This window comes from Bacillus rossius, chromosome 1 (assembly GCF_032445375.1).
Source record: "Bacillus rossius redtenbacheri isolate Brsri chromosome 1, Brsri_v3, whole genome shotgun sequence".
Lineage (NCBI taxonomy): Eukaryota > Metazoa > Arthropoda > Insecta > Phasmatodea > Bacillidae > Bacillus > Bacillus rossius.
In genome coordinates, this window is record NC_086330.1 from 135,827,462 (window position 1) to 135,971,640 (window position 144,179).

A 144,179-nucleotide genomic window follows, 5' to 3' on the forward strand; every position below is an offset into this window, starting at 1 on the left:
CTGACCTGACCTAACAAAACGGGACAAAGGTAGATTAGGTCAGGTCAGCTACAGTATAAATACTTTGAAACTGAACGGACATTAAAAATAATAAAAATTAATTTTAATGGTTGTTTAGTTTTAAAGTATGGTAAATATGTAGTGTACGGATTAGCGCCAAAAAAAATCGTACAAATCTGAAATAACTTTCATTATATGCTCTTTTACGTCCTCTTTTCATAACCGCCTGCGGAGATAAGAAATTCCAAATACTTTGGAGATATTGCCGTTCTTATTTTGCTATACAAGATCTATGTAATCATTCGACCGCGACAATTTTATATTTTGCTGTGTGCGCGTGAATGCCTAAATAACAGACATTTTCCGTTAGGTAAGGTTAGTTACATTATAAATACTTCAAATTAAACGGAAATTAAAAATAATATCAATTTATTTTACTTGTTGTATAGTTTTAAGTATTTATGATGTAACTGACCTGAACTAACAAAACGGGACAAAGGTAGATTAGGTCAGGTCAGCTACATTATAAATACTTTGAAACTGAACGGACATAAAAATAATAAAATTAATTTTAATGGTTGTTTAGTTTTAAAGTATTTATAATGTAGCTGACCTAACCTAACAAACCGGAACAAAGGATTAACAGTAGGAACGAACGTAATTTTTTAAAGCATAAAAATTTGAAACGCTAAAAACTCACCTAAGTTGAAGGCGGCCTATTGGTTCATTTGAATATTGGCCTATCACAAACTATCACGTGACAACATTATCCAAAAAAAAAAAAAATTGATACTCGTAAACAAAAAAAAAACAATGGTGATAGCCGTGTGAATGTGCAGGTATAGTGATTAAAATTTAAAAATTAGATAAAAGTAATTGGAATTTCTTATCTCCGCAGGCTGTAATGAAAAGAGGACGTAAAAGAGCATATAATAAAAGTTATTTCAGATTTTTATAAAAAAATTTTTACAATAATTAAAATTTAAAAATTCGATATCTCCAAAAGTAATTGGAATTTCTTATCTCCGCAGGCGGTTATGAAAAGAGGACGTAAAAGAGCATATAATGAAAGTTATTTCAGATTTGTACGATTTTTTTTTTGGCGCTAATCCGTACACTACATATTTACCTTTTTAAAACTCATATATGATTTACATAGTCGTTTATAACTGACATCAATTAAATATCTATTTCTGGTAAGAAGGAAACATAACGAACAGGATGAGGTGTTAAATGCAAGAAAAAGAGCTGCACATGAAATAAAATTACTCGAAATGAAAAAGGAAAAAATTGCTTGAAGAGAGAAAAGGAGAATTATTAGAAACAGAGAATGAATTGAAAAAACTCCAGAAAAGTGTATAAACTGTTTTTAGTGTCGATAAATAGTCGAATATAGAATATTTAGGTTAGATGATAGTGCATAACTTTGAAAAAATTTTGTGTACTTTGTTTCAAAAGAGTCTAATGCATAATATACATATATTAAAATTTTTGGTCATAAAATTTTTTTGAAAGGTCCCAAAAAGTCCCCATAAAGTCACTGATTTTTGCTTTTGGGACTGGTAGACACCCTGATACTACTTGATGATCCCTAAAGTTTAATCCGTATTACTTTTTTGTCCAATATATCCCGGTTATCATTCGCTTTTATGGAAATGAATTAATATTATCCTAAAACACATTCTCCCCCCTCTGCCGAAACAGTACTATCATCTTGATCGTTATATTCTTGAAATCGGTATGTAACAAACCTATTATTTTAAGAAATACTATTTAAATTTGTTGTTTTTAGTTCTGTTTAGCTGCTCTTATACAGAAATTTGTAATAAATACTTTTGCATAATGCAAAGGTTATATTGTAAACAATATGTTTGTTCCAGTAAAATTTTTTTTTCAGATATTTTCCCAACTATATTTATACTTGGTTCGTAATAATTTAATGCATGTTTCAGAGTGGGTTTTATTAATATGTATCTTTAGCCTAAGTAAAAACATATATCTTCTTGACAAAATTAGTTTTATCCATTTGTCATTCGCAACACTGGACTATTTGCAATTCCATGTAGTTTTCTTGTGTCTATACACTTGTAATTTAACCCTTATGCACAGTTTGTAGGTATTAATGTTTGCAGGTTTGAGTCCTAACATTTAATGAGCATTTTTTTTCCCTTAGTGTTACAATTAATGCTTTGCATGGCAACATCAGGTATTTTATGGTATGATGATATTTTTTTAATTTGTGTTGGCTTTCTGGTCAGCACATGGAGTTCTTGTAGTTCGCAACATGAAATTTTAAAAGTCACGAGTTTTTAATAAGCACTATAAAAAATAGTATGACTAGTTCAAAAAATAAACATCTCCATGAGCCAACATCAGTTTTTAATGCAGTTTATAGTCGAAGTCGCAAGACATGGATTTTAACCACGTTCTACGACTAGCTTCTTCCAACTGTACAAACAATCTCAAAACTGTTGTTACGACTGTCATTGTAGAACTGGCTTTTACAGATTTTGTGCATAACCTTGAAAATACATAACTTCAAATTTGTGAACTAATTAATGTTGTTAGAGACTTAGTATAATTATTTTTATAGCAGGTTTTTCTTAATTTACATAATATATTTTATTTATCCATAAAAAAACAAGTATTTAAAACCAAGTATTAAAAGCTTTCTTGTATTTAATGTTAATATTAGAGAATTAGAAGGAGTCTACTTAAAATAAATTTATCTAGAAAACAATAATGCACAAAATCTATTGCTTTGCTAAAAAGTTACGACTTACCTATAAAAGACATTCATTTCAAGTATGTTTTATTATAACAGATATATATATATATATATATGTGTGTGTGTGTGTGTAAAATGTAAAATATGATTCATTAAAGGGGATAGAGAACTTAAGGCTTTATACAACAAAATCATTACAGATTTTAAGCAAGTATACATTATAAACAAGCTACATATTTAAATAAATTGATTTAATTTATTACACTCGGTTACATTTCGTGATTATTGTCTGCATTTGGCAGTGATGTTGCCACCTAACACCCACCCATCACCACTTAAAAGTATTAATGCTAAGGCAGGTAGTGGTTTGTTGGAGATTTATTTGTTCAGATGGTCTTTTGGTTCTGCTAAGCCTTCTTCTTTAGGTGACCTTTTACTAATTAATGTTTGCAAATGAAATGGTGTGTTTTGTCTAGAGTTTATTTACTATTTTCATGTTAAAAATAGTGCTTTCATGCTGTTGGTGATATCTGTGTGAAATGTCAGTTTTATTTGTTTTAGGAAAGTGAATGTGACAGATAAAAGGGAGTGAAGAGATTATGCAGTGGATGTTTTCAGGAAATGCGTATGGAACTCACATTGGAGCTCTCTTAATGCTGTGCAAAATTTGAAATTTGTTGAAATCAAACTGAAAATTGTAGTCATTGGTATTATGTTCGGACAAAATTTTAATTTTCGAAGCTTCAAATGTAAAGAGATAAGGTATTTTTTTCTGAACTGATCTGCAATTAATGCTTGTATTTAGTTGAAATTAACTACATACCAGCAATAAAATTTGAACTATTTTAAAGTGAACAAAATCAAGCAAAAATACTACTGTTAATAATGGTTAACAATAAGTCGATAACCAATTAAAATTATTCCACTCCTAATATGTACACAACAGAAAAACTGGTCACTCTGGATGGTGCAGACATTTTACTTCTCACTAAAGGAGGTGTTTAATTGAATTTATCTATCTTTTGGCTTTGAAACTCTTGCCTACATACTGTTACGATCGCGCTTGGCGTCGCCGCGCTCGTTCGGCCTGTCTGCGCCCCCTTCCACCTGCATCCTCTCCCTGGTATCTCGTGCCATACTATCTCGCGACATCCTGACTGTCGCGGCGCGCACCTGCCTCAGATCGAGTTACTTAAGGGAGGCCGCACTGCGGAATGGAGGGACTCAGACATGTTTATCGGTGTGTTTTGTGGGAACCCGGTGCTTGTTGAGTTTATCGGCGTTCTTTGAGCAGCCACCGCGTCCTTCGAGGACTCACGACGCGTTTCTGGGCATTTCGACGACGAAGGTCGCGCGATATCTCGGAGACGTGCCCGATTGTTCTGGACGGGAACCCAAGGGCTATATAAGGAGGTTGGGCCGACCTTCGAGTCAGTCAGTCGGAGTGGGGAGTTCTCCCGCGGCGGAGTTTCCGGGCGATAGTGCCGCGGGTGCGGCAGAGTGGCGAAGTCCTTGGACGAAGGTTCCAGGGCAGGGAGTGAGTGAGATCAGTGGAGTCGGGAGTTTCCGGGCGAAGTCCTTGGACGAAGGTTCCAGGGCAGGGAGTGAGTGAGATCAGTGGAGTCGGGAGCTTCCGGGCGATAGAGTCGCGGGCGCGGCGGAGTCCCGAGTGAAGTTGCGAGCGAGTCGTCGTGTGGGATCTCGGCGAAGGGTGTGACGTAGGCGGCGGAGTGCGGCGACGGAGTCCCGCGGCGGAGACCCACGAGGGGTGCTGCGGCGAGAATTGCGCCAGAGTTGCGGCTCAGCGAGGTGTGTGAAACGGGTGACTGCGGAATTGACATTTATTTAAGTGTAATTAATTATTTGTCATTTTAGAGGATTATTTGTAAGTGACAAGTAGTAGTAATAAATAAAACTGTGTGTGTGTAATAAAAATCTTTAATTGGGCTATCCTTTACGAACCCGCAGGGAAATCGTAACAATACTTTTCTTTTAATTTATGTATTATAAATGTTTATCACACTATTTATTTACTGTAATTAGTCTCGTGAGCATTTTAAATTCACTACTGTGTATAATTTTCTTTTCATGTGTAGTATAAAATGCAATTTAAATAACCTTATACAATATATCAAATATGACAAATTGAATATTTTGAATACAAATTGAATGTTTCAAGGCCGCTAGGCTACTAATTCCATAACATAGAAGAAAAGTGGTTGCAAGTACTCACAGGATAGCACTTGTAGGTAGAAACACATAAGAGGACGGCACATTTTCACAGGGCTGCCCGATTCACGACATTTCGATGGTTTTAACCATCTTTTCAGGTGAAGGTAGAAATTGCACGTCGTGCTATCCTGTGAGTACGTGCAGCCACCTGTCCTCTATGGTATGGAGGAAGTTAATATTTTAAGTTGTGTACTACTCACAATTATATGAAATTATTCAAACTTAGATTTTAATTTACAAATATTTTCAATGTTTATACTAAGAAGTTCATAAAAGCAGTCAATGCTTCAAGTGGTCTGATTTAGAAATAACTGCCTGCAAGACCCCTCAAGCATTTATTTCAATAATTCTAAATATGTAATTTTAATTCATTATAGTAATTTGTTGCAAATAACTGAAATCATTCATTACAAATACTTAGTCAGATGATGAATTTTTTTTAAAAACTATTTTTGTTAGAAGTTTGTGGTTATTTTAACACATTCGATGAAAGATAGTGTTAAATAATGTAATACCTACCATCCATTTGTTATAATTGTATGATAGCATTCATTTTTGCTTAGCATACCACTGTTCTTTCTACTTAACTGTGTTAATTTAATTACAAGGAGAAAAATATTTAGTTTACAAAGTTTCCTTGGTCATAACAGAAGTTATTCACTAAATACATGATTTTAAGTAGAGTGAAGCTCACCTAAGAAATTTTTGTAAGTACTGGCCAATTTCACTTAACTAACTAAAAACTTCATAATATGTCTTGTTTTATTAATAGAGAGTAATTAAATTTTTGGAACCTAATTAATCAGGAAAACTTCTTAAAAGGTTTGCTGTGCTTTAGTAAAGTTATAATGTTCATGAAATTTGCCAATTTCATATTGTAGGCAGATGTTAAACTGCAACTACATATGTATTTACTTAAGCAGATGTTGCTTTAAATTTAATTAAGATTACTAATTGTGATACTGATAATTGCACACTTTATGATACTAGTAGTAAAATTAGCATAAAAAAGATACAGATATTTGTTTATTTTAATTGTAAATCAATGTAGTTCATGCGCAGTAATTTAACAGATTTCGGTGTTCCGACAATTACAGAATGTGTTTCATCTGTGCATGTTACATTCAGTTAAAATATTATAAAATACAGCATGTAAGTATGTATTCAGATGAAGTCTCCATTAAGTTTTATTGCTTTAATGGAATAGCTATAAATTACCTGTAATTTTGACAGATGTTAACCTAATCTTTTAAACTACTGGTATATTGGAAAACTTTGCAACAGCAATGTTTGTATTAAATCTTATACAATCAAAGCAGTATTGACAAATAATTGTGAAATACATATTTTATGCTAACAGTTGCACATGCAATGTCTAAAAACATCATATGTATTTGTTTTTCAAAATATTTTATTTTATTATGTTTTTATTTTATTGTTATAATTATTTGTATAGTGCTGTTATTGTAAGAATAAAAATATATATAAAATTGGTTTCTGAATTTTTCTTTCTTAGTTCAGGGAAAATGAGTGTATATATGAAGTGGCAGCTAATATATTTTTGCAATTTTGCTGTGAAAGTCCGCTCAGTCAGTGTGAATATATTTTTGGTGTGCTGTGTAAATTTAAAATGAGTAGGCCTTGTACAAAATATTGGTATGGGTTAATATATTTTATTTATTTAATGTGGATGACATGAATTATGTCATCAATTAACAATGCATTTGACTTTGCATTGACACTACTGCATATTCCTGTCATTTTCTTGTTTGATACAGTTATACCGAGATTGTTAATGGTTCTCTACGGGGGTGGGGGGGGGGGGGGGAAGCGGTGTTAGAAGGAATATCTGTTCATCTAGTCATCTAGGTGTCCGGATAATTTATAGCTAGTAATGGTATATGCTTATCTCTGATGTTACTAGCCAAATTCATAAAAAATAATCTTATCAGCATACATTTACACAAAAAAAATTATGTGTAGGTGTTGGTATAGTTTACTTAATGTCACGTATTGTCTAACTGTTAACATTGGAGTTTATGAAACATTTTAAATTTAATGGATGTAATATTTGATGTGTTTTTTCAGTACCTATTTAATACTTAAGATTTGTGATAAATTTTAGTATGGCCCAAAATATTTCAGAAATACCTATAAACTGAAATGTTTTGATGTATTGCAGTGCTATGCTACACAAATAATATACTGATATGTAATATTGAAATATAGTTCTTACATGTTTCTGAGTAATTGCATTTGTATACTACAAATATGTTATTTTATTCTGTCATAAACGTGACTGTAAAATATTACAAGGATAATGCAGTGTTATATCTCATACAGATATCTTGGATATGTTTAGGAGATATTGCAGTGCTATATTTCAAACACACATCTTGTATATATATCGGACCTGTTGCATTATCATATTTCAGACATGTATATTAGATATGTATCTGGGGTATTTCTGGGGAATGTTTCTGAAATGTAACACTGTTATATCTCTGTCTGCAGACATTTCTACGTATCTGAAACATACCTGAAATATCGACAAAAAGGTAACGATGTTTCAAGAGTTACATTTCTGAAATGTATTTGAAACTTTTTGTGCTGTATGGGCATTGCATCCTGTTGGTTTTTTTTGTTTTTCTTGCTGTTCTTTAGTGATTTTTGTATAATTTTTTTTTCCTTGTACGTAACCTGTTTCATGGCGGATGTCTTCGGGGGTAATGCTGATCACAGTGATCACATTTCCCACCATAGATCGCCATTACCCACATAATTTTTGGGATTTAAGAAAAGTGTTTCTGTTTTTCTTTTACATATTTTATTTACCGAGTTTGATTAATGTAAAATTACCAATGGATAACAACATTTTTCTAAATACATTATTGATTAACTATTTAACACATTTTTATGGCTCACTTTCTTTGTACAGGCTGGGACAAACTGGAAGGTTACAAATGTGACATTTGTTTGCTACAAAAGTGAATGAAGAAATTGGCAAGAAATATGATTTCTTTTAATATATATTTTGGGGTTATAGATAAGATTTATTAAACATTAAGGCTTGCGTTAACCTACTACAATATTTGACTATAGCAAACGGGCTTGGATACACCACAAGGTTAAAATGTGATTTTTTTTTGCAACAAAAGTGAACGAGAAAACTGTGGGAAATTCAGTGTTTTAATTTTTGATATATATTTTTGAGTCAGTAATTAAAATTGATTAATAATGAATAATTGTTATTTCAATTTACACTGGAATACAACAGAAACCAACAGAACTTTCAGCAACATAAAGCAACAAAACCCAACAGAATACAAGGAGAATAACTAAAATATATCAGAATCAAACAGAAGTCTTTGCAACAGAAAACAACAGAATCAAATGAAAAACACTCAAATACAACAGAATCCATCAGAACTCTTTGCAACAGAAAACAACAGAATACAATGAAAAACACTGGAATACAACCAAAACCAACAGAAATCTTTGCAACAGAAAACAACACAACCCAACAGAATACAATGAAAAACACTGGAATACAACAGAAACCAACAGAACTTTTTGCAACAGAAATCAACAAGACCTAACATAATACAATGAAAAACACTGGAATACAACAGAAACCAACAGAACTTTCAGCAACATAAAGCAACAAAACCCAACAGAATACAAGAAGAATAACTAAAATACATCAGAATCAAACAGAAGTCTTTGCAACAGAAAACAACAGAATCAAATGAAAAACACTCAAATACAACAGAATCCATTAGAACTCTTTGCAACAGAAAACAACACAACCCAACAGAATACAATGAAAAACACTGGAATACAACCAAAACCAAAAGAACTCTTGCAACAGAAAACAACACAACCCAACAGAATACAATGAAAAAAACTGGAATACAACAGAAACCAACAGTACTTTTTGCAACAGAAATCAACAAGACCTAACAGAATACAATGAAAAACACTTGAATACAACAGAAACCAACAGAACTGTTTGCAACAGAAAACAACAAGACCCAACAGAATACAATGAAAAACACTGGAATACAACCAAAACCAACATAACTCTTTGCAACAGAAAACAACAAGACCCAACAGAATACAATGAAAAACACTGGAATACAACAGAAACCAACATAACTCTTTGCAACAGAAAACAACAAGACCCAACAGAACACAATGAAAAACACTGGAATACAACAGAAACCAACAGAACTCTTTGCAACAGAAAACAACAAGACCCAACAGATTACAATGAAAAACACTGGAATACAACCAAAACCAACAGAACTCTTTGCAACAGAAAACAACAAGACCCAACAGATTACAATGAAAAACATTGGAATACAACCAAAACCAACAGAATTCTTTGCAACAATACAACAAGACCCAACAGAATACAATGAAAAACACTGGAATACAACAGAAACCAACAGAACTCTTTGCAACAGAAAACAACAAGACCCAACAGAATACAATGAAAAACACTGGAATACAACACAAACCAACATAACTCTATGCAACAGAAAACCACAAGACCCAACAGATTACAATGAAAAACACTGGAATACAACCAAAACCAACAGAACTCTTTGCAACATAAACCAACTAAACCCAACAGAATACAATGAAAAACACTGGAATACAACAGAAACCAACAGAACTCTTTACATCAGAAAACAACAAGACCCAACATAATACAATAAAACCCACAGAAAACAACAGAATCCATTAGAATGTTTTGCAACAAAAACCAATAGAAACCACTGAAATACACTAAGATTTACAACAGAAACCAACAGAAAGTGGCCAATTCCCGCATTAAATACAACAGAAAATCCTGTTGTATCCTAATGTATTTCAGTTGGTTTCTGTTGTAAATTTCTGTTGTATTTTCTGTTGTTTTCTGTTGTAAATTTTTGGTAGGGTGTAACCTAGACTCTATAAAGCACTATAGAAAAAAAGCTGAAAAATAAGAAATTACTAATATTGAAAAGAAAACCCGTATCACTGATAGAAGAAACGCAGTTTGCATCAACATAGACCAAAATACATGTATATTACTAGAACATCCATTTCAATAAATAAATCAATTTTCGTTTTTTTTTTACATCATAGTATACACAAAATAAACAACCACATTTAACAGTTCTTCGAAATTCATTGAAAACAATATTTTAAAAGGTATGTCTCCACAGAACATAAAATATAAACTTCAGATAAAATTAGAACCTTATATAAAACTCATGAACAGTTACTTCCAAAAATAATTTTTTCTCTCGTTTAACTTAATGTTTTCGATGTTAGAACTAATTTGAACACAACAGAACATTTTATGGCTAATCGTCCAGAGTTTCAAAGTACAAAAATATCTTACTTCAATTATATTTACATTCATTTATCCCTTGCTGTTTCCAGCTCAGTTTTTAACGTCTTGATTGCTGTTTATCTACCTTAGTTCTTTCAGCTTCCAAAATGTAGTCTGGTTCTCTAATGGCTCTGCCTATGCTTTGATTTGGCACCACTACCTCAGGCAGTAAACACCTACGATAAAATCTAGTTAGTTTCGGCAACATTTCTGTTTTCCACATGAGCTTATCTCTTTCTGCTCTTTCTACGTGTAAATTCTGACGAACGCCAGACATAACTATGAAGTAACATAATTCGCGCTTTGTTAAAGTCCTTTGCAGCTGATAAAAATAAAGGTGTGAACATTTAAGAATTAAACTTCCATCATCATTCACACGTAGAAATAACTTTCTTTTTCTTATTGCAGATTCTTGGAGCCCTTGGTCAACTACAGAAGGCACACACTTGATTTCAACAATCACATTTTCTTCGAACACAAGTCCGTCGGGGCTAGCACTCAAATATCCGTATTATAGATCCAAAAATAAATCACATTTCTGTACAACTAATCCGGTTTGTGCTTGAAACCTCTGAATGGCAATATGCTCATTGCGACGACCGTATTCCATTGCCAGTGTCGAAAACTGGGGCTTGTTAAGTAGGTAACTGTTTAACAAGATTTGAACAGGACGTAGATTCTTTCCGGCGACAAACAACGCCAAAATGACTGGCTTTTAAACGCACACGTCTCATTTTGTGCCATAGCTCACAATCAGCTTGCATTTTTGTTCGTTCTACGATATTATTTCTTTCTTCCAAAGTGACTTGCAGTGATGGGATGCAACCAACATTAATTACATAAGTTGTTTTGTCACAGAAATGATACTCCTAAATATACTAACATTGTGCACCTGTTAGATGTTAGACATTCAATTATAACATAACATTAATAATATACATTTTGATACTATTCATTACTGGTAAATAAAACTATATAAACGTTAATTATAGTCCATCGGTGAGTGGGCAAAGGCGTCACCAAAACTTAGAAAATCTAATTTAGTACTACTTTTAACGTAAATAGATTCTTACATTAAGTGAATTTTTAATAAAAAGTTTGTTTTACGTATACGTCTAAAAAAAATATACACATGGTAAAATTTTAAAATGGAATAACACAAAAAATATTTTACAGAAATATTTCTGGATTGTTTTCTCAGTTTCTGTTTTATAATCTATTGTCGCTGGCAATAAGTGCCAGCACGTGAAATTGACAGTAAAGATTACAAAAAATTTTATAGACATAAAATTGCATCCTAATAAAAATTGTATTTATAGCTGCATATAAAAATAAAAATTGTCCCGTATGCATCCGCACGTTTACGGTTAACACACACAAGTGTAATGATTCCTTAATAAATTTTCAATATACAGGCATATAGAAATTATTTTTAAGCATAAAAGGAAACCTTAAATCTGTTTGAAATATGTTTAGAGCAAATATATTTTTTTTCAACTGTTAATAACGTTAAAAATGAATTTCCAGGACAGTCAGTTTTCAACCTTATTTTAAAAGTTTTACAGTAGGTCACACATAAATGTCTCATATCCGTGTATGCATAATAATAAATATAACACTCAATGTACATAGGTACCTTTTTTATTTTTAGCATAAGTGCCAGAAGCATTTTCTTTTTTGCGGATTTTTTTCGGTTTGACAATTTATTGTCGCCGTTTCTTGAGGAATTTTGTGCTGCCCATAATCGCACACTGCGTACCAAGACTTGATAAAACTTCGTTGAATAAGTCACACGTAGTCGAGCGTTCCGAACACTAATACTACACAAGAGAGAATGAGTGACCTCGGTGAGACGCTGGCGTCATACACCTTTCCCCATCCCTTCCCATCATGATCGGTAGCCTAGGGCGCAGCTAGCCACGGACCTCGACGCCATAAAATCTTTTTCTTTAAAAAAAGTCTAATTGACAGAATGTGAGTGTCGCTAGATTTTTTATCTACACGGCTCTACCAAAAATATCAAAGTTTGAAACAAATGTAATCGTTTGTGCGTCTTCAGAAACATTTGAATTTTCAGGAGCAGCCTATATCTAAATATAGCAAAATATATTGTGTTATTTTAAAACCCACTATTAAAATTTTTTTTTATCAAGTGTGTGTAGATATTCAGATAGGAATTTGAGATCTCTTGTCATAATAAATGTGAAGTTAAAAAAATTAATAAGCATTTGGTTTAGACAGGATTGTTTCGAAAAAGCCTCGGTGTGCATAACAGTGTGACATAAAATCCTCCTAAATTATATATGAAAAAACGACCACAGAAAAAACTATTTAAAGTAATGTACAAATGTAATTTGTGAAGACGAACTGCGTAAGCACAATTTTTATTATTTTTAATGCATGACCATCATGCTATCAGTTTTTGTTTTTATTTGCTGTCCTGTAAAGAGTTAAACACTAACCACTGAAGTTGTAAATGCAGAACTGTCGCAAAAGCAACCGATATCAATCAGTCCATTTGTTCTATCAATGATGATCTCGATTCTGTCTCTAAGTAGGCAAAAGTTAATAAACTCAGGCTGAATGCAAATAAAACCCAAGCAATATTAATTGGTTCTCCTCATAAGCTCACTGAATTAATTCCTAACAAATGCTGTAACTTAACGCTCCAAGGAGTTTATATTCAGTTCTCTAACGTCGTAAGAAATCTGGGAGTTCTGATAAACACAACCTTAACCTGGAGGGAGCAGATAATGAAAATATGTAAGAAGGTACATTTTTCCCTTCACTGCTTACGACGGTTAAAAAATTTGCTTCCACTTAGTATTAAAACCATGCTTGTTCAAACATTAATTATGCCCCACTTTGATTACTGCGATGTGCTCTTTCCTGATCTAACTGATAAACTAGCTATGCGACTACAGAAGCTCCAAAACTGCTGCGTAAGATACATTTTTAACCTTAAATTACGTGATCATCTAACCCAATACTACCAGCAGTTAAAATGGCTCACTCTCGCACAAAGACGCAAAATGCACAAACTTATCCTTGCTTATAAGGTGCTGCAGCAGGTATCACCTCATTATATGTCAGCCAGTATTAATTACCTACATAGTTACCATAGCCATGACACGATCCACACGCAACCCAATGCTATCTATCCCAGTGCACTCATCCAAATGTCTGTCGGGATCTTTTGCAACCGTGAGTAGCAGGCTCTGGAATAAATTAGACCAAGCGACAAGGCAAACAAAAAATCTAGCATCCTTTAAGTACAGGCTGAAAAAACATCTTTGTAACAACTGCTTACCATGACCACTTCGCTGCTACCCTACTGCTTGATTCTGTGTGTGAATGTGCGAGTGACTGGTTTTAATGTAGTAGCACCTAATGTTTTTTTTTTCTTTTCTTTCGGTTTTGATACTATTTGCTGTATGTTTAATTACTTTCCTTTTTATGTATGTCTATGCTTAGTTTTAAATTACTTTATAATTAGTTAGGTTGAATCCTTTGTATTAGTTAATTTATGAACATTAAGTTAAAATTTTAATTTGTTCTCTTAATATTTAGTCTATATCATGCTTAGTTTTTAATATTCAAATCTTTGATGTAATTGCAGAAAAGTGGTTAAGTGTAAGAGAAGGCGTACCGCCTTAACTTCGCCACCAATAAAGACGATAAACAAACAATAAAGACGATAAACAAACAAACAAATACCCCGCGCGCAAGGCGTGTCCGTCTCCCTGGCTCACAGTCGCGAGGGGTGGGTGACCTTCCAGGAAGGAGCTGGCAACACGGCAGCCTGTCTCCGCCACCTCGCGCGTCATCCTCTCCCCCTGCCACCCCTCGTCAACAACCATGTGCTGGGCCAACACCCTCTGGATACAAGGCCTGCTTTCTAAACGGAGGGAGGCGTGTGACGTCAGCAAGAGTGGTCCTAGCCTGCCCCGGCAGGCAAGGGTCGAGCCTAGCGCGCGCACGTGTTCCTTCCCTTCTGTAGCTTGCCAAATGTCAGTTTTTGCACAGATTTCGTGCCGAGCGGTCAGTTAACATGCTGGTTCACTGCTTTGTTACTCGATGTCGGTTTTTGCTGAAATTCGAACCGAGCTATCAGTTAACATTCCGTATAGTCGTTGTTTCGGGATGTGGGTTTCTTATGTGATTTGGAACTGAGAGATCAGTTAACATGCCGTATCGCTGTTGTGTTACCGAATGTAACGAACTATAAAACAAAAGCATTTATAACCAAAGAGAAAAAATAAATATAATACAGTAAAGCAAAGGCCTATTAGAATTATATTTGAAATTTCCTGCAAGAAGCATTAAATTTACAAATCACTAATACTCACGCTATATATAAACATGTATACTTACATACATACTATTGGAGAAGGTAATATTTAAATGTGTTATGCATGAATGTTAAATTATGAATTCTTTAAAAATACTTGAAAACATTTCAAGGAGCAATTTTCTCTTTAAAAATATAAATTCCTGATTTTAAAAATCATTTAATGAATTTAGAGGGAAAAAAACATTTTTAATTCGATTACATCTTTGTTTCATGTATAGAATGTTAGATGTTCATATCTTCTGTATGGGCCTTTTTGTAGATAAACATGAGAATTCTGATGCATAGTGTAAGAGAAAACGATTTTTTATTTGTTTGTTAACTTTACAACTTAATACAGGTTAACATAAATTGCATTTAAATTTACATTTTTTCGGTAACTCTGATAACTAAAGCTCATTTTGGTTCAAAATTAATATGTCTATTTATTCGTGAGATCATGAACTAATTACGTTGGTACATAATTTTTAGTTATAGCTTTATAAACAGTTTCGTAGTATTATTTTTTCGTATTATTTTGAAACAAAATTAACGAATATTGATTCTCATTACTAAAATAATATGCCCAGAAATTGTTTTGATTTCTTAATAACACTGGATTTAAGTGGTTTCAAATGCATAAAACTATCGCTAAGACTGTCAAATTTAACTTGCTCTTTCCCCACAATGCCAGTAAAATAAACGAGCATGCTTAGTCCAGGCCCGGACTGGCCAGGTCGGCTAGTCGGCGATCGCCGAGGGCCCCCAGGCCAGGGGGGCCCCCAAATAATTTTTTTTCTATGAAATGTTCAATAGATTTACAAAATTGCCTCTGTATATTTTTCATTTTGGGTCACATATTTTACGTGTTATGTTGGTGATACTTTACGTCGTATACACACAAAACCTCCCTAGCACATATTCAGATAACGACAGGTGAGGGGCGTCGTAGACTCTTATCAGTATGACTTAGTCATCATTCAGGACACAATGAAAATTCAAATACAGGTAAGTTGAATTAGTTATCAATTGTAGGGACCTGAAAAAATCACGATCGCGAAAAACTCGAAAAATAATGCGAATTGTGATGTTTGGATGTTAAAACGCGATTTTATAATTCTTTCAGTCTTTTTCACGAATTTCGACTTAAATAAAACTACTTTTAATGTTTTCACGTTTTTTTCAGACACGAACGCCTTATTTTCACGTGCCAGGCAAAGGGATGGGAGAGCTTAGTTGAAAAACATGCTCTGCCTCGAAACTGCGTTACTTATGCCTGTTTTTACAGCAGTTGTTTACTGCCTCTCGAATGTCATCTAGACTTGACAGAAGACACTACGGAATTTCCGTAGGAAGCGATAATGCAGCTGTCTCGTCCTCCATTCGTCATCTCTGTTTAAGCTGTGAACCCAGCCCACCCCTCGCCCCCCTCCATTCAATCACGGCACTTTTAATACCTCTTTCCGAAAGTATTTTATGCTACAGCGACAAACTATTTATTTTGGTAACTGCCTGCTTGTGATTTTAATATAAGTCGAGTCAATAACACTGATATCAATATTTCCGTTTCTTTAATATTAATTGCTTCACATAGGAAATACTAAAAATTGTAGTTACTGCAAGGCACCAAGCTGACATATTGAAGTGTACACTATGATGTCTTTTGATGACTAAATTCAACACTTATAGTAGAAGATTTAATTAATTTCTAAAAAACTAAACTGTTAACGTCATATTTTAGCTATAGTGCGACTAGGTATGTATTTGTTTTCAGAGACTGACTGAAGATCCAGTGTCACATCCTTCATTTCAGCCTGCGTCTACTCCTAGTACTTCGTCTTGTAGTGTTAAGAAGGAAATAAACTACACCTGCTTACAATCATCCTGTTTTAGACAGTCCGTCATGAACATCTTTTCATCTCGGCAGCGGTGCATCAAGAAATAGTTCGAGCTCCGACTCGGAAAACACCGATGAAGGAGATGACCAGGATACATCTGATGCTGCTGTGTAACAACTTGGTTGTTTCATCTCCCCAAACGAAAATGACCCGATCGGAGTCAAAAAAGCTTTTATGGAGAAGCACCCAATTCAAGTGAAAGAAGGAAAAGGAACTAAAATGCCATTTGAGCATCCAAAGCTGTATTATCGAGTTCTGCCAAATGGTTATAAAGTTCACAGAAAATGGTTATCATACTCATTTCAGCTTAACAAAGTGTACTGCTCTTGTTGTATGGCGTTTGGAGGTAAAGATCATAGAGATTCTACCTTTATTATTGATCACGACGTTTCTCCCAAACATATTTACAAAGCTATTGAAATTCGCGAAGACTCTCATTACCACGAACTCGCGGTGACAGCAGCTTTTCAAAGCCAAAAAGGTTTTGACATCTCAACTCTTTCAGCTACCAACCAAACAAAAAAGTGAGAAAAAGAAGTTCAGACCAGGAGATTGGTTGTGCAATGTTTGATTGACATTGTTTTATTTATTGGAAGGCAAGGAATTGCCTATAGAGGTGATAAAGCAGAAGGAGCGTAAACGCTTGGCTCTATGAAAAACCATGGAAATTTTCTGAAACTTGTGATTTTATTTTGCAAAATGGCATCACAATGTGTATTGAAGAAAGCAAAAAGCTTCGAAAGAAAATAATAAAGAAGAGAATAGCAACAAGAAAGAAAACTCAAAGGCCTACGCCTATTGGACGAGGTTCTTTACTGTCATTTTTGTCGAAAACCTTTATCAACAAGTTGATCAAAGTAATAAGCTCAATAGGTCGTAAAATTATTTTGAAAGACCTTCAAAATAGCATAAATGACAGCGTCGTGGTAGATAGTACACATGATGTTGCTGTAATGGATCAGTTGGCTATATGCGTTCGCTATGTAATACAAGGAAAAATATATGAAAAACATTTAGATATGACAGTAGTTGATGATTCAAGTGGACTTGCTTTTTATGAACTTGTGAAATCTACTCTAGAAAAATGTGACATAGCATCATCAAAATATTATTGCTTGTTCTTTCGACGGAGCTAGTAACATGAAAGGATGCTAAACGGTCTGCAAGCCAATCTCAAGAAGGACAACGGAGATCTTATGTATACCCATTGTACGGCACATGTGCTAAACTTAGTAGCTGCTGATACGACTGTTAAAATACTGCAAGCAGAAAACTTATTTGATTTGGTTGAAGAGACGGCGGTTTTTCTAAATTTGTCGCACAAAAGAATGGCAGTGTGGGAAGAAGAAACAAAGAAAAAACACACTGCACATGACAAGTTATATAAGTTACAAAAAATAGGAGCGACGCGATGATGAAGAAAACATAGACAGTGAAGATCAAGATGACGATTTTGAGTCAGCATCAGAAAAAGAAAAAGCACCAGAAAAACCTATAGGTGTCAACTGCTCCGAAAAAAAAAGATGTTGTCGATGTTTGTCATGTGCTTTTTCTGTTCTTTTTGATTTCACACAATCTGGGATCTATAAAAATCTGTATGTAGTTTATAAATTTGTGCTAACTATTCCTTGCACACAAGTTACATGTAAAATAGTTTTTTCTAAACTTAAAATTGTTTAGAACCGACTAAGGTCAGCTTTAAGCCAAGAGCTCTTGTCAAGCCTACTTTTTATTAATGTTGAGAGAGACTTATTTTATGGATTAGATAAAGACAAAATTATAGATGGAGTAGCTGCAACCAGTAAATAACTTACGAAAAAGCTGTTGGGTTAGCTATGATAGTTATTTTTAAAGATTATTTTATTATTTTATTTGTGTTTATCTTAAAATAATTATTTATATTTCTCTTTATGGATTGCTTTCTTATTACAATTCAATAGAGTATCATAGACAAAAATAAGAACTAAGTAATAATTTTGTTATTTTAATTTGAAAAATATTTTTGTTTGTTGAAATTTTAAAAATGCTCATTTTTAAATATTGTTATTCAAAGTGTAACAAACTTAGCCTATGTATATTATTCTATTAATTTAGCTTGCATATAATACAGTATACAGTAGTAAAATTCGGCTTGGTTTCCTTGTTGATAATTTTCTTATCCTATTATATTTTTATTTTAATAACTTATTGTAAGTTTCACCAATTTATGATTTATAAAGGCATACTTTAAAAAATATGAAGTGTTGATGTAATTAATCAGTGGAAACAATACAATTACTTACTTAAAAATATATTTTCTTCAAAAATTTTGATCAAAATTCATTTACTTTTAAAGCCTTAAAATAGGATAAAATGCTGTTTCCGGGCGCATAATTTCTAAACATTTTCCGGAGGGAACGCCCCTGCTTCCCCCCCCCCCCTTTCCCTGTTTGTTGGGTGGTATTTCATAACCCACAGACTTCCCGGTAGGGGCCCCCTTTCAGTTTCTGGCCGAGGGCCCCAGAAGGAGCCAGTCCGGGCCTGGCTTAGTCAATGATACCACTGCTTGGTATCAAATAAAAATTTATAGTATTTTATACTTACTGATTAATAGGTTTCTCGGATGTATATTTTAATTGCGTGGTTTAATACTGAAAAATCTTATAAAACACTATTCAAACGTCAGAAAATGACTTACACTTCCTCTTTATATTGGCAGAAAAATTTTTACTGTTAAACTTGACATCGTACCTCCTCTTTATTAAATAAAAAACCCGGGTCACAGTCCTGTCCGCGGCGCAACACTGCAGCCATGGCCCTACAAATTAATTACTCGTAGCTTCATAGCGTAGATGTTGCGGCTAGGGTCTTGCAATGACGGATCAGGTAATTTCTCTAACTGACCGACTGCCATCTTGGCGACAGGCGACCTGAAGCTATGCCTGTTCCGGAGTACGACCCAGTGCCAATACTCGTGGTTAATTAATGCAATGACCAACACCGTGCGTACACAACATATCACTCTTCTTTTTTTATTTTAGGTACGCGAGCTGACTGGCAGCTTGGTGGGAACAACAACATGTTGCCCCTAAAGACCAGTGCCCACCAAAACAAATGCGGACAAAAGGTCCAAGCTCCCAAATTGCTTAGTAGAATTTTTCTATCTGCCCAACTCTTCTTCCAGGACCATCCTTCTTTTCCTGTACTCAACCTGCCTGCTAATAATGCATGATATTTTGCATCCCGCATGAAAGTGCCCAGGGTTTTCCCTGTGTCTATGCAGGTTTTACCTGGGCCCAACTTATCTAGTAATTAGTCTAGAATTAAGATAGGGGAGTTAGCCATGGCGCCAATTGCTGCCATGGTTGGCCAATCCCCGAACAAAGCACACGATGCATGCCTCCCTTTCTGCATGGCTTAAACCCAGCATGATTAGGCGTAAGGGCTTCGGCCTGGGACGCACCTAGAGTCTTCCCTAACCCAGACCCGCTCCCAAACAAAATACACTTAGTTTTAGTTAGGTTAGGAAAAAAAATTGCCTAGATAGCTCTTCTCTCCCAGCCAATCTGGGAGTAGAAATACCTTTGAGAGCTTTCCTCTCTCCCAACCAATCTGGGAGAATAAATATTACCTCAGTCAAAAGTGGTGTCATTGGCTTGAATTCCTCATCTCCCAATCCTCTGCTAGCGACTCTTCGTGAGACCGCGGGCTTTCCTTCTCTCTCCCATTCTCTCGCACCTACTCGCTAGCGACTCCTTGTGAGACCGCGGGCTTCCCTCTCTTTCTCTCTCATTCTACCTCTCTCTGCCCACCCATCCGCTAGCGACTCTTCGTGAGACCGCGGGCAATCATCTGCTAGCGACTCCTAGTGAGACTGCGGGCATCCCTCTCTCCAACTTCCATCCTTTCCGCTAGCGACTCTTCGTGAGACCGCGGGCATCCTCTCTTCTACACCCAATCTTCCTGCTAACTACTCCTTGTCAGCACGTCCTCGGTCAGCTGCACTGGGCCGAACGGTCCACTCCCGCCTCAGAGTGTGAGGCTGCTCTACGCAAGAGCTGGCGCCGGGCAAACAACACAACAACTGAACGACCGAGCGACGTCCACCCCGTCTCCACAGCTTCACCAGAGACGAGGCCGCGATATTTGGCGCCCGAACGTGTGGCACTTACTTCATCATCGAGACTACCAGAGTTCATGAACAGTCAGCAGGATTCGGCGACCCGAAGTGTGTATATTCACTAAACAAGTGTAGAAGAATGTGTGCAGGACAGAACTTGTAGAAATTCGTGACACAATGCTACCACACAGACTGACAACCACAGGCGAAACAGGTCAACCACCAAGGGACTTGGACCTAATGACAGGAGAGGAACAGTGGCACAACACATCTGAGTGCAAACCAGTGAGAGCAGATTTAGCAATGGGTACATTGGTTTGGGATACAATAGCAACACCAAGGCCCACACAGGCACCAACACAGAAGGCAGGGGCAAACCTCATAGACTGAGAGGTACTTGCAAGCCCAGCAGTGCAACCAAACGTGCATATGGGGCGGACAGCTACCGCAACAGGACGCATAGTGCTACCAGAGTTCAGTGGGCTAGCGCATGAGGACCCATGCGAGTTTGTGCAGTGGTGTCAGGGACGGTTTACACAATGCGGGGTGCAGATTGAAGAATGGACACAACGCACGAGTGAGCAATTACGTGGGCAAGCTCGTGAGTGGTGGAACCTGTGGGGACGCTACGACATGAAGTGGCAGGAGTTCGCTACCCGCTTAACACGGCGCTTTGACGACTGCATGGCAGTCATGAGCTGTAAGGCTCGCTTCTACGGCGAGTCCCAAAAGGACTCAGAGTTAGTAGAGCAGTTCGTCGCAAACAAGCTGAAGCTGTACCGGCGCATAGCCCCAGGAAAAGACCCCGAGCAAGCTTTGCCAGAAGTTACTGCATTAATGCGACAAGAATTGCAACCATTCCTCAGGCCATACTGCAATGGGACAGTAGAGGACTATGTACGACAGGCAACAGCTACAGAAGGCAACCTACGACACCTCCTGGTACGTCAGAACGGGACAACTATCCCCGAACGAGGACCCAGACATCAGGTTGGAGCACCTGCAGGGACAAGCAGGGCCATACCGCAGGAACATCCATGGCGGACAGCAACACAGGCGATCGAGGGCCCACCTGGTGGGACAGACCAAAACACATCTCCAGGATGGCGGAATGCAGGCAATCGGCGCGATGGAGGCCGACCACCACAGTGCCGTCTTGGATGCCCACAGGGCACGTATCACTGGCATCAGGACTGCCAGAGACACCAACAGCAACAACAACCAGCGGGAAAATGGGCAGTAGGGGGTGTAGGACCTACAGACTTAGCCCCCATACCAGCCAATCCCCTGCCGCAAGCCACAGAGAACAACATTGAACAACTGGGGCAGCTCACCACGCTAGAAAACCGACTGATGCGGATCCCCATCACCCTGAACGGGAGACAGACTGCCGCACTTAGACACAGGGGCGAGCCATGTATTCGCCGCCCAGCACTGTGTACCACCCGCAGATATCACACCCAGACGCTGTGCCCTGCGCCTTGCTACGAACACTGGAACCGGGACAGCCATTGGAGATGCCATCATCACTGTGGGTATACGGGAGATGGTGACCCAAACTTCAGCAGTCGTGGTAGAAGGACTCAGAGAAGATTTGGTACTCGGACAGCCATGGTTGGTAGAGCAGGATGCCTTGATTTCACCAGCATCAGGCCTGGTAAATTTAGGTAAATGTGAGCGCCTGGCAGTAAATACACTAGGAAGCATACCACCTTCCCACAGGTCACACGACCACAGGCCAAGAGACATGACCTGTCGCCTGCTCACTGTGGGAGATGATGACCCACCTCCAGTGGACCTGATCGAACTCAAACAACGAGTTCTCGACGCCCAACGCACCTCCTCAGATGCTGAGCATCGACGAGCAAAGCAAGCAGAAGGACTGGATGAGATACGGACCATGCACGGTGAATGGACGGCCCACGGAATGACAGATGAAGTGGAAGACCCCGAGGATCGCTGTCGATGGCAAGCGATTGAGCTGACAACAGCGCGAGAACCCCAGAGGGCCTACACTCAGCAGATAACTCCGCAGACCACACGACAACCACCAGAGCTACAGCCAGGTGACCACGTGTATGTCCGCACACATCCCCTATCTAATGCAATTAGGAACTACTGCGCTGGACTGAGCCCCAGGTGGTCGGGACCACACCGCATCCTGAAGCAGCTAAGTCAAAGTACGTATTTGGTGCGCCGGGGTAGGCAAAGGCGAAAAGTACACCGTGACCACATCCGGAAAACAGCACTCCCAGAAGGGGGCAATACCGTGGAGGATCCTACGACAGATGTGGCAGGAACAATGCCGGACAACCACCAATCTGTCTCACCCCAAGGAATGCAGCATCTGTTCCAGGGAACATCGAGCCCAAGGACAAGAATGGAGAGGCCTGCAGAAGCCCCTGCCACGACCCCGAGGCGACAGCACCGGAGGCACCCAGCACGAATTCAGATCCTTGATGTCACGGGGACACCAGAGGCGGGCGTAAACACCACAGAGGAGCAGCCCCTGGTGACAGAACCGGAAGACATTGAGACAACAGAACCACCCTCCCCTACCCGAGGTGGGTGGGGGCATGGAGCCTCCCTCGCCGATGCCGAATTCCGGGTAAACGTGGAGGAACCAGCTGAGGACAACCAGAGACACCGCCGACGACGACGTCGGCCCCCACTGTTCCTGGCAGATTATGTCACCGGCTGCGAACTGGCCACACTGGTGAATGGCGACCCAGGGAGTCCAGAACCAGCGGGCCCGCCCTGATGCTCGCAACTACGAGGAGAGAAGGCATCATGCGCCTGCTGGAGGGCGCGCGGACGGCCTAGACCCGGGCTTTTCCAGGGGGGGGGGGGCGTCTGACGTCATACCTCCTCTTTATTAAATAAAAAACCCGGGTCACAGTCCTGTCCGCGGCGCAACACTGCAGCCATGGCCCTGGTAGTGCCACCACTCGCCACCAGATGGCAGTGTAAATATAAAGAGACAATGTATCATAGTTATTTTATAGATGTTATTATTGTAAATATTTAGGTAGATTATAAAGTGTATGCTGGAAGTATGTTTTGTAGATGTGGAAATAATATTGTAAAATGCAAAAGATCATCATCAGGCAAAAGAGATAGAAATATGTAAAACTTTAACACAGATGGTTCTAGAAGAAACTTGTATAAATTGTGCGGGCTAACAAGCCTAGATATCTCGGAGAGAGTTTGCCTTGAGCCTTGGCCGAGGACGGATGCGTGAAGAGGAGCACCACTACTGAAGCTGTGTGTAGCACTTTTCAGTGCTACCCAGTGAATTTATTGAAAGGTAGCCTGTGCACCCAGAGTGCGCAGGCGGTACAGGTGTTAGCAAATAGAGTGAGCGCACTAATCGCCCGGGGAGTAGCTGCCCCTACAGCCTAGCCGCAAACCCGGACTAGTCCGGGTTTTGTTGGTCAGTGGGTGAGAAGTGCTGCTGCAGGATGCCAGACCACGAGGAAAGGGACGCAGAACAGGAGCACATGAATGTGCCTCTGCCCAGTGAAGATGAGGCAGAGATGTCTAGCGACGACGGCTTCACTGTCGTCGCTAATAAAAAAACGAAAACAGGGGAAACAAGCAGGATTCGCCCCCCTCTCACGAACCCGGCTTACAACATGCAGGGCGCGCGCGCGCGTAAAACCCCGGCACGCCGGACCCAAGACACAGCGAGCAAGTCGGCCCCCAGCACGAGTGCAGGTTCGAGCCCTGCCTCAGCAGAACCAGCCCCTCAGGCACCCAAAAAGATGCAGGTTAAACCCCTGTTTGTTTTTGTCGACCAGGCACATAGCTACCCGGTCATAAAAGCTGCATTAGATGCAGCCCTGCTAGAAAAGTGGTCGTGCATAAGTAGAGGGCACGACCAGCTAATGGTACACACCGCCACAGTCACAGAGTACCACAGGGCAGTGAAGGCCCTAGAAGCGGCCGGAGTGCAGCACTCCGTGCTACTACAGCGGGACGAGATCCCAAATAAATTCGTTTTCTGCCGCGTCCACAGCAGCATGGACAAGGCTTTCATTCAGGGGGAGTTCCAAAGAATGGGACTCCCAGTACAAAATTTTTGGTACCTGACCAATAGGCAGACCAGGCAACCAATAAATAAACTAGTGGTTGAACTCCCGAAGGCCATTAACACAGACAAGGTCTACGCCATCAAGTCCTTCGGTGGCCTCAACATCAGAGTTGAGGACTACAGGCACCCTAAGGGCCCACTACAATGTGGGAACTGTCAGCGATTTGGCCACTCTGGCAAAGGCTGCAGAGCCTCCCCTGTGTGTCGCTGGTGTAGCCAGGGCCACAAAACTGAGGTGTGCCCCCAGGGAGGGGACAAAAAACAGATGAAGTGCGCGCGCTGCGACGGCCCGCACTCTGCGAACTATAGAGGCTGCATGGCCTTTAAGAGAGAAAACTGGCGTCACCTCCCGCAGCAAGAAAGGAAGGAACGCGAGCTACAATCTAAGCGCGACAATAGGCGAGCTGCAGCAGCAGCTCCAGTCCCCCCTCCCCCGCAACACGCGGGCCCCTCTGGGTGCCAGCCCCAGCCCCCCAGACAGGCGTGGAGAGCCCCCAGCTACCCCGCCCCGCAACAGTACAATCAGTACACAGTTTTGGCCGACAGGTATGAAACTGAGTACCCAGTCGTTGCCAACCCGTGGAGGCCTAGAGGCCAGCCCCAAACACAAAGACCCCCGAAGAAAAACCTAACGGGGCACAAGAATGGCAAAGGGAGACAGCCCCCAGTGGAACAGCCGGCCCCGAGGCAGGAACAGCCTGCGACACGGTCCCCTCCCCCCCCTCCCAAGGCTCCAGAGCAGCCAATCACGCGGGCAGCGCCCGCAGCCACCGACATGCAGGTAGAGCAGGCACAAACAGTGCAGCCAACTGCTCCACTGCAGCCGAGCCCCGTAAAAAAGCCAGCCCCTGGCCCTAGTGAATTCCTGAAGGTTGTCCAGCAATCTAGAACCTTCGCCCAGGATCCGAACCTGGCCCAGGTCCTAGAGCCGATGTGCCAACTGATGGCCATCTGGTGCAACCCGGCCATGTCCCTTCAGGACAAAGTACAAGCCACCATGGGCTTCGTGACTACCCTAGCGGCCAGCTTCAATGGCCAACAATCGTAATTTAGGCCCTGTCGTTGACTCCAACCCCGACGACAATAGACTAAGCACCATCCTTTACTGGAATGCACGAGGAATTAAAAATAAAATAATAGAGTTTACAGACCACTTGATTAAAAACAATATTAAAATCGCGGCCATTAATGAAACTCATTTAAAACCAACTGATCGCCTCACGATATTAAACTATATTATATATAGGCGCGACCGCGATACTAGAGGCGGGGGGGTTGCCTTAGTGGTCCACAGAAGCATACAGCACTCAGAATTACAATTACCTGTATTTAATGAACTGGAAGCAATAGCCATAAAGCTAAAAATAAATAATCAAAACATAATACTAATTTCTATGTATGCAAAACCGGGCAGGACACTGACAGAATTAGACTTAGATATCTTATACCAATCAGCTCCTTCGTTCCTAGCAGTTGGCGACATTAATGCTAAGCATAGCGACTGGAACTGCCGACGCAACACGGCCAATGGTTTCGTGTTGCGAAGGCACGAGTCAAGTAAAAATTACCAAATATATGCTCCCTCAGAGCCAACACATGATAGTGGAGCAATAAGGCAAACCCCCGACATATTAGACATAGTACTAAACAAGCGAGTTCACACGGGTTTCGAACTCAAAGTCGTTCACGAAATGTCGTCTGATCACTTCCCAGTTCACTTAATACTCGATGACGCGGATACTGACATCAATCCGCCGAGAACAGTCAGAGACTATAAAAAAGCAGACTGGAGAGGTTTTCAGACCAGACTAATTGACAACTTACCTGCAGCCGATGCTGCCAACTTCGAAACTAAAGAAAATATAGATTCAGCAGTAATTGAACTTACAGAACAAATACAGCTTGCAATAAACTCGTGCATTCCAGAAAAAGAGGTTAATTTTAAGCAGGACGAACTGCCGGCGTATATTCGCAACTTAATTTCTCAGAAAAATAGACTAAGGCGCGAGTTTAGCAGGCATCGACAACGAGATACCAAACGGCGCATTAATGAACTACAAAGAGTAATTTCCGAGGAAATTACTCTATGGAGGAGTAGCCAATGGGACGACAAAGTCTCGAAACTCCAGGTGCAAGATAATAGCACCTGGAATATGACAAAGCGGTTTCTCAACAAAATAGAAAAAATTCCTCCACTGCAGACCCCCACTGGTGTTGCCTTCACCCCGATAGATAAAGCTCAAGCATTCGCGAATACACTCGAACAAGCTTTCACCCCGAATCTCGAGCCCTGCGACCCGCGATTTACTGCCGAAATCTATCGGGAAATTAGATTAAAATTAAAACAACCCCTAACCACAGAGCCTTATTTAACTCAGTCGCAGGAAGTTAAACAAGCCATTAAGCGCATGAAACCTCGTAAGGCCCCTGGAAATGATGGCATCCAGGCCATTGTACTTAAGCAGCTGCCAGAAGAAATTATTGAGTATCTGGCAGCCCTAATAAATGCTATATTTCATTTACAATACTTTCCTTCGCAATGGAAAGAAGCGAACGTAATTGTTTTTCAAAAACCTGGTAAAGATAAAACGCTCCCACAAAACTATAGACCTATTAGTTTACTAAATATACTATCAAAGGTGGCTGAGTATATTATCCTTCAGAGACTCAACACCCACATTAAAAATAATAATGTACTACCTGATGAGCAATTTGGTTTCCGTAGCGAGCATTCCACAACACATCAACTAGTGCGAATGACTGAACAAATAGTTGATACATTCACTTGGAATCAATTCAGTATAGCAACATTTATAGATGTAGAAAAAGCATTTGATAAAGTATTTCATGCAGGATTAATATATAAACTTTATCAAACAGGCTTTCCCGACTGTTATATAAAACTACTAGCCTCGTATTTAAGCGGTAGATCATTTAGAGTCACGACTGAAGGGGCTCAGTCAGACGTCAAACAAATCAAAGCAGGAGTCCCGCAAGGCAGTATCCTAGGACCTGTATTATTCAATATTTTCATTTACGACATGCCTAGGCCTGAACATAGATATGTCCAATTAGGACTTTATGCTGATGACACAGTTCTGTTTAGTAGGTCTAGGAACTTAAATTTGGCTGCCGAAAGGTTGCAAACTGCATTAAATCTGTTTGAAAACTGGTGCACAAAATGGCGAATTAAAGTAAATCCGACAAAGTCAGAAGCCATAGTGTTCACGCGCAAACATCTACCGGACTTAGAAAATAGACCACGCCTCACACTCTTTGACGCAATAATACCACATAAAAACGTAGTTAAATATCTAGGAGTACACATGGATAGAAAACTCCTATGGCGTGATCACATAGAATTCAAAAGAAAGGCAGCTTTCGCAAGACTCATGACACTCTATCCAGTCATGAGCAGACGACTCGGGAGCTCTGTTAAAAATGGCTTAATAATATATAACGCGCTCATTAAGCCAATCATAACATATGCAGCACCAGTGTGGGCAACTGCGGCTGAGAGCCATTTAAAAAAGTTGCAGCGAATACAGAACAAGAGCATTCGTATCGCGACAGATGCGCCTGTGTACTGCCCCGTCAGGGCTATGCACAGGGAGCTTAAACTCGAACTCATGAAAGACTATTATGTCAGGACTGCACAGAAATTCTATGATAAAAGTCACCTGAGCGCAAATATGTATATTTCCTCTCTCGGAGATCGCGACCCGGAATTTTATCGCAAATACAAAATGCCTATCTCAATCCTGGAGCACAGGCCGCCCTAGCTGCTCTGTGATTGGCAGGCCCGCTGGCCAATCACGTCGCGCACAGGCTCACGCGCACGGAACCCAGCCCTGTCTGCACGGAAAAAATTTCCTACGCGAGTAACACTTATTATTTAATTTATAAATGCTAAATAACCAAACAGGCTGCATATAAAACATCACTTAATAAAAATAAATACGAATGCTCCTTCACCATTCGCCTCAAACCCATACGCCGACAGTTCTTCCACTATAACTAGTGAATAGACGTAAGTATAAAATATTAGCCTATATTATGTTGCAATTGTGTTGCATGATATATGTTAAAAAAAAAAAAAAAAAACTAGTTTTAGTTATGCTTAGTAACACATCACAGTTAATACTACACGCACACAACTTCGTAGATAATTAAAGCGTAGGAAGTTGCTGCTAGGGATTCGCAATGAAGGAGTGGGCAATTTCTCTAACCGACCGACTGCCTTTTGCTGGCGACAGGCGATCTGAAGCTATGTCCTCTCCAGAGTTTGTCCCGACACATCAACTTGCGGGCACACTATTTAAATTAATTATTCGTAGCTATTGATGCGTAGATGCTGTGATAATGGGTTAAGCAATGACGGACGAACTAATTTCTCTAAGTGCCGACAGCCATTGACAGGCGACAGGCGACCTGAAGCTATAGTTTCTCCGGAGTAAAGCCCATGTCACAGCTCGCGGATACTTAACGTAAATAAAACATTAAATGCCCACACATGCGTTACACCACACATCAAGGCATGTTAGCCCGCGCAACATGCATTTACTAAAAATAGTCTAGTCTGTAGGATGTTTAATTTTCTCTCTTTTAGTTATAGGTGCTGCTGTCTGGAGTGGATGTGAGTGGTTCGTGTTACCCTCACCGCCAGGGGCCCCAGCGTCCCTGGCCAGCGAATTCCAGTCCTGGACAAAATCAAAAATCAAGGCGGACATCAAGTCCAAGTGCCCAACCCCCGCATGGTAGACTCTTTCTACTCTGGCCAACTCTTCATCCAGACCATCCTCTATCTCCTGTACTCTCCTACACTAATGCATGCAAACTTGCATCCCGCATGAAAGTGCCCAGGGTTTTCCCTGTGTCTATGCAGGTTCTACCTGGGCCCAACTTAACTAGTAGCTTAGACTAGAGATAAGAGTGAGGGGAGTTAGTCATGGCAACAATCGCTGCCATGGCTGGCCAATCCCCTCCTAGCACACGATGCATGTGACCCTCTCCCTGCATGGCTATTTCCAGCATGACTAAGGCATGATAGGCTTCGGCCTGAGACGCACTTAGGTCCCTCCCTAACCCGGACCCCTCCTAAACACACTTAGTTTTTAGTTAGGTTAGGAAAAAAAAAAAAAAAAGAAATCGCCTAGATATCTCTTCTCTCCCAGCAAATCTGGGAGTAGAAATATCTTTGAGAGCTTTCCTCTCTCCCAGCCAATCTGGGAAAATAAATATTACCTCAGTCAAAAGTGGTGTCATTGGCTTGAATTCCTCATCTCCCAATCCTCTGCTAGCGACTCTTCGTGAGACCGCGGGCTTTCCTTCTCTCTCCCATTCTCTCGCACCTACTCGCTAGCGACTCCTTGTGAGACCGCGGGCAATCCTCTGCTAGCGACTCTTAGTGAGACCGCGGGCTTCCCTCTCTTTCTCTCTCATTCTACCTCTCTCTGCCCACCCATCCGCTAGCGACTCTTCGTGAGACCGCGGGCATCCTCTCTTCTACACCCAATCTTCCTGCTAACTACTCCTTGTCAGCACGTCCTCGGTCAGCTGCACTGGGCCGAACGGTCCACTCCCGCCTCAGAGTGTGAGGCTGCTCTACGCAAGAGCTGGTGCCGGGCAAACAACACAACAACTGAACGACCGACCGACGTCCACCCCGTCTCCACAGCTTCACCAGAGACGAGGCCGCGACAAACTTCATAATAAACGTAGGATAAGAAAGATTGCTAAATAACTATATTTTCTATGTAAACGCAATTAACTGACCCAGAAAACTTAATAAAGGTCAAACTTACACCAATAAATGAAAAATATTATACACTATAAACCAAATTTGCATTTGCTCAACTAACTGGTCTTGTAAAAATGAATGTATTGTTTCAAATAATTATTTTCTTTATTTTAAGGTGTGCGAGTTGCATTTCAAGTCAGACTACATACTGAAGGAAACAAGCTGTTATGATTCTAGAACTGGGAAACATCTGACTGCTCCACTGGCACACCCAAGATTATATGATGCCGTTATTCCCAACTGCCCTTCTTATTTGTCAGCACCTAGCCATAGTCGAGAAAGCCCTGAAATAAAAATAATTTGTTTGCAACAGGAGTTAGCACATGTTCAATTAAACTCAAATTTTTGTTATTTCATTTTTTGAACAGTCTGTCCACCTGGAATTTGAAAACATACATTTTAATTATTTCCCTGTAACTTGAAATTCTCAATTTGTGTATTCCATTAAACCTCATGCCCATAAGATTCTTTTAGGAACCCAGGAAGAAATAATTTTGCCTCATTTTTACACACAAAAAAATTGCCCGTTCAACAGTTATAACAAATAAAATTTTAATTTCTCGAAACACTACAAAGTAAGTATCAGTTACATACGAGAGAAGAGTACTTTTTCTCTGGTTAACTAAATTCACTTGAAACCGTATTATGACTACAAAGTGCACTTGTTTTTATGGTCATTATAGCCTTTCATCGTCGGATGAAGATGATGTTTACATTTAACCATTAAAACCAATTACTGCTAAAATATACTAATCACTATATACTCTGCTGGTATTGTAACAATATACTGTGAATGATGTTCAAAGTTTGTTCTGTAACAGCAAAACTGTCTTCAGCAATTATGAAATGTAATAAAGTTACGTCTTGTTATAATATCGTTTATTATGTGTAGGTATGTTTTTATGTTATGTAGCTATATTCAGTCATAAACAGAAAGTCCATTTGGATCTTTTTTCGTAACCTAACTAAAACTAAGCGTATTTGTTTGGGAGGCGTCTGGGTTAGGTAAGACTATAAGTCCGTTCTAAAATAATTCCAGTGGTAATTATTTTGCTTTATAAACATATTGTCAACATAAGTTTTAAAACAGCCAAAACAGTTTATGGATAATAAATGGAATGACAGAATTTTTTTTTTAATTACTTCAGCAGAGTTCGTTTGTTTCGATGAGCTTAGTCAAACTGAACTAGCTTCTTGACAAGTAACCTAAAATTCATTAAAATAAAGAAAATATAGTTTGCTTCGGTGGCCTGCTGTCGTGATAAAATAGTCTATAACTGTGTTTATTAACGAAACTAGCACTGCTGTGAGTAGAAACGTTTTTACTAAACATCCAAAGTATATTTTAAAAGCACACTTTAGAAAATGTAATAAATAAAAAAATGACTATGTCTATAAACGTTAAGTCAATTTCTTAAAACCGTATTATAACACTCTGGTATGTTTTTGTAATGGTTATCTTAGCCACGCATTTTCATTCTTAAAAATATCAGTTTTAATAACATTATACGATTAAATTTTAAATGATTGACGAATACGCTTTAATAAAATGTGTCTAATACTATATTAGACAAGCTAAGATTATGTGTGTCAAAGATTTCCTCTTCGAGAAATTACTGATTTTGTACTCCGGATTTAAATCGCATGACTTAACTAGTTAAATTTTAATCCACAATTACTTTTAATTAATGTTATATGTGATGTCCATATAGTGAGAGAGAATTATAAGAATATAACATTAATAAAATAACAGCGAAAAGCAGCTGAAACGCTGTGAAACAGGCGCGCCGTAGAGCGGAGTGAGGGACCACTCTTGATGACGTCACGCGCTTGAAAACAGGCCTTGTGTCCAGAGGGTGTTGGCTGGGCCTCGCGGCCTCAATGTTTCCATTACAAATAACCATGCTGTCAGGGGCGCAACAACAGGGGGGGGGGCATGGGTATTTCCCCCCCCCCCTTTCTGAAACCTTAAAGTGGGGGCAAATGGGGGCAAAGAAAGTGCTGTGTAATCAATTTTTAGATAATAAAACTGCTTAAATAGCACCATTTTCCACCTTGAAATAAAGATTTTCCCGGGGAAAGACCCCCGGACCCCCCCCCCCCGCTTCAATAGGGGGGGATAGATGATTCTTCATAAAAAGGAATATTGCCCACCCTTTGGAAATTTAGTTGTTGCGCCCCTGCATGCTGTGTCTATGTTTTTAGAGATAGAGTATCAGTCCCGCTGACTTTTTTTTAAAGAATTCAACTCAGTCAAGGGTGCAGTACAGCTGTTTAAGCGATTTAATTAATAGCCTGAAAAGTATGATATTTTGAATATTATATCACATGATATCACCATCTTGAAATAAAAAATTAAAACTTTTGAAGCCATAGCACTGTTAAAGGTCTTCAAAATCTACAACATGGTTTTTGTTTGACGCTATTATCAAAAAAATTGTGGAAATCGCGCAATAATTTGTTTTGCATGTAAATGCCTATCCCGCGGCCGGAGTGAATTTGGTTGAAGCCCGGCCTTACTTCCGGACAATATATCACCCTGGGTTCAGCCTGGCAAACGTTGGGTACTGCAGCTAGTATTATATATAAACCTTATGGACATTAATTATATTCTATTTAAACTCCATTTAAAAATAGTTACAGGTAAAGGTGTATGTGACTGCGTACAGTGAAGTATGCGTAAGAATTGGTGTGTAGTTAATTTTTAAAAGTTGTAATATGTTCACATTTCCCGTAATAGACGCTTGGGCACGCGTTTTAGGCCCTTGACAACGTTAATTTGACCGCTGGGCGGAAGGATACCAAACAAGATAAATAATATGATAGCACAGTGGTAGAGTCGACTATGCTTAATAACATCCGAAAATTTGCCGCTGTAGACCTGTGCGTATCACCGAAAATTTGCAGTAAGCCCTAGATGACAGCAACTGACAGCAGTTCATTAAAATGTTTTCCATTTACGCACTCTTTACCGTAGACTCTCGATAGCTTTATGAAAATAATCTTAAAGCACTACTACACACATTTATAATGAATAAAGTTCTAAGTGTTAATATAAATGGTAGGAAAAAAATTGTTTCATTAATGAAATAAGTTTTTTTACATCAGTCAAGGAAATAAAAATATTGTTCACTTAAAAATAAAGGGTTTTACGAAAATATTTCTTGAACAAAAGTTGTTGTATAATTCTTAAGCTTAACAGCGACATATCTCTTAAAGGTCTAGCTTAATTTATTGGATCACTAGAGCCTTCCGAGCGTATCAATGTCGTCTACGCACTGAGACAGAGCCACATCCGCAAGCGCTGGGGCCACTTCCACTCCCACGAAATAGAAGAGTTTAAATCTTTGTAAAATTTGCTCCAAACTGAAATTTGAAACAGTAGTAACATACACGTTTTCTAGCAACATGTGAAATGTTTACCTCCGAAAACCTTGCGCGTAACACCGAAAACATGTAATTAAGTACTAAATAATACTTTATTGGCAATTTAACAATAACAATTTAACAATTTAACGTAATTACTATAGTAGACCTTCATAATAGCAAACCAAAACTAACTCAAAACATTAATCTCTATGATTAAATTTAAAAACCTTTCACTACGTTTGACTAAATATGCCATGTATTCAATAATATTAGGAGAGAGGTGTTATGCAAAAAAATGGCACAAATGGAAATACGCATGAAAAGCCCGATGTGAAAACATTAAATAAAAGTAGTTGCAAAGTTCTTAAGTTTTACATTAGTTTATTTGTTCAGAGTCTGGTACAAATTGTCTGACCGCCGAAGCGATCCGAGCCGCGTAGTGTGCACTACTGCGAGGTTGCTGAAGTTGGCTCGGGTCGGGACGAATTTCGCTGTTAAGAAACAAAGTTTTTTTAATACATGGAAAATTATCCCAAAGAAGAAACTTTGTACAGTTGTAGAATGACCGTTTTTTTAGTAACATGTAAAAAGTTTACCGATGTAACCCCTGTGATCACACCAATAATGAGCATTTAAGTCCTAAATGATAATTTCCCAAACGATCCACAAAATTGTGTTTCGTAAATAATTTAATAACTCCATAAATACTTTTTTTAAGTAGGCTCTCAGTATACAGCAAACTTGGTTTTTCTTCAAACGCCATACTGCTACGGTAATAGGAATATGAAATCACTACAGACAATATTTTGTTCCGTTTACTGTGGTGAAACCAGAGCTAACCGAGAAATGACCGAGCGTCCCGGAAAGTTGTGATATTTGACGATATTTGACTATATTGCGCGAGTAGCACACCCGTACGTGACAGAGAATGACTAGTTTCCTTAACCGTTAGGATTTCTGGGACGAACACCCTCTCACAGCTAGGGTCATAAAATAAGGTCAAACTCTTGCAAAAACATCCACCACCGCTCTTTGCCACTAGCAATCCAACGACGTCAGCTAGGCGCAGCACTCAAATACAATAACTTATAAAAAAAACTAAATATGTAATGCTACCTATACATTTTACAACACAACTTGTGTTTTATTTATTTTATGAAAAAAAAAAGTAAAGCTATTATTATAGGAATTATGTTATAAAAATGAAAAAAAAACTCAGAGTACATTTACGATGTATCGTTTTATTAAATTTTTATGTAGCAAAATGATTTTAAAGAAGTAAATATATAATTTTTAATATTTTCGAATACAGACTACATTAAAATTTTGCATTGTTCTGATCGAAAATAAAACGATATATCAGAAATAAAAAAATAAAAAAACAGTTGCTACAAAAATAATTTTTAATAATAAAATTGTTGTAACAGATTAAATCCTTGCATATATAAAACCAGAGGTCCTCTAGAGTTTTTCATTTACAAGTTCCAAGCAGAAATCGTTTATTTTTAATTTTATTGTATCAGAAAAATTCATATAAGAAAAAAATGCATAATCTCAATACATGTAACATAAATACACCCTATCATATGAATTAAATATGTTAAAAGTAATCCCTAAGTAAGACCAAGTTGAATGAGTGTCTCAGTACGCAGTGTGTCGCAATGCCGCGCCGGCGCGGCGGTGGCCGTGAGATCAGTACGGCCGCAGTACACTGCAACGCTCGGGCCGCTTTAATAAGCTAACTAATTACGTTAGACTCTTTATAAATATACTGTCTTAAAGCTAAAGGTATAACCACAAACATTTATTTGGACATTTTCGCATTGGGCTCTTCAAATTGGTGTATATCGTATTTTTATCTGGGTGGCAAAGATAAAAAAAGTCATGAATTAATCGCTTAATATCATATCTTTAATATTAATAATTTATGCTTTTTACAACATTAATTGCTGCATTAGAGTCTCAAGATTATTTTGGTAATTTTATGGACAGTGTAAATTAAAAACTGTACAAATGGGTAGCATTTTAATGGACTGATGTAAGTCGCTGTCATCAAGGACTTAAATGCAAATTTTCGGTGATACGCACAAGGTATAGGTACAGCGGTAAACTTTCGGTATGTTATTTTATTAAGCATAGTCAACTCTACCTACTTGTAGCTGGCTTTTTGTAGAATGATGTACAATAATGATTATTGACAGAACAATATAAGCATTACGTGTTCTTCCGCCTGTATCAGCAGCAGTGTTGCACTGATTGTACAAAATTTATTTTACTCTTCAGACAACTAATGGCAGTCTTGAAATTTTCTGCAAATTTGCAGCAAAACCAATTTGATAGTATAATAATTTCAATCAGACTTACTACAAGCATATGAAAGCACACTTGTTATAAGCTTGTTGCAAACACTTCACTACTAGCTTGCTGCATTGCAAACATCTCATGACATCTAGTGGCAAGCCACTGACAGCTTGGCATGGTAAGTTTGCTGCAAGCTGGTCATGGCAAACCAGCTGCGAGCTTGTCAAGGCAATAAGCCTGCTGCAAGCTTGTCATGGCAAACCAGCTGCAAGCTTGTCAAGGCAAGCCTGCTGCAAGCTTGTCACGGCAAACCAGCTGCAAGCTTGTCACGGCAAACCAGCTGCAAGCTTTTCATGGCAAACCAGCAGCAAACATGTCATGGCAAACCAGCTGCAAGCTTGTCGCGGCAAGCCAGCTGCAAGCTTTCATGGCAAACCTAATGCAAGCTTGTCACGGCAAACCAGCTGCAAGCGTGTCATGGCAAACCTAATGCAAGCTTGTCACGGCAAACCAGCTGCAAGCTTGTCATGGCAAACCAGCACCAAAAATGTAATGGCAAACCAGCTACAAGCTTGTCGCGGCAAGCTTGCTGCAAGCTTGTCACGATAAGCCAGCTGCAATTTTGTCAAGGCAAGCCTGCTGCAAGCTTGTCATGGCAACCAGCTGCAAGCTTGTCACGGCAAGCCTGCTGCAAGCTTGATTCAATCACATTATGGCAAGCTTTCTGCAAGCTTATCATGGCAGGATTGCTGCTGCAAGCTTGTCAAATGTAAACTAGTTAGCTTGAATCAAGCTTGATTCAAGCTAACACACTTGCCATGGCAAGCTTGATTCAATCTTGTAGGCTTGTCATGACTCATGGCAAGCTTGATTCAAGCTCGATTCAAGTCTATTTTACTATCTGGGTAGTTAGTGGCTTGACCTAATCATCACCTCTAATTCTAACAAAGTTGTGTGCCATGGGTATCTTCCTGCACCGGGTCTATCACGCCACAATTTATTTACCATGCTTTTCCATTCGCACACCTAAGTTTCTAGCTACAGAAATATCAAAATTTTTTCAAACTGATTTGCTTAACAAAGTTGTCTAGTTATTCTTATAAACCCGGCGTGTGGCGCGTCCTCCGTCTGCACAGATGACACCGGCATCTTGTTATTGACGGCTCGAGGGGATACTTGCTTTCAGAAAATATAAGGGAGCTATTAAACGCGACGATGAAGTGTCAAATACAGTTTTTGAATCCTAGCATGTACTAAGAAACAGTTGTATCCAAGATGTACGCAAGGCTAAATTGCTTACACCAGCCGGCTCACGGCTCAAATAAGGCGTGATTTAAGAAATAATGTTAATGCAAACAAAGCTCCAACTGCGAAAAATGTATTAACTCTAACGATTGCAATTCTCATTTCCTAATAAATTTCATTCCTGTGGCACCTGACATCCAAAATAAGGCTACAAAAGTCATGTTCATAATTCAGAAAGTCAGTTGGAAAAAACATAATGATACGGTTCTTTTTAAGGCCCGTTCTACAATGGCACGGAAAAAGTTACGACAGTTGCCCCTAATAAATATTTTATTTCATTTACAGTAATTATATTAGATAGTTTTGGGTCGCATATTTATTACAACTAAATCGAGCATAAAAGTTGCAATTTTGGAGCACTAACGACCATATTTCGGCACTAACCAGCACTAACGTAGCACTAACGAATGCATTTAATGAATTTTTCATATTGTGCTTTTTCTCATGTTTCCGGGCCAGCTTGACGTCAAGCCAGCCCGGATCACAAAATCGGCCATAAAAGTTGCAATTTTTTAGCACTAACTACCATATTTCGGCACTAACAAGCACTAACGTAGCACTAACGAATGCATGTATTGAATTTTTCATTTTGTGCTTTTTCCTATGTTTCCGGGCCAGCTTGACGTCAAGCGAGCCCGGATAACTAAATCGTCCATAAAAGTTGCAATTTTGGAGCACTAAGGACCATATTTCGGCACTAACCAGCACTAACGTAGCACTAACGAATTTTGATAAAAAATTATTCCCGACGAAATATGACTGGGCCCACTTGACGGACATATCACGTAAACGGAGACGGATCTCACGGAACAGAGTTTCCACAATGGCACGCAGATGGAGACGGACCCGCACGGATTAGCTCGGCAATGCTGAGCTCTTCCGTTTAAGTTGCTCCGTGCGACCAATAGACGCCGAGTATTTGGATTTGGTGGTAGTAATGTTTGTTTATGTTCTAAATACGTTAACATTTGTTTGAAAAACTAACATTTTTAGTTTTATTTATTAATTTGTCGTTAATTTTATATATTTGCAAATTCTGCCCGTAATTAGATTTTAAAAATAATATTTTTTTTTATTATTATTTATTAATCTTGAAATGCACTCTCAGGCCCGTTCTACAATGGCACGGAAACGGAGACATCGAAAACGTAAACGGAGAAGGATCTCCCTGACATTTCATTGTTGCATCTGCTGCTTCCACAATGCACGGAAACGTTACAAATGGCAACCAATGAAAGTGCATTTCAAAATTAAAAAAATATAAATTTAACTAAAAAAAATAAAATATATATGTTTTAAAATATAAGTACGGGTACAGTGACTATTTTAGATTTTTGTATACAACATGTACAGAACCATGATTTAAATAAAGTACAGTCAATATTTAAGCCCAATTTCTTTGCTGTAAGCGTACTTTTTGGATTTAATAATAGTTCAAATTTATATCTAGATTTGCTGATGTATAATTATATTTTAATATTATCATGTATAGCAAGTTTTTTTAACATTAACTGTCAATTTATTATTTATGAACCAATTATTATTTCATCTATAGGTATGTGACTTTTTTTGTATTTAAATTACGTGGAAATAAACCTGATACTAAGATTCTGTTAATGGCATTTATAATCCTATTATGAAAACGTTGATTTTGATGATCTCTGCGACCCTTGCGAAACTCCGTGGATAGTATTTCAACTTCAAGTCAAACTCATAGCTTTTAGCTTAACTGCCAGGTGGCAGCATTGCTCAAACAGGATAAGCCTGCAATCTACCGTCATTTTATATGAACTAGTTTTAAAATATCAGATTCGACAGAATTCCGGATCGGTATGGTTCTGGCGTACAGGTTAGTCACTGGAATTTCACCTAAAATATTTCGACACTTTTCCGTGTGCTATTTGTAGATGCTAATAACAAACAGAATAGTCACTACGCCGTTTCGACACAATTCCGTCATTCCTACGATTGTGCGGAATATATACTATTCCGTGTCGGTACAAATCCGGGCCACCTTTCAGAATTTATTTCGTAGACGGAATAGTCACTATTCCGTTCGATGAAAATCCGTTCTTCTACTTAGGAAATCCGGAATAGTCACTACGCCGGGTCGAAACAATTCAGTCGCCCCCTTTTCAAATATATATTTCTAACATCTCTGTTTCTAACGATAGGTTTTTACTACTGAGGTAAAGATAGCAAGTTAACAATAAAACATTTTGTTTCATAACATCATTTGCGGTGCATACATCTCATTGTGATTCCAGCAAAATGTGTTACTATTTTTTTGATGAGGGTCGTGGATTCTATTTGAAATCCCTGGTGTGATTGGCAGTGGCGTAGCTAGGATTTGTGTATGGGGGTGTTAAGAAGCATGGCCCTATTATTAAAACGGGTGGTCCGGGGGTCCTCCCCCAGGAAAATTTGGATTTTTAGTTGTGAAATAGTGCTATTTTAGCAGTTTTCGGTACTTAAATTTAAATATTGTAATGGTAAAAATGTTATTAATTTTAATATGAAATTTGTTTGAGTGATGAAAAAAAAATTAATTAAAGATTTTTGGCTAAGGGGGCGTGGGGGTTGAACCCCTAAACCCCCCCCCCCCCCTGGCCACGCCCCTGGTGATTGGTAATTTATAAATGTAAGTGTACTAGAACAATGGACTTTAACATTACCTGTACTTTATCCTAGAGTACACCTCTTTTGTTTTATTTTGTAATTTTCTTATGTTTTGGCTTTTCCAAAAATTAAGAATATAATTTTGAAAATACTTTTTTTTTAGAACTAGAGATGCCTGTATTTACCCTGAATACAGCTTTTTTTATATTTCTATTAATTTCTAAAAAATCACCGTTTATAGCTTAGATTACAATACCTATGCATTGATTATTTATTTATATATAGCTGCAAATGGGTACACAGGGATACCAACATCTACGGATTCTCCGTAGTTCCTACGGACAGAGTATGTAAACTACGAATCTCCGGACGGTGTATGGCTGACTACGGATGCGCGGCAAATTAGTTAGTAGTCCTCTTTTTTGGCGTTCAGTAAATTTTTAATCGGCAGACAAACATTATTCTGAGAGCCGTGTTCCTTGTTTTATGTATTTATTAATTACGTTGTATTCATTTGTTAGTGAAGAATGCGGACTACAGGCCAGGCATCGCGAAGATGTTTATTGCGTTCTTTGTTTTGTGTAGTTCACCTTCACAAGGCTGGCGCGCGCGCGTCGCTATCCGTGCAGCGTTGCCATTAAAGTGATGCGTAGACGTACCGATGTTTCGGTACTCGTAGCAGTAGTTTCCAGGACGTTCTGTTACGTGCGTACCTGTCTTACGCGGCGAGCGTACCATACTCACTAAGCGACTAACTTACTTGCACTGTTGCCACGCACTTCAGTTCGGGACATTGTTGTTTACACCCGGTTGCCAGTATTAGTTGGACCACTTTCTGCAGAAAGGAACCAACCCACAAAAATGGGAAAAATGAGCCAACCTCGTTACTTGAAAAATTATATCTCATTCTACATTCTGCAGAAAGAAACCAACCTCTAACTATTTTGTGCACCTATCTATGTGATTTTTAAAGAAGGACTGAAAGTTACTTGGGATGTATTACATTCTGCAAAAAGGAACCATGTTGTTTGGTTCTTCTTTGCAGAAAACATATAATGGAAATTTTTTTCACCAGAACAGAACCATGTGAGTTGGTTCCTTTTGTAGAAATGTATACCTATTGTTCTATGATCTGTTTAAAGTAAACATTGATGTTTACAGAGTGCAGATACAGACATTAATGCTAGTTATAGATTTCAAATAGCTATTACAGATTCTTAATGTGGTTAGTGTCTAAAAAATATGGACATTTTTAGCAGGGGTAAAAAATTGGTAGAGCTTTGTATATTACAAAACCCAGCTAACAATAGTGATTGTGAAGCAGGAGAGAGTTTGAGGCAAGTTCAGAGTATTGAGGTAAGTGCAGACTTTAATAACAAAAATAATAATCTAGTTATTTGGTCGATGTAAGTAATTATCATGATATAAATGTGTTATTTTATTTTAGGATGCTTCCAAGGATAATAAAACATGTGATGTTTGGCCTGGAAATAAAATGTTGTTGGATAATCCTGTTAGCAATCCAACAACTGAAAGCAACATTGATATAATACTCCAAGAAGAAGAGGGAAATAGAAGAGAGAATAATGTACAGGTGTGTGCAACATATATTATATTTAATATTGATATAAGTTATTGGTTGGAAATAAAGATTTTTAAATTCAATTATATGTTATTATTTCAGGACCCTGAATGTACTGGACTTCCAGTAGTAACTCTCTGGCAAAATGACTTTGATTCAGTACTGTTGCCAGTACCAGGAGTTGAAATAGAGTTCATTACTGCTAACTTCACAAACACATCCCTGGCTGGAAACCTAACTACAGAGATAAATGGGACTGGCTTGGAAAAACACGTTAGTACCTTAAATTTATTATTAATATTATTCTTGGCCTATTTGTTTAAAAATAATATAAGTACACATTTTAATAATAACAATTTAACTATTTTAGGATACTGATCCCATCGAGAGTGTACAACTTTTGCCTGCTGATGAAACTAGTTTAGAAGTAACCAGAAAAAATGCAAACATTGTAGCATCTACAAGCCATGATATTCTTCAGGGAGAAGAAAATATTAGTGAGGTTAGTGTAAATACAATTTTATTCATGCAACAAACTCAAAAAGTGCTTGGAAACTTAAGTTCTTATAAATAAATTTTTTGTTCCAGGAGGAAATGTTAGTTCACCAAAATGCTGATACCGATTCAGACTTTGCACCTAAACCACCCGACTCTCCGCAGAAAGGATGTGATCCGCGGCCAAAGCGAGGGCGAAAGAGGAAGCATGAAACTTCAAGAGAAGAAAACAAAGCAAAACGAAATAGAAATGAAGAACATTACAACAACAAAGGTGTAAAAGTTGTAAAATCTTTCAAAGATTACCGATGCAATTGCTCACAAATGTGTCACGAGAGACTTTCAGTAGAAGTGCGAAAAGAACAGTATATAAAATACTGGGAGCTTGGTTCTTATGATGCACAAACCAATTTCATTGCTGCTCATGTGTCTGAAAATACAAAGAAAAGAAGCCAAGGAAAAAATGAAGCAAAGAGATGTTTTTCAAGACGTTACAGATTTGGCAGTGAAAATGTATGTAGGGATATATTTGTCATTACTCTTGGAATTTCAACTAAAAGAGTTAATACCGCACTAAAAAAGTTAAGGACTTCTTCCATTACTGACAAAAGAGGCCACACACAAGGTGGGAAGAACAAGATATCGGATGGCAAGAAACAAGAAGTAGTGAGACAGATTTCCAAAATACCAAAATATAAATCTCATTACAGACGGGAACAAACTGGTGCTAAATTTCTTCCCCCAGGCATGACCTTACAAGATATGTATGGAGCCTACAAAACTGAAGTTTCTGAGCCTGTTAGTTATTCCACTTATAGGCGCATCTTTCTAAATGACTTCAATCTGAGATTTAAAGCATTGAAAAAAGACACATGCAATTCGTGTGATACCTACGCAGCAAAATTGCAGACTCCGTATTCTGAAGAAGAGACATTGAAAATAAAGCAGGATCACGACAAACACATTGATATTGCAGAAGAGGCTCAAAAACTTATGAGGACTAACATGAAGGATGCAAAAGACCAACCTGCAATGGAATGTTTGACATTCGACATGGAAAAAACGTTACCACTACCCAGGATTCCTACCAATGTCATGTTTTACAAGAGACAGTTGTGGTTGTATAACTGTGGCATTCATTCTGGAAAATACAGCAAAGGTTTGTGCTACGTTTGGGTTGAAGGTCAGGCAGGTCGTGGTGCACAAGAAGTTGGATCATGTTTACTCCACCATATTGAAAATAAGATTGAGAAAGACACAAAGACACTTATTTTATGGTCTGATAGCTGTGGTGGCCAAAACCGAAACATTAAATTGACGCTCATTTTGAAAGCTGCTTTGGAATCTCATCCCTCGTTGACAAAAATTCACTTACGGTTTCTTGTATCAGGACACAGTTTCTTACCAAACGATGCTGACTTTTCTGATATTGAAACTGCTCTCAAACATCAGCAGCGTCTTTACCTTCCCGAGGACTACAAAGAAGTAATGAAGACATGCAGAAAAAGAAATCCTCTTGAAGTGGTTGAAATGAAAAAATTCATCGGAACATCCCAGCTGGAACAGATGGTTAGCAATAGGAAGATAGATGTGAACAAAGAAAAGGTTTCTTGGTTACAAACCAGAGAAATAATGCTAGAGAAGAACAAGCCTTTTTCTATTTTTCTGAGAAAAGACTTTGTAAGTGAATATTCAGAAATTGATATCAAAAAACGTCAAAGTGGCCGACCTTTAACCGGTTTCCGTGATAAACTAATACCTCTGTGGGAAAATGGTAAACCAATAGCCATCCCAAAGCTTCGTGACATAGAATCGGTAATGGATTTAATACCTGGTGATGCCAAAGAGTTCTACAAAGCCTTGTTTGGAGCTGCACAAGTAGAAGATGATGTTGATGGCTTCTCAGGAGCACCAGATTTTGATGTGGAATAGTGTAGCAGATGTTACTGTTTTTCAGACTACAAAACCAAATTTTTAAATAGAATCAGTGATGATTGTAATACTTGGTGATGACAAACAGTTCTATACAAAGCGTTGTTCGGAGCTGTACATGTAAAAGATGATGTCGCTGGCATCTAAGAGTACCACATTTTGACGAAGTGTAGCAAATAGCTGTGGGTTTTAAACTACTAACAAACTACCTACTTATAGTTTTGAAGTATCTAGTAGTAAGTATTTTAATAAAAAATGTTACTTTAGAACAGGTTTATTAAGGAAAAACTTTTATTTTATTAGTAGTTGTATGTAAATATATTTTGTATTAAAAAAACTACAAAATGTTTACTAATGTATTTACTTAAAGTTTCTGTCGTATTTATTTTTGTTAATCAAGTGTATTAAAAACTATTAATTTATAAAATCAGAAACACTAATAGTGCAGCTTGGATCATCCAACAAATTAAATAACAATATTATTCTATTCTGCATAAAGGAACCAATAAACAAAAAAACTATTTTAAGTGTTAAATAATAAACTTTATTTACTGAAATTTGGAGGGATGCTGCAGGAGTAATAAAAGAGCTGTAGTAGTGAATATTGACATTCTACACATCCTTCTGAATTGTTTATTGAAGATACACTTTGACTATCATTATCTCAGTTCTTATGTTGTGTGTGTTGGTTCCATTCTGCAAAAAGTGGTCCAGTTTGCCTTTGCCGGTTGTAGTTTGTGTTTGCGTTATCTGTTGAAATGTGGAACAGTGGTTGTTAAAATAAATTAGTCATGATATAAGGCGAAGTAAATATTCAACAACCATGTCGGGCGATGAATGCACGACCACGAAAAGACAAAAGGTCGCAGCGCAGCGGTTTCGGACTGAGTATGCACGCTAATGGCAATGTTTGAAAACCAGCGAGGTGTCGGAACATAGTGCTTTTTGTACCGTGTGTAATTGTGACTTTTCAGTCAAACATGGAGGCCGTGATGATTGCAGGCGACACATCGCTTCCAAGAAACACATCGAACTTGCGAAGATTAAGGCGGGAACGAAATCATTAAGTTCGTTTTTTACCAAGACAGAGAATTCTCACAGCATCATGAATGCGGAAATGCTATTTACATGTTTTATAGTAGAACATAATTTACCACTATCATCAGCAGACCACGCCGGAGATTTATTTAGGGCCATGTTTCCGGACTCTACAATTGCTAAGAAATATGCATGTGCGCGTACTAAAACAACTGCAGTTCTTAAGTCGATAGCGCAAGATACAACACGCGATGTTGTTTCCATCCTGCAACATGGTAAGTTTTCCATGGCAACTGATGGCAGTACAGACCAAAATAGTGTTAAACTCTACCCCATTTTGGTCAGTTACTTTGACAGTTCTAAAGGAGAAATAGTAACTGCTTTGCTCTCCATTTTAGAAACAGACGACAACACTGGAAAAGGAATTTTCTCTGTTATTGATTCAGAGATGAAGGCAAAAAATATACCTTGGAAAAATTGTGTGGCATTTGGCAGTGACAATTGTAATACAATGTTAGGGCATTTGCGAGGAGTAGCATCCTTCTTGAAAACAGCAAATCCTAGCATAGTAGTTCAAGGTTGTGTGTGCCATTTATTGCATATTTGTGCCCAGAAGGCTGCAAAACAGTTGGGGAGTGACATCGAAACATTAGTTGTTGACATTTACTATTACCTTGAAAAAAGCTCAAAGAGGAAAAAGGAATTAGTTGCTTGCCAAAAGCTGTGTGGTTTGAAAACACACAAAATTTTGAAATATGTTTCGACCCGCTGGCTGTCATTATTGGATGCTATTAACAGACTTTTGGAACAGTGGGATGCATTGTTAGAGTTGTTTGGTGTCGAAGATGAGTCAGTTAACGATAGCCATAGTTCTCGTTTCTTAAGTGTAAGGAACATTTTAAAATCTCCTCTCACCAAGCTGTACTTTTTGTTTCTTAGTAGTGTATTACCCGCTTTCACTTCTTGCAATGTAAAGTTGCAATCTGAGGCTCCATCCATACACATTGTTAGCAGAGAACTGTTGGCCTTGTTCACAGATCTGTTGGCCTTGTTCACAGATCTGTTGGTTCGTTTCATGAAACCAGATGCAGTTGTTTCAACTAATTCTGACATAACTGAGGTACAGTTAAAAAAACGGCATCAGAAATCAGATGAAAACCTTGTGATTGGAGCCAAAGCAAGAGTTTACTTAAGGGAAAATGAAGAAATACTTTCTACATCACAGTTGAAGTCATTTTATGAGTCTGTCAGAAATTTTTTTGTTGTAGCTTGTGACTATATGATTTCTAAACTTCCCATGAAGGATAAATTTTTGAAACACACTGAGATAGTGGATGTCAATCTTAAGAAAGAGAAGAACTTTTCATTTGTAGAGTATCTTATGTCTCAATTTCCTGGGGTTGTCAATGAAAGTGAGATGGATGAAATAGAGCTTGAATTCAGTAGGTACCAGATTGACGAACTAAATCAAGAAATCCTAGGTTCACCAAAAATGGACGTATGTTGGGGAAAAATCTCCAAATTGGTAGATGCGAGTGGCAGTGTTAAGTACAAGGTTCTCCCAAAACTTATGCTGACCATATTATTAGTTCCTCACAGCAATGCTGCGACAGAGCGTATTTTCAGTATAGTAAGGCAAAATGCTACTGACTTTCGTGCAAATCTTGGAACTGAGACATTAAATGCTTTAATGGTTGAAAAAATAAAAATGGGTGCACACGGAGATAAATGTTACAAAAAGAAGTTTTCCAAGAAGCAACTAGAAATGGCTAAGCATGCTACTGTTAACCAGTTGAAGCAAGGAGGGGTGCATAAGGAGGATTTATAAATTAACTTGTTGGCACACTGCTGAAATGAGACGATTTTGTAAATATGTGTGTGTATATAAGTTAAATGTATATAGACATTCCAGAAATGAGTGTACAACTTAAAAAAAAAAAAAAAATAGTAGGCCTAGGCCTATTTCATAACTTTCGGAAATATGTGATCAGAAATTCCTGTTGAGGTGAGCTTGCAATTTTTTATTTATAATTTAGCCATAAATGAGATATTTTAGTTGTGAGTGCAGGTAAATGTAATGTACCATGTTTTAAGTGTTCTGATTTATTTGGTCTCTCATTGTGTTTGTCTCCGGACCCCTCTCTTACAAAGTGTGGTCGATGATCCATTGGCGAGGAGGGGTGACTACTGATGAGACTACTCAGAAGTTGGCATCCCTGGGTACAGAAGTGCCCGGTGGCAAGCATTCTCCCTACTTTCCCCACATTTTTTCCCCTTTCTGTTCTCCTCCTCTTTGAAGACCTTCCTAGTATTTTCCGTCCTACTTCTAGGCATTCCCCCAGCTCTCCCCATCCTCCCACTCCACTCAGCACCTGGTACATCTTGACTAGTCTCTCCTTCTGTCTTCTGTCCTTTAAGCTCTCCCATCTCAATCCTATCATCATCTCTGTGGTACGACACTCTCCCTTCCCTTCTCTGTCTATTCTCCTCCACTTGCCCTTCACCCATCTAGCTGCTCTCCTCTGCACCCCCTCCAGCTCCCTCTCAAGCACTGCCGTGTATGGGTCCCACACTGCTGCGGCATACTCCAGCATGGGGCGGACCATAGTTTTGTAGGCCATATCACGTAAGGTGCTGCTTCCACCCCTGAGCACTCATCCCAGCATGCCCAGGGCCTGTCTGCTCTTCTTCACTACCTTGTCTACATGCTCCCCCCACCCCAGGTTACCCTGCAGCACAACCCCTAGATATTTATAACTGGTGGCCTCACTTATCACGTCTCCCCTCCAGCGATATTCCTTCCTGTCAATCTTCCTCTGCAGCAATTGACTAAAAAATTTCAAATATATTGAACTGCTTCTGTAGAACTCTTGTCTCAGAATAACACAATGTGTAACTATTTTCACTGTGTTTTTGTTGTGTTTGATAAGCAAAAATCTCATGAAACCATAATACTATCAACTACACAAATTACAGTGATACAAGAACACCACCACAGCTGGAGCACTTTTGAAAAAATACATCTAAATAAATGAAAATACGTTCACTAAACAATCTTCAAAAAGTTTCCAGCGTACCGGATACTTCAAAGTTATGACACAAACGGCCAAACGTATACGAACTATGGTGCCACCATTTTCTACAACTGGCTTGGCGCAGCTAGGCACGGTCCGGGGCCGCCTAGCATGAAATTCGGCACGTCACAGCTGTATGGTAACCAAACTTTCCCGGGACTCGTGGCTTATCTATTACTTTGATTTACATGTACGACCCTCACCCCAACTTTCCGATTGTTTTTAAGAAAAAAATGTGCTTGTGATACATGTATTAATCAATATATATAAATATATATACACATACACACTGTGAATGCCGCACAACTAATTTCCCTGAGTTTTCCCTGTTTTGTTGACCCATTTCAATTTCCCTGAATTTTCCCTGTTTTCCCTGTCGTTGGGAACCCTGTAATTTGCATTGGAATTTGATAACTTCTCTCATGGAAATGAACTGAACATATACGAGCTGAAATTAAATCATAAGCACACTTATTAAAATTTAAAAAATTACCTCAGAAACATATTTTAAACACAAAGTAAAATTTCTATTTGTCAATATTGTAATTTTTTTACAGTACCTACTTATTTGCAAGGAGTTTGGTTTAGTGTTTATAATTTATCTGCTGAGCGTCAAGTCTTAGGGCTGCCGAGACCGAAGACCAGAAATATTTATCAATTATGTAATATATTGTTGAAAAACTTGAATTTTACTATTTCAGGAAAGTTGATTTTTTTTATTAATTAGAATAGTTACGTGTAATTGCCATCTTCCTTTATTTCATATTAAACATTATGTTTGGTTGAGTGTGAGATAATTTTATTTATGTATGTTTTAATTTAATTTAATTTCTTATATATATTCTTACCTACCTACTTCTATTAAATTTCAGGCGGATGTTAACATTGTCATTCCAGTTGTATAAACTTTTTTGTCAAATTAGTTGTTATTTATACTTTTTGTTTCATTTTGGACTATGTTTTTTTTACTTAATTCAAAGATTTGTGGTGTGTACAGGGAGTGATATCTCTATTAATTTCTATACTCCTTTGGATAAGCGGAATATTGCCACCACAGTTTTACATATAAACAAATCCTACAAATGTTTTAAACATTATGACAAATAAAAAATAGTTTAAAAAACATCCTTTTTTTTTTTTTTTTGGTGTGTATAGTTTGAAGTTTAATATTATGTACGTACGTAAATTCTTAAACATAGAGTTATTTATTAATTTATTTAGAAGATTATTTATAGGTAGGTAATAAGTTTTTCTATTTGTCAATATTGTTATTATGGTAGATAGGAGTACTGTAAATGCCTACATTCTTATATTCCTCTATATCTCTTTCGATTTGGAGTGTTTCCGAGCCATTCGGGGTCCTCAACATCACCCCCTCCCCCCTCCCCCCCCAGGTGGTTAAAGCCCCAAAATTTCGAAAGTTTAAATTTTTTTTAAAATCTTTCTCTTTCGATTTTAAGTGTTTTCGAGTCATTCAGGGTCCTCGAACCCCCCGCCCCCCCTCTAGGAAAAAGCCCCAAAATTTCGATAATTTTAGGAATTTCAAATATCTATTCTTTCGAGATGGAGTGCTTCGAAACATTCGAGGTCATGAACCTCCACCCACCCCCTCCTCCCTTCCACAAAAGTGAAAGCCACAAAATTTTGAAAAATAGGAGGAAATTGTATTAAAATTAAGTCATTACGAACTAAAGTGTCCGGGGCATGGTGGAACTTTTACCCAAAGTCGACTTCCCACCCAATTTTGAGGGAGGGGGGGAATGCAAAACCCCAAAATTTCGAAAAATTTCTTAAATTTAAGTATACTTTTTTACTATTAGGAGTGTTTCCAAGCCATTCGGGGTCCTCAAACTACCCTCCCCCCACATGGAGTCAAAGACCCAATAATTAAAAAATTTCCCAAAATTTCTAAAACCTATTCTCTTTTGATTTGGAGTGTTTACGAGCCATTCGGGGTCCTCAACATCACCCCCCCCCCCCCTTCACAGGGGTCAAAGCCCCAAAATTTAGAAAATTTCAAAAATCATTCTCTTTTGATTTTTAGTGTTTCCCTGGTATTCAGGGTCCTCAAAATAACCCCTCCCCCTCGGGGGACAAAGCCCCAAAATCTCGAAAATTTCAGGAATTGAAATATCATTTCTTTCGAGATGGAGTGTTCCGAACCATACGAGGTCCTGAACCTGCACCCCCCCCCCCCCCTCCTTTTTCTCAAAAGAGAAAGCCACAAAATTTCGAACAATTGGAGGAAATTGTATTAAATTAAGTCATTACGAACTAAAGTGTACGGGGGATGGCGGAACATTTACCCAAAGACGTCTTCTCCAACAAATTTGTGGTAAGGGGATTGGGGGAATGCAAAACCCCAAAATTTCGAAAAAAAAATTAAATTTAAGAATACTTTTTTACTATTTGGAGTGTTTCCAAGCCATTCGGGGTCCTCAAACTACCCTCCCCCCACAAGGAGTCAAAGACCCAATAATTAAAAAATTTCCCAAAATTTCCAAAAACCTATTCTCTTTCGATTTTGAGTCCTCAACATCACACCCACCCCCCTCAGGGGTCAAAACCCCAAAATTTAAAAAATTTCAAATATCATTCTCTTTCGATTTTTATTGTTTCCCAGCCATTCAGGGTCCTCAAAATCACCACTCCCCCTCTGGGGACAAAGCCCCAAAATTTCAAAAATTTCAGGAATTTCAAATATCATTTCTTTCGAGATGGAGTGTTCCAAACCATTCGAGGTCCTGAACATCCACTTTCCGCAAAAGTGAAAGCCCTAAAATTTCGAAATATAAGAATATATATAATTGGATGTTGGCATGTATGACGTAGATAAACTCTTACACCGTTTGACCGATCGCCATGAAAGTTGGCACATCGAAGTGTTTTTATCATGAAGAAGGTTTTTATGCTATCCATTTTTTTTGTAACTCGCCGCTAGATGGCGCTGTAGCGCATCAACTTCTAAACCTTTCAACCGATTGCCATGGGTAAACAGAAAATCATAGGTCACAGATACACAAACAGTAATTATGTGTCATTTCTTAATGTCCAACACACTGGACATATCGCTATCCATTTTGCTGTAACTCGTGGACAATATATCACCCGGTGTTCAGCCCGGGCAAAGCCGGGTACTGCAGCTAGTTCAACATAAGTGTTAAAAAGCAACAAATTACAAAACCTATATAAATATTAGTAATCTGCTTTTAACTTTGCAGAATTGTGCCTAAAAATTGATTTTATTCGTAAAAAAAAATAGATTGTGTAAAATAGTTAAGTATGATTATAAGTAGAGTCCCGGAAAATTAGCATTTTAAAATGTATATTTTAGCATTTTAAAAATGAAATTTAGCATTTTGTAGCATTTTAAAAAGTGAAATTTAGCACTTTGTAGCATTTTGAAAAAACACAATTTTATATATATTTAAAAAAAATTTAAAACATGTCACACATCAAAATATAAGAATACCTACTGATAAATGTTAGATAAACAGTATCCAGGTAAATAACATTTTAATAGGTTGACAAAGAATGAATCATTAAATATAGTTTTTACATAGTATGTTAAATAACGTTAGCATGTCCAACACATCAATGTAATTTTTTTAAAAAAGGGCACATATTTGAATGCATTTGCACGATCGTGAATTGAAACTGTGCCACGTGGCATCATTTTGATTAAATTTAATTAGGGATACACCACATTTCACTTGTGGAACACAATTTGCAAAGAAAACTCTGCACTGGAACTACCCGTATAACCTTTCCCCATGAAACACGTGAGGGGTATTGCTGTTGTGAACAGACTATACCAATTGACCTTGGCGACTTCCTCTTGCTCACACACACAGGCTGGCTGGGCTCATACTATCTCTCCTCCTCTTTCTAATAATCTCTTACGCACACAAACACACCTGCTGACTGGGCTGGCTCGGCTTGCTTGTTCCCTCTCTATCTCTTCACCATTTTTATCGCTTACGAACACACTTACACACACTTGGCTTGCTGGCTGGCTACCGCCACAGCAGTACAGTGGAACCTCGCTACTACGAGAGCTGACAATGGCGAGAAAATTCCTCATAACTACGAGTATTCGTAATAACTGAATATATAAGATTTAAGTCAAAGTTAAAATCCTGAACATTCCAAAAATGTCTTAATGTCGCACAATATCTCGGAAACGTTACTTTGTAGTGAAAAAACGCATAGAATAAAAGTTGTAGCAAATTAAATTTCAAATATAAAAGGTCTCTGTGATTTTTTTTTGTATCTGCAACTATTTTTGTTTTAATCGCGAATGAAATGGTCTGACTCATGACAGCACTCTGAGATGCAGAAAAAAAAACAGCTGTCTCATCGCCTTGCTTGATCAGGGAGGGGAGGTACGTGGAGAGGAGAAAGGAAAACAACGGAAGGAGGGAGGGTAGGAAGAAGAAAAGGAGGGGACAGGAAGGGCATGTGCCATCTTCCTTGTTCATTTGTAGACACAGACACGCCCTCAGACCCAGTAACACATACAAAGGCTGGTTTGTTTTTAGATCTGGCCCCTCTACTGAAAGCCAGCGCAGTAGAAGGGCAAATAGCCTACGCCATGAGAGAGTGAAGGGGGGAGGGCATTAGGTCCCGCCCACTTCTTACCCCTCCAAGGGCCGGCTGCTATCTAGTGAGTCAGTCCGCCGGCGCGGGCCTAAACACACAGCATGCGGTCTGGCGCTTATCAGTCCGTGTTAATACTACGTGAATGTTTTTTCCCCCTAACAGCTGGCGTTTTTTCCTTGTTTGAAGATGCCATTTAAATCACTCAAGCCAGTTTAATTTAGCATGGTTTACCTAGTCCAATCGACGGTGCATTACAAATCTGTCGTAACTTTGGAGGTCTCGTAGTATCCCGTACTCGTAATTATGAGGTTCCACTGTATTAGCATTTATCGCAGAAAAACTAATACTTAGAATTTTATCGCATTTATTGAGTCATTTCACATTTTATCGCGGTTATTTCGCATTTGCGAATTTTCCGGGACTCTAATTATAAGTTATGTTTTTTAACCACACAGAATTTTTGTGTTTGTTGGTTGGACATGTATGAGTAGAAACTTCTGGGCAGATGGGTGCAACACATGTTGTGTACACTTTTGTAATTGTTCAGTGTTTTAATCTAAGAGACATTTGAACAGATGCTAAACCTATCAAGCAGAAATTGTTTGTGAAAGTGTCGTAGTATTTAACACACTACGTTTTGCTTAAAAAATTGACTATTATATAAAATGACATACCTTAGATGTTAAAGAGTTTTTTGTATCCACTACATGCTAACATATCAATGCAAGCATCTTTAATATTTTTAATTTTTGGATATTTTTAAAATATTGCAATTAGTGAAACAAACTTAGTGTAGGGAATGCACATTTCTTGCCTGAAAGTTGCATAATAATCCTAAATATGCTAGAATAATGCTTTAAACTATACAAGTAAACATCAACATATATAATACAGCTTGCTATATAAGAATCTATGTTTGTTAAGTAATACTGTAACCAGTACAACTGTTTACAGTTATATTATTATTTTTATTATTATTGTAACATTAATTGTATATTTCATGAGCCAATATTATGTATTTAATTATTTTATTGTAAAGAGGACAACCAAAGTATAACAGATATTACACATCTGATTGCCAGAGACAACACGCTTTTAACTTCAGGGTCTTCTAAGCATTATTCTTTGGAAACTTTATTCATTTGGTCATAGTTCGATACTCTTACACGCTAACATCCAAGTTTTATTTCACTATGCAGTCTATTCGGTTTGCTGATAGCTATAGCTCCTTGGTTGCTAGGGACTGAAAGTAAATAGTTAGAAGGAGGAAGAAGAGAGACGCCATCGCCATCTTGCAGCGGGAAGACGTTTCTCGGGCTGGGGCGAACCAAAGCCTTGGTTGCCGCCCGAGGAATTTAAGATTCGCGTCATCCGCGGTCGTGTACTATCTAGAATTCTCCATTCTACGAGTTGGGAGAATAGTATCTAGACTGAATAAGTCTTAGATAGGGAGTATCGGCGACATCGAGTGCCAACTTCCGCGTCGGTCCCGTTTCGTCCCGTAGTGGTTCCGGACGACTGATGCCAGCGCCAGCCGAGATCGGCCACGACGATTGGTGAGACAGATCCTAATTAAACCAGACTTTCTAGGACGAGAGGGAAGTCGATTCTTCAGCCAGACGCCTGGCTACCTCAGATCTTCTGTAGTTCGCCAATTACAGCTTACAGCGTCCAGTGTTCCAGCGTAGCAGCAGACCACCTGGAGGTCCTGGGAAGAGAGCCTCAAGCCTCCGACAGCGTATAGCTAGACCCGCATGGTATTCAATGTGTTCCAGTGACGTCATTTGCATCTACGTACCGACACCTAGGTCTGAACAAAAGTTAACATACAAAATATATTATCTTGGTTGTCCTCGCTTAATCACATGTTAACAGTAACTTCACGCCCATATTCAAGGACCCATTAAAATCATATGTTTTTCAGTTATTACTATTTCATTTATAACAAACGTCAGTTAAGTAATGCAAATTTCCACTAGTCACACCACAATAACAAATTTTCTTTTAATAATATCTCTCTGGACAGTAACACAGTGCAATGACGTGCTAGCTGGATTATCAGTCTGGTAGTCAATCCAGTAGCAGCGTTCCTGGTATCTACTGCGAAGAGGGTAGGCGCCCAAAACCCCGCAAGAACACACCATATTAGTTAGAGTGGCTACCACAATTTGGAGCCAACGTATACTACGAAGAGTATTAGCCAGTATTTAGTTTTCAATACATTGCAAAAATCAATAATAATAATGATTGGTTAGGCCTACAAAATTAAAATCTTAACTAACGGTAAAGAGGCTATTGTTTATAAACTACTTAGCAATAAAACCAAAGTATATCTAAAAGCTTTAACTTTAATAGAAATTTATTGTGTATATTTGTAAAGTCTTTACACAAATTATTTCTCAAGTAGTAACTTGAGCTGTCGTTTACCATTGTTCAAATTTATTTTATCTTTGCGTTTACATACATGTACTCAAATTTGAGCAAGAACCTCATTTTTGGGGAAACTATAATACTTTATTGCGTTCCGTTTCGATCTACACCTATCCCTCACTTAGCACGTCTTCAGATTGAGCGGATTCATTTAGCGCGATGTGAATATTATTGCCCCAGTCTTGAATAGCGCGTCTGTAAATTTCAGTTAGCACGAAATCACGGCCGACAAAAAAAAAGTCAAGCACGACACCATGAAGTCTGTTTCAACTTCTGTATACAACAGATGTGTCATGGGATAAAGTTAGCTAAACAAGGGGGGTGGGGGGGTGGGGTGGAAGATATGCGCGCGCAGGTCTGTCTACGCTTTCGGCTGATGTACAAACATCAGCTATGGCTAGAGGCACAGGAAAATAGTGATAATGGCTGTTCGTAGTGTTTATATTTTGCCATATAGCATTTATATAGTTTTAATTTTAATAGACTATAAAATTCTTACGTGATTCTATTATTCATTGTTTGATTATTCCATATTTTCAAAACGGTTTTGAAAATTTTCTATATACATAATTCATGATGGTATAGCTGTCCATATAATATAAAATTTCCCCTTAATAAAATGTAACATAAAAGTTTAAATATCACATTTGTAAAGTACCTACATCAATTAACACTGAAAATAAAAATTTGCAACCGAGATGTTAAAATATCAATGCAAAAAAGTCAATGTTGTTCAAGTAACAAACATAAGTGTCAAAAATCACTTTCACAAAGCCAAATATCAAAAATAATTTTCACAGAGTTCTTAAATAAAATGTAACTTTACCAAACACATATGCCACTAACAAAAGTTATAAGACAGCATTGAGCATGTTTCAAAAGTCTTTTCAGTCATGCTGGTTCTACGATCTGTGACAATTAAATTATATTTGCTAAAAAAACCATTCAGCATCAACACTGGTTAACAACCTTAATTTTATTGTGAACAGCAGCGCAATATTTTAGTTTCACAGATTACAGTTTGTTTTTCGGGTTAGGAAATTAGAAAAACACTAGGTACGTTCAACAAATGAGCGACAAAAGCATAGAGCTACTATGCTGCCATCTTTTTCTTCCCCGTTAAAGTGCTAACGAATTTGACTGAAGAAGAGATTCCTTTTTTTTTTTTTTTTTTTTGTAGTTGCCAAATATAAGCTGCGTGCGTTGTATACTTAAATTAACACATATTTATATTTTAGTTGTCATTTAACAGTAAATAATTTGATTGCTTGTGTTAATATCACGCACGCGTTGGCAAACATGGCCGCTTCAATGTTTTCACTTTCTTTCCCGTGAAAATATTCATGCACATAAATAAACGTCTCTCTTTAATCATTTACATTTGTTTGGGTCGTACGTTACATTTGCCGTTAAGAAAGTTTCTGCACGAGCCTATGCGTATTTAAATAGTGTTTTGTGTTATTTACAAGAATCATAGATTGTGTTGTTTACTTGACTCGCCATTGTCACCGTTTATTAGGTAATCTTTAAACACGGTAAGAAGATGGATAAAATAAACAATGTACTTTATTGTATGTTCGGCCATTAATAATAATAATAATAAATGGTTTATTTAAAAATATTAGGTAAGCCTAAAATTTACTGGAAATTTTAATATTACTTGAAATTTTAATAATTACTTCTACAAACGGGATTGTAGCGTTTATTCGTCGGTAAACCATTTTGTCGCTTTTATTCGCGCCTATATCGTTTTTACGATTTTCCAGTGCCTCTAGCTATGGCAAGTTACATTGCGGCTATGGAGTGTAAAGGACCAAATGTTTTTACGTATGCAGCAGTGCCGTACCGTTGTTGCCTGGCCACAAACCGGGCCGTGAACTCAGTCTAGCCAGTGACAGACTGCAAAAGCAACATCTGCCCATTCAGATGCCGGTAACTGTACGTGCTTGATCACTCATAATGCACCGTGTTCAAGTATTTGAGACAAAACTAGAAGTATTACGGCACGCAGATTGTCATGAAAGCCAAGCTTATGTTGGTCGCACTTTAGTTTTAAGCAAGTCAACTGTGCGCATAATCGTACAAAAAAAAAAGACTTACCAAAAGTTTATATGTCTGATGCTGTTGGTTGTACTAGCGGAAATATATATTTGACATTAGATACCGGAACAGAAATTAACGGATGATTCACATGGAAAAGGTTTTAAATGAATGTTGCAATGAAAAAAAATAATCATTAGCATTACAGGATTGGTGTGAACCACTTTCATCTGTTGCTACCGACTTCCTTCCTTGGCCACCTTCATCATGAACATCAATACGGCCTTCGCGCCATTTTCCCACACCACTCTCGCACAACGCCATCGCTCATAAAGTTTTCACCGTACACAACACTCATTCGGCGATGGATTTCTGCTGCAGTGTGCCCTTCTGCCTGTAAGAAACGGATGACTCCATGCAGCTCGCATTTAGCCGTACAGTTTATCGTTGCAGCCATGTTGACATTCCCATAACCAAGCTTCAACTGAGGTGTGAGTTGGCCGCTCCACATGGTTGGTGGAAGGGGGTAAACACTACGAGACGTGTCGATTCGTGTACGAGCGATTAGGGTATCGATTAATGGGCATGCCATGGAAAAATGAAACTGTAATCACACTGCAGGGCACTGTTAAAACGTGGCTGAATAGGCAGGAGGCATCATTTTATGCAGAGGGTATTGGAAAGCTGGTGCATCGGTACGACAAATGCCTCAATCTACACGGTGATTATGTGGAAAAATAGAGTAAAGATGTACGTTTCTTTTGACATTAAAATAATTTTCCAATTCATTCCCTTTTTTTATTACAACCGATCGGAGGTTGAAAAAAAAATAACCCTCGTAGTTGAGTGTTATTCAACACATTTATATTATGTCAAATATATTTTCCTACACAATTTTGGAACACATTAAATAAATTAGCCTTGCTATTTATGGAAACTAATACTTCAGAATATGCAATTTCGAATAACACAAGCATTTTTAGGAACAAATTAGTCGTGGTAAGTGAGGGATAGGTGTATTATGATTCGGGCAACCACATACAGCACACTTTGGCATTTTTACTTTTCAAATATTAAAATTTCTGCTACATACCATGCTAATCCAGTGCCAATATTGTCTGCAGTTATCTCCAACGTGATGTATGTGCGAAGAACAGGAAAAAAAAATGTCCACAGATGTGGCAGGACTGTATATTACTTAGGCCATGTATTAAAACAACATTGGTTGAAACAAAACTTTCCTTTTATATTCTTCCAAATGTCTTCAAGACTCCTATTTTATGACATAAACGTGATGTTAACTATGTTTAATTTTCATAAAACAAAGAAAATCAAAATGAAAACTATTCATTAAAAATATTTTGTAGTGCTGTCTTTTGGTACTTGATGTCCCTCAAAATATCTCATGTTAGTATTATAGGATACAAAACCTGTTAAGACAAAAAAAAAGCCATAGAATAGCACTTAATTTAAGTTAAGGGTAAAATAAATATAATATATTTTATGTCCGTTTATTTACAACAGTGACACAAATACCAAAAGATGAAAATGCAGACAGCATTTGACTTCACCAGACAATAACACCACAGAAATTACTGAAAAATAAAAGTTATTGTGTATAAATATACAAAAATATAGAAAATGATTGGATACAATAACATAATAATACATAACATAAACAAGCAGAAAGAGTTAAAGTCTTACATTTAGGCCTATGCAAATTATTCTTGAAAACGAATAGTAAGAAGGAAGTTGGAATCCCACAATTTTTTTTTTCACATGTAACAAAAAGGTAAATATGTAGTGGGAAATTAGACCAAAAAAACACAAAATAAAAGATTAATTAGGTTAACTCAGCTACAATAATGTCTGTACATAAAAAATATAAAATATTTAAAGAAAAATAAATTTGTTTTATACAGCTTACCTAACTAACCTTTCACTTAGTTTTTATTTACCTTATTTCTCAGATCAAACTACTCTACATACTGATGCAGAAATTTTCATGAATGGCAAAATACAATCCATTTTACAAAAAAAAAGTGCATTAAAAAAATTCTGTAATCGTGGAATAGTGATTAAATGAACTCATATCTACTAGTCAATTCACATGTTCTTGTTAATGGCAGCCAGGTACACTATTTTAGTTTAGCAATATTACCTCTGGAATCTGGAGCCATTATCTACGTTTTTTTATTTTGTTTTAGAGTCATAACGCCTGTTTCGTTACAGACATACAGCAAGCAAGCTAGCTGCTTCTATGTCGCATGGTGGTACACTGTTTGTGACTTTTGATTTATATGCCTTTGCCACTATCACGTTAAAATCTTTTAATGGCAATCACAAAGGAGTGTCCATGCTTTGTATTGTAATCCATGGTTGTTAATGTTTACTTATTTATCACTACTGTTACGTGACTACGTATGACCAAATGATTGTTGGTTTTCAAGTTGATAATGTCGCAAAAAGTCCATTATTAATTTGTCCACTACTGTTTTATGGGACAAAAGTGAAATAACTTTGAATACATACTTGTTACATGTTTAAAACAGTGTGTAGTTTATGTTTTTGATTATGCGGTACCATTAAAAGATTTGAACTGGGTATTTGTATTGCACAAATGACTTGACAACATTGAACGTTAGTAAATGACAAGCTCACAAAGTATGCTATGTCAAATATTTGTAACCATGTGAATATTCATTACTTCAAATTGTTAGTATTTGACACTGCATTGAATGTGACTAATAAATTATTCGTATTCAGAAATGATAATATTGCATAGGTCACTTACAATAATTCAAACTTGCAATATCATGAAGAAATAGTATGCATGATCACTGAATATGTATAAAATACTAAATATAAAAAACATTTTCAGGTTAAAACCAAAATATAGGTATAATTACAGAAACAAAACAAAAACTGTAAACTAAAAGCTGAACAAAAACCAGTATAAACAATTTTTGAAGTCATCCCGAGAAAAGATAACTAAAATTGAACTGTTGTAAACTACAATTGCAGTAAATTTTGCTAAATAAAAAAAATAAAATAAAAAAATCTAAGAGCAGAGTACAGGAGTTTACAAGCTGCCAAAAAGTATGACAGTTTTACAAAATTCAGTCAGTTTTATTGCACAATTGGTGTAGTATAGAAGGTACAAATATGTATATAAAAAAAGTCTCATTTAATGTCTGTACTATTATGAATATTTTTAATACCTCAATGATAGGTTTTCCTGAAACAAAAATTACTCTATGTACATGCTTATTTAGGGAAACAAAGTGCTTATTTAACTTTACCATGATTACTTACATCCACAGAATACATAGTAAGTTAAGAAGATTTTTACCTACTATCTTGCCTCTGGAGTCTTGGTTGGTACTACATGTGTTGGACAAGGATAAGTCAAAGATCACTAAGTTTTACAACTGTCGTATGGCTTTATATAAATATTTTTTAATCGTATATGCATGGGTTACTGTATTACTGTGTTTTATCGCATAATTGTCGCATCGTTATTTTAAGGCATCAAAATTTGGAGAAAAATAATTCATGCATAAATGTTGCATGATGTTGTTGGTCCCGCTGTTAGATTCCGAGCGCTGTGTGTAGGTAGTTTTCACGTATAAAATTATGTATTTCAAAGTTGAAACCTAATATTCATTAGGATATTATGGCTTATTTATTTAATTAACAGAAAATGAAACTGTATGATGTGTAAAATTTCTTTTAAAGACATTTTAAAATGTTATAACTTTTATCCGTTCGTCTTCGTCGCCGCTGTGTACCGTTTATATAAATATAGCCAGCGCTAGTCGGCATCATTCATGTTTGGTTATGTTGATTCATATAGAGCATGTACACGTAGTCAAATATCAACATTGATAGCTCGCCGATTGCATGCAAAGTGCGTACTCTGTCTAGAGCTGAGTTAACTAGATTTAATGGCCGGACTCTTTCGTGGTGTGTACTACAATGATAGTTATGCGAGTTTCGGCTCATGTTTGGGTCACAGTTTATGTTATTCTATTTAAAGTTGAACAAAATGTTTTTGTTGCATATTTGAATTTTTTGGTTTGTTTTTGTATACTCCTACTTTTTAAATAAATGTACTTTCCATTAATAAGTTTTGTTTTATGAATAACTTTACCTAACAAAGAGTGCTTGTTTTTTTTCACTACTTTTCAAACTTGATTTTAGTATAAAATATGTGATAAAACACAGTATTTAGATGACTAAGAAGTCTTATAAGAAAGTCAGAACTACTGCAATTAAAAAGAGTCCAGTAAAGATGAGTTAAGGGAGTTAACACATATTTTGTGTAAATACGGGTAAGCTAAACTTTTTGCTACCAGTAAGCTGTCTACCCCTTTCCCAACATGCAAACTACAGGTGGAGGGAAAAAAAAAAAAAAAAAAAAAAAATAAATATATGTGTGTGTGTGAAGAGACAGTCCTGAAGGTCACGTGTGCACCCTGAACGATCGAACCCGTGTCTGTCCAGGTCACGTCGAGTCCAGCCTGCCCAGAAGCAACACCGCAGAGCACCAACCCGCAGGACCTCCAGTAACCTATCTCCCTGCTCGATATCACTCTGGGATGCCGAGCTGGCGGTGGTCTTTGTAAATCAAGCTTCATATGATTATACAGGTCTTCTGTTTCGCAATGTGTAGACACAAGATTTAATGGTTTTATTTATAGCTCCATTTCATTTTAGAATGGAAGGTTTTGGTGTTACTAGTTCAATGTTCAAAAATTATATTTATTTTATGAAGATGGTGCCATTTTAAAATACAAAATTTTATTTACATACTACTGTTTTCAATAAAGTAGTGACATTTTGATTGTGGTAAAAACCATATTTTACTTGGAACAAAATAATCCACAAAAACCTTTTTTAATTTAAAGTATGTATCGGAAACCGTAAGTAAAAAAAAAATTAAGAAAGGTATTATCAATTAGTGAACATAATTAATTTTATGATCCTCATGGTCTTAATATTTTGTTAAGAACATTAAATAATAACATCAGTTATATCTTAAATATTTAAGAATTAAATTTTATTGATTTGAGTTATCTTGGCTAAATTCTATTTAATTTTACGAATTAACTGGTACTTCGGTGATGGATAGTGAACTAACTTACATTTTGGTGTTGTATGCTGTATTCACACACTTCAGTGTTAATTTAGTTTTAAACCATAAAATCTTATTTCTATCAATGCGGGTTACTACATGTAATACAAATAAAAATCCACGTGATACACACTTTTTATGGAATGTCAGACTTAACAAAGGTTGCAGCAAAATTAAAAAAAAAAAAGTTAAGCTGTATGACAAAAAAAAAATTTACATCCATTATTTGGTTATTAAATATAACCATTACTTGAGTTTGTATTTCCTGATAATCAGTTTTCGTTATAAGCGAGGTTTCACTATAAAAATGTTAAATGTATGTACCAAACTCAAGAAATTGTAGGTTTGTATCTTGATGGGGTATATCTGTGTGCATGTTGGTGTATCAAAATTAAATGTATGCGGCAGCAAAGCACATACCGCCTTAGATGAAAGACTATTTCAAACTCCTCTAATGTTAAAAATATTCCATCACAACCGACACTAATCAAAATTCGAAAATTTAAAATGACACAGATAGTTGTACCTAATAGCCTTTACATAACATCACACAAAATAATATAAGCATTTTAACTACAGAAGATTTTTACATTCAGCCACTTAGACAATAAAAAAAGTTTTCATTCATTGCGACTGACGATTCACTTATTCTTCTGCAGCATGATTTTGACAGCCGACCAAACGTCGTTCGCCAAAAGGAGCGGCTCTTCGAATGCTGCAAAGTGACCGCCTCTAGGCATGTCACTCACCTGGACCAGATTCTTGTACTTGTCTTTCAGGATGAACTCGGACTGATAGGCTAGCTCATTGGGGAACAGGGCACATGCGGTCGGAACCTCCACCGGTATTCTGCAAACAAAAACATTTCGTCGGATCAGCCAGATTTTATGGTGGATTATTACATGAGCTCTTTCTTATTCCACCACAAGCCAGTATGGGACATTTCAAACAATAATAATACTGAATATTCAATTTACATAAATAATAAAAGTGTTATGTGTGTGTGTGTGTATATATATTTTTTTTTGCACTGCAACGCCTGTGACTCAAAAGTAAGTTAATATATCTGTTATGTCTGTTACAGCATTTTCAGAATCCTATCAAATAGATTTCTGATCAAATATAGCACAATAATAAAATATGTATTAAGTAACAAAGGACTTTATCACCCCATTAAGTTACAATGTATCCGCTGAATGCTACTTGATAAAAGCTAGAGTTAACGGCGTAAAAAGTTAGGCAAACATTCAAGATTCAAAATTTTGCCTAATTGCATCATGGTCATTCACTATAAGTTCATTTTCTAAGTTTTTACAGCTGGGTAACACACACAGAATTGGTTCTATAATATAATTTTAAAATATTTCTTCACAAACCACTGCAATTAGTGAAAAACCAAAACCATTAATGGCAGGTGAAGCCAAGTGAGGTTCTCCGAAGCATACAAACTGCCCATAGTCTAGATCATCTGACGTGGCTCGGCACGAACCTCTCGAAGCCTAGAGAGTAGTGCGCCTTGTTGAAAGACTCGCTGTACAGCCTCATGGAGGTGGTGATGGAGCCGGTGACCCAGTAGATCATGATGTTGTCCAGCAGGTCGTCCAGCTGGTACTTGACGGTGAGACCCCCGTCCCGCCGCGACTGCCATGCCGGGTTGGTCCACGTTGAGAACTTCTCCAGGATGTAGGCGGCGAGGCCGGCTGGAGAGTCAGTGAGGCTGGTTCCTGCCGGAGGTAGCGGGGAAAGTTTCACTTATAAATTTAAGAAACAGACTTTTCAATGAAAAGTTCATGTATAGTGCTACATGAATATCGAAATTTTATTATTAGCCTGACAATTTTTTCAACCAATCTGCAAACAGGCTTTGCTTATTAGTTGTGATGGGAAAAAGCGGTGTTATTTTTATGCCAATTTCGTTTCAATAATCAGCAATTGCGGTGTTTTGTATTTTTATAGGAAAACATATTTTAAAATGATATTTTAAAAAAAGAAAATTTTTTACTACCGGTACTTACGACATTTTTTTCAAAAGTTTAAAGCACCGTACGGATGATCACAAATTTAGAACAAAATTTATTTGTGCACTCTTACGTTTATATTATTCTGATTACGAACAATTAAAAATTAAGAAATGAATGCTGTATGTACAAAAGTTTTGTTACAATAAAAGTGGTTAAACTTTAGTCATGTTAACGCTACACACTTCAGGTCTTGTTGAAATTAATCATTGTCAGAATTTCAGCATTTTCTGGTAACAGCCTGCGGCGCCGGTCACTTACTACGAGTGAATAATGTGAGAAGGACCTCTCACTGTCCACATTGCTTGTAGGCAGCCACAAAGCCTTCAAACAAACTGAAGCAAAATGTGGGTCTGTTTTCAGAGAGCACATAAGGGTTACCATGTCTATGTCCGAACAATATGGCCTTCCCAGCTCTTCCACAACTACATTCTTCATGGCATGGTATCCTTCTAAAATGTCTGCAGTTCCATTTGCTTGATGAAAGGAATGTTGTGCATATAACTTTGCAACATTTCATTGGAAGGAGTTTGCTGAGTTATTTTTCTAGGATTCAGTAATGAACTCATGCTTGAAAAATTTTTTCCTGCTGGATCTTTTTTCTTTAAATCCTGTAACTTTGTATGTGCCTTCACATCTGCTGCTTTCAGAAGGGATACTTGTTCCGCCTTAAGCATAAGTGAAAGACTCTTCAATAAACGGACAATACATTCACCAAACTGCTCAACTTGCCCTACACTTAACAGCTGCATTTTGCTCACCAAATCAAGTTTACAGGTTAATATGTGTGATGTTGTGTAAGCAGAACCTTCCAGGAATGTGATTAGTTCAGACAGTTGTCTGCAGTGGACTGAAACAAATTCAGCTTCAATCTTTATTTGAACCACCTCTGCAGCAGTGCGGTCCTTTAACCAGCTTATGCCACTGTTCTCCGATTCCAAGCTGCCATCAATGTTTTCAAAATATTCCACTATGTTATCAAAGTACTCAGAAATGTAAGTGACAGAATGGAACCAAGAATTCTATCTTGTCAAAACTGGTTCATGAAAAGCCCTGACTTTGCCACTGGATGTTCCATATTTTCTGACAAGAATACCAAGTAGAGGTTTCTTCTCCTTCTGCTGTTAAGAAATGCCTTCTTAACCTTAGAAACTGCCTTGTTAAGAAGCGGCAGTGTACTTTGGAAGGTGTTGCCTACTAAATGCAACTTATGTGCCCAACACTGCACATAAACAGCTTCTACCAACAATCCACTCAGTGTGCTGAAACACTTGTTCATGTAAGGAGCAGAATCACTTACTATGGCTTTCACTGAATTGTAATCAATGTTGTACTTGTTCAATGTGTCCAGAACTGCTTTAGAACATATTGCATGGTTTGCTGCATCAAGAACAATGGATGCCACTAACTTTGTGTTTTGGCTACTAGCAGGTTCTAATTTTTTGAAAAGGATGTTGAAAACACATGCCCCTCCTTTATCGGTAGTTTCATCACATAGCAGACATATATTGACCCCTTCAAATTCATCTTTTAACTGTGCTTCCACTTTCTCCCCCAGTTTTGGAACATATGTTCTCCTAAGGGAACTGGCTGTAGGAAGATCTCCCCCACCCTTTACATTTTTATTAATCCAACCACGTAATTGGGTGTTGTCTAATTTCTGGAGTGGTATGTTGGCAGATATAAAAGCCTCGGTTGTATCCAAAATAAATGTCTCTCTGTCCTCTCCTACTTTTTCCCCGACTTTTACGACTTCTTCTAGTGTTGCAAGACGTTTGCTGCCACTGCTTGTGCCCTCTGCACCTAACCTCACTTTCATATGATGCTTACTAGCAACATGTTTGACAACAGTGTCCCTTCTCTTTTAATCAACTCGGAAATTGCACCATTTGCAGAACAAAATGTTGTTGGAAACGTACAGCTCTTCCAATTTAAATTCCGTTGCCCGTGATAAGCAAGATGCTTTAATTTTGGCATCGCTATATTGGGCCTAGCAGTAAATAAGTCGAAACCTACAAGGATTCTTGTTTTACTTAAACTGCCTGCCCGTGTAAACTTTTGCAAAAGTATAGAATATTAATGAACATGGCAAATTAACTAGGTATCCCGAAAGATAACACACATCATGCGTTGTTTTGCTAACGAAAAATTGGTACGTTGGTACGTGTACTATCACTGTGCTCGCTGCTAGCGCATTCAATTGTCTTCCGTTGCAATCTGGCGTCAACGCAAACACACGAATATCGAGTTCAGAATTCGGGATGGCGTAATAAATGTTTACAAAAACATTATATAACATTTTTTCGGTACCAGGTATTCAAAAAGAACTATTTAAGCAGCGGAGTAAAGCAATGAAAACTTTAATCAACGGAAAAATTATGTTGTATTCTATTGTGAAGCGAAGGGGAAGGAGTAAGGACTGCTGTGTGTAAATATGGAGGCTGCCGGCTGAATAAGTACTGCAATGAGTAATTTTCTGAATTGATAGGCGTAATGTTTCTGGCAAATGGAAGACGCTAAAAGACAGCTAAGGTGTTTTAAAATAAGTGGTATTTCCAACCTAATGTGTGAACATCGTATTTTGTGACATCACGCACATAATCTTTTATAAAGTCGTAAATAATTCATATTTTAACTTTTTTTTCCGGAGATTTTCAGAATTTTGCGTTTTATAGATATAATTTTTTTTTTTTTTTCACGAAAATTGGCGGAAAAATCGTTACACCATATTTTCCCATCTCTACTGATTAGGTATGCTCTGACTGGCTGGCAAAAATGAATAGTCAAAGGAAACTAGACAAAAAAAATAATACACACACTGGATGTGGCAAAAACCAAACCTGAAAGTCTGTTAGTTTTCCAATTGAAAAAATGAATGAAAGTAACAAAAAAACTTAACGGCATGAGGTTATTTCAGAGACAATGGAACAGCAGACGTAGTGTGGGCAATGCCCTCACATTGACAAGTCTGGGGAGGGGGGAGGGGTAGAAGAACAATTTTAGACTCCTTCCCTTGCAAAGTTTTTCTCTTAAAAAAATTGTATGAAATAATAATGTGTAAATCATTGTAATTTAAAATACATGAGCCGAATATCTGCCTTGTTTCGAGCAAGATCAGAGAATTTGGAGAGTTCTAAAAGTAGGGGAGAGTCTCCTCCTTGGGAGTGATACTGGCGATACCTGTGCGATCAGCGAGAGCAAGGTGAAGAGGGCAAATAGCCCTTGGTGAGCAAACTGAATCTATCGGGTGGCAATACCTGCAGGTGAAGACCTGGCGAGCCAGTTGGGTGCGACGAGGGATAGTTGAGGACTGTGCTTTGGCGCGGCATGGATGAGTGTGCAAAGGAAGCGGTCAGAGGCAGCCAGAAGTATGAGCCACTGTCGATCCAAGCTCCCATGAAAAGTATTAATGTTTCAATGATCAGTGTAAGACTAATTGTTGTGGACAGAAATCTTGAGTGGAGTAATTAAATTTATAGTGTAGACATTAGTAATACATAAAACTGTAATAATTAATTGGACTATCCCTTACGAACACAGTAGTTCTCCCCACATAAATCGTAACAATGCCTACTATTACCATGAAGTTTATGACAGCTTTCTAATTACTAAACATAATTTTAAACCTTACCTGCAGTGTCTGGCTTAGTTGCCTGGAGATGCATGTAACCCATTTCTTTGATCAAGTTTGCCAGTATAGAACCAACAGGATACATTCGCTTGACGTGTTCCTCCTTCACAACAAGCGTGGGCCATAAGCTGCCAAGAAACCACTTCAAGTTGCTGATTGGAGCTCCGGAGAAACACATGTTTAAATGTATTCCCAACACACTGTGTACAGAAAACAAAAATTAAGATGAAATGCATGTACTTCAAAGAATTTTTGAATGAAAGCTGTAAAATAAAAATAGTATAGTGATGCAGCAAATATAAGTTAAAGTGCTAGTTTGAAATCATGAATGATTTAGATCAAATAATTTTAAATTAAAACTGATGCAAGCCTTCAATCTTAAATATCAGTTAAGATGTGTAATTTGAGTACTTGAATGTCCACTAATAATTTCACAGATGTATACAAAAAAAACCAGCAGAAAATAAAAATCACTATGCAAGTTCTACAAAAAGTCAAAATATTCATATAAATAACTTCAAAAAGTATTCACACTCATAGTTTCTACACACTTTCAATAAGTCATAGCCTACACAATTACTTTCAAGAATAGTATCTATGTTATGCAACAAAACAAAAATTTCAATCAGTCTACTCACTCATCTTTGAAAAGATTAGCCATAATGGTGGCAATTATGCTCCCCCAATCACCTCCTTGAACATAGAACTTATCAAAGCTGAGTTTCTTCATGAGGTTTTTCATGACGACCGCCACCTGGGACGCTCCCAGGCCCGGCTTGGACGCGGCATCGGAGAAGCCGTAGCCCGGCAGGGAAGGTGCCACAACCTCAAACACGAAGTCCACCCCCGTGCGAGGGGTGGTCAGCAGAGGGATGAGCCCGTAGAACTCCCTGACGGAGCCGGGCCAGCCGTGCAGCAGCAGCAGCGGCAGCACCCGGGTGCCGGTCGGCACGCTCTTGGGCTTCGCGTGGATGAAATGCAGGTCCAGGCCGTCCACGTACGTCTTGAACTGCGGGAGGCTGTTGAGGAGTGCCTCCCTCTCCCGCCAGTTGTACTTGTCGTGCCAGTGCCGCACCACCTCCTGCAGGTACTCCGAGTTGAAGCCGTACTCGAACCCGACCCCTTCCAGAGGAGGGGCCAAGTCAGGTAGGAGTTCCAGCCGGTCGTTCAAGTCATCCAGCAACTGGAAACAAGTCAAATTACCACTACAACCTGAAGAAATACTTCAGAACCGTGGAAAAGTATGATCGCATGTGCACGTAAAATGAACATATCGGACAGGCTTTGAACAGGCTGATTCAGTATCCTTTTGCACCTTCTGCACATTGCTGTTTTCATCTGATCTCCCATTGGAATAAATAATAAAATTTCTGAGAGATTGAAGAATCTCCACTAACAAAATAATACATATACTCTAGGGAAAGTCTGGGCTAGTATTCCATCTTTTAATTTGTCAGAACCTACATTTGGTGAAACAAGACCTCAAGCAGTCACTCAATTTGTGTAGAGACATTGTTGAAAAAAGAGCAGCAGTTGAGACTAGGGTTCGTTGAGGCCGGAAAAAAACAAGGAAAAAATTGGGAAAAAAACACGAAAACTTGGTTTTTTTCATCAGTACACAAATTTTATGGAAAAATTGGAAAAATTTGAAAAAATAAAAATTTACATAAATAAATAGATAGATAGATAGATAGATAGATAGATAGATAGATAGATAGATAGATAGATAGATAGATAGATACATACATACTTGCCAACTTTTACGATTTTTTCGTAAAATTTACGAAAAACATACGTCTTTACGATTTTACGAATCTTATAAATTTTTTACGAATTTTTCCAGTTTTTGTTGACACTTCTGATATCGATTGTTGCGACCTATTTTGTTCCAAGTCGATCGATAAATCGAACGCTTGATCGTTTACTAATCGTTTTTGGTTGGTTACGCCGCCATGTTGTGTCTTTGATATCGTTTTGTCTATTGTTGATCGTCTGTTCGTAAGCGTTTAGGGTGGTTTTTATTTGGCATGGATTGATTGCATAGCATCTGCAATGGGCGGTGGCGTAAAAAAACATTATTGGCAGTGTTTTCGTAAAGATTATTCGGAAGAATTCTCGTTCATTTTGAAGTCGGACAAAGGTCAGAAATATGCATTCTGCAGTGTGTGTAGGTGCGATATTAGTATTTCTCATGGCGGAAGAAGTGACATATTACTTCATGTTAAATCTAATAAGCATGCAGGCAACGTTCAAAATTCCGAAAACAGCCAAAAAATCAGCACGTTCTTCACAAACAGTTCAAGCGAAGATAGCGTCACACGTGCCAAGTGTTTGTTTACGTATTTTTTGATTGAACACAACGTTCCATTAAGTGCAGCAGACCACGCGGGCCCTTTATTCCGGAAAATGTTTCCGAAATCAGAAGAAGCACAAAAGTATGCGTGTGGCCGGACCAAAACAACTGCAATTGTTGAAGAAATGGCGAAAGATTCAATGGACGACGTCGTTAAACATCTGCAAACAGGTCCGTTCTCTTTGTCAACTGATGGTACAAACGATACAGACTCCAAATTGTACCCGATTGTTGTGACGTATTTTGATAAAAATATTGAAAACATTGTGTCTTCTGTACTTTCACTGCCAGATTTGCAGGGCGATTCTACCGGACTAAATATTGGAAATTTAATCATAAACGAACTTGAACGTTTCAATATTCCTTTAAAAAACATGATTGCTTTTTCGGCAGACAATGCGGCAGTTATGATGGGTAAGAAAAATGGTGTAGTTGCGGTTTTAAAAAATCGACAAGAAAACCTTTTTGTGATGGGTTGCCTTTGTCACCGCATTAATTTAGCTGCCGAGAAGGGTACTGACAATTTGCCACTGAATGTTGAAGAGGCTTTGACCGACATTTTTTATTACCTTGAAAAGAGTGGTAAGCGGAAAGATTGCCTTAAAAAATTCCAAAACTTGCATGGTTGTGAAACCAGAAAAATTTTAAAACATGTCTGTACGAGATGGTTATCCCTGGGAAAAAGTTTGACAAGATTAGTAGAGCAGTGGGACCCTTTATTAAGTTTTTTCAAAGACCAAGTAAAATGTGTGAAACCATCATGTTCTGTGGGGATAAGTTCATTCACAATACCAAAACAGCCAGCTTCAGATCATTCAGTTCAGCCATTAGTTTCAAAGTCATCTAAATCCTCACAACAGGGCTTTTCCCTAAAAAGGAAACACTCAGAAAGTGAAGATAAGATAATTACCAAAAAAACTGGTACTTCACATAATGAAGGTAAAAGTACATTTCCTTCAGTTAGATCAGAAATCAAAAGTCTCTCGTAAACATTACCAGTGGCAGTTTAAGTCGTGAAGAAAAACTGTTCATGTTTTTATCATCATCTGTGAACAAAGCATTTTGCTTGTTTTTACTTAATGTAATTCCCACATTTGATAAATTTAACACCATTTTGCAGTCTTCACATCCACAGATTCATATTTTGGGAGAATTAATTTGTTTTTTGTATAAAGATTTATTACTTCGATTTGTCAAACCAGTTGCATTTAAAAATTCATCTTTGTTTGATATAAAGTATCATCATGCTGATAATCAGAGGCAAGACAGTGAGTTGATAGTTGGTACAGCAACATCAGAGTTTGTTAATACATTGAATGACAAAGATAAGAAACTATTTTTTTCGTCTGTCAGAAGTTATTTTGCAGCTTCTTGTGATTACATTTTAAACAAATTTCCCATTAAAGATGAACTTATTAGCAAAGCAAGAGTAGCATCGGTGGAGAATGTAGAAAATACCAGTTTTTGTGATGTCAAGTTTTTCGTAGACTTATTTCCATTTTTGCTACCAGTAGATGAGAACGAAACCAGAGAATCAGCCTTGGATTCTCTTCAAAGCCAGTTTACCAGTCTGCAACTTGAAAACATAGATTTGTTAGTCCCTAAAGATGACACTGTAGTGAAAAAATGGGTTAGTATATCACATGCAAAAAATGTTTGTGGGCAGCCTAAGTACGACAGACTTTGCAATGTAATGTTTGGTGTGTTGACAATACCACACAGCAACGCGGAGTGTGAACGTGTGTTCAGTCTGGTGAAAAAGAATAGGTCCCAGTTTAGGTCTTTGTTATCAACCAGAGTACTGGAAAATAATTCTGTAATAAAAAGCAAACATTCAGACAAGTGTTTTGAACACATGTTCAGTGAACAATTTTTAAAGAAGGCTAAGAAAGCAACAGCACTGTACTTAAAAAAGTAACAGATGTAGTTAAGACTTTTTTTTCCCAACCTTCATAACATTATCTTTATTAGTTCTTTGTATGTGTTTTATCAGTATGTTTGGGACTTGGTAGTGACATTTTTGTCGGTCTGCTTCATTGTGTTCAGGCCTTTAGTAATGACTATTTTTTCCTTCGGAAGTTCATCAAAGTCTTCGGTTTTTTGTTACACATAACTAGGACTTAGTAATAAGTAATAATCAGGGAGTCATTTTGTGAACTAGATTGTGCTGAAGTTTATTTTATAACTGACTGGTGACAATAGTACTCTGCTGCATTTCATGTAATTAATATAAGTTTTTTTACAGTTTTAGTCATAAGAATATTTTTTATGTGTGCTCTAAAAATTTTACTATAATTTGAATGTGTTTTAATATCTGAGGGTCTACATTAGTACATATATTGGTGATGTTTAACAAATAGTTGAAAAAAAGGATATAACTTAATCCTTATTGTAATTAAGCCTATGGTACTGCAAAAATTGTAATCAGGTACACTTTTAATGCCAATTTTTGGATGAAATGTGTGAACATCAGTGTTTAGGCCTAAAGTGTTTGTCAGTTTGTTTAAGTGGGTTTTAGTAAATGTCTTATGGGTTTATTTTAGAAATAGGGTGTTTTTAATATTTAAAACAAATATATATGCATTTGTAAGATCATTTATTTTTTAAATGAAAAAATGCTGCGTGGAGTTTACGCTAAAATTTAATATTTTCGAGAGTTTTACTAATTCTTATTTGGAAAAGTTGGCAAGTATGTAGATAGATAGACATAAAAACCCTTTACTTTCACATTGATGAAAATGATTTATAGCAACATGGTTACATAGTGCTCAGCATTGTTTCTTAATATATCATAAGTACACTTTAAAAAGACTGAATATATAAATGAACATGTACATACAATTCCTGTAGTAGGCACTCAAGACCAGTGGCGTAGCCAGGATTTCAATTTGGCGGGGGGGGGGGGGGGGGGGGGGGAGGGGAGTCAGCATTTACTCATCCCCAACATGCATCCATCCCCACTTTGCTCCCCCGGGAAAATTTTGATATTTAGGTGCTAAATGGTGCTATTTAAGGCCATTTTCGGTAGTTTTGCAGAGGTTTTAAAATGTTATTTTATAAGCAAAATAATATTGACATGACAGAATCTACATGATTTTGCAACTAATATAATTTCAACCTAAATCCATATACCTATCTTACAGTCTTAATACACTACATTGTATAGGAATTACACCATCAATTTCCATTTTTTGTTCGTTGTCTGCACATTTACTGAAGTACAAATTGAAGTCGCCTAGGTTTTTTCGTTAGTTCTTTCAAAATTTCATCCGTAGATATTTGTACACTGCGGTGAATTGAAAGCATTGCCAGCCCATTCAATCTGCCCTGAAATGAGAAATCAGAAAAGTGATTAACTTTGTAAAAGTTACATATGAAAATCAAACTATAAACACAGTATATTTGCATAGTTATTCTATACTTGAGTTGAGAGTTGGGATATTTGGGTGTCTCTTAACATCTGATTTTTTAAGGTGACGAAGATGACATGAACTGATGGGGTCGATATGAAGCAAAGATGGAATGCTGGGGTTGGGGGAAATGGGAAATTCCCAAGAAAACCCACTGCCCTGTATTAATGTCCTTCTCCTATATATTATTGACTTGAATGGCAGAACGAATTTAAAAATACACACACAAAAGTTTTTTTAACTGAATTGTTTAAGTTTCACAGCAATGTTTACTACACCATGTTATAAAAAACACAGTTAAAATACAACTCTTACCTGAGATACTGTGTTTCGGAGATAGGTCTTGATCCTTTTAAGGGAAGAGAAGGACCTCTCCGCAGAAGCTCTTGATATAGGCAGTGTGGCTAATATCTGAAGTAGGCGAAACACATTCGGAAACATGTCACAATTGCACTGTACTAATGCATCCATGGCATTCTGAGGCTTCTTCTTGATATGTTGCCACTTTATATACCAGAGTCTGATTTCTGCCATGATGGTGGAAGTTGGGGCATTCAAATCCCAGTGATAAAAACTAAGAAGTTCTCAATATCTTCCTCAGAGTCAGCTTGTAAAAAGTCTATATCTGCAGCACCAGGAATAATTGCATGGAATCCTTTCAGCAGAGATGAATGACAAATAATTCTACTGTTTAATTCTGTTAAGAATGTGTCCAAGAAAGGAATAAACACAGTGATTCTGAAATAATTTTCTGGGGATGCAGAATACTCTTGGAGATTTGGTCTGTGGTTTTGCCTGCCTGTGGTTCTCGGTAGATTCAACAACACTCCATTTTTATCTGCGATGGTTTTAGCTTCTTCGAAAATTATATGGAAATGATTTTCTGCATCATTCCTCAAAACTTGAATTTCTTGAAGAGTCAGCTGAGCCATATCTACTGCTTCTCTCAGGTCAATATTCTTTGTCTGTAAATACTTACTGAATGGCAAACCAATGCTGAATACTTTTTTCAGTATCATCAGAGATATCAAAAAATTGGACTTTTGAATGGCACTTTTAAGAATTGCTGCTTGCTGTGATGTGTCGGACGAGCCTTGCAAGTGAGTAATTTGTTCAAGTGATTCTACTACTGGTTCCAGGAGCTCACAGAAATCACTTACAGCATGATAACGTTCAATCCAACATGTTGCACAATTTCTCTTAAGTGTTCGAGCATGATGGTCAGAATCCATTTCTTGTATGGCATTAGTGAGAACAGCTTTCCTCTTTGGATGAATAAAAAAGTCATGTGTCTTTCCAATAATTCCGATACAATTTCGAATATCCTGGACTTCGCAATATTTAGAAATTACAAGATTGAAGAAGTGAGCAGCACAATGAATATAAATAGCTGTAGGGTAATTGGTCTTCACGTGTGCTTGAACTCCATTAAACCTTCTTGACATATCAGCTGCTCCATTATATCCTTGTCCTCGAAGATATTGTAAATGAATTCCAAATGATGTGAGACTTGATAAAATCAGTTCTGAAATTCCTTTACCTGTGAAATCTGATGTACTGACAAATTGCAGGAAGTCCTCTTTCAACATCATTTCTTTTAGGTCTACATATCTAACACAGAGGGACACTTGCTCCACACCAGAAATATCAGCTGTCTCATTAGCCAATACAGCAAAGCATTTTGCTTCATTGACCAAGTTAACTATCTTTGCAAGAAGCACAGAATTACACGAATCAATTATCTTGTTCTGAATTGTTGGACTGATGTATTTGTTGTTTTCTCCTGGATTGCTAAGAACACTTCTTAAGCTGTCGTCTCCTTGGGCTCTAAATCGAAGAAGTGCACGAAAATTGCCCTCATTACTTTCAGGTTCTTCTCCAAGAACGATTTTCCCCGAATCTCTGTGACCACGGAGAGCTATTTCTTGTCTTCCACAGAATGTGACTGCTTCAATTATCGGGACAATAACTTTCCTGTTTGCCTCAATCTGCTTAGCACGCTGTTTGTCAATTTGGTTTTGTACCGAAAATTCTGTAGGACTGGTTGAAACAGCCGGAAAGTGCTCCGCATCGGCAACACAGCCAATGTGATACTGGAGAGATTCATGTTTTGAGAAGGATTCAGTAGCTTTCCTCCAACTATCAAATTTTTTTTTGCCAAAATCCCAAGTTCTTGTGAGTTTATTCCAGCTCCTGATTTTGAAAAAAAAAAAAAAAAACACAAAACTTACAAAATGCCACATTTTCTTTACCTGAATAACATAGCCATGGCCACCGAGTTAACCAGCTATGCTGGAATTTCAGAAAATGCTTTTTCTCTGTACAGCTTCCTTTTCTACATTCCGTTGCAGGAAATTTGTAGGTTTGTGGAGGCACCCAAATACTTTTCAAAACTTTCTCTCGCTCGTGATCATTCAACGGTCTGTTCAGGTAATGTGAAATATCTTTTGCATCTACGCTCTGAGTTGCATTAACATTCACATTTTTATCATGCATAACATCTGTATCTGAAGCTATTGCATTCGTATGGTGTTCGGTATCGTGAGATGTAGATGGGCATTGTCTTTTGGCAAATAATTTTGAAATAGAAACCTGGCACTTATGATTTTGTTTATCCATAATGAAATGTCCAAAATTATTTTCTGAAAAGATAAAGAAAAATGAAATTTGTAGAAGTTTTAAACCTATTGAGATTATATATTTAAATAAAACATTAAAATAAACAATAAAATTCTACTGTAGTGTGTCAGATGTCTTATATTAAACCAGAGAAAATAATTTAAAGCATAGTAGTTAGAAGAATGTAATTGTAAGCATTGCATTACTGCAATGTTAGATTTTGTTTTACTTTTTTAAAACAAAATCATTCCTCGAACTCAATTCATATGCGAAAAAAATTTTTTTCCTAACTATAACTAACCTAGGCAGATATTGTCAAAGGATGAAATGTACAGAATAGAAAAAAAAATATATTAATTAAATTATAAGTTCATAATTAGATATGGTGATTTATCGCAAAAAATTATTCCAGCCGACATAGTTTTCAAAATAATATAGCTTACTATGAATGATTTAACTGGAAAAAGGGCATTTTGTCACGACATAATTCTTTGAAGGCCAATTACAGATGTATTGCGTTGTAGAAGTGTAATTCTCGCTATACACTCTGGCCAATAGCGAAATAAAACCTTCAGTAAGTCGTGTATTTGCAGTTTGCACAGCATATTGCAGTCCAGCAAACAGCCAATTTATACGCGATAAATCTCCACCTCTACAAATAACATTTATTCGAGTGGCATACTGCATGCAAGATGCAATACTTTCACAGGGTTGCCATCCAGCTGGGACTGACAGAATAAGAAAAGGGACCTTTTAGGGTCTTTTTAGGGACTGAAATTTTGCGGAAACCTTAACATTTATAGAATTTTTCATACAATTTTATGGTCGAGTACAACAAATAACACAGTATTAACTCAGCATACCAAGTAATCCAGTATATAAAACTTGAGTCCCTGTTCTGCTACAACCAAAACCACAATAGATAATGTGTTCAATACCATCGTTAAAAGAATGGTCACCCTTCTCCCCAATGAGCAAAAATACAATGTGTGTATGTCATTCCATAATATTGTACTTTATAGTTGAATTTACCTTGAAGTTTTGCGGTAAGAAATGTCAATTTTCTTATTTTTCTTTTAAAGTCTTGCAATCTTCAGTGTTAGAAAATATTTAAGAAACATTTTGTCAAATATTACTAACAAGTAATGCAAATAAATGCTGTTTTTGATTATAAATTAATTTAGGGGAAAAAACATTATATATTTTGCTCATACCATTCCCTTTCCACCATAACTTTTATTCTGGACTTTCATAACCCCTTCAATCATTCATTGCCTGTGCAAGACTTGCTTCTTCTTTTAAAGCAGCAATATCATTTGACTTAAGTGCCTCTTTAAGTCTTTTATTAGCTTCTGAAAATAACCTTTCAGCAGTTTTCCTTTTTTTCTCTTTTTTATTTCTCAAATCTTTCAACTTCTCTTCAGCTTGGAAAATAGACATCTTTTTTTCTCCAACATTATAGTATGCTGCTTTTCTTCAACCTTTTTCCTGTTCTTCCAGTTTTTTTGCTTCCAATCCTTTTTTTGCTTTATGCTCCTCTAAATAAGCACAACATTTCTGATGAGCATACCTTGCAAGATTCAGGAGCTCTATTGTTACAGGTACCAAATGTGGCTTGTTGTCATATATTTTTAAGGCTGACTTTACAATTAACACAGCATTGAGAGTGCGTTCTGACAACAAAGACCTGTCTTCTGTTAAAATTCTCACTGAAGTTGAAAACCCTCTCTCTACATCTGAATTTCCATGTGATACTGCCAATGCAGCTCGACTACAGTTGAAACTGTTGGATACTTTGGAGACCCTAAAGCATTTTTTAATGTCATGAAATGATACCAGTATTTGTCAATTCTTACTTCACACTTGTCAATTATGTCTTGATCTGGTTCTGACTGCAATAACTTCCACTCATCAAAAAGCAGGTTTGTATTTATGTTCAATGGAAGAGATTTGCTGATGGTAACAATATCAAGTGAACTCTGGTCTAACACTCTCTTGTTAGGCTGAAGACACTGAAAACATTTCAGTATTGGTTTAAGTAATGACGACTTTGTCATTATATGTTCTGCAACTAGATTATAAGCTATATAGAAGGTACCTGAAATAAAATGCTACAAACAACTTATGTTATACCAAGTTGGAGCATGTGTGCCCCTCAGTTAATCTTCATTGGGGCTTAAGAATGTTATCTCCCCCATAAAATTTTAATTTGTTCACACAATATTTTTTAATAAAAACATTGAAAGAATAATAAAACAATATCAATACTGTAAAACTTACATGTAGTAAGATGCAGGAAAATGTAGCTCGACAGATGCAAAACTTTATGGATGTGTGGAAGCGTGTTGATGGCCACTGTTCATGACACATTCATAAAAAACTAAATAAATATGCTAATTTTCCAATGAATCCATTTCAAAATTTAAAAAAAAAGGGACTTTAGGGACCTATCAAAATATAGGGACTTTTAAGGGACCTATGGAAAAATAGGGACTTTTAGGGACTTTTAGGGACCAGTGGCAACCCTGCTTTCATCATCATTAAATGGTGGCGTGAACACCGAACAGATAAAATTATTTTTAATTACTGTAAAATTTACATTCAGAATGGGAATATTGTGAAAGTCCGTAATCAGGGCTCTAGTGCAAGCTGTTTTTAACTAAAATGGTAAAGTACGAACGAATGTAAATAAGGCGGGCCGACTGTACAAGCAGAGAAGACTACTTTATAAAGAAATATCTTAATTATATTTATTTATGTAACAGCAAAGGAATTATACATGAGTCATTCACAAATCATTGTGGCTGAAAAATCTTCGGACAATTATAGAAGGCACCATACAGGTTACTACTGCAGCAGGCAACACGCACTGGCACTGTACTGTTCCCTCAAGTCCTTCAAAACAACTGTGTGCTGTGTGAAACAAGGAAAGGAGCAGGTATGCTCTGTCCACCGCCCGTCAGGTAGTGGATCTGCATACTTATCCCGTGACGTCACGGCCACATCGTCTACCGTTAGCCAGGCTCCAGGCGGGTAAGTTTTAGGGCGACCTATTGTGTCTCTGGGGGGGGGGGGGGGCATGTATCCCGTGTCCCCCCTCCCCCCCCCCCCGTGCCTACGCCACTGCTCAAGACAGTAGGTAGGTTAGACCCTAGGCATTATATCACCTGTGGCTGTATCTCTAGATCCAATTCTGATGACTGAGTCTGACTCTGAAAAGTTTGATTCTTCCTCCTGACTTTGTCCATCTGCAACATGTTCTGGTTGACAGGCACATGACAAATGACAATGTACATTAGGACAAGAACTCCGTCTAGGAGTATTTTCTTTAAATTTTAAGTTACTTCTGATAGACACTAGCTTCTGTACCTTATCTGCAGTCACGCGATTTCTAGTTTTAGAATGAATTGCAGCAAACTGAGACCAATTTCGTTCACAGGCTGCAGATGAAGGTGGTAAGGACAATAATCGTGCTGCCATGTGAGATAGAGGTTGTGTATTGCACAATCCCTGCCACCATATGACTGGTGTAACATGTTTTGCTGTGCTCCATATAGCATCTCTTGACCAAAATCCTGTTGATGTGCTGAATTCAGCAAGATTTGATCATAAAGAAGTTACATCTAGTTCAAGATTCGGTGTTAGTTTGGTGATGAAATCTATGGCGGACAGCACTTCATCATCATCTAGCATAACTCCTTTGTATCTTGGATCAAGCAATTTTTTAGCACAGTGTATAGGCTTCAGAATGAAGTCTTTGCGTTTTTGCAGTACTTTCACAACTTTGGCTTCTTCGCTTTTCGTCAAGGGTGATGCTGCAGATGAAGATATTACTTCTGTACATAACTCAGAGATGAAATGTGGAACATCAGACAGAAGTGCACTGTCTGATTCAGACTTTGTTAGAGCTGTCACTATTGGTTTTAGGAGGGAGAAACTTGTAATTTGTTTCCAAAATATATCATTATCAATTAAAAATATTAAAAATACAAATGTATACTGTAATATACTTCTATTAATTTCCAAACAGAAAGTAAACAATCTTGCTGCTGTAGGCCCAACACTTACAACAATGTCTCAACTCTCACAAATGATTGTCTTATAAAGAAGTTTGGCCAACTGCCAAAAAACAAAACTCAGAACTACTAAATTTCCTTTAATAAAAACATAATAGCCTACTTAAATATTTATAACAATAAAAGTAGATTCAATAATGAATAATATTTAATAAGTTAAAATTGAATTTATAATTTTTTCCAATTTTTCGGAAAAATTGTTTTTTTTCTGTTTTTTAACTGGTTTTTTTCCTGGATTCAATTTTTCCGGAAATTTTAGAACCCTAGTTCTGATTTCACGTACGATTTCTAAAACTGTGGGCACATAAAGTCAATTCCAATTCTGCTACAGTTTTGCTAGTTTTGTATCCCCCACACCGCTGTTTGGTAAAACAGTAAAACCAGACAGCCTCACAACCGTACCCAAAGAGTGGTTTTATGCCACATCAAAAGGATTGTATGGTATCTCACTAAATGCCACCCTATCAACAGGGCCAAAACTTCAAAAAGCCATTGTGAGTATAGGCACTCTTGCATTTTAGATTACTGCTGACATAAAGCTGATGTATCACAAGATAAAAGTGTACTCTCAAGACTAGGACTGTTAGCATTGGATGGCACTCTTGAGATAGTGATCCCTTCAAGACTTTTGGCTGAAAAAGTAACCTAAGCGGTTGCCTCAGTACGTTAATTAGCCCATCACACATTACAGTAGCTAGTGGATGATGAAAAGAGGCATTTTTCAGAAGCATTAGATGTTTTAAAATCAGATGTTTATGTAGATGATTAAGTCACCGGTTCCCATTAGGTAGCATCTGCCCTGAAATAACAGGATGTTATTGCCTTGCTTGACAGACTGTTGTTTTAATCTGCATATTTCAGTGCTTCTTAACTGATTGCCTGCTGAAGGTGTGTAGTTCCCACAGTCATGCTTTTTGGCTGACTGAGAAAGTAAAGTTGGTACCATTTGCATACAGACTACCAGCAAACCCTGCAGCAGGGTTACCAAATTGCATGGACAAGGGCTAAGCCTTATCCCTAATTAGTTAGTCTTTGTGCTTTGTGAAGAATGATAGATTCCTTTAACTATAATGGTCATTGGGATGTTTTAATAATCTGCATCCAGGTCCTGATATGGTCTCACCATTGGCTACAATGCACACAACTAGGACAGTGAAATATCAGGCAGTGATGTTGTGCCCATTGCCATGTAAAGTTTTGAAACCAAGATTTTATTTTGCATCTGGATGTTAGTAAGAAGAAGAAAAAAAAGATAAAAGTGATGGAATAGAACAAAACTTAAATTAATCATGGTTTAAAGCACAGATGTTTCAAACGTGTTTTAATTGATTTACCAAAGAGGATTTTTCTTTTGAAGTCAAGAGTTTTGCATAGTAGTTTTTGAAAAGGCAACATTGATTAACAATTTTTGCCACTAACTTAACATTCAATACAATTGCAGTATATTTTAGCTACAAGCTAGAATCTACAATGTTTATTGTTCTAAATAACTGGTCAGCTATTCACTGGCAGACTTTTCCTTAGAGGTCACTTTACTGTTGATATTTTAATTATAAAATTTTGAAAAATGAAGACAAAAAATTCCTTATATGTATTAAAATTACATATAATTATAAATAATTAAGGCAGACGTAGTTTTTGATGCTTAGCATGATTGGTGAAAATCATGACAGTACATTATATGTGATATGCTAGACACAGCCAGCCATTTAGTCAAACTCTTTACTCTTAAGAATTTTGATATACAAAATAACTTCAAAATATACCTACTGTGACTGCAAAGCACTGACAATATTCAATCTGTACATCCCATTAGATAGAACATTCCATGTAGAGTTACATCTCTTTCTTACTTCATGGCCTTTACAAGTCATAAAATTAATACGTACCTGTATTTCAATACCTTCACACCAAGTTACCAGTTCTCAATGGATTAATGTAGATACAAGCTCAAAAATACTTTAGCCAGAAGGAATAAGTCTTGACTAAAAGTATATAGCAAACAGAAGAAAACTATTTGAGTGTGTTAGTTGTCCAATGCTGTGATAAAAAAAAAAGTATTTTAGAAAGTAAAAATGTTAAAACCAATAACTGTATGCTGATTAAAATGTTAAAATGCTCAAAATCTACATTGTCCAAGACTCAAATTGTATAAATTTTAACTATTTGATCTGCTGAATGGCAAGGCCATATAGTTTACACAAGCTTTCCTGCCACTTCAGAGAGGCTAAGAACTGATTGATATTGTTCTCGTGGCTGCCTAATTGGTGAGCTAAAGGTCCAGACTTCTCAGATATTTCAGGCTCAAAAACTTCCCACGGTTTAGGACTGGGTGCAGGTGAGTGTGCTTAAGTTTTTTTTTCTTATTTACTGAATAATAATAATAATAATAATAATAATAATAATAATAATAATAATAATGTTTTAATTCTGTGGGTTTTTTTTTTACATGAATTTCTGACAGGAATACGAAAGTCTTTCATCTCAGATGGGTGTCACTTCAGCTGAGGATTAAAAATAGCTTTATCTTCAACCAATGAAGAACCAACTCGACAAGTTTGCCCTCTGCATCCAAGTGACCATCTTCTCGGCATGACAGTGTGACATACCACTCAGTTTCTGGGCTAATCATTGTTGTCATGTACATCATTTGCAAATGCCATACCTTTAACCGTAGGGTCATTCCATGTTAAATCACCCAAATTTAAATTATCTGGTTGCATGGCTATTTTATTAAATTTTTATATTTACACCATAGATGTACCAACTATTTAACAATACAAAACCAATTTTCAAAATTTTTTATTGGCAGCCATATTGAAATTAGGCTAATTTTTCTACACAGAGACGTATGAAAATGTGTGTATTTTAGGGGTTTGAAAAATTAATACTGAACTTTGTCTATTACAATTAGAACATTCTGGTTTTGACTGGTTGAAAGAAGGTATTCTAAGGTAGCATGTAAGGTATATACATGCAAACAAGCATTTAAGGTACTAGGGGAAAATGGGACTTAAAAGTGTGCCAAAAAATGAACAAAATGACCAAATTCAAGGTCATACTGATGGTGAAGGGCTATGAACCACTGACTGGCAATTTTTCTTCAAGAACTATGACTAATAGGGGTCACATCCATGGAGAAGCAAAGACTGGATTGTAAGCCCTTCTTGCTTTTTTTTGATGTTAAAGTTGCAACATTTCACAAAAATCAAAATTTCAAGGTCAAATAACTGCCAAAAATTACAGGTTTTGGGCTGACATACCTCTACTGGTACTCAACACAACCTACAAGTTTCATTTTGTGGTTCACTGTGGTTTCTTAGCTACAGGTTCTCAAAGGTGTACAGAAATTCACTTGTTTGCTTTCCCATTAAATATATACAATTGCAGATTTTTTGCTATATATTTATGATCCAAATAAATTATATAAGTTTCCGAAAGCTTAGTAGTGTAATAAAGATGTAAGGTATACTGTATGACTAATAGAAAACACCACTTGGAACTAGTCTGTACCAGTGATCCTGCATGATAACTGGTTGAAACTGGGTCTAACTCCTGTGTTACTGTAGCCAGCAAGTCAGTGTGCAGTGAACTTTAATAGTGCATAGTTTATGAAAAACATTCTTGCTAAAGTTTTGTTGTACCTAACGCATGATTGAGGTATATATACAACACAGTATTATGATTTAAATATGGCTTGTTCTGTCGGCTCTTATCTAAATTAATTTTGTCAAAATAATTCATATGGTGTATCAGTGATAAGTCTAGCATCTGGGTTAAGCGATTCTGATCGATTTCTAGTGCAGTAGAGAGTAGGACTAAATGAAATAAACAGTGTATGCACTAATCATTACAAAAAGTATGTTCAAAATTCAGCAATTTATTTGGAAAGTCATGTAGTGATCCTTTTAGCTTTCACAAAAAAGTTATTACAAAAAAACCTGAGGGTAATTATTTTGTGCATGTCTGAGAAATGGCCCTCCTTGCGGCTTGTGCCTGGGAAATCAGTTTGTTCTTCATGCCACAAATGACTTGCTGTTCCTAACGCTGAAGTTAATACTGAAGATGACATTGACCAGCCGTTCACAGACCCTGACATAGTTATAGAGACTCTGAATCAGGTGGGCGAAACTTTAGGTGTTTCTCCCATTAAGATAAAGAGGTTAAGTAATGAGAAAAAGCATTTGGAAGTCAAGCACACAGTAAATAAGTTTTCGGGTGCTGTTAAGGAGAAACTTAGTAACTCTTTTAATATTTATTATGATGTACTAGAAGAGGAGGATAGAAACAGGAAGGCAACCGACAATGCTGCACAAGACATAGAATAGCTTAGTCAGTGTGTGAAAGAGAGAATAAAAGTTTGTACTTCAAATGAAGAAAAAATTAAAGTGATAAGTGTAGTCCCACATAGTTGGACAATTAGGAAAACAGTAGAGGAACTGGGTGTAAGTGAATACCTAGTAAAAAAAAACCAGAACACTTGTTGAGAAACATGGCATCATCCCTGAAGTAAATTTGCAAAAAATAGGGAGGAAAACTAGTCAAGAAATTAAAGACCTCATTGTGAAGTTCTATGAAAGTGAAGATGTAAGTAGGATGTGTCCTGGGATGAAAGAAACCAAATCAGTACGTCTTGAAAATGGAGTGAACGAATTAAAGCAGAAAAGACTGATACTTTGTAATTTAAAAGAGCTATACCAACAATTCAAACAGGAGCACCCATTGGCAAAAGTAGGTTTTTCTAGCTTCTGTGCCCTTAGGCCTCAGTGGTGTATTATAGCTGGCGCTAGTGGAACACACACAGTATGTGTTTGCTGTATACATCAGAATGTGAAATTGATGGCCGCAGCTCTAAGCCTTTCCAATTGTAAATCTCTGCTTTCTACAATAGTGTGCAACATCAATGAAGAAAATTGCATGATTGGTCAGTGCTCACAATATCCTGGTGTTGATGCACTGGACTTCAATGAACTGTGCCATGAAAGTATAGATGATGATGAAAATACAATATTTTATCGACAGTGGGTTGCTACTGATCGATGTATGTTGGTCACCATTTTGGAACCATTCTCTGAATTCAAAGCAAATTTTACTATGAAGTTAACTGATTTAAAAAGTCATCATTTTATTGCCAAGAGTCAATAACATTTTCTCAAGGACACGAAACGGGATTTGCCAGAAAATGAATGTGTTGTCATTGCGGATTTTTCTGAAAATTACACATTCATGTTGCAAGATGAAATTCAAAGTTACCACTGGGCCAATGTCCAAGCCACTGTCCACCCATTTTGTGTTTATTTCAAGAAGGAATCAGGAGAAGACACATGCCACAGGAGCCTATGTGTAATAAGTGATTGCATGGAGCACACAACCACTGCTGTCTATGCATTTCAGAAGCAACTGGTACTCTTTATAAAATCATTTATTCCTAAGCTGAAGAAGATCTTGTACTTTTCTGATGGATGTGCAGGTCACTATAAAAATAGAAAAAACTTTTCTAACCTCTGTAAACATTATGATGATTTTGGTGTGCATGCGGAATGGCATTTTTTTTGCCACCAGCCATGGAAAAGGCCCAAGTGACGGGATAGGCGGAACAGTAAAGAGGCTTGTAACAAAGACGAGTCTACAATGGCCAACTGAGGGCCACATAAACACACACAAAACAATGTTTGATATTTGTGGTCAGAATATTAAAGGCATAGACTTTGTACTGGTTACTGCAGAAGATGTACAAAAAGAGCATGAAACTCTGAAACACCGCTTTGAAGAAGCAAAAACATTTGATGGAACTAGAGATCATCAGTGCTACATCCCATTGGATAGATCAACTCTTCGCGTCAGTAAGATTTCTGCATCTGTTTGTTCGAAACACATTGAATTCAAGACTGACAGAACTTCACAATTATCGAGTATCAAGGACATAAACAAAAATGATTATTTGTATTCATGTATAACAAAAAAGTGGTTTATCGGAAAAGTTATTGATGTGTCCGAAGCAAATGATGCAAAAGTAGTGTTCTTCAAACCTGCTGGACCCACAACTACATTCAGCAAGACAAACAATGATGTTGTTTGGGTGAAGAGTGCTAATATCATTGACATTCTGTCACCACTAGACTTCACCAGGCCACAGGGAGAACCTACAACATTTCTCAAGAGAAAAGTACAGAACTTTGTCATAAGTTAAACTCGTTTTTGAAAACAGTGAAAGCTGCGGAGAGTTCGTAGGCTGCGGCATGTTGTCAACACATTTGTTTCTGCTAAACTGCAAACAGACTTGGCCTTAACGATGTTTATATCATGTGACAATTAATGTAAGGTAAACTATTTTACAAAACTCTCTCATTTTATCATTTTAGTGTTTTAAAGACAGAGTTATAATATTTATTAGTAAGATTTTGCTTTCACAAATGGTCATGATTGCAGTTAAATTTTCCATTTAATGCATTAATTCAGGCCACATTTCTATACAAATTTGAGAGCTTGTAGCTAAGGAACCACAGTGAACCACACAATTAAACTTGCAGGTTGTGTTAAGTACCAGTAGGGGTATGTTATCCCAAAGTGTGTAATTTTTGCCAGGTCCCCCTTAACAGTTATTTGACCTTGAAATTTTGATTTTTGTGAAATGTTGCAACTTTAACATCAAAAAAAAGCAAGAAGGGCTTACAATCCAGTCTTTGCTTCTCCATTGATGTGATCCCTATTAGTCATAGTTCTTGAAGAAAAATTTCCAGTCAGTGGTTCATAGCCCTTCACCATCAGTATGACCTTGAATTTGGTCATTTTGCTCATTTTTTGGCACACTTTTAAGTCCCATTTTACCCTAGTACCTTAAATCCTTGTTTGCATGTATATACCTTACATGATACCTTAGAAGACCTTCTTTCAACCAGTCAAAACCAGAATGTTCTAATTGTAATAGACAAAGTACAGCATTAATTTTTCGAATCCCTAAAATACACACATTTTCATACGTCTCCGTGTAGAAAAATTAGCCTAATTTCAATATGGCTGCCAATAAAAAATTTTAAAAATTTGTTTTGTTCTTTTCAATAGTTGGTACATCTATGGTATAAATATAAAAATTAAATTAAATAGTCGTGCAACCCCACTTAGGTGATTTCACTCTATAACCATAAACTATTTCATAGGCCTACCTCTTGGGAAATGTTGATCTTGAAGGGCCTCACTGACTGGTCTACTTTTTGAGGTTGTCCTGGACCCCACCACTTGGCCTCAAGTTTCGGCAATGGCGGAACTGCTGTCAGTAGATTCAAAACGTAATTCACAGCGACAGCGCCCAAAACTGTGATTATACATATTTTAATCAAAACACCCATGGTGACCTGTGGAAAGAACAAAAAGTGCTATAAATGAACAACCCATTCATAAGCAATGGTGCGAATAGTAAGTGTTAACTGTGAATCCAAGCAGCTCTTTAGAAACAATTAACAAAGTAATTTTTTTCTGCAGTACAGAGTTGTGACCTTCACACCTTTTCTCCTGTAATTTTTTTTACTTCCGATATCTCATAGTTTACAATGTATCCCACTAATTCTAATAGGATTTCACATGTTTAACATTCATGTCCAATGGTGAACAAGTGAAAGCAAAGCAACTGCTACCATCTAGATAACACTGATTCAAGATATTTTGGAATTCATGTATGCCTTCTACTTGTTTATGCTATTTATCATAGAATTTGCTATATTCATTGTTTTCATTTGATTTGTGCAAAATTTTTGAGTACAGTAGAGCACCCCTCAACCGGAATCATTGGGGGGAGGTCTATTCCGGTTATGGGAAAATTCCGGGTAAGGGGAGTTGCGGTAGGGAGGCAAAGAAAAAAGCCATTACATGCTGCACATATTAACTTAAATGTATAGCCACAGTTATACTGTAAATATTTTCCAGTTATAAAACCATACAACAAAAACTATGTAGATCTGTTATCTGTTAAATTTTTTTTTTAAATTGGGGACTCCCACTGAAGGGAGTCACCCGCCAAAAATTCATCTTTATTAAATAAAAGGTACATGGAGATAATGAAAACACAAATGTATAATACATGGCCGCAAGGGCTTCGTGGTGACAATGGTTATTTATTTACAGTATGTACAAAGATTGAGCTCCTCCGACTTCCGTCCCTGGGGCTCTGCTGCTCTGTCGGTGGCGTCCGTTGGCTGGCTGGCGGGGTGGTGCTCGGCTGATGTTGGTGCCATGCTGCTGATGAGGGGCAGCATGGTGAAGGCGGTGTTGATGTCGCTGTTGGAGGCTGGAGAAGTCTATGGTGGTGCTGGATGTGGCGGTTCGTGGTGCAGCTTGTAGATTCAGGGCCGGGACTATAGTCGGCATTCGGTTATCACCCAGTATCCGAAATCCTCTTCAGTGCGGAATTCGTATTATAGACCTCTTTCGGTAGCTGGATGACTGCTAGGTACGGATGGCTCTCCACTCTTGAGTGAATGAGGTCTGAAGCTCTATCGAAAGTCTGTTCGGCGTATTTCATAACGTTTTGTTGACAATGGCGGCGGATTTGGATGAGTTAAGAAATCACATAAATGGAGTTTTTGAATTTTACGAAGAATTGGAAAATCATGTTCGGCTTCCTAAACGATATATAAGAAATACGCCAGATCCCTTTGAAATCTACAGAGAAAAGGAGTTTCAAAATAAATTTCGATTCTCAAAAGAGGTGGTTAGAAATGTCCTGTACCCATTTGTTCAGCATTTCGAAAAACCAGATAATCGTGGTTTGCCGATTCCTGCAGAGAGGCAGTTATTGTTGGCCTTGCGGTTTTATGCAACTGGGAGTTTTCACGTAAGTATTTAAGCTGTATTTATCCATGGACTGTTTTGATGTCATGTAATGATAGATTTTAACTGGCATAGTAGTCCTAACCTAAATAAAAGTAAACAAATAGCTGCTCTTATGTAAAGATTTGTCGTGAATGTGTTTTAGTTTTGACTTCGTGCTGTTCATGTAGCTCGTAACAGACACGTAAATTTAATTTTTTTTTATCATAAATTAAGTTTGTTGGGACTTGCCTCAACGTCATACCTACACCTTGATCTATTGTACCATGTAAATTTCCATTGCAAATACAAATTAATAGTGTAACAAGAATATATGTATGTTATAATTTATTTCACCACTCATTTAATCTACCTTCTTTATATATTTTAAAAATTTTTATACTTTTTAGGTACTTTATTACTTTGGTACATGTAGACTTGTAGACATAACAGAAAAGAGTGTTATTAAAACTATAAGGAAGTTCTTCTACTCATATGTCCAGAATTAAAAATAACTTTTAAAAATTTAATAAAACTTATGTTGCAGTTGAAAGTTAAATATATGATGTTAAATATTCTCATTTGGTAACATATTTTTACCTTGTAAGTTTGCTAAGTCAAGATTGTTAGTTTTGTTTTAAAAAGTAATACTATACACTACCTATCATGTGTAATTTATAAATCTTTTTATTTTTACAGGAAGTATGTGGGGACATGAGTGGCCTAAGCCGAAGTACAGCGGGAGCAATAGTTAAAGCTGTGACGGAAGCTCTAGCTGGACAGCTGAGACACCACATCAAGCTACCCAACACAGATGAGGAAATGAATGGTGCTATGCAAAAATTTTTTGAAATTGGAAATTTCCCTGGTGTTGTTGCTGCAATAGACTGCACTCATGTTCCCATTGCAAATCCTGGAGGAGATAGAGGAGAAGTGTTCAGAAATAGACATGGGATTTTTTCTCTGAATGTCCAGGTGGGTTTAGCGCTGTCTACGTAAAATTTCATAAAACCAGCCTTGTCCCGTTCTCATATCCCTTAAAGCAAATTTAAAAATGGAGATAAAGAAACATTTCTCTCTTGGTCCGACTTTGAAAATAAACGATCGCTGTTACTGAGCCACCAATATTTTAAGTTTATAAAATAAAAAAGTAAATTATGTGTTGGAATTGCTTTTGAAAAAAAAATTAAGCCTTACTACATTCTGTAAAGCCATGTACTTCAAAATATATATATGTGTACATACATACAATGTGCTATAAATTTTTTTTTGATTACATAAACAATGTAGCCACTTTTTATGAATTTTGAAGTAAATTTATTTTTATATAATGTGGTAAAAGTTACGTATGACGTATCCAAGTTAACCCCTTGATCCTGATAGCATGATCCTGTATAATTGATCCTGTGGTAAATGATGGTGGTTGTTTTAATTTATTGTGTCGACAGATCCTGGACTCAAGATAACATGAAAATGAATTTTGATGACAAGTTGAATTCAAAAATAAAATTTCACAAAACCTGACAATTTGTTTGCATTGTAATATTATGTTCAGGATCTGTCAATGTAATAAATTAAAACAGCAAGCATAATGTACCACAAGATCATGCCCTCAGGCTCAAGGGGTTAACTTGGATACATGATACAGATTTTTTACCTAAATTAGTTTAGTTTATTCGATTAAAAAGAAGTATAACTTCAAATGCATGTAAATATATTATCTTTTTTAGTGTTAAGCCAATTTTAACATAGGCCTATTCTTGTTACACCGCAAATGTATTTTTTGGTGCAGGTTGCTGTCAGCGCCCAAATGAAAATTATTGACATTTGTGCTACAAGACCTGGTTCATGCCATGATGCAAGAATTTTTGATGGATCAGGACTTAAGGTTTGCTTCGAAGAACAACGCATAAAGGGCATTATGCTAGGAGACAGTGGTTATCCGTGTCTTCCATACCTGTTCACACCACTGCTAAATCCACAGACAGAAGCTGAAGAAAGATATAACGTCGCTCATATCCGAACCAGGAATATTGTGGAGAGGACATTTGGTGTTTGGAAGCGAAGATTCCGCTGCCTTACGAAAAAAACTGGAGCACAAGCCTGAAAACATTGTCGCTATAATTTGTGCAACTGCTGTTTTGCACAATATTAGCTTAGATGTCGAAGCGCCTTTACCAGAAGATGAATTTCCTTGGGTTGATGTGTTTGGTGCTCCTATAGCAGCAGAAGCAGCTGCTGGGAATCGCAACAGATTAGGTCATCTGATTCGTGCAGATTTCATTCAACGTCGGTTTATGTAATATATTTCAGTAAAGATTTTCTTGTTTGATTAATCCCTAGTACTGTAGTAAATGTTTGCGTATTTTATGCACTATGCAAGACTTTTTTTAGTTTTGTTGCTGTATTACAGTTTGTAAAATTTTATTCACCATATTTTTAACAAATTGAAGCATACAGCTGGTAAGCAACCATGCTTGGCATGTCATGTATCCTACTGTAGCCAAACATAAATACAAACATAGCCATGTGACTCACATATAGCATGTCAATATAGTGTTTACGTTTATCAGCTAGTTATCCAATCATGGGACTGTAGGTTTGCAGACTACAGCCCTTCCCCAGATTTAATTTCTTTTTTTAAATAAACAAAATATGGTTAGGTTAACATGCAGCTAAAACTGCATGCTAATACATATAATAATCATAATTGTGTTATTAGTTCAAGAGTTGCCATTAATAATTGTTTTTATAAATTTAATGTTAAAAGGTTAAATTTCAGGAAGCCTCTCAACTAGAGTTTTACCTGTATACAGTGTTTCGTGGCGGGAGTAAGCGTGTTTTATACGTTTATTTTTAAGTATAATATTGTTATAGTTGTAGTAGAAATATTTAATAGGCTTCTTACTGAACCCCGTGGTGCAGATTTATTTTGTCATAATTTACATTTTTTCATGGTGTTAAGTATTTCTGGTGATTTTATTGTTTTGAGCTGTATAAGCAGCTTAAACTTACTTTTGTATTTGTTTAGTTACTTTTTATGTGGTTAGACATTTTTTGTACCTAAGTACTTAGTACCATGAAGAGTCCATTGGTGTTTTGGAGTTACTGAAGATGTTTTGTGCAGCTTGACATGTATTTATATCATGGTCACACTATAGCGGCCACAGTGACTTGTAACTATTGAGAAGCATCAATAAAACATATTGAAAAGAATTTGGTGTCCAAGATACATTATTTAATTAACCATTCATCAACAGTGATGTTGTTTTCTGGAATGTAAATCATGCATAACTAATTTTCATGAATGTGCACCCCTTTCCAAAATATTCAGCTAGCCAGGAAAGGCTACAAACCTTAAAATATTATCTACAACTTTTGTTTGAAATAATTATTTATAGACAAACCACTACTGAAAGGGGTGGAAAAAAAACAAGGTTTAAGGACAAAAAATTTTTTAACACCATCATTAAGTAAATGATAAAATCTAGAACAATTGTAAATCTTTTAAAGGTAATCTATTACTTGGGCTGAAACAAGTTCCAATGGATTAACTATTACCATTTAAAGAGGGATTGAAATAACAAAAAATTAAAACTTCTTTTCTATCACATTCATTTGAAATTTATTTTAAAACAATGTTAATATTATCTAAAGCCTTGGCCTAAAATAAATTTTACATGAACCACATATTAGTGGTAGACATAGAATATAGTTTGGAGTTTAAAAAATTGAACTACCTTAGTAGGCATATTTTTTTAAAAGCTATTTAATGCTGGATCCATTGAGTTACTACCATTGCTGCATTGAGTATGAGAAAATGTTAAAATGTTCATTTTGGAGAATGTATGGTATGCTAGGTACATTAAGTTCTTAAATTGTTACTAATGTTTATTTTCCAGAAAAAGACAGTGTTTCAAAATCTACCATATGCCTGTAGGCCATGCAAAAGTGATTTTTTTTTTCAATTTATTTTGTTTTCAAGAATATGAAGCACAACTCACTTCAGCACAATGATAAATGAGGTGCTGAGTTTCACTTTTTGTTATAACTGTTTAGTAATTTTTTTTAAATATGAGTATGATGTAAATTGTTTTTATTTAGATTTTGTTCTAGTTTCTTGTTGAATGAGTAGTTTAAAATGAACTTAGTTTGAGAGATGTCATAAACACCACAAATATACAGGCAATTCAATGTTATTAACTTGCAATTTATTAAATTAAGCAGGGTAGCTGAATAATGGATAATACAATAATGCAATAACTATTGGAATTGTTGCAGAACTGTTAATTTCTCATTTTTATGAGAAAATTTACACCTCGTGCCACTTCTCCAAATGCCTTAACATTATGTTTACAGTGAATGTTGAAGTGTATATTTGTTTCTAACTAAACTTTGTAAATAAAAACTAAATTTTAACATAATGATTATGTGGGTTAAAAAAAGTATTTATAAGACAACTACATTAGGCTGATGTTAGTTAAAATTCTAATGACTTTCGTAAAAAAAACATTTTCTATAAATAGTAGGTACATATAATTTATTAAATAAACTTTACTAGGCAGATGTAAATTAGAGTTCTAATCACTTTAGTAAAAGTAATAGAACCAGTCATCTATAAATAGCTTATCATTGTTGAATTATTTATGTTTTAACATACAACTTGGAAGAATAAATATGCACACACAAATATCCATAAAATTTCCAATGACAAAATTCCCTGATGAGTCATTTGAATGATTTACATACTTTACAATTTTCTTAAAGAATTAAGGACAATTCAATCCACACCATCCCTATAGATGCACTAGTTCTAACAGAACCTTGCATATGCCATTTTACAGAATGTGTGACTATGTACTAGAACACCATCTGAAAAACCAAATACATGCTTAAAGTCTGGATGATGGCATAGCAGAGCATGACATTTCTCCCTCAAATTACTATCATTGAGAAATTTCCATGACTTTTCCATGTTTTAAGTAAATTTCTTGCTTTTCCCTGACTTTCCAGAATTTGAACAACCTGCATATTAACAAGGAAGTTTGAACAAAACAACAAGTTTATCAGTTATCCAAGTATTTTTTTACAAATAAAAAAAAATTAATTTAAATTCATCAGAAATATAAACTTCTGAAATAATATAATTAAATATGCCAAAATAACTTTATTCTATGCTCTTCAACTTCCTGAATTTAATAAAAAAAGGCTGAGATAAAAAATTCCTAATAGTTTAGCAGTAATCACCGTTTTACCATCCCATGTAATAAGACAATTATTTGTTTCTTGTATTACGTACACAGCCTTACTTCCATAACACCATTAACGAAGTGTTTTTTTTTTTCAGTTTTGTTTTTAATGTTAATTTCATCATACAAAAGTTATAAATTATAAAGTGCTGCAACATTATAAGCCCCCTTCAAACTTTAATCATGCAATTAGTACAAACAGGTTTTGCAATTAAAAGTAAATGAAGATAAACATTTTTTTTATTTTATGTAAATGGACAAATTCTAAATACAAAACTAAATTAACAATAACAAAATTTCTAAATACAAAATTACATTGTTGATAAATTAACTTCAAATATTTTCTGTACTTTTATGGTCATGTGCCTGCAACTGGCGCAACAAAAGTTGTTCCCTTGCAAGTTTAACCTTGTGTAGCTCCTCATTTTGCCGCATTACCGCAGCATGCAACTCAGCATCTTGTTTAAGTTTTGCTGCATGACTTTCCCGAAGCATTCTAATCTCTTCATCAATTTTCTCTATCCTTTTCTTTACCTCTGCCTCAACCATGTGGGTGGACTTTACAGAAAAGGAGCCCTTCTTGTTAATTGGCAGTTTCGGAGCCAAAAACGTTTCATCTGCAAATAAATTTATTTCATGTGTTTAATACAACATAACACTTCACATATATTTTTGCATGCTTTAAGAGAACATGTGGGAATAATTTTTAGCCAAGATACATTTGCTATACAAAATATAGGTACTAGTAGCATAGCTGCTTAGATTAGCCGCATAATAGATTTAACTTACTGATGTGAAGAGCGCATTTGAAAAAAAATACAAAATTTTTTTTAAATAAGGACTAATTTCTAATCATTCTGTAACACGGCGTTGCAATATTTTGAGTACCTAGTTTATCTGTAATGCACCGTTTTATGGTTGGTTAGGTTAACTACATCTAAAATACTTCAAAAAAAAAGCTGTAAGGTAAGCTACATTATAATACCATAATACAATGTGGACAGTTAGATTGGTTACATTTAAAGTAAGTAAAATAGTGTGGATGGGTTAAATTTGCAACATTAAAAATAGCTTGTAGAACAACGGTGCATAGCTCAAAGATTAATTAAGATTTTTATTTTTCATTTTCAGATGCATTCCTCTTGATATTAATTACCCATCTTAAAACTGAGATCCACATTCTGTTTAGGGTACGTTGGCATCAAGATGGACAATTATAATTGATTTTTTAACATGTCTGCTATTTATTTAAATCTATGTAAGGTGAAATAATACATCACATATTATGCATCGCAAATTGAAAATATTCTGAAAATTTACTTCACATCTGAAATACACACATTTCTGTCAATGTCAGATTAATCATGAGGTATGTACTGTTTTAAAAATAAATAATTTAACCTTACCAGGATTATCAAAGTTCTGGGATGTAGTAGGCCTAGCAGCTCCAATAATTAGAGGTGGGGTGTCTGGAGCATCTGCCACTTCTTCATCCATTGCGACTACTTCTGCACAAACAGTTGTAGCACTGCAGTCAGCCCTGGCATCCTGGAGGTGGATCGTGTTGCTATCCCATGCCGAAACCACCTCCAAATCAAAATAGGGCTGGATAGAGGAAACCACAGTTGCCATTTCTTCCAGCTGAGGTGGGGAAACAAAGGCTTTGCCCCCACCTGTTGCCATAGCATGAAGTCTTTCTGTTTGACGATGCTTTCTTGCTGTGGTTTTTGTCTTTTCCCAACACCTGGAAAGTTAAATTGAACACTGATATAATAATTTATTGAAACTTTAATTTTAGTGTAATACAGTTTCAACATAAAAAACATGAAACGAAAATTAATGGTCAATTAAGAAATTGCTACTAACTAGCAAATACATCATACTTGATACTAGAAATCTCAAAGCAGTACAAATGTGTCTTTATAAAAGCCCATATCTTATGTACAATGGTAATTTTAACACATATCCAAGTTGATTCCTTGATACTGTGGAAAGATTTAGGACTTAACAAAAGCTTGTGATAGGCCTATACCAATTAAAAATTGATAGTAAGATGAATACAAAAGAAAAAAATTCCACTAGATCTGATATATTTGTTTGTATTATACTTTGTTATGTTTTGGAAAGGATATTTCGACTTACTTTAAAACAGCAAGCACCATGTGTACCACAGGATCAACTGATATAATTAGTTTAATATATTCACACATACCTTTTTAGCTGGCCATCATCTCTTTTAGTTGTCACGTTACTTGCATTAAACTCCAAGGCTATAATTTTCCACGTAGCCTTCTTTTCATTATTTGAAACAGAGTCCGTTTTCTTATTTTCAACTATGTTCTTATATTTTTTTATCAAGTCAAACAAAATGTATTTGTCTGCTTGAGTGAACGCGATATTTTTCGGCGTACTCATTATCTTCACTGACAATTGCACACAAAAAATAAAATATCTACGGTCACCAGACACTAACCTCAACAAATTCAAACAGTAATTTAATTAGCGTGTGTTTAAAATATGTTGATACGTCACAAAAGACGATCGAAACAGACGGGTAGCTTCCTATACTCATTTGGAGTACTATCGGTAAGTAGAAATTTGTACTATGTTGCCATATTTTCAGATAATGTGAATGTGAAAGAGCTTTCGGCTGGCAGTCATCCGAAAATCGTTTATAGGAAACGGAAGGTGAACAAGCTGCCAGAGGAATGACTGTTGAAAGCGCTTTCGGATAACGACTATAGGCTCGGCCCGTAGTGGTCACCACTGTTACCTGGCGCGCGTGCCAGCCCCTGGCCGCGCATCGTCATTGTCGTCGTCGTCGCGAAGATGTCCCGTGCTGAAGAGTGGTCTGCGGGGGTGAGGAGTGTCGGGTTGCGGGTCGGTCAGCTGTCTGATGAGTGGGTTGTTGCTGCGCCCGCAGCGGCGGAGGAAAGTGTCTGTGGAGGATGATAAGGTGTGGTGGAGGTGGGAGAGACCAGTCAGATCGAGGAGGGTGTTTCGGGCGAATGCCTAGGAAGTATGAACGCGTGATTGGGCGGAGGTTGAAGCGAGATGAGTGGGCCCAGGTAGGGCATGCATAGGTGAAGTGAGGGATGATGTATGTGCGGTATGCGGTGATCCTGACAGGAAGTGGAATGGCGGATGCTGGTCGGAGTACGTTGGCCAGTTGGGCCATCACGGCACGGGATTTGGATCGGACCGTTTCGAGGTGGGGGAGGAGGGTGAAGGTCCTGTCCAGAGTGACCCCTAGGTAGCGGAGTTGTGGTGACCAGGGGATGGCCACTCTGGAGATGATGGGTGGGTGGTCTTGGTGGGGGTGGAGGTGGGAGAAAAGGATGGAGGTGGACTTTGTGTGGTTGAGCCCGATGCCGTGGGCGAGGAATTGGGTTTGAAGGGAGGTGAGGCCGCGGCTGAGGCGGTCGCCGAGCATCTGCTCGTGGACAGAGGAGGCGAGGAGACAGGTGTCGTCGGCGTACTGCACCAGGTACGTGCCGGGGGGAGGTTTGAGGTCGGATATGTGGAGAGCAAAAAGTAGGGGTGAGAGGATGGCGCCTTGAGGGACACCGGCAGAGATGTGGCGGGGGCCAGAGAGTGTCCCCTCCACCCGAACCTGGAAGGTGCGTCCCTCCAGGAACGAGCAGATGAGGCGCACCAGGTGGGGGGAGAGGTCGGTGGCGGCCAGGCGCTGGACCAGTTGGGAGTGGGGGACAGAGTCGAATGCACGGGCCAAGTCGAGGAGCACCATGCCCGTGTGTTGCCGCCTGGAGAACCCGAGGGTCACCAGGAGCTCCACACGAGCGATGGCGTGGGTGGTGGAGTGTGCTGGGCGGAAGCCGAACTGGTGGTGCGGGAGCAGGTTGAGGGAGTTGACTTGGAGGAGCAAGCGGCGGTGGATGGCCCTCTCTGCGACCTTGGAGAATATGTAGTGCTGTTTTCAAAACGTAACGGGTCTGTGCCGGGTCGTAAAACTCCGGGCTGGTTGAATTACCTTCATTCTAGCAAGCTGGCAAGCGGGTGTTTCTTATCTCTGTGGGAGGGTGCGTGAGTGAGCGAAGAGGATGATGAAGAGGGTTCGGGGGAGGTAGTAGGACTACAGCTGCAGTGTTGTGTTACTTCTGTGTTGACGTGCTGGTGATTCACACTTCCCGGAGAGTGTATAGTCACTGCCACGCACAGTTTACATTTCACATACACAAGAATAACACTTCAAGCATCATGTTTAAAAACATAGAGATAGAGAAATACAGGTAAATGTAGATTGTTTAACCATATATTAACATATAAATATGTACATAATACATATTTGTACACTAAATTGTCTACAAACTGAAAGCATCACACGTTGGAAGTAAATGTTACTCGCTATCACGTGTGTCAGCGAATATAGTGGGAGTCGGTGTACATACTTTCGGGCCAGCAGGAATTTTCCGTTTACTTGACATAGTGAAACAATAAAACTACTTATAGTATAAACATATTTATAGTAATTCACGTCCGACGCGAAAACCAGCTGTGTATTTACGCAATGTGCGGGAAAGATAGGTAGGCTATAATTAGCTCTCTGACAGACGTGCGCGCGTGCGCCTACAAGACATGTACAGTCAGGCAAAAGCAAAAACGCCTCGTTCCAGTGCGGAAATGTTTTGGAAATGTTTTTTAATGTTTTAAATTTTTTGGAAAATTAGTTCCGGATATCGGGAGTTCCGTTTGTGGGAATTACGGTTGAGGGGTGCTCTACTGTACTAGTTTCTATTTTCTATAACTACTGGATTTGATCTAAACCATTTTACTAAATAGAAGTTTTGTGAATCCTAGGCTTAATTTTTATCATTTATGGTCAGTCTTGATACGATAGATGACTGATGATAAAATTTGTATTTGGCTTGTTAATGCACAAATTATAATAATGCATTTTATAGTATATAGAAATTTGTTCCTGTGTGAATTTTGTGAATTTGTGTGTTTTTCAATATTTGTTTGTATGTGAATTGTTTGCAAAATTTGTTTCTGTGTGAATTAATTGAGTATTTCACTGAATTTATTACATGTTACACATGTTTTCTCAAACAATGTTAAAGTTTGCTTAAACCATGTGTCATAATACAGATTCATATCATATTCAAAATTAAAATGATTAGTATAGGCTACTTACTTTAAAAATTCTTTCCCATTCTTAAGTATTCTATCTTACGAAGGATATTAAATTAGTTTAGGAATTTAAAGTGGTCTTCCACTTATATTTTCTTGTTTCAATATTTGGCACCTTAATCTCCCTGGTTTTCATAATGCTACCCACTAACAGGTTTATTAGATTCCAATAACATGCTTTTGAAAGATAATCAAGCACCATTAATGATACTTGAAATACAATCTAAATAGCCCTAAAACTTTACACAGTAAGCCATAACTTGGAAACAGAATGAATAAATCTCAATGCTTAAATCAGTCACTGGCTCTTGAAGTGGGGGCAAACGGGGGCAAAGAAAGTGCTGTACAAATCGGATATGTTATTTCCACTAGCTGTGTAATCAATTTTTAGATAATAAAACTGCTTAAATAGCACCATTTTCCACCTTGAAATACAAATTTTCCCGGGGAAACCCCCCGCTTCAATAGGGGGGATCGATGATTCTTTATAAAAAGGTATATTGCCCCCCCCCCCCCCCCTTGAAAAATTAGTTGTTGCCCCCTGATTCTGAGCAATTAATTTTACATCCTATGGTAATGCACAAAAGGCTTAATGCAAAAGGGTCCCCGACGTTAAAGTGGGTTCCGAACCACATAGTGTGATGACTTTGTAATCATGGATACTGAAGACCCACAAAATAAGCATGATGGGTCATTCCATGTGAAATCAACCAATAAAAAAATTAATTGGGACGTTACCCCTTTAGATTTGAATGATTTTTGGTACACATGTTGTAGCCAAAGGACAGTTGATAAATACAAAATTTTAAATTTTTTGGACTAATAGTTTTTGAATAATAGCCATTCAAAAAAAAACAATTTTTTTTTTGCAATATTTGGATACAGTAAAAAATATATAACTTCAAAACTATTAGGTCTAGAGAGCTCAAACTTGTTTTATTCTCTTCAATATTTAATGGGCTTTAACCTGATATATAATAAGGCTGTCATCCTTCAACTTCCATTTTTTTTCAAAACAATTAAAAAAATATTTTTAAAAATTTCAAAAACACCCATTTAATTTTTTTTTCTCGAAACATATATGTTTTTTGTATACTAATAAGCTACCTCTATACCAAGTTTCATAATGGACCAACAATGGACTCGTCTAAAAAAAATATTGTCTTAATAGTGCTTAAGCCAAAATTTACTGATAAATGTTGCCCAAGAGTGAGAATTTAATATTAATTTTTTTAAATATGAAGTAAATTGAATGTATACTTATTGAACTAATAAGGAAAAATGTTGCTTATTGATTTAATATTTAAAATTTTTAATGTGTTTGTAATATCAGCCACTACAATATTTCTTAAAAATAAATTCATTAACTGAAGAAAAAAGCATAAAAGCTTTTAATATGTATATCTAAAATATATATATATATGCTGTTTAGTTACCAATTTTCAGGATGAAAGAGTATTTGAATTATTTTGCAAATAATTGTTAAGTTGTCATAATTACTAGAAAGTAAATGTCACAAATTGTATTAGTAAAGTAATATAGCAAGTTTATTTAATTTTGTTTTACACTTTTACTCAATCTTGATTTCTTAATAAAAAATGTTCTAAAGCATGTGATGACACCCTAATTTCAGTTTTACTTAACGTGTACACTCTTCCGGCTGCTGTCACAGGATTCACTACTCCTAGAATAGAATTACTGGGTACTGTTAGTATGTCATTTGGTTTGGGGTAAAAAAATGAAGGAGATGGCCCTTTAGGATGTAAAAAGCTAACTGTAAATTCATTTTCACCATTTTTTTTTAAGAATACAAGCAAGCCACCATGATTTGTCGTAGACTACTGTAACATATCCTGAGTCAATTTTCTGTAAATCTGTAGGTGTTAAGTAATCAACTTTTGTTACAATTTCTGTCACACTTTGTGCACTTGATGAGAATGACTTTGTGAGAAGACAATTTTCATAAATCGGTATAAACGTATGCAGTTTGTGAGTACCTTCAATTGCTTTTGAATTGTTGAATCTCGGAAAAAGTTTCTTTTCAGCTGCATCGTAATCATCAGCTGTGCAGTATTCAAAGTCTATAGGCACCATGCACGGGTCTGAAAATCGTACTGGTGGCGCTGTGTAGTGTTTCTTTTCGAAACAACTTGAGGGACTGCCGCGCGCGACCTGCCTGCCTCTCTCCGAGACACGCAGCGCGCTGACAATCAGTTTGTAATTATGTGTGATATAGAAACTACATTTGGTTTCCTACCGATTAAAAATAGTAACCTCAGTGAGAATAAATTAACGAAAGGGAAAAATATTTGTATCAGTGGCCATGTGAATAATGTAAAGGAAATAAAGAGAGGTGACGTTTCTCTATTAAAAGCAGAAGTGATTCGGCAAACGTCTGTTAATCTTCCACCGTACCTTGTCACTCTTGAAGTAAGTATTTTATTTCCTTACGTTTATACTTCAGTGCCTATTGTTTAAATGTTAATGTTTATTTAACCGTTCATTTGTTTTCGTAGGTTGATGGCGGAAGAAATATTATAAACAGAAACTGCCCATGCCAGGCAGGACTTGGATGCCACTGTAAACACATTGCTGCAGTTATTTACTATGTTAATAATGAACAAATTACTTCGAAGACTGACATTCCACAAACATGGGGAAAACCATGTTCCACTAGGGCTGCGAAAGAAAAGTATTCAAAGGGAAAGTGAATAAGTGAAATATTTCCTAAAAAAAGAGAACTAAAATATTCTGTAGCCGCTTCTCCTTTAGAATTGGATAGTCTTGTTAATATCGCTTGTCCTCTGTATCAAATGTTACAAGCAGAAAACAGAACAGAAGAGGAACGTGACTGTAAAAGTGTAATTAATTATTTATTAGAATCAGTGGAAAGCTCAGTAGTGCTGGATGAGTGTAAAAACATAACTAAAGAAATCCTACAAAATCAGTGTAATAGTTTGACAACAAAGTTAGCGTTTAGACCATTGAATGAGGGCGAACAGTCATTCTACGAAAACTATGTGAGTGTTAGTAATGAGAAGGCACTCAATATTTCTGTAGCAACATGGAAGCAGGCAGAATATTCAGAATGGTTCACTGAAAGAAAACTTCGCTTCTAGGCGAGCAACAAGGCTCATCGCATAAAAGTAAGAAGAGAAAGTTTTGACTCGTTAGCAAATACTTTTTTGGTAGAGTCTAACAAAATTCTAGTTGGTGTAGCCGCTAGAAATGTGAAATACAGAAAAGACATGGAATCTGAAGCCATAGGCCATTATCAAAGAACATATGATACGAAAGTGTTACGTTGTGGACTGATAATTCATAAACTGAAACCATAGCTTTGTGGAAGCCCAGATGGCATCGTAGTTAAAGGAGGCAAGGCAAAAAAAGTATTAGAAGTAAAATGTCCAATTTCATGTAAAGATAGGTGCATAATTGATGAGGCAGGAAATGTTTCTTGGAAATATTTACTTCTAGGCGAAAAGGGAAACATTACATTAAAGAAAAATAATATTTATTATACTCAGTGTCAGATATTAATGTATGTAACAGGTGTTGATACATGTGACTTGTATATTTACAGTAGAAAACAACATATCTGCATAACATTAGAAAAGAACTTGACGTACATTGAGAACAGTATTGATAAAATAGAAACATTCTATTTTAATCACTATTTACCTCAACTTGTTTCAGTAAATGTCTAGTAATCAAACAAATATAATAACATTATAATAACAAATGTTATTCATAGCAGATTGCATTTCCTCTGTTTATCTGTTTTCGTGTAGACTTTCCATGTCTTGACGAACTTAAATTTATTAACTTTGTATTTAATACATTAAAGTACTCATTCAGTATGTTTACATAGTAAAAATCTGTCTTTATGTATTATTTTTAATGATAGGAGACTGCAAATTGACTAAAACACAACACATATGAACAATATCGTCAATAAAGGGGAGCAGTTCAATTGATAGTTTGTCTAAAATGTGAAAGATTTTAATTCGTTGAATGCACCTCTCAACATGAATTCTAACACTGGCAATACTGTAAGTAGTTTCCACTTCTTCAGCTGTTAATTTTCCATCATGAAGGTATGGCGGAGTTACAACAACGACTCCATTGTCGGAGAGGCTTGTTTTTATTCCTGGTAAACCTTTGTCGGCCATGACCTCATCGCCAACTTCTAATAGAATCAATAATCCACGATCATTTGTAATGAATGTGTCACTCAATCTGCCACCATAGCATTTTGATTTGAAGGTCAACATTCCACTAGGTGAAATGCCTACCAGGAATTTTATTGTGTAAGTACCCTTGTAATTAGAATAAAGAAAAATTCTTTGATCAACAATAGGTGGCTGTTCTACTTTAATTTCCGTACAATCAATTATTACTCGGCAATTAGGGTACTTTCTTTTGAAAATTGCAGGCATTGATTCCATTATACTTTCCCTGGTAGGCTAAAACACATAATTAGCCATTGTAGATGCTAGCAACATTAGAGTAGTGGTGAAAATACGTGATATAGTTGTACGGTGAACTCCGAACATCACCCTCATAGCAGAATATGACAAGCCAGTTTTCATCTTCATTAAAAATATTAGCAAATGATTTTCTTTACTAATCTTGCTGTAAGATTGTGTTTGATTAAGTAACAATGTTAACAATAGATTAAAAACTGCTTTCGTGTAAGTATTTGGTCATTGTATGGTTTTGTAAACTAGCTTTGAAAGCTAGTCTTTTAACTGTGCCACCTAATCCATTGTAGGCACTCTTGCCGTGTGATGTAGCGAAGAACTTCCATTCTGCTTCTACTTGAAAATCATTCTTTTGTAGGCACAAGTTAAAAAAATTCTTTCTATTTTTATAGCTACTGCGCAGCACTGCCATCAGAAAAGTAAGTGATTTTTCTTAGTTAAAATGGTAGTGTATCTTTCAGTATTTGTATAATTTTTCTTTGAAAAGCTTAGAATGCTATTGTATTGTGTTGCAAACACTCTGAAATGAACACATACTCCGCATGTCGTAGTTTTTCTTGCCACTTATAATATACAATAAATGGGTGCAGTGTGGCTTGGCTGCTCGTCCAGTGATATGATTGTACTTCATCCTGCAATACAAATGAATAATTTTCTGCAAAGTCACAGTTAACGATAACCTCACCTTCCGCCAGATTTTCCTTACATTCTAAGTAGCAATCTTTCTGTTGTAATGCAATAAATGAATGGGTTTTCAGTTTTAAGAGACTTTCTATAAAATCTTCTATGAAATAATCAATTTCTTTCACAACTGTTTCCATCATACATCTGTCTACTGTCACCCATTGCTTGTATGTTACCTCATCAATTACCTCTTTTTTAAATATCTCAGCCAATGCTTCTTTCAGGTATGCTGTCCCTGGACACTTGTTGCATTCATTCATGTAACAATGAGGGGCTGGAGGGTTACACATAATTTTAGCTAGAAAAGTGTGATATGTTTTATGAGGTAATCCATCTAAATAAAAATTGTTTATCCCTGAACCAGCTATCATCAATTTGACATTTTGATGCACAGTACACACACATACTGTGTGAGTTCCACTTTTACCAGCTAAAATACAATTTTTAGGTTTTAAATCACAAAATTTTGAGAATCGAATTCGTTGAGTTTGATGATTTTCTTTAAAAGCTTGATAAATTTCATTTAAGTTAGCTAATACTAAACGCTTTTGCACTTGAATTTTCAATCCTTTGTTCCTTATTTAACACAATCATTTTTAACAGGCATAATTCTACTTATGTCATCCTCTTGATAAAAATCTTTAACAAGCTGTGCAATATCTTCACTTAATGTTTTGCCAGGCTTTGGGTTCGGAGTTGAAAGAACTCCCTTTTCACATACTAATTTTTTTACAGCGCGAGCCATATAATTAATGAATCCAAACTCTTCTTCAATTTTTTTACATGTCCAACTTTCGAGTAACACAGATAATATAGTCATTTTTTCACGTCGCTTAGTTGTTTGGGAAAAAAAAATTTTCAATTGTTCAATTATTTCAGACACACATTTTTCTTCTTTGTTTCCTTCTTAACTTTCTTTCTTAGAAGAAATGAATTTGTTTTCCAAGCTTGTCACTATTTTTTCTTTTTTATGGGAGATTCACCAATAAGTTCCAGTGATTTATTTAAGTAATGTATTGATGCTCCTGAAGTCAGTAAATGATTCATCATCAATGTCATCCTTTTGACTCTTACCTAGGGATGGGTAAATGTCCAAAATTTTATCTATCTGAAATTTTCCTGGAAATTTTCATGGAAACTTTCCAAAAACCGAAAAACATAGGAAATTTTAGGAAACTTTGATGTTGGTTTATAAATAACCTTTTCAGAGAATTAGACACGTGACTGTCTCTACTGTATGAAATTTTCATATTGTAAAATACAATATTCACAGTTGCAGTATTAAGAGGACATTAAAATATCTTTCGTTAGCGATGTAGAATTTACTGTGGGTGCTGTTCTAAATTAATTTCAACATTTAGGTGGAATTATTCTTTTTACAAATACAGTTCACAAATTCATTGCAAGTAGGCCTAATCAGTTTTTAAATCTGAAAATTATTTAATCAGCTGCTTTCAACATTACAAAAAGCTAATGTAGTGGAAGAAAAATTAAGGTAAAGAATAATTAACTGCAGATTTAACAGAAATGATTCCTTCTGAAATACAATTACCTGGTCAATCACAGTTAAAATATTTGACTACATAGATTTGAAAATATTAACACTATATTATTACAATTTATCAACTGATTGGAAATAAAGACAAATAAGTTGTAACAAATAGAACACTAAAAAAAATATTGATCAACAATTAGTTGCATTCATAATAAGAAATCATACATGTTACAGTTTTAACTGAATTGGAAACAAACATGTCCTTATTTAAGTCATATTGGGTCTTATAAACCAATGAAATCATCATTGTCCTCATAACTGAAATCACTGTTTTCTTCCTCTTCTGTTTCATTGTTAGAACAAGATGCACTGTCTTCTTTTAAAACACACTGTGGTAGTTTTTTCTTCTGATATACTTTCTCACATTTGTCTTCCACAATGACAGTAATAGAATCTTTCCTTTCCAATTTTTCAATGTCCTCCAGGATGTGGTGACACAATTTCCAGTTGTGGGCAATGAATGATATTTTACCTGCTCTTTCAGTGGTCAAGCGGTTTCTTAGTTTTGTATGTATACTACCATGTGTACTGAAAGACCTCTCTGTAGCAGCAGAGGTTACTGGCATACCTAAGATTCTGTTTGCTACTTTTGACAGCTGTGTATGACCACACAGACCTTTCCACCAAGTACAGGGTTCAATTTTACCTTTTTCAAGCGCCATCCAAAGAAATTCTTTGGCCCACATACCTTCTCTACTTCGGTACTGAGCTAACTCTGTTAAAACTATACCTTCTTCAATGTGTTCCATATCGGTTGAAATTTTGCATACTACTCAACAGCACTCAACTGTTACAGCTAAAAAAAAATTCAATGTTTCCCAATGTTTCCACTTTTTTTCAAAGTTTCCATGAGGTCTGTAAATTTTCCATTTTTAAAAGTTTTCGGCAGGAAATTTCCGACAGGAAACTTTCCACTACCCATCACTACTCTTACCAGCTACATTACCATCCATCTGTTCTGATATTTTAAGTTCACTATACACTTTTTTCCTACATTTGTTATTACATATTTTAATACCCATTTTAATGTCTGTATTTAAAGAACACATACTATCTGTCACATTTCTGAGATATTTTTTATCCAATTTCAGATGGTTTTGTACCTTATATGGGTTACAACATTTAACATTATAAATACACCAGTTATTTTTTTGATGTTTGTTTGCCATTTTTAGGAATTGAAAAGAAATATTTAGCTTTATAAAAAATGCTAATAATAGTTCACTCTAAATAAATAACAGTCTTGACACTTTGAAAAAAGTATGCAATGCACTCAAATAATTTACATTCAACACATTACAAATATGTAGACAACCATAAAGTTCATAGTCCTACAACAACTGACTGGGATAAACAAGAGAGCCACAGAAATGTACAGGTTATGTTGGGAATCTTTTTCACAGTGAAAGCAACATTTGCGGGGGGGGGGGGGGGGGGGGGGGGGTAATATATATATATATATAGAGAGAGAGCTATTCTTACAAACACATTAAAACTTACAATTTGTATATTAATAAAACATTTTGATGGCTTCAGTACAAAATGTATACATTCTGATTATTGAGTAATAAAACTTAGATTCTATTTGCATTTAAAAGACCTAATATTAAATGCTCACTCTTTGGTGACATTTATCAGCAAATTTGGCTTAAGCACTATTAAGACAATATTTTTTTTTTACATGAGTCCATTGTTGGTCCATTATGAAACTTTGTATAGAAGTAGCCAAATAGTATACAAAAACATATATTTTTGGAAAAAAAATTAAAAGGGGTGTTTTTGAGTTTTTCAAAAATATTTTTTTAATTGTTTTGAAAAAAAAATGGAAGCTGAAGGATGACAGCCTTGTTATATATCAGGTTAAAGCCCATCAAATACTGAAGAGAATGAAACAAGTTTGAGCTCTCTAGACCTAATAGTTTTGAAGTAATAAAATTTTTACTGTTTCCAAATATTGCAAAAAAAAATGATTTTTTACTTTTTTGAATGGCTATTACTAAAAAACTGTTAGCCCAAAAAAATTAAAATTTTGTATTTTTCAACTGTTCCATGGATACAACAAGTGTACCAAAAATTAACAAAATCTGAAATGGTAAGGTTTAGAGCACTGGTTGATTTCACATGGATTGACCCTGATTCTTTAAAAATTAAATGCATCACTTAAGGTACACAAATAGCTAAATAAAATAATGAATGTTTCACACGAATAAATAGAGTACAGATAAGAAACATGACTGACAATCCTAATCCATTTAGCTGGATCAATTTGCAAAAAATGTCTGCTGGACAAGTGGTGTTGTTAATGTTAAATATTCATTGCAGTTAAATTACAGCTCTAATTAGATAAAACTAGCATTAAGTTAAACACTACAAAGTATGAATACTGTACATACATAAATAATTCTTTAGCTAGCAAAACACTTTCTGTTGCCATGTGAACTATGCCACCACCCATCAATAGCCTACTATGAACTTTGAAATCTTCAATAAGTCCCAAGACCAACCGTCTTATATCTTGTAGAAAACAACACTGAGCTGAACTTAGCTCTATCCGCCGGCTCTATCCGGCCGGCCGGGACAGAGAGCTTGGAACAACAACAGTCTAAGTCATTCTACGTAAATACGGCAATTTCCAACCAAGTTTTAATATTTTTACAAGAGAATGAGCAGTCATAACGTTAGAGCAGTTACCAAAATATATATGGGCGTTCCTAAAGGTGTCCTTTATAAATAAATAAAAAAAATTGAAGGAATTCCATCGTATCTGTTGCACCAGGGCCCATTAGGGCCTCCAAAGTGTGGTTTTTAAGGAATTTAACACAAAACTTTATTTTTTTTCGACACTTTGGCCTACATGCAACGCTACGGCTAGTACATAGGGCCTTTTCTCTATGATCCTTCTAACAAAAAAATTTTCACTTTCAGAGGTAACACCCATACGAGATGCTCCAGGGCTTCTTAGGTCCTCCTTAGTGTGGTCTTTAACGAATTTATCACAAACATTAATTTTTTAAAAACCAACTTTAGCCGCTGGTAGTGATAGAGCTGGTATATAGGGGCATTCCTACAGGTGTCCTTTATAAATAAAAAAATTAATTTTGAAGGAATTCCACCGTATTCGTTTCGCCAGTGCCTCTTAGGGCCTCCAAAGTGTGGTTTTTAAGGTATTTAATAAAAAACTTTATTTTTTTCTTGACACATTGGCCTACATGTAACGCTACGGCTGGTACATAGAGACTTTCCACTATGATCCTTCTAACAAAAAAGTATTAATTTTCAGAGGTAACCCCCGTATGATATGCTTTAGGGCTTCTTAGGGCCTCCAAAGTGTGGTCTTTAACGAATTTATCACAAACATTAATTTTTAAACCAACTTTGGCCGCTGGTAGTGATAGAGCTGGTTTATAGGGACGTTCCTACAGGTGTACTTTATAAATAAAAAATAAATTTGGAAGGAATTCCACCATATCCGTTGCACCAGGGCCTCTTAGGGCCTCCAAAGTGTGGTTTTTAAGGTATTTATCAAAAAACTTTATTCCTTTTCAACACTTTGGCCTACATGTAACGCTACGACTGGTACATAGGGCCTTTCCTCTAAGTTGGTGTAAAAAATTAATATTTGTGATAAATTTGTTAATGACCACACTTTGGAGGCCCTAAGAGGCCCTGGAACATCTCGTACGGGGTTACCTCTGAAAGTTAATATTTTTTTGTTAGAAGGATCATAGAGGAAAGGCCTTATGTACCAGCCTCAGCATTACATGTAGGCCAAAGTGACGAGAAAAAAAATAAAGGTTTTGACGTGACGTCTAATAAATCGATGAATGCCGGCTGCACGCATGAAAAAGTATCCCGTAACGCACATTATCCCACTACGATGTGTCCCGTTACGCTCATTGTACGCTTGCGCCGCATCTCTCTTACACTCGATTGGAACAACCATCGATTTGAATTTTCAATCATGTTTTTGTCATTTGAATTACTAATATTATGTAACTTAACGATCGTCCAGCGATTTTCAGCACAATCGGTACGGTTATTTAAAAGTAATGTTGAATTTTCAAATACGTTTTGGTACGAACAATGGTGTTTTACATTTACACATAATAATTCAAATTACACCCGGGATCTTATGCACAATGTTTTTAAAAAATATTGTAACATATTATAAATAAGTTTGATGTATTTGGGATGCGTATTTGTTGTAAAATCGTATTATAAAAACGAAATATAATTATTCCCCTACAGTGCTTCTATCTACGGTGACGGACGCGAACCGAACGAATCGCGCTATTTATCCGGTTCCGCGGCAACCAGGCACTCGTTAATACATATTTTCCTTTGTTTATCGCAAGGGGCGTTATTATTAATGAATTATAAATAACATTTCGTGCCCGGCGCCACAATTGCATATCATTTTGAGCACTGGAAGTCATAAAAACGTAAAATATTCTCGACGAATTTTAATCTCGGCCCCAGCGCACCACGAGCATCTGGGTTGGAGATTAAAGCCGAAATTCTTTGTTAAACTTACTAATACTTATTTTATTAACTGCAAGAGCATTTTTATTAAATTCTACGTTTAATTTCACGACGAAAAAAACTTCGTCATTAAATGTGTAATTGTGAAAAAGCGTAAAACATTATTGACGATCTTGAAGTTAAATAGCAAACATGTATAAAAGTTAAAGTTAAAATAATCTCTTCGTTAAAGTAATAAACATATTTGAATTAAAAAGTGCAAATAAAACTAAATTATTAACTTCAATTGTAGATTTCATTTCACTCCTTCTTGGTATCCATACAAAATATTGATAATTCAATAAAAATGATTCAATTTTATTCATAAAAGTATGCAATCATTTCATCAATGTTTTGTTATGACGTCACGTCAAACTATAGTCCGTAAACCAACTTTACAGACAACCTATTCTTTTGATAGATACCTTAAAAACCACACTTTGGAGGCCCTAAGAGACTCTGGTGCAGCGGATGCAGTGCATTCCTTTAAAATTAATTGTTTATTTATGAAGGACACCCGTACGAACGCTCCTATATATCATTTTGATCTGCATCTCTCTTGGTGATTTCTGGATCAACTTCATTTGTGAAATACGCAATGAAAACAACACTTTAGGACCTGGGACAACCTGTACGATGGTTTACACCGTAAATTTATTTTTTGACGTGACGTCTAATAAATCGAACGCCGGCTGCACGTACAAAAAAGTGTCCCGTTACGCACATTGTCCCATTTCACTCATTTTATATTGGTTTTTGGTAACCTGAACCTCCTAGCATTGCAACCGAGTCCGTGGAGTAGTTCTGTTTTCATGCATTTCAATGTAACATTTTCATTGCTCTTTGCTAACTCGTTCCTCCTAGCATTGATGCAGAGTCCGTGGCGCAAATTTAATATTTTTGACTGCATTTTGGTGTTGGATAAGCCATATTCCTTCACATCATTCTTGGAGCACTCCCATTCGTTCCTAATTTTCCTATCATCGTCCTATCCTTAACAGAATAACACAGATTGGAAGAAGTTAAATAGCAAACATGTATAAAAGTTATAGTTAAAATAATCTCTTCGTTAAAGTAATAAACATATTTAAAATAATGAGTGCAAATAAAAGTAAATTTATCAATTAAATTGTAGATTTCATTTCACTCCTTCTTTGTATCCATACAAAATAGTGATAATTCAATAATAATAATTCAGTTTTATTCATTAAAGTATTCAACCATTTCTTCAAAGTTTTGTTATGACGTCACAAACTATCGTCCGTAAACAGACTTTACAGACAACCAATTTTTTTATTATAGTAAACACATTTATGTAGGTCACCTTATAACTGCTCTAACGTTATAACTGTTCATTCTCTTGTAAAAATATTAAAACTTGGTTGGAAATTGCCGTATTTGCGTGGAATGATTAGGCTGTTGTCCCAAGGTTTCTGTCCCGGGCGGCCGGATAGAGCCGGCGGATAGAGCTAAGTTCAGCTCAGTAAAACAACAGCAGAGGATGGAAGGAAAAAGTCTTTACTATCTTTGAGAGTTACTCAGCACATTTAACTGCATTAAAACACAGCACATCTAGTTGCCTTACTTTAAAATATTTTATTTCAATCACTTCAATTGTTCAATACTTAACAAATGATCGGTTAGTATGTATTGATTTTATGCGGTTTTGAAATAATAACTGGCAGTAATTGGTTCCAAATTTTTCCTACATTTCTTATGTTACACGAACAATTAATTGATGCTTAATGGCATATTTCAGCAAATATATAAATTAACTACTACGCAAAATGTACCCGTGCAAATCTTTATTCAGTAGAAAGCACACATTTAATTACGTTATTTTAATACCTCGAACTATATACTCTTCAAACAAACAATGACATTGGCAAAAAAGTAAACAATCTTCTTGCACCTCAGTATTTTGCACAGCTTATTACATACAGTCAAAAATTGTCGAAGAACAATAAAGGAAAGTCGCAAATAAAAACGGGAGACACGTTGTGCAGCGCATTCTAATGGTATGGCCTGGTCCTACAGCGCATTTGGGACAATGTTATTTTAGCGATTTTTATTTCACTTTTTTTTTAAGTTTTCTTCAGTAGTTGTAATTTATTATGGCTGGAAGAATATTTCCAATGTTTGGTTGCAACAATTACGATGTTGCTAAATGTTCGAAGTCGTTTTTTATATTTCCGAAGGACGAAACACTGTAAGTACCACACTCCTCTACTTCAAAACCATGATAACCTTTGTATTGTTTAAAAATTTTCACTTATTGATAGGTATACCAAATATTGTTATACTATAATGACGCGAACCCCGCTACCTATATGTGAATTTAAGTGACTGAAGTATTGTTATGAATCTCAGGGTAGGTTCAGCCTTGTGACTAGAGGCAGTGGTTCGACACAGTAGCCCCCCCCCCCCCTCGACGAGCTGTTTAGGCCACTCGGGACGCCTGAAAAGAACATGAAAATACCGGCTGTATTCTTATTAATTTTTTCCGGCACAGCCCTATACATAGTGCTGCCCGTCCTGGCCGTAACAGTTGTCCCGAATCGAATCGTCACACCTGCGACCACTCACTTAGTGGCGGCTCATGATTTTACTACCCGGTAAGGTCATTCACTTTGGACACAATGCTGTGATTACAAAAACAAACCCTAACATAACACACTAGAATCCTGAGCAAGATTACACTTCACAACTGTAATTATGTAGTACACTAGGCTAAGAACGCGTAGGCCCGTAACTCCGGTGATGCTACATGAATCTTAGGACTGTCCCAGAAATTGATGCGTTAGTAAGATTGTTTGTTACGTGTTGCCTACTGGCTGCCCCGTGCGGGGTGAAACTAATTAGCTGATTGGCTAGGATATCGCATGAAGCGCCGACGTACCATCTCGCAATTCGCACATAGTACTTACGTATCACATCGAACGCTCGTCTTGGAGCACTGAATAATTAGTTTACATGCCACTCGGTAAGTTGAGGCCGACCACGGAACTGAAAGTAAAAGGTTTACGGAATAATACAACTATTGAAAACTACATATCAGTGAAAATAAGAAATGCTGGTCCCATGTCGCGCAGAGGCTGCCGGCCTCTCTGAGCTCCGCGCGCGACCCCCCTACCCGCCAGCTCTCCTGCAGAAAACGTGTGATTTTCGCTAGAAACTGAACCGGCCAGGTTCGGGACAAGGCCCAGGGTGAAACATAATGTGGAGAAAATAAAGTGTTAAATAATGAAAATAAAGTCTAATAAGTTCCTGTATAAAAAATACATAAACATTTGTTGTAGTTCGGCGGAGGGACATGCCACACCCGGCCGGATTCTTCCGCCGACGTGGCACTTGTTACATGGTGTTCGCCCCGTTGCACTTTCTACACTCCGGTGCGTGCCCGAGCGCGTTCGGTGGACACGACGTTGATGAGGCATGGCGGTCTGTGCGACATAGAGAAGCATTGGCGGTCGGCGTCAGTAGGATTAGTTACTGAATAATCTTCTTAATATTTCTCAAGGTGCAAACAGTGGGTGTTGAAATGCAAGCGAAGTGACTTGGATGTTGTGCTCAAAAATAATGGACCTCGTCATTTTAAATCCAGACGCATTTGCTCTGACCATTTCAAGAAAGAGGATTTTCGTAGCCCTAACCTGCCATCACAAGGGTAGGAAATATATGTTAATTTTTAAGTCTTTGAACATTTGGTTAGGTTTGTTACATTTACAGTATATACTTAAGTTTATCTGAATGGTTGGTTAGGTTAGGCTGGGTAAAACACAAATCCTGTAAATTGGGTAACTTTCGGATAGGGAGACTCCTGACGACATAAAAAACATCAAGAAACTACGTTCCTTGCATTCTAGACACGTCCCTGAGTTTACCCTTAATAGTGAGATTTTAAATTTATAATAGTTTGGGATAAATCACTCTTCATGTCTTCCAGTTTAAAATATCTGTGCTTTCATGCAGCAGTCACCATTGTTACAGCTATTACAGATGCTGCATCAAAAAGAATAGGCGGATTTAGGGAGGGGTGTTACGTGCCTCCCCCCCCCCTAGAACCTTAAAAATTTGCAAGGAGTTTAATACAGTCCTGCTAAAATTACGTTCATTCCGACCCTTGTGCCGCCCCCCCCCCCTCAAGAAACATTCTTGTGCCCACCCCCCCACCCGAAACATTCTTGTGCCCACTCCCCACCCTCCCAGAAAAATATCCTGGATCTGCCAGTGTCAACAAGGCTCATTAAATCTTAAATTTTCTTTTATATCTGGGGGAAGGGTGGTGAAAAGTACATAGAAGTAGTCACAGCTGTTGCACAGTTTCGCTGCTTTATTTATTTTAATACAAATTTCTCAATTTCTTCAGATAAATTATAAAATAAAAGCTGTGAAAAATTACATTCAAGATAGGCTTCAAATTGTTTAAAAAAGTTTATTTTTCAGATATTCTAGGGAAGGGACACACTGTTCTCTGGGTACTATTCCATACCCACCATGCTCTCCGGTAAGGCCACTCGCCAAAATATTAAAGCCTAGGGCCCGGCAAAGTCCAGGACCGCTACTGGCTGTACTAACCTAATTAACTACCCATACATTTGACGCGTGCCCGCCCTTCCTATATTAAATATCACGTTACTTTACGTCATAATTAAACCCAAAACGAGTTTTTATAAGTTCAGAAGCAATTCAGGGAAAATTGTATTTCGGCAATAGGCCTACTCACGTAATATGCGGCGACGAATCTGTGCGACGTCGTAGTTTATAAACAAAGCAACGAACAGTAGAATAATCCATTAAAGCAACCAACCATCTTCGCCCTTTATTTTTTACGTCGCTATAACCACACATATTAATGCACTTCAGAATATAATAGTAAATATGGACGAGTTATGTAAACAATGTATATTTTTTCTCTTGCCACAGCTAAACATGTACATTGTGACGCCATCTTGTGACTGGCGATCTACCAACTGTATTTATATTTTATAATAGTATAAATTTAACTAATTAAGTGTGAAAGCAAGTTTAAATACTTTTTAATACATAGGATTGAATATATATGTAAGTACATATAATTATTTATGCCACGTTTATCTTTTCTTTTTAATTATTAATATCTAGTTTATACTTCCACCACCAGGGCAGGGAAATTTCAGCGAGATTCATGCGCACGCATCTCATCCCTTCCAAAGAGGAGTTAGTTCGCCCCTCCCTTCTTTTTCTTCGTTCCCGCGCATTTCTCCCTATATAAAGGCGAGGTCATCCACCTGAGAGTCAGTTGATCGGCCCGACGGCCAGTGTGGCTGGATTCCGCCCACTGACCATAGGACGATCATAGGGGGAGCAGCAGAACTACTGGCTATCCGTTTTTCTGCTGCTCGCACCCCTCCTTCGCGGTTAGGCCAGCCGAGGACCTATCTCGGCCTAGGGAATTTGTCTCCCTTCCCCCTCCCCTTTCTGGACGATAGGGTGTACCGTGTGTTTCAATTCAGTGTATGTTGTAAAAGCCGATGCAGGCAACAAATTGAACTGTTTCTACAATTCAGGTCAATAAAAGTTCCGTGAAAATACCGACAGTATTCTTCAATGTATAGCCTAGCTCCATCCCTCACCCCACTAGCTATTCGCCAGCATACCAGCCGAGTGTGAATCCTGCCGCCAGACCAGCAGCTTGGACCTTCTCCACCCGATACCTGGCTCTCACCCAAGAGAGACATCGGTGAGAAGAAGAGAGCCACTACAAGTTTGGCGCCCAACGTGGGGCCAGACCAGCAGTTCGACCTCCTCCTCCACCCCTGCTGGCTCTCTGTCAAGAGGGCTCGGTGAGAAGAGAGGAGGCAACACCACAACAAGCAACAAAGACGACACATTTTAATCCTGCGTACTGTAAGCTTAATTCAGTTAGTTTTAAGACTTGAAATTTAAAATACTTTTGTAAAAAAAGAGATTGTAAACATACAATTTTTTCTGTAGGCCTATTCACACACACCAAAATACTATGTTCTTGCTAGAAAAAACAATGCTTACATTCCTGACAGATATTATTTCTTTGAAATTCAATTTGAGGTTTTTGTATTTTACAAAATAATTATTTTCAAAATTTGTGATAATTTGATATGATATATTACACCTTGCATGTAAAAAAAACTTAATTGTCTTTTTTTGTTGCATTCACAGTTTTCTTAGAGGTACTATTCCGACACTGAAACTTCCAGCATCAGATGTTAACCCTTTCAGCGAAAAAGTCCTAAAAAAAGGAAAATGAAGTCTCCTGTTAGAGAAATGGATGAGAGTTGTGCAAATACAACTAACTTAACATCAGGTATGTGATGACTGAATAGTTATTGGTTACATATTAATTGTTTGATTCACCAAAACAAAAACCTGATGGAATGCCTTCGTGTGTAGCCACTTAGTCAATTTCTATCCATTAACCTTGACGTCCTACCTCCGTGCCTCGGGGTTAAAGCCCGGATAACAGCCCTGTCCGCAGCATGCAGCGGCTTTGGGAATGACGTCACTTCCGCTCCGTGCGTGCGAGAGCAGTTCGCCGGCGTCCTGGTCTCCAGTCCCGTGCGAGCCACCTTCGAGGCTAGATGCGGCCGCGATACGCTCCATAAACTCGCCGCTATTATCGCTTTTGTTTTCTTTACTATAGTATGTTATAATCTCTTTTATCATTTTCTTTACCGTGTGTGTGAGTGTTGTTTTGTATCTGGCGTGTCCGCGGGGCAAAACATGTGGACTAACACAACTAGCCTGCACCGCACATTTTTCCAGCGCGCGAGACGTCCCTCGGCAGCTACACAGGCCGGACGGTCCACCCCTGCCTCCTCGCAGGAGGCTGCTCTACGCAAGAGAGCTGGCGCTGGGTAATACAAGAAAACGGCCGAGAGACGTCCGCCACGTCTCCACGTATTCTACGGAGACGGGTACGCGACAACCGTGAAGAAAAATGTTTGTAATAAACCACTGTTTCTCAACCAATAAGCAGTGTAGTAATCTACAGAACTGTTCAAACTAGGCAGCAAGTACCTACTGACGTAAAATTTTCGTAATATTGGTAATATTTTTCCTAAGTTTATTATTTAATGTTACATTCTACATTTCATTATTTATCTTTTCTTTTTAATAAGATATTTACATTGAAGGTACTTAGCAATACAGAGCAAGATCCAGGTGGACCATGGAGTTAGTATTTTGAGAACAACTAGTTTAAACTACAAAATTATTAAGGGTGGTTCACGTAATTAATGCAAATGTATTATCATGTATCATGACAATCACGTTATTTCTTGCTTCTATTGCATAATCTGATGCTCCTTACCCTTAAATTGGCAAGGAAAAAAATGTTATGAAAATTTTTTTTTTACTACTGTAATGGACGAACACTATCATCAGGTGATGTTAAAAAATAATAGAAAAAATATTGTGCTTCAGGAATAATTGGAATTTAGTTGTATCTGTCAAGATACATTGCCATTTTGCTAACAATTTAAGTTTTTGAAGGGCTCTATCCACAAAGAAACAATGCCAACTTGCTGGAAAAATTATCAGCATACATACCAGGTAACAACTTGCAGGACTTAATTTATTACTGAAGTTTATATGTTACCTGATGTAGAAAAATTCATAAACAAAACAATAAACAAAATACTATTACTATTTTTATGCAGCTACAACTTTTTTTTGACACAATAATGTCTTATCCAGATTTTTCAAATCACCTTATTCTATGAACCATTCATGTTGTACAAATAAAATATGTTGTTATATTTTACACATGTCAGATTTATTAACCTGAAACTAATGTTTGTGCTATTCTCAAAAATATCACATCCATTCAAGTACTAAGTAATGTACCTGCAGTGAAACCATATCACTTCTTGTCCTGAAAACTATTCATAATTTAATAGTCTGAAAAATGTCATCCATCCAAAGCACAAATGTTGTAAAGTTTTATACAGACAAAAAAAAAGTCACTTTTTAAAATGAAATTCCAGAAAGCAGTTAGGATGTTCGACAAAACAAAGTCTCTGATTGCACTTATGACAAATAACACTTGTCTGGCCTTTCACACAAAGTTTGCACCTCCCTTTACTTGTGAACACTGGAAAGTGACCAACCATGTCATATCTGATGTCTTCTCCTGGTCGTGTAGTAACAGGTTTACGGATTTTTTTAGGCTGCTGTTCTCCTAACTCTTGACTGCTTGGTCGTCCTCGCCTAAGTTTCCCATGAAGTTGTAATCCATCAGCTACTCGTAGTCAAAACTGTTTCAGGGTGAGATCTGAAGGAGTGTTCTTCAGTGTGCATTCTCTTCGATATAGTAACCACGCATTATTTACACAGATGTCTAAAATTTGGGAGAAGATTCCCATGTACCATCGACGTGTTTTCATCCCAGTCCTGTACAGAGCTACTAGCATATCCGATAAGTCTACGCCGCCCATGTGTGTGTTATAGTGTTTTACAATTTCAGGACAACATACATCTACTCTCTTCTTCTCTGCTTTGCTATACCGCTTGATTGTGGTTACAGGCTCAGATGCCACATATGAACTTGCCAAGACTACTGCCCTGTTGTCGTACCATTTGATAATAGCAATTTTCTTGTCATCTTCTACTTTCTGATCATACGAACCGCGGCCAGATTTAGCAAGCTGTTTATCAGCTTTCAGTGGGCATCCCCGTAAACGGTTTGCCCGCAAAGTACCCAAACTAAATATGCCATACTCATCTCTGAGCCACAGAATCAGTTCAAGTGAGCAGAAAAAGTTATCAAAGTAAACTATTTGACACTGTGGATTTAGAATGGATTTGCACAATGCTACAACCACTTTCCCACTCATTCCAAGTTGTTCTTCCTCTGTGGTAAATGAATACCCACGGAATGTATCCTCCCCACCATACATCAAAAAATCATATACAAATACCTGAAACACCTGACCGAACAAACATCTTGTAACCCCATTTCTTGGGCTTGTTTTTCACGTACTGTCGTCGGGAGCCAGCTTTGGTACCCTTGTAGGGTATCATCATTTCGTCTATGGAGTGCCTTTTCTCACTTTCCAGTCTGATACAGTTCTGACGAACAATTTCCAAGACAGGCCGCACTTTATAGAAACTATCGTCGTTCATTTCTTCATTGTTTGCGAAATGCAGGTATCTTCTTAGAGCCTGAAATCGTTTCAGGGGCATCACACTTGATACATGTTCATAGCTCATAGCTTCAGACCAGTAGTCTGTGTATGCAGGCATGTCCACAATACCCATTCTTAGCAATATTGCTAAGAAATCTTTAATTTCATTGTGAGTTGTGTTGACACTTTTGCCGGTGACTTGTGTAGAATATAAATTGGTGTTTTCTACTATAGTAGTGATCAAATCATCACTGAAGAAAGACAAAAAATAGTGCACTGGTGTCTGAACATTTACTGGAATTGTGAAGTTGTTCACTGGGACACTTTCTTTTGTACCAACTGCATGACAGAAGTCACCACTGGTCCAACTGCAACAAAAACGCACATAATACAGTAAGCAAGTACACTGCAGGCTCTAAATTTATGGCATATTCCATCGACTGTACTAAGTGCGTACTGATCGAGTATTGACGTATTGTGTTCCAGATCTTCTCTACACTTGCAGAGTACTATTGGTTATGTTCTATTTGCAACTTGCACTTGAAAAATGTGCTCAGAGTGCAATATTTTTTACACTTATTTTAGAGTCTGCAAGCTTTTTGACAATTTTACAGTTTTCAATACACCCGGGACAGTCAAACGGAAAATGTCTTGTAAAGCTACTTTATTTAACCAATGTCTTACCTGTAAATGCGTTTTGGCTGTGACTTCCTTGCTCCCTTGTGTTTTCCGCTGGCCTGTACTTCCTCAGCTTGGTCTTGAACTGCTGATGGTAGATGGTCAGTATTGACAGAAATGAAAGCATCTTCTAATTCCTCCTGCAAGCTGGGTGTCACATCATCTTCACTAAATTCTGCGGAGTGATGATTGGGAGGTTGTTCTAGTTGGGTTTCATCCTTTTCAGTATCTGATACATCAGATCCCTCAGATATATTACCCTCAGCAGGAAGTAGGGCTAGTGCGACAAGTTTTGCTGCTCTTGATTGAAATTGATTCTGAAAAACAAGAATTATGTACAGTAATAGATGCGTATAAACTACTGAATATTTATTAATTCAAGGTTACATTCTAGTTTACTTCATATTTATGCTTTATTTCCATGTTTTACAACTGAAAAGTCAGAGAAATCATATTTGTGAGAAATTGGCATTGTGTCTAATAAGATACATATGTAAGAAAAATCAAATTTGTGAGTACTTGGCATTGTATCTTAGAGTATACACATGCCAGAAATCTATTCTTATGGGGGTATTGGCGGTGTATCTTTTGAGATACATAAAAATTTTACAGTCGTAAAAAACTAGTGGCACAATTATTCTAATTCATAATACCAGATAACGAACGCATAATCATTACAAAAACCATTTTTGTGCAAATAAACATGCAACAATTTTTTTTTTCATAACAAAACAGCTTGATTTCTTACCTTATTTTCACTAACAACAAAGCTCCTAGCGGCCATGTTGACACTGCAGGCTCTTCAAGTTACGGTAACACTCGCTAGATGGCAGCACTAATCACAAACCACACTACACACATAAAGGCATACAACAGTGCATAAAGGAAGACGAATAAGGCCATCTTGTAGAAACATGATTTTTTTCATTTGAGGTGTATCTTACAGGATACACTGTCAATTTAAGGGTTAAATAATGTAAAAATAAATTCCTGAGATGTGAAAATAAGGATATGTTAAACAAATAAACATGAAACGGTGTAATTTTTTACTGTATCACAATGTGTCAAGTAGTCTGGCAGGTGTTAAATTAATGTAAAACATTAGTATAATGTTGAAAAAAAATTCATATACAGTAAACCTTTTTGTTGCGACCCCATTTATTGCGACCACCACTCTATTACAACCCGATTTCGAGGAACCGTGAAAAAATTGCCGAAAATCCGAAGAAAATCGGACAGAAAATAAGTTTCTTGTGGTGAGTAGCGTGTTACTGCGTTTCTCTTGCCGAGTGCCGACTTGTTTTAACTGCCGCAGCGATGTTTATTTTGAAAGCTCCAGCAATTATCTTTTCCGGTGGGTTGATAGAAAAAGGTCGCTTCACCCAGCATAAAAAAAAAGCTACGCCACTTATTCCCCACGCAGGAAACACACTGGCTACCGTCTGTCTCCCCCGCATTTATCTTTCTTCTAACATTCCACGTCTCACCTCTCGCGCGAGCAATAACGAAGCGACCATGCATTGGGCCATTTTATGCTTTGTTTGGTGACAGCAGCTTGATTTTATTCGGTATATTCCTTTCCATTCCATTTATACATCCGATTTTTGAGGAACCATGAAAAATTTGAGCAGAGAAAGTCGAAAATTTGAGTAAAATCGGCTGAAAAACAAGTCTGTTACACTTTGTTGGGCACTGTGTGTTCACATTTATCTTGGCGAGCGCTGTACTGTAAGCAGGCAGGAATACAAAAGACGGCTAAAAATAGATACCACCCCTCTAGACTGTCCACGCTAGCCAATACCGGTAAACTGCGAGCATCCCTGATAGCATCTGCGCGCGCGTCTATTGCCGTCCCTGTCCCATGCCGAAGTATTAGGTGCTTCAAGTGTGCGTGAGAGATAAGATAAAGAAGGCTGGCGACCAGCAGCATCGTTAGCTAGCGAGAGAGTGACGGTAAATGTCGACCTTCACTACTTCCGCTTGCTGCAGGGCTCGCTCTCTTTTATCTCTGTCTCCCCCTCCCACAAACACACTTGCTGAGAGGGCTCGCTCTCTCTTCACCTTCAGTTCCCCCCTCCCCTTTTTTCCACTCTCTCTTTCTTTCTCTCTTTCTCTCTCTCACACACACGCACACCCATGCGCTTACCCTACTTCTCGCATTCCTGCACGTCAGCTGGACGGACCAGAGCGATGAGCACCGCCAGACCACCTGTCACGTACATATTGCTATTGTGTCACAGGATGCAACCTTTCAAACGCCACACTAATACAGCCCGCAAGAGACATAATAAACCTTTAATAAAAAGTTATCATTTCAACACTAAATCGTCTGTTTTTTCTATACAAAGATGGCGAAAATGGACACACTGCACTGTGTTGAAAATTTTTTTTCTCGGCAAAGGAGCTCCAATATTGCTTTCTAGGGTATCGTTTTTTTCGGGAGACATCGTGTTATTTAAATACTGTAATATGTGTGGTATATGTATAGTATTAAGGTTGGACAGAGTGTGAGGGAGATAGTGTGTGGTGAAGTTGGCAATGCACGGGACACGTGAAAAAGTGTGGAACAGATGTAACGCAATGAATGTAACGCAATTAGCAGTAATAAAGATTGAATGAAGAAGCAAAATATTAATGTGTTAAACATTATAATGTGGCGACGAGTAGTCATTGAATCCAGTGTGTATCCGATGGGTCCTTAGTGCCAAATCCTGATTCTTAAGAAAGAAAACTACAGAGACCAAAATGTCTGAAGCAATGAGGTATCTCTCAGCTGGAAACTTTACACAATTTAAGCTGGGAGAAGACGACTGGGAAATATGGTGTGAGAGACTTGAACAGTATTTTATAGCAAATGAAGTTGTTGAGGAAAAACGTGTGCCAATATTATTGACTTTGTTGGATAATGAAGCATATGCCTTGCTAAGGGATCTGTGTACACCCAAGAGGCTGCCAGAATTAAAATTACCAGAAATTATGAAGTTCTTGACGAACCACCTGAAGCGAAAGACATCTGAAGTAACAGAGCGATACAAATTTAAGGAGAGAAAACAACTACCAGATGAATCAGTTGCAGAATATGTGGCTAGTCTAAAGCGAATATCGCTTAACTGCAAATTCCCAAACCTAGAAGAGAATATTCAAGACCAATTAGTATAAGGATTGCGCGAGTCTGGACTTCAAAAACAATTACTTAGTGAACCAAAATTGACTTATGAAAAAGCTATTGAACTGGCTATAGCATTTGAAACATCAGTGCGTGAAGTAGAGGAAATGAAGAATGAAAGAGATTCCACAGAAGGAATAAACATTCATTATACACGCGTTCAAAGGAATTCCAGAAATATGGCACCTAAACAGCAAGTGACAACAGAAAAAGTGCCAGTATCGTGTTCCGTGTGTGGCAGATCAAATCATAAGGCGTATCAGTGTAAGTACAGAAGATATAACTGTCGGGCTTGTGGCAAACAGGGTAATTTGCAAGCAGTGTGTAGGAATCAGCAAGCAGTGAGATCTCGTGAAGGGGAGATACACAAGATAGAAGCTGCACAAAATGATAAAAACTGCAAAGGTGCTGCTAGTGAAGACAGAAATGTGGAATACAGAAGACTGAGTGATAAGGTAACACCCCAACAAACTGTAGAGGTAAGTAGTACTACAAGTAGGAAGGACAACTTTGACTACTTACTAAATATGCAGAATAGTCATGTTGAAAGTGACATTAATTATGTGAGTGCAGATGAATTTGAAATAGAAGTACAAGTTGAGGGTAAACTAATTAAGTTTGAATTAGACAGTGGCTCAAATGTTTCAGCAATAAGCGCAGACATGTATTTTAATAAATTTGAGGGTGTAGAAATGCAAAAAGCTGAAAGGAACTTTAGAAGCTTTTCAGGGGATGTAATTGAATGTGTTGGGATAATTGAGGTTAATGTTAAATTAATTGGAAAAACAAGAAAAATGTTATTGCATGTAATAAAAAATGGGGGGCCAAAACCCCTGTTTGGTAGAATGTGGATGAAAGACTTTGGGTTGCAATACATAACATACAAGCTGACAACTTAGTTATGAACCTGACAGCTAATTATCCAGAAGTGTTTACAGATAAGTTAGGCTTGTATAACAGAAGTGAGCTAAACTTAGAATTAAAAGAAGATGCCAAGCAAATATACTATCAGCCATGTTCAATACCCTATCCTTTGAAAGACAAGGTTGAAAACGAAATTGATCGTTTGGTAGAAATTGGGGTACTAAAACAAGTAGATCACTCAGATTGGGGTACGCCTATTATTCCAATTGTGAAAGATGATGAAACTGTAAGAATAGCAGGGAACTTTAAGATCACAGTTAACCAGTATTTGAAAGTACACAGGTATCCTGTTCCTAAAGTAGATGATCTATTGAGCACTTTAGATGGAGCCAAAAAATTTGTAAAGCTGGACTTGTCAAGAGCTTATAATCAGATTAAATTGAGTCAACAGAGTAAACTGTTACTAAATATTTCAACACACAAGGGTATTTTTGAATATCAACGATTGGTATATGGTGTGGCATCTGGACCTAGTTGGTTTCAAAGGGAAATGGAGAAATTGTTGCAAGATATACAAGGTACTGTTGTTTTCATAGATGATATATTAATCAGTGGCGAAACAACTGAGATGGTAATAAAACGAACTGAAAGGGTATTGGAGCGACTGAGAGATTGTGGTTTAACCTTACAGTTAAACAAATGTGAATTCCTAAAAAAAAATGTGAAATTCCTTGGTTATGTGTTGGATGAAAATGGTTTTCACATGGATCAGGATAAGGTGGAGGCTTTTGTAATGACGCCAGCCGATAGTGCGCCTCTTAGTCGCACAGGCCGCGATGCCTCTCAAAGCCGTGTGCCACGAACACGCCCGTGCGTGCAACACGGTGCAACAAGTGTGAGTGCACCGAACGACCCGCAGCTAGCACCACTACCGGCCACCTCGGCGGAAGCACTCCGCCGGGTGTGGCAATGTGCTTCCGCCGGACTATAGCATTTAAGGGCACATGTTTTCTCTCACAGACGTAAACTATGTAAGGTATATTTCATCAAATGTTTTTATTTGGTAATGCAATTGTTCAACGTGCGAATAGGTCCTAAACTTGGCCGCGTCTGTTTCCCGCGCGCTGCGCTTCTGGCGCGCAATTGGCAGGCCTGCTGTAGCACTGTGCTACACGAGCGAGGCAGTATCCACCTGGAGTTCAGAGAGGCTGGTCGTCTTCGCGCAACGTTGAGAGGCCACCTTCGCGCCAATTCCGCAACCTCATCTAGATCGTGAGTTACAACACCACTGGCCGTGCATCACCGCGCAGATCTTAGCAGCAACGTCCGCCACGTCCTGTTCTCTCAAAACTCCCCCTCACTCCATTATAAGCGGGGTCATCGCCGAACAGCCGTACATGCGCAGAGCTCTCTAACCCCGAACAGTCGCGGCCAGGGAATGGATAGCACCATGTAGAGGTTTATGTGTAATAAAAACCACACTTCACGTAGCGGAGTGTATCATTTGTAGTGTAAGGCATCTTGAGTGGCCTAAACAGCCCAAGGATCACCTCTACGGACACGTCCTTGCCTCCTGCCACTTGGCCGAACCCAAACCCCGAGTTCCATTCCGCAAAAACTTGATAGCTTTGACAGGGAGGCAGCCGGACCGGTGTCAGTAAATGCACCAATGCCTAGAAATTTAGATCAGTTGCAAGCCTTTCTGGGTTCAGTAAATTATTACTCTAAATTTGTACCAAATATGTCTAAAAAACTGAGGCCCTTGTATGACCTTTTAAAAAAGGATGCCAAGTGGGTGTGGTCAGAGGCATGCGAATGTTCATTTCAGGAAATTAAGGAGATTTTATCATCTAACACAGTGCTGGCACAGTATGATCCAGAGCGGAGAATTATTTTAACTTGTGATGCAAGCAGTTATGGTTTAGGTGCTGAAATTAGCCAGGTGGGTAAAGATGGAAATGAAAGACCCATAGCTTATGCTTCGAGATCATTAACGAAGGCAGAATTAAATTATTCCCAAGTGTAAAAGGAGGCTTAAGCAATTATTTTTGGAGTAAAAAAATATTATCAGTACTTATATGGAAGAGAGTTAGTGTTGGTAACTGACAACAAACCACTAGTATCGATATTTGGTCCTAAAAAAGGAATTCCAGCAATGGCAGCTAGTAGACTGCAAATATGGGGAGTATTTTTATCGGGATTTACATATACAATAAAACTGGTAACTTCTAAAGAGAATCGGGCTGATGGGTTATCTAGATTACCACTTAGTAATGTGTATCAAACTCAAATTGAAGCAGACGGGTCTTCCTATATTAATTTTGTTGCAAATGAGGTACCTGCGGTAACTATTCAAGAGGTTGCGAATGAATCCAAGAAGGATATCATTGTCAATAGAGTAATGCAATTTGTTCTAAAAGGTTGGCCGGAAACCAAACTGCCAGAAGTTTTTAAACCATTTCAGAATAAGCGACATGAATTGAGTGTAGACAGAGGTTGTTTAATGTGGGGCCATAAGTTGGTGATTCCGAGGAAACTTTATGGGGTATTATTAACAGACTTGCATACTGGCCATATGGGCATAGTTAAAATGAAAAGCTTGGCAAGATCATTTTTTTGGTGGCCATCCTTAGACCAAGACATTGAAAAACAAGTGAAGGCCTGTGATGCTTGTATCCATTTCCAGACAAATCCTCCAAAGGCAGAATTGAGTAAATGGCCTTGGCCATCTGGAGAAAATAGAAGATTACATGCCGATTTTTGTGGCCCCATTCATGGTAAAATGTTTTTGGTGATAATGGATGCTTATTCAAAGTGGGTGGATGTGTGTGATGAGTAAAATTACATCAACCAAGACAATTATCGCATTCCGGCAATATTTTTGTACATGGGGTTTACCAGGGTTGATTGTGACAGATAATGGACCTAGTTTTATGTCAGACGAATTTGCAACATTTCTTCAGAATAATGGGGTAAGGCATATAACTACAGCTGTATATATGCCTCAATCTAATGGGGCTGCAGAAAATTGTGTGAAGACATTCAAGGCTTGTTTTAAAAAACAAATACTACAAGGTGCAGACACAGTGAGAGCAGTTCAGTCGTTCTTGTTAATGTATCGAATCACTCCCCATGTAACGACTGCATGCTCTCCAGCAGAACTTCAGTTAGGCCGTAAGCTACGTACAAGATTGGACTTACTAACTCCTGGCAATAATAACATCTTTGAGAAGCAACAGCAGGAGCAGGCCAAAGATAGTTTGGGAAATAGGAAATGTAACTTTACTGTGGGTAGTCCAGTGTACATCAAGTACTATACCAGCAGAGCGGTAACTTGGCTTCCCACCAATTGTTGTTAGAAAGTTAGGTATTGTGTTGTTAGAGGTACAAACTAGTGATAACAGGGTGTTCAATCAGCATGTTAATCAAATGGTAAAACGTCTGAACAATCCTTCTGTAAAAAGAAAATCATCTATAATCGACATTCCTATTGACAGCAATGTACATAGCAGTGAAGGGGTAGGTGATTGTTATGGGAATGAATGTGTTCATTCACCGATGGGTAGTCAGGAGGAGGCAGAAGTCAGTGGGAATGAGACCGATGATTTTAAAGGTTTTGTAGTAATGAGAAATGAAGCAGTGGATAATGCCAATATGGATAAAACAGTAAGGAGATAAGGCAGACAATTAAAACCTAGACAAATACTGGATTTGTAATTGTTATGAGAGTATGAATGTTGCAGAAAAAAGAATAAGAATGTACGAAATAGTGAAACATTGTAATACCTTTGAATTGTTTAATGCTAAGTTGTAAAAACATAATTTTCTTTAAATTTAAATAAGTATTGTGAATTAAGGCAGGAGAGTGTGGTATATGTATTGACGCCAAACATTAGTGCTCCTCGAATCCGCACAGACCGCTATGGCGCATCGCCGCCTCACCCCGAGCGTGTGCGACGTGAACGCACCTGGGTGCAGGGTGGTGCAACGCCTCGAATGTAAGCTGCTCTGCCTAATCGACTGTCGCCCGTGCGAAAGTCGACCACGGGGGTACTGTTAGGTGACGTGATTACCTGGACTTTGAAATTAACATTCAGCACTCTAAAAAACAATATTAATTAAGTAATGACTATGCTTAAATATTAATTGTAATTCTGGACTTTAGCGCGATCAGGCGACGTGCATGGTCCGGGATTACTTTTGCACACGACACGTTTTCGCGGGAGCGAGGCTGGGGAGTCGTGCGGACGTCACAGCCATCGCCAGTTAATCACCGCCCTCCAAGGAGACGAGACGCGAGTCGCCCGCGGAGCCTCTCGACCTCCGCCCTTGCTATCTCTACCGGAATTGCGTGAGTTTTCAGCCCATCAGAAACGTGTCCTGTAGAGCGCGGCTCCCAGTAAGCAGGTCATGCACGACACAGCGCATGTATAGCCTGCTTGACAATAAATCACTTTGAATTGAGCCCCTGCATATTTGTTACAACGCCCGTAGTATAGCGTCCCTGGTGGCTAAAACAGCCGGGGGTAACTCTGACGGAACGACCCTTACTGCCTGCCGGCAACGTGGCGACGTCATGCCCTGAGTCAAGAGTCTCGGCTACGCACTAGCACATAGCTATTATTGCTAGTTGGTGCCCAGAAGCAACTCCACACCCTCAACATCACCTTGGCAGAAGGCAGAAGGCGTCAAATGGCGCCCACCTAGTGTGGCAACATAACAACGCCGCAAACGCCATCAGAATCGCAGAAAATCCAGCAGAGTTACGCGTAGGGACAGCACAAACGGGAGAGAAAAGGCGCGCAGACGTGCAGGCGCCGCGGAACGGGACGCACAGGGGTAATCAGGCCACACCACCCCCCTCCCGCCTAAAGATCGTTCGCTCACTCCCTCCCGCATTCCACGGTTCCAAACCCCCCCCCCCCACGTGCAGATCATTCGCTCACACCCTCCCGCCAAACCCCTCGCGAGAGAGTGGACTGCCCCGACCGATCGCGCGCCGAGGACAAACGAGCGCGCCCGAAGATCACAGAGATGCCAGAGTACGTCACCAGCCGCGGCCGCGTAAACAACCGCGAGGCGCGTGCGTGCGGGCAAGACCGCTCGGTCGTAAGCGCAAGGGGGCGCACCCCCGGATCTGCCCGCGCCCGCCACCGACGCTTCATCCCGACGCTCGGGTCGGACAGCCGCGGATCGCACATGGACAAGAGGCCGGACATAGCCATCACCATGGAGAGCTATTGCGCCGGGTGCGGCAAGCCGCACACTGCCAGCCACAGCAGCGGTGAGTACCCCCACCTGTACTGCACCTGCGAAACGGTACGCGTCAAGATGGAGGGGAAACCCAGAACCCAAGCTGGTCCCCAGTGCGCCGCTGTCCACTGTCCCGGTTACCGAGGCGAGATAGCGAGATGCCAGCCGTGCGGAACAATTAAACACCGCGCATGCGCAGACGCGATGGAATTCGTAAATTTCCGGGACGGACTTTTTCTGTGTGGGGGGTGCGTGCGACGCGCACGAGGGCACCCAGGGGGTCAGCTAGCTACCACGTCCTGCCCCCTCACCGGGCCTATTATCCTTCCGGAGTTCACGGGCCTCAACCACGAGGATCCGGGCAAGTTTTTGCGAGCCTGCGAGGCGAGGCTCGTGCGGCACCTGATACCGCGGGAAGAGCGGGCAGAACGCGTGAGCGCGCAGCTGCGCGGGGAGGCGCGCGAGTGGTGGGCCCAGGCGGGCAGCTACGACGCAGACTGGGAGGACTTCGCCCGCCAGCTGGAGGCGCGCTTCAATGACACACGAGACCTGAACACATGTCGGAGTGAGATGTTCAGCCGTTGCCAAGGGGACAGGGAGGCGGTGGAGACGTTTGTTTATAACAAGCTCAGACAATAACGCCGCGTAACACCGGGGGGGTCAAACTAGCGACATACTGCCCTTCATAGTGGAGCTAGTTTCCCCCGAACTTCGCCCATTCTTGCGCGAAGCGGTGACTCGCGGGCTGGATGTTTTTCTCGCACGAGCACGAGCCGTAGAGCATGACCTCCAATCAGCTCACAGTGCCAAGGGCGTCGCGACGCCCCGGTCAGCCCCGTCCACCAAGGGGCCAGCGCGCGCAGAGGACGAACGTGCCGTAGTGCCATACACGGGCTCGCCGCCGCCGAGGGGCAACTACCGGCCCACCGACCCATCCCCGATGGGGGAGGGGATGACCCTACCGGGCCTTCCTCACCGTGGCGCAATACAGACGCATCGCGACGACCACCGCGGGGGAACACAGGGCGCCCAGGACAGCCGGCCACCCCGCTGCCGCTACTACGCGACAGAGCAGTACCACTGGCACACGGTGTGCCCGACCCGCGAGGAAGTCTGGCGAACGCAAGGGAGCGAGGTGAAGCTCCCGGGAAACTCCGTCTAGTGGGCGGTGACACAGCTGGCCACCACCCCCCGATTAACAGCCCAGCTCTGCCGAGAGACGCACCCAGGCGCCGCGGAACCACCCAGCCGCCACCCCCGCCCACCTATCACAGCTAGAGGGAGCCTGCCTCACCTGTTCGCGAAGTTCGCGGCCCGCCCCAGGTCGCCGGCGAGCGACGCCGTCCACCTGGCGTCGGCGCTGCCCCCACACGCTGCTGCGGGAGCCACTCAGCTGCCATCTCACCCACCTGGCGCAGGTGGGGGCGGCTCGCCTCACCCATTCACGGCCTGCCCCAGGTCACCGGCGAGCGACGCCGTCCACCTGGCGTCGGTGCCGCCCCCGCACGCTGCTGCGGGGGCCACTCAGCTGCCGTCTCACCCACCTGGCGCGGGTGGGGGTGGCCCGCCTCACCCGTTCACGGCCTGCCCCAGGTCGCCGGCGAGCGACGCCGTCCACCTGGCGTCGGCGTCGCCCCCGCACACTGCTGCAAGGGCCACTCAGCTGCCGTCTCACCCACCTGGCGTGGGTGGGGGTGGCCCGCCTCACCCGGTCGTGGCCTGCCCTAGGTCGCCGGCGAGCGACGCCGTCTACCTGGCGTCGGCGCCGCTCCCGCACGCTGCTGCAGGGGCCACTCAGCTGCCGTCTCACCCACCTGGCGCGGGTGGGGGCAGCCTGCCTACCCGTTCACGGCCTGCCCTAGGTCGCCGGCGAGCGAGGCCGTCCACCTGGCATCGGCGCGGCCCCCGCACGCAGCTGCGGGGGCCAGTCAGCTGCCGTCTCACCCACCTGGTGCGAGTGGGGGCGGCTCGCCTCACCCGTCCACGGCCTGCCCCAGGTCGCCAACGAGCGACGCCGTCCACCTGGCGTCGGCGCCGCCCCCGCACGCTGCTGCGGTGGCCTTTCAGCTGCCGTCTCACCCACCTGGCGCGGGTGGGGGCGGCTCTCCTCACCCGTTCGGAACCTGCCCCAGGTCGCCTGCGAGCGACGCCGATTACCTGCCCCCCTCCCCTCATCAACATCACAGATGCCTTGGCAGGGCTGGGCGACGCATGCATCTTTACCTCGCTCGACCTAAAATCAGGATATTGACAGGTGCCGGTACGCCCGGAGGACCGGCACAAAACAGCTTTTACTGCGCCTGATGGGAGGCGTTTCCTGTTCTGCGCCATGCAGTTCGGGCTGATGGACGCCCCTGCGACCTTCCAGGCCATGATGGTCCGCATCTTGGATGGCTACGCCGGCGAGTTTGCTGCAGCGTACCTAGATGACATGATCATCTGGTCGCGGTCGTGGGAGGACCACGCACGCCACCTAGGCCTGGTCCTGGAGGGGCTGGCCAGACATGGACTCACGTGCGCCCCCCACAAATGCCACGTGGGTGCGCGAGAGATTGAGTACCTGGGGCACCTCGTGGATGCCGAAGGCTGTCGACCGCTGCCCAAACACCTGAACCTCATTGAATCCAAACCTGCACCCAGCACCTGTAAGCAGCTACAAAAACTCCTAGGTCTCTTGAACTGGCTAAGATCCTTTGTACCCCACTTTGCCAGCATAGTTGCCCCTATGACCGACCTATTGTCACCGAAGACCCGGTTTCGGTGGACAGAGGAGGCAGATCATGCACTGGCCACCGTCAAGCACGAGTTCCGGGAGTGCCACCGACTCGCCCGCTTGCGGCCCGACTCCCCGCTATACTTGCAGACAGATGCAAGCCAAGAGGGGATGGGGGCCGTCCTATACCAGGTAGGGGAAAATGTTGGAACGCCGGGTAGTGGAGTACGCGAGCGCCAAGTTCGGCCAGCCCGAGCGGCGGTACCATGTGAACGAACAGGAGTGCATGGCCATCATTTGGGCGATGCGGCGGTACCGACACCACCTGGAGGGCCGGCGTTTCACGTTGAGGACAGACAGTTAGTGTCTAAGCTGGTTGGATTCCGCCCAAGGCCGCAAGTCGAAGTTCACGCGGTGGGCACTCATGCTCCAGAGTTTCGACTTCGTGGTCGAGCATGTGAAGGGGCAGGACAACCAGCTCGCTGACGAGCTGTCACATCACCCCGACTCTAGGTCCACTTTCCAGGTCGACCACAGCTGGGAGGGGCTGCTACCCCCACCAGGTACTCCACCTGTCGCCGCCGGGAAGGAGGCACCAGTGGTGTTGTGCGCCGTGACCACACCCCTGGACATTCCCCGAATCCAGGTGTTCGAGACCCTCACTACCCTAGTGGCGGCCGTGCAGCACGCCCAGCAGGCGGACGAGGCCACTCAGACCGAAGTGCAGGCAGGTGAGGGAACAGTCTACCCCTACCTCCGGGTAGTATACGGAGTGCTACAGACACGGGTGCCTGGCGACATGGAGGCATGGCATCTCTACATACCCGGGTGCGCACGAGCTGGCATGCTACGTTTTCACCACGACCATGACTTAACTGGCCACCCCAGAGCAGACCAGATGCAGACGGACATCCGCAAAACATTTCATTGGCCAGGCATAACCCGCGACGTTAGGGGTTATGTGCGACAGTGTCAGCACTGCCAACAGTGGAAGGTGCGGCGGATGGACGGAGTGGGGCAACAGCGCCCCGTCGACCCCGTGACCCGTTCCACACGCTGGCACTCGACATCATGGGGCCATATCCTCGGACCACTCGGGGCAAAAGATTTTTAGTGGTCATCACAGACATCTTCACAAGGTGGGTTGAGGCCTTCCCAGTGTCCAATGTGCGAGCTGGGGCCATAGCGGCTCTACTAGACCAGGAAAATTTCCCGCGCTATGGCTTCGCGAGGGTACTACTGACATACAATGGGTGTCAATTCAGTGGGAAGCACTCGCGAGCTGACTGTCGTCGGTGGGGCCTAAACCACCACACCTCTCCTGTCTATCACCCCCAGGCCAATCCGACCGAGCGTCGGAACCAAGAAGTAAAAGCACAGTTAAGATTGCGCCTGGGGGACGACCATTCTAAGTGGAATGTATATATACCCAAGTTACTGTATTGTCTTAGGCGCCGTACGAATGCTGTCACAGGCCACAGCTCGGCCGAGCTGCTGTATGGACAGAACCTCGCCCTACCACGGGAGTGCCGGGTGGCAGCGGCCATCACGGACACTCTAATCCGTCCAGAGATCGAGGAAGGGAGGGAACACTCCAGGCAACAGCAAAACCAATTCCTATCGGAGCACACACCACAGACCAGTACCCCCAATGCCCCTACAACCTGGACAGTGGGTGTACGTGAGGCAGCACCATCTGTCATCGGTAGCTCGCAATTTCTGTGCGGGGCTGGCCCCCAAGTGGTCGGAGCCAAGGGAAGTGCTCTGGAAATCCGGACCCACGTCATACGCGGTCCGTACCCCCCCGGGGACGGCCTGCCAAGGTCCACAGGGATGATCTGCGGTTGGTAGCACCCGGGGTAATGGAAGGCGTGTCACAAGGGCCCAACTCGAGGGTGCCTCAATCAGAAGGCCAGCAGGTAACGAACCAGCAGGTTCTGCCAAAAGGCACCGCCCCACCATCTGATGTTAACACGGGACTTGAGCCGATACATATTGCCCCCCCCCCCCCCCGATCAGGAAACTCCAACTGCCGGTACACTGAGCCCTCCGATCGAGATCGTGGGTGGCTCCCAACAGGACTCCCCGATATGGCAACAGAATGACATTGAGGAGACAGAGGAATGGGATGAGCTATCATGGATGCTGAACATGAGCTGCTGCGGGGGCCACTCAGCTGCCGTCTCACCCACCTGGCGCGGGTGGAGGCGGCCTGCCTCACCCGTTCGCGGCCTGCCCTAGGTCGCCGGCGAGCGAGGCCGTCCACCTGGCATCGGCGCGGCCCCCACACGCAGCTGCAGGAGTCACTCAATTGCCGTCTAACCCACCTGGCGCGGGTGGGGGCGGCCCGCCCCACCCGTTCACGGCCTGCGCCAGGTCGCCGGCGAGCGACGCCATCCACCTGGCGTCTCACCCACCTGGCGCGGGTGGGGGCGGCTCGCCTCACCAGTTCACGGCCTGCCCCAGGTCGCCGGCGAGCGAATCCGTCCACCTGGCGTCGGCGCCGCCCCCGCACGCTGCTGCGGGGTCAGCCAGCTGCCGTCTCACCCACCTGGTGTGAGTGGGGGCGGCTCGCCTCACCCGTTCACAGCCTGCCCCAGGTCGCCAGCGAGTGACGCCGTCCACCTGGCGTCGGCGCCGCCCCCGCACGCTGCTGCGGTGGCCTTTCAGCTGCCGTCTCACCCACCTGGCGCGGGTGGGGGTGGCTCGCCTCACCCATTCGCGGCCTGCCCCAGGTCGCCTGCGAGCGACGCCGATTACCTGGCATCGGCACCGCTCCTGCAAGCAGTTCCGGGAGCCACCCAGCTGCCGTCTCACCCACCTGGCGTTGGTGGGGGCGGCCCGCCTTATCTCGCAGCCTGCCCCATGTCGCCGGCAAGCGACGCCGCCCACCTGGCGATGGCGCCGCCCCCGCACGCTGCTGCAGGGGCCACCCAGGGGTGTCGGCCCAGGCTGGGCCGAGTGGGGCCCGAGGCTGTTGTGCTCATCCGCATCCCGGTGGAGCTGAACGGCCAGCCCATCACCCCGCTGGTGGACATGGCGGCCACACATACCTACGTCGCTGCCCACCTCATCCCTGAGGCGGACCTGGTGCGGGAGGTCGACATCATCTAGCTGGCCACCACTAGGGCCAGCACGTTCACGACGGGGCGTGCCTAGGTAAGGGTCGGCATAAGGGATTTTTTTAGTAGCACCAGTGTCCTAGTGGTGCACGACCTCCGCGACGACCTGATCTTGGGGCTGCCCTGGTTGGAGCAGGAGGACGCCAAAGTCGAGGTCCGGGGGAAGCGGGTCCGTGTGGGGACCAGGGGCCGACGGACGGTATATGTACTCAACTATAGGACCCCGCCACCGCGGGCCAAGCCCCTCCACCTGGTGGAACTCCGCCATGGTATACCCCCCGTACATGTGCCCACTTTTGATGCGGTCTTGGGGCAGCAGCCCCAGGTGTTTGCTGCCGCGGACCTACTGCGCCGCACCACTATCACAGAACATTGCATACCAACCATACCACACCGGCCCCCTTTCGAGAAGCCCTTTGGGTTTGGACCTTGTGAGCGGCGCGCTATCAGGGATCAATTCACAGAGATGTTAGAGGATGGCATCATCGAGCCAACAAAATCCCCATACAACTGCCGGATCGTCATGGCTAGCAAAAAGGACGGATCTCTCAGTTTTTGCATTAACTTCAAGCCTGTCAACGACATCACCATCCCAGCACCACCACCCCTCATTAACATCACTGAGGCACTCACCGGGCTGGGGGACGCCCTCATATTTTCGTCTCTCGACCTCAAGTCGGGGTACTGGCAAGTCCCAGTACGTACCGAGGACCGCCCCAAGACAGCGTTCACGGTCCCTGATGGGCGGCGCTTCCAGTTCTGTGCGTTGCCGTTTGGGCTGATGGACGCCCCCGCGACTTTCCAGACCATGATGGTCCGCGTCCTGGACGGGTACATCGGCGAGTTTGCCACCGCGTACCTGGACGATGTGATCATCTGGTCACGGACGTGGGAGGACCATGCCCACCATCTCGCGCTGGTCCTCGAACGGCTCGCCACACACGGACTCACGTGCTCGCCGCCCAAGTGTCACATCGGTGCCGCTGAGCTGGAATTCTTGGGGCATATTGTTAGCGCCGAGGGATGCCGGCCCATTCCCGCCCAGCTCGACCTCATCAACAGCAAACAGGCACCCCGCACCAGGAAGCAGCTCCAGAAACTGATGGGGCTGCTCAACTGGTTGCGGTCGTTCATACCCCATTTCGCCACTATCACCGCACCCATGACCGACCTCCTATCGCCCAAGTCAAAGTTCCGGTGGACGACCGCCGCCGAGCAGGCCCTGACCGCGGTGAAGCAGCGATTCAGAGAGTGCCACACCCTATCGCGCCTGGACCCAGACGAACCCATCTTCGTCCAGACGGACGCCAGCCAAGAGGGCATTGGGGCAGTGCTCTACCAGGAAGGGGGAGACGGGGAGCGGCGAGTGGCCGAGTATGCTAGCGCCAAGTTCGGCCCTGCAGAACGCCGCTATCATGCAAATGAGCAGGAGTGCCTTGCGGTGGTGTGGGCCCTAGGGCGCTATCGACACCACCTCGAGGGGAGGCCGTTCACCCTGCGCACTGATAGCAAGTGTCTGCGGTGGCTGGACTCCGCCCAGGGGCGGAAGTCCAAATTTACCTGCTGGGCGCTCATGCTCCAGGGCTTCGCATTCCGCGTCGAACACGTCCCTGGGCGGGGAACCAGCTGGCAGACGAGCTGTCCCATCACCCTGACCCCACTACTGTCTTCCAGGACCCCCAGGGCTGGGAGGAACTCCTGCCACCACCTCACCCGCCAGCCAGCGGCACCACGGCACCCGCACCAGGGGCCCTCTACGCCATCCAGCGGGCGAACCTTACCACCCAGGCAGACACACCAGCCACCCTACTCGCCCTAATGGAGCATGTGAGGCAGGCCCAGGTCGACGACCCCGACACGCAGCGCGACCTGGCCGCGTGTGGGGAAGGGGTTCAGCCCCATCAGCGTAGTCTGGACGGGGTTTTGCAGAATCGGGTCCCAGGTGATATGGACAGCTGGCAGAACCATGTGCCCCCTGCGGCGAGGCAAGGGTTCCTTCAATTTTTTCACGACCATGATCTGGCCGGCCACCCAGGGGCTGAACAGACCCAACATGCACCCCGAAAGCTGTTCCACTGGTCAGGGGTAGCGCGGGATGTCCGCGTGCATGTGCGCAGCTGCCAACAGTGTCAGCAACGCAAGGCGCATCGTGCGGACGGGGTAGAACAGCAGCGTCCCCAACGACCGGAGGAGCCCTTCCATACTGTGGCCCTCGACGTCATGGGGCCCTACCCCCGCACGACCCGGGGAAAGCGCTTCCTCGTTGTGACCACCGACGTGTTCACGCGATGGTCAGAGGTGTTCGCCGTGTCCAACGCACGCGCAGGGACGATAGTGGCCCTCCTAGACAGCGAGGTGTTCCCTCGCTATGGGTACCCAAAGACGCTACTAACAGACAACGGTACCCAGTTCACAGGGAGACGTTGGGCGGCAGACTGTCGACGCTGGGGAGTTGAGCATCACACTACCCCGACGTATCACCCGAGGGCGAACCTGACGGAGCGACGCAACCAGGACATCAAAGTTCAGTTGTGCCTCCGCCTGGGGGATGATCACTCGAAATGGGATGTACACCTGCCCATGTTGCTATACTGCCTGCGCCGGCGAGTCAATGCCGTTACCGGCCATTCCCCCGCGGAACTGCTCCACGGTCAGAACCTCGCCCTACCAGGCGAGCTGCGGGTCGCCAAGGCAGCAGGGGCAGTCACCCGCCCACAAGCCATTGACCTAAGGGAAGAGGCACGACGGCACCAAGCCCAGTTCCTGGCCACCCGAACCCCGCAGTCAGCCACTCTCCCAACACCACTGGAGCCAGGGCAGATGGTCTATGCCCGGTGTCACCACCTGTCGTCCCGCAGGAAGAACAACTGCGCGGGGCTGAGCCACAAGTGGGCAGCCCCCCGGGAGGTCTTGCGACGCCTAGGCCCCACCACATACCTCATCAGACTCCCAAATGGTAGGGCCACAAAAATCCACAGGGACGACCTGCGCCTCGTTTCCACTGCCGAGGATCCCTCTGAGGGTAGGGAGTGCCCAAGGGCCCCCACCCCAAGCGCACCAGCCTCACGTGCCACGTCACCAGTCGGCCAATCACCCTACCACCAACCCACCACCATGGACACCACATCACCGACATCATGACCCCCATCACCAGCTCCCCATCCTACGCCACCAGCCACGACACAAGCCACACCACCACCCATCACCTTACCCGCCGACAGGCAGGACGTGTGCCAACCCACCATCATAGCTGATGCACCATCACCGATGTCATCGTTCGCATCACCAGTCACACTCCCCACGTCACCGACCATGTCACCTGTCACGACTTCCTGCCATCTTAGCCGAAGTGCGAGCAGCGAGCTAAGGAGACTTGGGTGTCTAATTGACCGGTTGGACCCAGGGGGCGAATGCCCCAGCGGGCCAACTACCATGACCGCTCAGCCATGCCCCGAGGTATTTTACCCCCCCGACCAGCCCCGGTCAGGCAGTCCCACCGAGCGCGCAGGGCGCCGATGAGAGGATGCTGCGAGGGCAGCAGCCAAGAGGTACCCATTGCTCCTCCCGGCAAGGGGGAGGGTGGTGACCAGACAGCTCCCGGAGTGGGAGGGGGGAACATTAGTGCCGAGAGACCACGACAGTCCACCCGGGTCCGCCAAAATCCGGGGCACCTCAGGGAGTTCATTTGGCGTCCACTACGACCACCAGTAGACCGGAAACCACACCCCGACGTACCCCGCCTCAGTGTCATGTCTCTGCTTCCCCCGTTCGCCCAAAACACAGCAGCCCCAGGACCAATCCCCCAAGACAGTGTTGGCCTCAGTGCAACGAGGCAATGCGTGTGATCGGGGCGTCGATGACCATAGCGGCCTCAGGAAAAGGGGGGCATTCGACGCCAAACATTAGTGCTCCTCGAATCCGCACAGACCGCTATGGCGCATCGCCGCCTCGCCCCGAGCGTGTGCGACGTGAACGCACCTGTGTGCAGGGTGGTGCAACGCCTCGAATGTAAGCTGCTCTGCCTAATCGACTGTCGCCCGTGAGAAAGTCGACCATGGGGGTACTGTTAGGTGACGTGATTACCTGGACTTTGAAATTAACATTCAGCACTCTAAAAAACAATATTAATTAAGTAATGACTATGCTTAAATATTAATTGTAATTCTGGACTTTAGCGCGATCAGGCGGCGTGCATGGCCCGGGATTACTTTTGCACACGACACGTTTTCGCGGGAGCGAGGCTGGGGAGTCGTGCGGACGTCACAGCCATCGCCAGTTAATCACCGCCCTCCAAGGAGACGAGACACGAGTCGCCCGCGGAGCCTCTCGACCTCCGCCCTTGCTATCTCTACCAGAATTGCGTGAGTTTTCAGCCCATCAGAAACGTGTCCTGTAAAGCGCGGCTCCCAGTAAGCGGGTCATGCACGATGCAGCGCCTGTATAGCCTGCTTGACAATAAATCACTTTGAATTGAGCCCCCGCGTATTTGTTACAACGCCCGTAGTATAGCGTCCCTGGTGGCTAAAACAACCGGGGGTAACTCTGACGGAACGACCCTTACTGCCTGCCGGCCACGTGGCGACGTCACGCCCTGAGTCAAGAGTCTCGGCTACGCACTAGCACGTAGCTATTATTGCTAGTTGGCGCCCAGAAGCAACTCCACACCCTCAACATCACCTTGGCAGAAGGCAGAAGGCGTCAGTATAGTAATAAGGTTGGACAGAGTGTGAGGGAGATAGTGTGTGGTAAAGTTGGCAGTGCACGGGACACGTGAAAAAGTGTGGAACAGATGTAATGCAATGAATGTAACGCAATTGGCAGTTATAAAGATTGAATGAAGAAGCAAAATGTTAATGTGTTAAACATTACAATATGAATTTAAAAAAAATTGTCATTATTACACCATAGACTATTTGAAAATAAAATCTATACCAACAAAGGAGATTTTTTATGTATTTGTGGAATGGTTGGGGGGGGGGGGGGGGGGGGGGGGGGGGTAAAAATTGGCCCGATTTCTCTATTGCGACCATTCCGTTTATAGGTCCCTTTTTCCGGAAACCGTGAAGGGTCGCATCAGCGGGATTCTACTGTATATTTAAGTTTGAAAGCTTGTAAATTCCTTGCCAGAGATGACTGGACTCGAACTTGGTGTGAAAAGTGACATATTTTGACCCCTCCCTCACCGCTTTAATACACCATTCATAATAGCCCAATTTTACGGGAGAAGGGAGGGTGAAATGAGCATTTTCTCACTGAAGGTTTCTCAAAGGAAGCGAAGTTGGGGTGTTATAAGGGAGGACACTAAATCGTTTGTGTGTCTGGGAGGGATGAGCTAGCCTTGAAGAATGTTACCTCGGGGAGGGAGGGGTGAGCTTATGTGTCATGAAGCCGCTGCCGCCAGCCAGCCGGGCGAGGTTCATGTGCGCCCACTCGCGTTGCAGAACCTTCAGCTGCCATATTTTTAAAGGAAATGTCCCATTATTTTTTTGTTATTCTTACATGAACATTATTAGAAGTGTTAAAGCCGACACAAAAATTCGCTGTGTGTTAATATTAACAGATTTTAATGATCTTTCATTTAGTTTTTTTTTTTATTTTCTGATTTTCAAATTTGGTCAAAATGTCCAATTTTTTGACGAATCCCGAGAATGTATTCGTAAAATCACTGCTTCGTTAAATCCGGGGTTCGTGACATCGAGGTTCTAGTGTATTTAACTACGGCAAGCAGAAAACGTAGATGTAAACTAACCAGTAAAAATAAACTGTCTTTTGACTAGTGATGGGATTTTCGATACCTCGATACCTTCGATACTTGACGGTATCGCAAAGTATCGAGTATCGAAACTGTACATTTTTTCGATACTGGAATGCTTGTTCATTTGTATTGAATTAAGTTTTGAGTCGCCATCGTACAACATACAACTACAAACTACAGTAGAACCTCGATGATACATTCCCGTTTCATACATTTTCCCGTGTCATACGCCGATTAATTTTGGTCCCGCCGAAAGTACTATATTTACAATGGTTTACTTTCCCGGAACATACACTTATAAAATCATTAATTTCCCGTTTCATATGTTTTTACGAAGCGGAAAAGTTCTAAAATTAACATTTTTTTGGTAGATATATTCCTCCTGATAAATTACGTTTTAATTAATGCTTTTATTTTGAAAAACGTTCATTGTTTACCTTTGTAAACATAAGAAAATAACTTTATCGCACCATAGATATGGATAGTATCACGAAGACTGTGCACTTCGCTAGTAGCATCTATGACCAGCACAACGGTCTAAGAAGGGAAGCCTACGTTTCACAAAGGGTTGAGGACCAACCCGAACATGCCCGAAGACTTCACCTTCGGCCAACTTCGTGACTTTGTTTTTATTTTCATAACAGCACGAGTTCGCTTCGAGCCTTGGCCGAGGACGGACGCATCAAGCGGAGCTGCGAGATTCCAGGAACAGCCTGTTTGCTCGCACACAGGCCAGGCGGTATTCCCAGGTTTTTTTCTAAGAAGTGTAAGCGTGCAAAACAACCCGGGTTGTAGCTAACCCTACAGCCTAGCCACAACCCGGCTTAATACCGGGTGCGTGGTCAGTGGGTGTTAGTGCGTTGTAGGGTGTAACTAGCGACATGACTGACCAGTTAAGTGACGAGCAGGTGATGCAGGAGTGCATCGATGTGCCCCTGCCGAGCGACGACGAACAAGAAATGTCTAGCGACGACGGCTTTACAACAGTCGTCTCAAAAAACAAAAAACGGGAGGAAAGGACGAAAGACTGCGCCCCCCACTGACGAACCCCGCGATCGCCAGGCAGCAGGCCGAGCGACTTCGCAAGCAGCCCGTCAGAAGGGCAAACAACTCGGCCAATCAAACGGCCGCCAACACGCCCGCAGGTTCGAGCCCTGCCCCGCCAAACCCTGCCCCTCAGGCAAAGAAAATGCAGGTGAAACCCCTGTATGTATTTGTTGATTCTGGCCACAGCTACCCGGCCATTAAAACAGTGCTGGATGCAGCACTGCAGGAGCGCTGGTCGTGCGTCAGTCGCGGCCATGACCAGCTCATGATTCACACTGCCACTGTGGAGGAGTACCACAGGGCAGTGCGTGCACTGGAGCAGGCCGGAGTGCAACACTCTGTGCTGCTGCAACGGGACGAGATCCCGAACAAGTTTGTGTTTTGTCGAGTGCATAGCAGCACCGACAAACAATTCATTCAGGCCGAGTTCGCCGCAATGGGTCTTCCAGTGCAGAACTTCTGGTTTCTGTACAACAGGCAGACAAGGCAGCCTATAAATAAGTTAGTCGTAGAGCTCCCGAAGGCCGTAAATCCAGAAAGGATTTACGACCTGAAGTCATTCGGAGGCCTCAGCATTCGTGTTGAGGACTATCGACACCCCAAAGGCCCCCTCCAATGTGGCAACTGTCAGAGGTTTGACCACCCCGCAAAAGGCTGCAGAGCCTCCCCTGTGTGCCGATGGTGCAGCCAAGGGCACAAAACCGAGGTTTGCCCCCAGGGAGGTGACAGGACGAAGGCAAAGTGCGCGCGATGTGAAGGCCCGCATTGCGCCAATTACAGAGGCTGCATGGCCTACAAGAGGGAGAACTGGCGTCACCTCCCGCAACAGGAGCGGAAAGACAGAGAGCTGCAGTCCAAACGCGCATTGCGCGAAAACAAGCGAGCAACAGCCGCGGCTCAAGTCCGCCCGCCCCCACAACAAGCCGGCCCCTCAGGCTACTGCCCCCAGCCCCCAAGGCAGCCGTGGGAAGCCCCGAGCTACCCCGCCCCCCCGCAATGGCAGAGCCCTAACCAATATTCAGTGCTGAGCGATAGGCATGAACTGGAGTATCCTGTCTTGGCAAACCCACCCAGGCCTAGAGGCCAGCCCCTGCCCCAGAGGCCCCCGAAGAAACACCATTCGGGGCACAAAAACGGTAAAGGCCGGGCGCAAGGTCAAGTGATGGATCAGCCAGGTACTAAGGCGCCACCCAACTCCACCACTCCCCCCAGTGATTCCAAGAAAGTCGCGCCTGGGCAACAACAAGCCAGCCCGTTGCAGACTGACTCACCAACAGTAATGCCAACTGCTTCACCGCAGCTAAATCCCGCGGAGAAGCCAGCGATGGACGCGAGCGACTTTCTGAAGCTCGTAGGCCAATCGGATGCCATTACACAGGACCCTAACCTGGC

The 144,179-nt window shown here is 39.6% G+C and overlaps 3 protein-coding genes and 1 long non-coding RNA gene across 12 annotated transcripts; 2 read left to right on the forward strand and 2 right to left on the reverse strand.

Moving 5' to 3' along the window:
* The first annotated feature begins 31,193 nt into the window (after positions 1–31,193).
* Positions 31,194–62,211, forward strand: LOC134546186 (uncharacterized). Of its 8 annotated transcripts, none has more exons than XM_063388775.1 (5): positions 31,194–41,516; positions 41,608–41,754; positions 41,845–42,015; positions 42,113–42,244; positions 42,331–48,107. In XM_063388775.1, exons 1-5 carry the CDS (start codon positions 41,403–41,405, stop codon positions 44,167–44,169), a joined length of 2,403 nt encoding a protein of 800 aa, XP_063244845.1. In that variant the 5' UTR covers positions 31,194–41,402; the 3' UTR covers positions 44,170–48,107. The 8 variants fall into 8 exon arrangements, 7 of the variants coding, with proteins under 7 accessions (XP_063244845.1, XP_063244847.1, XP_063244850.1 ...); XM_063388777.1 differs by having other exon boundaries at positions 31,194–31,414; positions 41,417–41,516; positions 41,608–42,015; XM_063388776.1 differs by having other exon boundaries at positions 31,425–31,454; positions 41,417–41,516; positions 41,608–42,015.
* Positions 58,579–112,993, reverse strand: LOC134546189 (juvenile hormone epoxide hydrolase 1-like). Of its 2 annotated transcripts, none has more exons than XM_063388783.1 (6): positions 112,892–112,993; positions 87,761–87,949; positions 68,778–69,322; positions 68,140–68,339; positions 63,980–64,214; positions 58,579–63,339 (listed from the first exon to the last, which is right to left on the reverse strand). In XM_063388783.1, the coding sequence occupies exons 2-6, from the start codon at positions 87,941–87,943 to the stop codon at positions 63,132–63,134; spliced, it is 1,371 nt and encodes a 456-aa protein (XP_063244853.1). In that variant the 5' UTR covers positions 87,944–87,949; positions 112,892–112,993; the 3' UTR covers positions 58,579–63,131. The 2 variants fall into 2 exon arrangements, with proteins under 2 accessions (XP_063244853.1, XP_063244854.1); XM_063388784.1 differs by having other exon boundaries at positions 112,837–112,993.
* On the reverse strand, positions 73,423–76,699 carry LOC134546188 (zinc finger MYM-type protein 1-like). The gene is made up of 2 exons (XM_063388781.1): positions 74,218–76,699; positions 73,423–73,819 (listed from the first exon to the last, which is right to left on the reverse strand). The coding sequence occupies exon 1, from the start codon at positions 76,143–76,145 to the stop codon at positions 74,457–74,459; it is 1,689 nt and encodes a 562-aa protein (XP_063244851.1). The 5' UTR covers positions 76,146–76,699; the 3' UTR covers positions 73,423–73,819; positions 74,218–74,456.
* Positions 88,365–92,612, forward strand: LOC134546190 (uncharacterized). Its single transcript, XR_010079093.1, has 3 exons — positions 88,365–89,424; positions 90,099–90,374; positions 91,192–92,612. It is a non-coding gene; the product is annotated as an uncharacterized LOC134546190 (long non-coding RNA).
* Positions 112,994–144,179: the final 31,186 nt, after the last annotated feature.

Coding starts and splice junctions, on each gene's coding strand:
- LOC134546186 (XM_063388774.1), top strand. CDS start 41,403: ATGGACATTTTTAGCAGGGGTAAAAAATTGGTAGAGCTTTGTATATTA. Junction 41,517..41,607: donor GGCAAGTTCAGAGTATTGAG/GTAAGTGCAGAC, acceptor ATTTTATTTTAG/GATGCTTCCAAGGATAATAA. Junction 42,245..42,330: donor GAGAAGAAAATATTAGTGAG/GTTAGTGTAAAT, acceptor TTTTTGTTCCAG/GAGGAAATGTTAGTTCACCA.
- LOC134546188 (XM_063388781.1), bottom strand. CDS start 76,145: ATGTGGCATTTTGTAAGTTTTGTGTTTTTTTTTTTTTTTTTCAAAATC.
- LOC134546189 (XM_063388783.1), bottom strand. CDS start 87,943: ATGGGTGTTTTGATTAAAATATGTATAATCACAGTTTTGGGCGCTGTC. Junction 69,323..87,760: donor AGATCAACATTTCCCAAGAG/GTAGGCCTATGA, acceptor ACTTGTTTCCAG/TTGCTGGATGACTTGAACGA. Junction 64,215..68,139: donor AACTAAGCCAGACACTGCAG/GTAAGGTTTAAA, acceptor TACCTCCGGCAG/GAACCAGCCTCACTGACTCT.